Source organism: Rhinopithecus roxellana, chromosome 14 (assembly GCF_007565055.1).
Source record: "Rhinopithecus roxellana isolate Shanxi Qingling chromosome 14, ASM756505v1, whole genome shotgun sequence".
NCBI classification, from domain to species: Eukaryota; Metazoa; Chordata; class Mammalia; order Primates; family Cercopithecidae; genus Rhinopithecus; species Rhinopithecus roxellana.
In genome coordinates, this window is record NC_044562.1 from 34,245,685 (window position 1) to 34,347,847 (window position 102,163).

Genomic DNA, 102,163 nt, shown 5'->3' on the forward strand with positions numbered 1-102,163 from the left:
CTCTAAGTCTTTAGTTTGGGGCTTGAAATATGTTGAAATATTTATAAAGTTGTATTATGACAAAGATTTTCTTCAAAATAATCTGGGAGACAGAAGAGAAGGAGGGAGGAAGTAGTGTCATAGTTGGAATATAATGATTGGTCATGAATTGATCATTGTAGAAAATGGGTGGTAACCACATGGCGTTCATTATTCAACTTTCCCTACTTTTATGTGTTTATAAAGTTAAAAACAAAACAACAACCCTTCACCTTAACATTCAAAACCTTCTATAATTTGGACCTAATAATTTACCTTTCAAGTTTACAGTCAACCCCTCAAGCACCTAAAGTCACATCCAAATTCATTGTCAAAATTTTGTCCCTGAGCATATCTTTTCTTGACTCAGAGCCTTTGTTCCAGCCATTTTTCCTTCTGGAATGTGTGTGTCACACAGCTTCGATTATTGGTCTATATTTTCCGAGTCTGAGTTTTCTCCTCTTTAAAATGATGGGTACGGGCCAGGTACGGTGGCTTATGCCTGTAATCCCAGCACTTTGGGGAGCCAAGGTGAGTGGATCGCTAGAGGTCAGGAGTCAAGACCAGCCTGACCAACACAGGGAAAACCCATCTCTACTAAAAATACAAAAATTAGTCAGGCGTGGTGGCATGTGCCTGTAATCTCGGGAGGATTGAGGCAGGAGAATCCCTTGAACCCAGGAAGTGGAGGTTGCAGTGAGCCGAGATAGCACCACTGCACTCCCGCCTGGGCAACAGAGCACGCTCAGTCTCAAAAAAATAAAAATAAAAATAAAATGACAGGTATGGACTAGAAAATTGCCAAGGTCTCTTCCAGCTTGAAATTACTGAATGAGGCTTGACACTCACTCCTAAAGACAAAGATCTACTTAGGTATAAAGTCTGTGGAACGCAGGACTCAACTAGCTACAGTCTGAGCTGGAACTGACGTCACCTGTAATATCAAGTTGTTTGGGGGATTTCAATAAAATTATATTCCCCTCCCCCACCTTTTAAAAAATATTTCACTATTATTGACTTCTTTGAAACTTTTCATCTCAAATGAAAGCTGGCCTAAATAATCTGTAAGATTCACTTAGCAATACATTTCTGTTGCTGTGGAGACGGGATGCTTTAGAGAAAGAGGTACTTTGAGACTGAGACTAGGTCATTAAGGACTGGTTGTAGGAATTTGGCAAAACAGTGTGAGATTGTGAAGTGTGGAAATGAAAAAGGGGTTCTCCGTGTACCATATGAGCACCAGTTCTCTTATTTCAAATGACTTAGAGCGAACATTTTTGTTGCTTAGATTTTCATTATTAATTGTTAATTAAAATTACTTGAGTGATTAAAAACTCTTGGCAGTCACTGATGTAACAAAAGAGCAAAAATTGTTTAATAGATTATTTAAATCTATTTAAATTGTTTTAAGTTATAATTCAAAATAAATAAATATTCTTATTGTCTGATTATAAAAGTCACACACATTTGAACCAAATGGCTTTGGTTATGTATCTCTGTTCCTCTTCCATGATCACTATCCCCCTCACCCACCCACCAAAGTACAACAGGTGTTTATGTGCTCTGTTAGCCTGTCTGATTGGATCAGAGGGTAGAGATTCTATCAGGGTTCTATAGCTGGGATTCAAATTAATTAATCAGTCTGAGTGTTTAAAATGGGAATGTTAAATTGGAGGCTCTGTGAGCTGCTTGTTAGAACTCTTGGTTGACAATGACAGAAATGCAAACTCAAATGTGCTTAAAGAAAATATAATAACTTGCTGGCTCAATAATGTAGAAGTCCAGAAGCATAATATGTACAATGCAGCACAGTATAGATGCTCAAATGACATCTTCAGGGCTGAGCCCCTCCATCTCGGATCTCACTTTTCTTTGGGGTGCCTTCATTCTCAGGAAGGCTCTTCCCACACAGAGGCAGAGTAATCACCAGTAGCATCACACCTATATTCTACCATTTTAGCAATTCCAAACAGAAGTGTGATTATTAATTAATTCTTTAAAAATTCATAGGAAGGGTCTTCATTGGCCTAGTTTGGACTGCAAGCCCAGCCACAAATCAATAGTAAAGGCTGTTGGTAATCAGTCACTGCAGTGCTCTGATTACTGGGACCTGAATCAAAATCCCACCCAGAGATCAGCTGGACCTGAAAAGCATGCACTGAAAGTGGAGAATGAATGGGTCTTTAGAGGAAAATTGGAGTGTTTTCTCTTATCACAGGGTCACATATTAGAAAAAGAGATGATAATATTAGGTTGGTGTGAAAGTGATCGCAATTGTTGTCATTATATTTAATGTAATATATTCAATGGCAAAACCGCGATGACTTTCACATCAGCCTAATACTTAGTTAATTGACTATTAATTCACTGATTGACTGAGGGACTACCTAGGGCCAGCTTTGGAACAGCCCCTTCTTGGAGAGAAGATATATAATCAGAAAGTTGCTAGCAGAATGGACTGACTGACTGGCTGCAGACTTGGGCTTTTTATGATCTAAGTGGCTGTGGTGCTTTCCCATTCAATTGATTGACTGTCCAGCCTTATTCGTTGGTCATTGTTTATCTTTGCTTGGATTATGCTAGGAGAGAATGACCAAGGCATTTGGACCAATCAAATGATGAGGGAAAAGCATATTTAGGGTTCCTACCTGGTCCGCTGTATATTTAAACATGGCTTACCAAATTCCTAGCCAGGCGCGGTGGTTCATGACTATAATTTCAGCACTTTGGGAAGCCGAGGTGGGAAGATCACTTGAGGTCAGGAGTTCAAGACCAGCCTGGCCAACATGGCGAAACACTGCCTCTACTAAAAATACAAAAATTAGCCAGGTGATGTAGCAGGCACCTGTAATCCCAGCTACTAGGGAGGCTGAAGTAGTAGAATCACTTAAATCCGAAAGGCAGAAGTTGCAGTGAGTCCAGATCATGCCACTGCACTCCAGCCTGGGTGACAAAGCGAGACTCCATTAAAAAAAAAAAAAATCCTGGAGTAAGTCTCAGGTATCAGGAATAAGCCTATTTATCAAATATAGCATAGTAACCTGTTGATCCAGCGTGCCTTGTCAGCTAATTTTCTCATTACTTACCTTTGAAGAAAATATATTATGCATATTTGGTGTTTGCCAACAGGCAGAAAATGTGGTTCTATTTACTGTCCAAATAAGCAGAGGTAATCAGTTTCTCATTTCTACAAAATGCAAACCTTTTATTGGTAAATCTGTTATAATTTAGAAAGGATACATTGCCCCTCTTCATGCTTAAAAAATTCAGTTAACCTCAATCCAACTCAAGCCTCACCTCCTTTATAAATCTTTCCTTGATCACTCTGCCTACAACAATTTTCTTTCACTTCTTTTTTTATCTCACCTTTTCTTCTCTCATTTCCTTTTTCTGCAATAATAATACTAAATGTTACTCATTGAGCAATTATTACTTGCCAGGCACTCTGTTAAATATTTGTTAAGAATGATTTCTTTAAAATCAAACAAACAAGGTAGGTTATTAAAGACGATGCTTGTTTTGCAGAAGCATGGAGAAGCTAAAAAGTTTTGTTCAGTGTCACCTAATTTAGTGATAGAGCATGACTTTGAACCCAGATAGTCTGATTCTCAAGCCCATGCCCTTAGCCACTTTGCTACACAACCTCTCACCGCACTTTTGATTATGTTGTGTTAACGTGGCAAAAGGGATTTTGCAGATGTAATTAAGGTTATTAATTAGTTGATTTTGTGTTAATTAAAAGCAGATTATCTGGTGGGGCTAATCTAATCGCACGAACCTTTTAAAAGCAAAGAACTTTCTCAGACTGGTGACAGGAAATGTCAGAGAGATTCAAAGCACAAGGCCACTGCTACGTGAAGATGGAGGGGAACACATGCGGACTGGAGAGCTGCTTCTAGTTTCTGAGAACAACCCCTGGCAACAACCACCAGGAACTGAATTCTGCCAACAATCCATCTGAGTTTGGAGGCAGACTCTTCTCCAGAGCCTTCAGGTAAGAGCTCAGCCTTGGTTTCAGCCTCATGAGACCCTAAGCAGAGAAACCAGTCAAGTCCACCCAGACTTCTGACCTACTGAACTGTGAGATAATAAATGAGTGTTGTTTTAAGGGGCTAGATTTGTTGTCATAGATTTGTGCGTTAGTGGAGAACTAACGCAAGGCCAGACGCAGTGACTCACACCTATAATCCCAGCACTTTGGGAGGCTGAGGAGGGCGGATCACCTGAGGTCAGGAGTTTGAGACCAGCCTGGCCAACATGGTGAACCCTTGTCTCTACCAAAAATACAAAAATTAACCGGACATGGTGGCAGAGGTCTAGCCAACATGGCAAAACCCCATCGCTACTAAAAGTATAAGAATTAGCTGGGCATGGTGGTGTGTGCCTGTAATCCCAGCTATTCAGGAGGCTGAAACAGGAGAATCACTTGAATCCGGGAAGCAGAGGTTGCAGTGAGTGCCACCGCACTCTAGCCTGGGTGATGGAGTGAGACTCTCTCTCAAAAAAAGAAAATAAATGTACACTTTTTTTAAATTAGGCGAACCACATGAACTTGTTAATATTGACTGTTGTGACCTACAGAAATAATTACTTCATTTGACTCAATCTAACATTATTTGAGGATGATCAAGCTAATATTATTTGCTGATGGGTTCTTAAAGACTTGACATTTTAGGAAGACGAAAACTAAAGGTTTATCATTTTATTCATCCCCATGTTCTTTACTTCCCAAAATGCACACACCAAAAAAAAATATGTTGAAAATTTCTCAGTTCTATGACAGAGAAAATGTCCTCTACTGCCTACCAATTGTGAAGACATTACAGTTTGTGTCTTTTCTCCAGTGTGATCTTAAAATGTTTGAGATCAGAAACCATATTTTTGTTTCCAGCACAATGTTTGTTACATTAATAAACTTTCAGGTTTACCAATGTTGGCACTTTGCAATTCAGAGTTAGTGATTCAGTTATGCAGGGTAACATTGGACAATTTGCATTAGCATAACCACTAGAGAGAAAAGACGTTTTTCAGTTCAGACCCTAGATTGAGACTTTAAACCCTTTATTTTCAAACTAAAAGAAGAGGTAAGGAGCACTGAAAGTTCCCGTGTGCTAAAACAGGACTCAGAGATGATGACCAAGGTGAAAATTGAACAGGTCATCCTTCTAAAACAGCCCATGAGGGCATCCTGAGAACAAATGACAAAGCAATCTTCATTGTTATAAACTTAATTATCCAAGACGCCAGCAATTGTGCTTTTTTTTAATGGAGCTTAAAATACATATATTTTTATTTACCTTATACATATGTGGTCAAAAGACACAAAAGGTTAATTCAGTACAAGGTGCAATGTTTGATCCCATGGAAAGAGTTCTGAGACAGAGTCGAGACCAAACAGCTCCTCCTAGTTGTCATTGAGGGCATGACACTTACTATCAAATATTAAGGGAATTTGTTTCTGAAATGTAACTCTGAGATGGAATAAGAAAACTAGTCGTGTATCCTGATCATTTTGCCTCAAGGTCTGTGTATCAACTTTGCTCCATTCATAGAGATAATAAGCAGCTGTGGTTAATTGATGAATGATTGCCAGGTCACTAGAACCCATCCACTTGGGAACTCCTCAGGACTGTGCTTCCAAATTAATACGGTCCATTCTTTGGGAAACTTTTGTTCAGTGTTTTCCTTCTAAACTTTAGAATCAGTCAAATAAATTTACCAATAAAATTTTAGTAATATACAGTACTATTTACAGAGTAATGTACAGAATCTATTTTCAGAACTAACAAAGGAATACTAGCAGTAAAAAAGATCCTGCAAGGATCTTTTGAAAAATCTGCTTAGAAAATAGATATGGTTTAACACCTTAATTTGTAAAAATTTATTTCAAATGGTCTCGTTCAATAGCCCATTTTAAATGTTCTTGGTTCTTTTCTATTATTGTAAGCAGAGGCGTGCTGTGTACTCTTAGTATAGTCTATTAACTAATATAAAAGAAAAAATTGCGAAAAGGTTTTCATCATTGCATGATTCTGTTGCTCTTATAGAATACAAGTATTAGAATTGGAAGACATCTTGGAAGGCATGCAGTACAATACAAGCATGAATGACTCCCCTTCAAATATCATCCCCAAGTAATTTTATGTTTTTTGTTTAACTATGGCAGCCCATTTCCATCTTAGATAGCTCTTACCATTAGGAAGTTCATCTTTATGGTGAAATAAAATCCTACCTCCCTGTAATTTTTATCTTTAGTCATGAAAGTCAAACTGTACTTAAGATGTGGCTATTTTGTTCTTATCTTGCTAGTTATAATTTAATTACCAGTCTTTAAGCACTGTGAAAATTCTAACATTCTCATTCTATCAAACTACATTCTACATTGTACAGCAATTTGTATCTCCATAGAAGCAGTTCCTACACATAGAATTGTAATTCCCAGTGGCATAATTGTAAACATTTTCTCAGATAACTCTGAAGCCATTTCTGAAATTTCTTCTAAAACATTCACATGAACTCAGATTGTGAAAATGAGTTATACCTCCTTTGAAGTCAAGTTGTTTTTTAATTCCTCCAAATATAAATATTAAAACTAAAATGTCAAAGTAAGCAATAGTAGTATTAAGACAGCTAATACTGAAGGTAAATGTTAAACTCATGCTACTTTCTTTGCAAAGAGCATCTGCAAATTTAAAACCAAGAGTGGTTTCATTATAGATAAATCTACTTGAAAAGTTATGTTAAATGGTTTTACATGACATATCTTGGCATTTTATACTTTTTTCATTTTCAAAAGTTTTATAGAGAACACAGCTATTAGTGACGATGATTCTAGGTTTAGAGGGAATACCTTTTCCCACTTCCTGGTGATTTTCCATAAGCATAGTCTTGGTGCTTCTCTGGGCCAATTTTCCTGTTTTGTTTCTCCTCTGGAGAAGTGAAGTGACTCACTGGCTTTGTAAATTTGGGGAAAATATCCAGACCAGCCTGATCGACTCTGCTCTCCTTTTCTCTCCTGGGTAGGGAGGCTGCTCACTGCGATATTTGCTGCTCCTCTGTTTGTCCATGCAGTTGGCTTTACTGGAACAGCAACATGCCCTGTGTGGGCCACTTCTGGCCAGCAGGGCCTGGAGAGGACGGATGAGACTCTCTAACTCTGGGTACACTAGGCTGGCCTCCGTCACACTCTTCCTGAGCTACTTCCTTCACCTTAGCCCCCATCAGTTCTCTATGTGGAATTCAGGCAGGAAAGAGATGAGCTGTTTAATGAGCGCTCCTCTCACCCCTAGGGACCCTCAAAATGGGAAATCATGAAGTACAAGGAACAAAGATCTTTTAATTACTTAAACAGAGGAGAGAAATAAAGCTTTTATTCTTACTAGTGGTCAGGTATGAACTCTTCATTTCTTCTCTTAAAAACAAAAGCAAATTTAGGATATAAATCTATATTCCTTGCTAAGATGTGGGCTCCAATATTCTGAGTATATGCAAAATGTGCACATGAATGTTTAAGAAGTACACATATATCATTATTTTGCATTTGGGCATTTTTAGGTGAAGCTGAAAAAATATAATGGACAAAAGCTTTTTTACAGTTATGTAATTTTTGAACCCAAGGAATAAGAATTAATCCAATTCAACACATTTGTTTTATAAATAGGGAAACTGAGGCACAAAGATTTCAGTATAATCAAGTTCACATAGATATATACTGACAGAACAGGAACTGGAATGTCAATTATATAAAAATTGTAACTGATAAATATCATACCACCCAAAGCCATCAGCGCCACTCTATAGACAACTGTCAAGCATCTTTACAATATACTAATGATGTGAATAGACCAGATATAATTTTATTTAGCTTTTACAATGAGAGTAATTAAGTGATTAAATTATACAAATATGTACCTTTTCTATAATCATAAGGCAAATCCATAATAAATTAATAATAAATTAATAAATAACCTAATTTCTATCAGTGCTTACTATGCCACCAGATTTCACATATTCAACTTTTAACAGAATTTTAAAAGACTTTTTCTCTTAGAAATAACAAGGCAACTTGGACTAGGCTGTGCTACTACAGATTCCTGATCATACTCCTGGGTAGCTAAAAATCAAAATAGTTAATGCAAGAATCATATACATTATGTGTAACAGTTAACTTTCTAAGACAGTTCCTTTTTGTTGTCAATATTAATGACATCTCAGAATGTGAGTTTTAGGCAGTCTTCAGCCAGCAATTTCATCTTCCTAAAAACTGAGCAAGCTTTTCACAACATACTCATTTTTGTCTTGAACAATAAATAGTACTCCCCATATTCACTCATATTGTTTTATGCACTATGAGGTCATTTGAACCTCACGGGCTTCTTTGACATCAGCAATTCCAACAGAAGAGATTTCTTTGAATTTTGCTGCTTAGGCAGAAGTCCAATATTGAGGCAATAGACAAGAAAACATAAAAATGAATCATGAAAGCTGACGTGTCATTTGGGAGAATGGCAAAGAAGAATACAGCATCACAAATCAAAACAGATCAAGAGTCTAAAATCAGTAGTTGAGAAAACCTTTCTAGGTGGCTGAGAGCTGACTTACCCCAAGAATTGTCACCTCTGGCATGTAGAAGCCTCATCATCTGACCTTTCAAGAGGGATTTATTGAACATTTGTCATGTGCCCAACTTGGTGTTCCATGCTTGAAAGAATACAAAAGAAATCAAAATATTATCCCTGCTCTTAGGAGGTTTATTCTTTAATTGGGATGAGAAAATCAGATACCTGAAATAACTAGGCTAATTACAACAAAATTTCTTAAGCAACTTCCATTCAACCCACTTCCCAACTGTGCTCTGCTTTCCCTCCATAAAATGTACTGATGACGTCCAAGGTATACTCAAACTTCATGATTCCATCCTACCAGGTCACTGCTCTTGTGCGGTTATAATTTGATTTATATGTTTAACAGAAGTCAGTTGTTGGGTACCTAACTGTTTATTGCCATTGTAATGGATTTGATAATTATGTAATTAGGTTAAGCTTTTTTTACCTTTTGTATTTGTCTGTTTTGCATTGCTATAAATAAATACTTGAGGCTGGGCAATTTGTTAAGAAAAGAGTTTTATTTGGCTCACAGTTCTGCAGGCTATACAAGCATGGCAATATACAGTATCTGCTTGGCTTCTGGGGTGGCCTTAGGAAGCTTTTACTGATGGCAGAAGGTGAAGGGGGAGCAGGTATGTCACAGGGAGAGAGAAAGGGGGAAAGAGAGAGAAGGGAGGAAGTGCCAGACTCCTTTTAACAACCAGCTCTCCCAAGAGCTAATAGAGTGAGAACTCACTCATGACCATGAGGAAAGCACCAGGCTACTGATGAGGGATCTGCCTTATTACCCAAATGCCTCCACTAGACCACACCTCCAACATTGGTGACATGGTTTGGCTGTGTCCCCACCCAAATCTCATCTTGAATTATGGCTCCCATTATCCCTATGTGTCATGGGAGGGACCAAGTTCGAGGTAATTGAGTCATGGAGGTGGGTTTTCCTGTGCTGTTCCTGTGATAGTGAGTGAGTCTCATGAGATCTGATGGTTTTATAAACAGCAGTTCCCCTGTATATGCTGTCTTGCCTGCTGCCATGTAAAATGTACCTTTGCTCCTCCTTCCCCTTCCTTCATGACTGTGAGGTCTTCCCAGCCATTAAATCTATTTTTCTTTATAAATTACCCAGTCTCGGATATTTCTTCATAGCAGTATGATAATGGACTAATACAATTGGGGATCACATTTCAACATGAGATTTGGAGGAGGTAAATATCCAAACCATATTATCTTTAAAATCAAAATGTTAAAAGAGAGCAATTCCTAAGAAAACCAATTTGAATTACTTTGGAAAGACTCAATAAAATTGAGATATTTAAAATATTGCTATTAATTAAGTTTGGGCAAGACAACTATAAAAGATTGGAGAAAATAGTATAAGAATCTGGAAGGAAATTCCACTCAGATGGTCTACACCAGCAGTCAGCAAACTTTTTCCTAAATGAACACAGTAAATATTTTCAGTTTTGTAGTCAATATGGTCCCTGTCACAACTGCTCAACTGTGCCACTGTAGCACAAAAGTAGCCAGGGACAATACATTTTTAAAAATAGATGTGGTTATATATTTTTTCACTTCATTTATGAACACTGAAGTTTGAATTTCATATAGCATTCTTATGTCATAAAGTATTATTTTTAATTTTTTCAACTGCATAAATTCTAAAAATCATTCTTAGCTCACAGGCTACACAAAAACAAAGGATAGGCTGGATTTGGTCCCTAGGTTTGCTGACTCCTAAGTTAAGTTACATATCTTAAAGAACAGAGAAATTTGGAATTGCTGCCTCAAAAGGCAAATGCATTCTGTTTTTAGTGTTCATTTAATTTTATTAAATGTGATACATTATGCTAGTCTCCTTGGGCTGCCATAACAAATACCACAAACTAGGGGACTTAAATAATGGAAATTTATTTTCTCACAGTTCTGGTGGCTAGAAGTCCAAGATCAAGGTCTGGTAGGGTTCGTTTCTGGTGCGGGCTCTTTTCTTGTTATATTCCTTTTCCTCTGTGCTTGCCTGGGGTCAGGAAGGCATACAGGGTTGGGGAGATGTCTCTGGTGTCTCTTCTAATAAGGATGCTAATCTTAAGGATCGGGATCTTGATCTCTGAATACATGTATAGATCACTATTCTTGTTTCCTTCTCACAGTATCTTCTCTTTCTACAGTCATGATTTTAGATTTTAGTTTGTTTTTATTTTTCACTTTCTTCTATTTTTTTGTATTGCCTCTTATTCTTTTCTACAGTTTTGTATTCTATAAATTCACTTTAAACTTTTGTGTTGGAGGCTTTTCTCAAAGGTTTGGTGACTGATCCTTTGACATCCATTCATGTTTAGAATCAGGACACTAAAGATCTGATTGGAAACTGCACAGAGAGGTGGAGCTTAGTGACTGATTGGCAACACCGTAAGTGATGGGGTTGGGATCTGGCTATTTCACTGCAGGAATCCCCAGTGTCAGATCTATAGATTATTGTCTCCAAAGAGACAAAGTCCAGAGAGCACATTTTCAATCCGCCACATGGAGAGTAAACACGTATACCTCCACTTAACTCTTCTTTTTTTTTAGCCTTGTGCTTCACCACTATCACCCTCCCTGCCACTGAGTTTGGGGTTTTTCTGGTTCAATCTATCCACACAGCAAATTTCCTGGGTCCTACTTGGTCAAGGTGGGGGAGGGGTAGATCAGTCCATGGCTGGGTAGAATAGGGGCAGGAGTAAAGAGGGTGTCCAGTTATTATTTCTGCAGAGACTTTCAAACACCTCTCAGTTCCACTTTCCTTCCCTCCATTTAGAGGTACCTGATGCCTCCCATGATTGAGGCTTTCTGGGTTTCTTGAATGCCAATCAGTTTCCTTTTTTTTGGCTTGCTGGCATTAATTCTGTGACCTTAGTTATTATTTCTCCACCTGTGTTCCTTTTTCCAAAATGTTGTCTCTCATCTACTGTCTCCTTTCTTATTCTCTTTATTCTTGTGTGTTTAAATTGTTTTCATCTCTGAACTATAGGTGTGATTTCAGGAGGGTGTAGAGGAAATGCATGTGTTCAGTCTACCGTGTCTTAGGTTCGTGCATTTTAAATATTGCCAAAATGTCCTTTTAAAAGATTACCTCAATTTTCACTCCTAAAATCTGTGCACATGTATACCTTTTTCCAACTGACACACTTGCCAATAGTGTACAAAAATCAACCTTTTTATCTCTGTCAATTGGCTAGTACATTTTACATTCCGTAAAAGTAGAGCCTACATCTTATCTATCAATGTCTCCTATACACAACGATTGACACAAAAACATCTGTAAGAAAGAGCAAGCATCAACAAATTCAGCCCTTCAGTTAGCCAGGCATTTGCCTTTGGGCATATTATGTCATGCCTCTGGAGTTCTATCTATGAACCTAACTTTATCACTCATTCTCTTGTTATCATTAATATTCCAGGTGCTTGGATTCATTTGCTAGGGTTGTAATACAAAGTACCATAGAATGGAGGCCTTAAACCACAGAAATGTATTGTCTTACAGTTCTCGAAACTAGAAGTCCAAAATCAAGATGTCATCAGGGTGGGCTCCTTCTGAAGGTTGTGAGAAAGAATCTATTCCATGCCTCTCCTCTAGCTTCTGGTGGTTTGTGGGAAATTTTGTTTCCCCTTGGCTTGTAGATGTCTCATCCTGATCTTTATCTTCATCTTTCCTGGCATTCTCCCTGTCTGGGTGTCTGTTTCCCCCTGTTACACGACAGCAGTCGTATTGGATTGGGATCCACCCTGATGTACGTGTTTTAACTTGATGACCTCTTTAAAGATCCTATTTCCAACTCGGGTTACATTCCGGAAGACTGGGGGTCCAGACTGAATTTGGGAGGGACATCATTCAAACTGTAACAGTTCTCTTAGCACGTGCTCAAGAATATTTAATGGAAGACTTGAATTTATTATTTACAAACAAATGGTAAAATATTATGGGAGTTTAGCATAGAAGCTAAAATTCTGCTTGGAGTTTGTGGAAAGCTACGAAAGAGAGGAAACTTGAAAGTAGAATTGCAAATACCAGGGCAAAGCTAATAAACAAATCACACGCAGTCAGCAGGAACAGGGCAGCTAAACAACTAGGCATGTAAGGAAGGTAGTGCGTCATACTGGTTACTATGAAAGCTGGGCTGCTATAAGCAAAGCTGCTTAGTATTACAGGGGTTTCTACAATCAAGGAGGATGTCTATTTCTCATGCAACAGTCTCAAAGTGAACGGCTCATGTCAATAGTCAAGGTCTGCTCTTCAAGGTAATTCAGGTTCCAAACTTTTCCAAGACATTTTGATCAGCTACATGGTTAGAAGCTGGGTGTCTTCTGTGTTGTGTATTTCAGCTAGTGGTAATGAACAAGGGAATCTGGAAAAGGGATGTTAATAAATTAAGGCCCAGAACCAGAGCTGGGATAGATCACTTCTCACATTCCACTGATGAGGAACTATTTCTATTGCCATGCCTAACTACAAGGGAGACTGTGAAATTTAGCCTAATTGTGTACGATGGGACTAACTGTGAAAGAAGAGAATGGATCTGTGTAGACAACTAGCAGTCTCCACCACACAACTTAAACTTCAAATGGTAGAAAGAAAAAAAAAAAATCTTTCCAGAAGGAATTAATTTAGTGCCTACAATCAAAGACTTTACAGTACTGTTGAGGAAAAAAGAATCAATATAAAATGTTTGAAAGCGCTATAATAATATGCTGGTCTGTGTGGAAAAGAAAAGTATATGTAAAGTCAAAATGAGGAGAAGAAAAATACCAGATTGGGCCATAATAATTAGAAAAGGCCCACGATCATTAATGTTGCCACTAAACATCATCATCTTTCTGTTGGTTTTCTCACTTTTACACAGAGGTAACAATTACCATCAGTGACAACTTCTCACAGAACATAATTTATATCACCTTATTTACATACTAATTATATCAAATGATAATAGATCTCATAATTATCTACCAATCAACTTAAGAACTATTTAATTCAACACGTTAAAAAGCCATGGTTTTAGCATTTATTTCCTGTGATGTCTTTTACCCCATGAGTTTGAGATTAAATTTTCCTTCAATTTTATTCTTTGATATCCTGTTCCAAAAAAATAAAATTTGTTTCCAAAGCTCAGACTGATAGAAAAGGATTTAATGCTATATAAGCTAAAAGGAAATATTAAAACAATAGTAAAAAAATATGTAATAAGTGAAGAGAGGTGGTGTAAAAAAAGAAAAGATAAAATGATGTAATAGAAAATTGTCAAAATTATGTCAGTATTTATCAAATTGTATACAGGTATGTGGGGCGGATTATATGGCAATTAGATCTCAATAAACCTGTTTTAAAAATCTGAAGGGAACATTTCAGAGAAAATTGTGTGGACATGTTATTTAATTTTTTAAATCTTGAGTAATTGCCCTCTTAATTACCTGTATAATTACCTCCTATATAGGAGAACAACCAGAACCACAATTTGCTAAGATATATTAACTGTTTGTCTAAGCTGTAATTTTAAGCAACATTAATTGGTCCGCCATTAAAACTCAAATTTGAAAGAGAACAATAGACAATTAAAAAACAAAAATTTTCATTAGTGAAGGAAAATACCTGCTAATTTAATACGTTGTGTCCTTAAGTTGAAAAACTCAGTTCCCCAGAGAAGTTTTAAAAATATCAGTGCAAACTTGGTATTCTCATTGTAATTTCATAGTGTATTTACTTTATATTGTTCTTCAAAACTGAAATGTGTTTATAATTTGGGTCTATAAATATTTATATTATTTTGCTTTAAAACTTAATTGAACAAAGAAAATGGAAAGATTAACTTAATGTGTAAGTTGGTAAAGTATCAGGAATCTTTCAAGAATTTATTGTCTGCCAGGTGTGGTGGCTCACATCTGTAATCCCACCACTTTGAGAGGCTGAGCTGGGTGGGTCACTTGAGGCCAGGAGTTCAACCTCAACTCTACAAAAAAAAAAAAAAAAAAAAAAAAGCCGGGCGCGGTGGCTCAAGCCTGTAATCCCAGCACTTTGGGAGGCTGAGACGGGCGGATCACAAGGTCAGGAGATCGAGACCATCCTGGCTAATACGGTGAAACCCCGTCTCTACTAAAGAATACAAAAAAAAAAAAAATACAAAAAACTAACCGGGCGAGGTAGCGGGCGCCTGTAGTCCCAGCTACTTGGGAGGCGGAGGCAGGAGAATGGCGTGAACCTGGGAGGCGGAGCTTGCAGTGAGCTGAGATCCGGCCACCGCACTCCAGCCTGGGCGACAGAGCCAGACTCCGTCTCAAAAAAAAAAAAAAAAAAAAAAAAAAAAAAGAATTTATTGTCAACTGACAAAAATGTGACCATTTTGCTATAAAAACAGAGGATAAATTATCAAATATCTTTAAGATGAGCTGTAGTGAAATACTGCTCATATATAACTAACAAAAACATTATAATCACTTTTAAATTCAAACAAGCCAAAATTAATGGATTCTCTAGGTTTTGAAAAATAAGTAATGTAAGTTGAGGCCAGGCACAGTGGCTCACGCCTGTAATCCCGGCACTTTTGGAGACCAAAGTGGGCAGATCACTTAGGTCAAGAGTTCGAGACCAGCCTGACCAACATGGTGAAACCCATCTCTACTAAAAATACAAAAATTAGCTGGGTGTAGGGGGTAGACACCTGTAATCCCAGCTACTGGGGAGGCTGAGACAGGAGAATTGCTTGAGCCCAGGAGGCAGAGGCTGCAGTGAGCCGAGATCATGCCACTGCACTCCAGCCTGGGTGATAGAGCAAGACTCAGTCTCAACAAGAAGAAGAAGAAGAAGAAGAAATGTAAGTAGAAAAACCTATAGAATACTATCAGTTTCAATGCATTTCAGAAACAGTTGTGTTCCCTAATATCACATTGTATTCTATGAATAAAGATATGACAGATTTTTGTTTGGTTTTGATGGAAAGTCTCTATGAGGCATAAGTGATACTAGTCTACCAGGTCTGTCCAAGGTTTTGTTTCTAAAGAAGGAATTTTATCTACACTAATATTGTGAACACCTAGGAATTTACCACATGCTGAAGTAGAGCAGATCTGAATAAGTTTTCCTTGACTTTACATGCTCTTAGCTAGATTATTTCAGTACCTAAAATGAATTTAAAGGCAAAACTTGCATTTTTACATGTGTGAACAATATATAAAAACCTTTAACTTTTACATTTATTGCATTTGTAGATTTAAGGAGCACTTTAAAAGATGAATCTCTTTCTGATGTGCCCCGATCTCAACTTCTTTGCGTGAATAAAATTACTTGGACAAAATCAAATTATTTCCAAGACAGTTAAGAAGTCAAGACATGACCAAGCATGGTGGCTCACACATGTAATCCCAACACTTTGGGAGGCCAAGGCGGGAGGATCGCTCAAGCCCAGAGTTTGAGACCAGCCTGTACAACATGGTGAAACCCCGTCTCTGCAAAAAATACCAAAACTTTGCCGGGCATGGTGGTGTACACCTACTATAGTCCCACCTACTCAGGAGCCTGAGGTAGGAGGATTGCCTGAGCCTGAGAGGTGGACTTTGCAGTGGAGCCAAGATCTTGCCACTGTACTACAATCTGGGCAACAAAGTGAGACCCTGTCTAAAATGCTATAAATTTAAATATAAAATTCCAGTTTCTTTTCTCCATCCTTGTATGATCACTATGTCATTTGCTCCTATCATCTGAGCGTTTTACTTTGGGAAGATACAGTGTTAAAAGGGCAGGCATTCAGTAGAGAGAGAAAGAAATAAGACCATGCAAGTCATGGGAAATACAAAGAAATCACAGCATGATTAATACTAGTTGCTAAGTTTGTAAAAGAATTCGTGAGTCCTAAGTCTATTCTGCTATAATTTAAGACTTAAAACTATGGGGTAGGCTGCTTATGTCATCATTGGATGGTTAGAATCTGGATTGTTGCTGGGCACGGTGGCTCACGCTTGTAATCCCAGCAGCTTGGGAGGCCGAGGCGGGTGGATCACCTGAGGTCAGGTGTTCAAGACCAGCCTGGTCAATGTGGTGAAACCTTGTCTCTACTAAAAATACAAAAATTAGCTGGGCTTGGTGGTGCATACCTGTAAGGCTGAGGCAGGAGAATTGCTTGAACCCGGGAGGTGGAAATTGTGGTGAGCCGAGATTGCACCATTGCACTCCAGCCTAGGCAACAAGAGTGAAACTCCACCTAAAAAAAAAAAAAAAGAATCTGGATCACCAGGGTTTTAGCAGGAAATGGAATTAAAATGATTTCCACTGGGAGAGTTTGGTGAAAACACTGTTAGTCACCCCAGTGTGGGCATGACCAAGGGATAAAGAAGGGATGCTGAGGTTCCCAGGGACTAGCAATGTAGGCAGTTTGTCACTCCTAGGGCTGCCATCATAGGGAAGGAGCTGGTGACAGCTGGAGGCTTGGGGGACCACAGCCTGGGGGGGACTGCTGTTCTAGAGCAATGTTTCTCCCTCTTTCTCTTTATGTGTGACTAACCTACCCTACACAACCCTCCAGGAAAGAAATGAAATTTAATTTATAGTCTAACTAATATGATAAATTCATGACCGGGCGTGGTGGTTCATGCCTGTAATCCCAGTTCTTTGGGAGGCTGAGGTGGGCGGATCACCTGAGGTCAGGAGTTCGAGACCAGCCTGGCCAACATGGTTAAACCCTGTCTCTACTAAAAATACAAAAATTAGCCCAGTGCGGTAGCTTATGTCTGTAGTCCCAGCAATTTGGGAGGCTGAGGCAGGTGAATCGCTTGAACCCGGGAGGCAGAGGTTGCAGTAAGCCAAAACCATGCCCCTGCACTCCAGCCTAGGTGACAGAGCAAGACTCTATTTAAAAAAAAAAAAAAAAAAGATAAATTCACAACTAAGGAATAACATTTTTATTAGGTAGGATTGAAATTTTTTTAACCACTCCCCTTCTACCCCAAGAACCCACTTTCACCCTTTTGGGGCAATGTTGCCCCATTGAGAATGCCAGTCCTAGGGAAAGGGAGCTGCCACCAGAACCCTAGCACTGAAGCTAGAAGCAAGGAGGAAGTGGGACAACTCTCACCTTTCATCCTCTATCCTCCAGCAAACAGAGGAACCAGCCCTGCAGTCCACAGGGTCAGGCCCAGGGCCCAGAAGCAAGGCAGAACAATCTAGAGGAAGATAAAAAGTAACCACCAGAGAATGTTTCCAACTTTCTTTTAACATATAGGGCAAAGGCTCTTTGGGGAAAGCCATGTATGTCTTGGGTAAGAGCAAGAATTTTGTGTCAGGAGGACCTTGTTTTCAATTTCAGCTCTGTCCCTGTCTTACAGCATAAGCTCTGGGACCATCTTTCGGCTCTGAACTTCAGAGAGTAAAATGGCATTATTAATATCTACTTCTGGCAGTTGCTTTGAAGATAAAATAAAATAGCATATGAAGAGCACTTAGCACTGTGCCTGGCTGGACAGTCACTGAATGTGAATCTCAGAGTGTTTGTCATCCGCCCTTCTTTCGTTCCATTCATTCATTTGACATTTGCCAAGCACTTATCCAAGGGTGCCTGGTACCTAGTGCTGGGCATAGAGAGGAAACAAGACAGAGCCTCTGCCCCCAGCAAACTTCCAGCCCAGTGGAGAGTCAATGGTAACAATCTTCCACACTTGATTTAAAATGCTAAAACACAGCCAGGCTGTTTGAAGGAAACTGGTTCCCAGAAGAATGGTGTTGGCTACAACAGATGGAAATTGGTAGCGTGTCAGTTAGCAGAGTCCCGGGTGACATCTTTTGATAAATCAGTCTCATGTGAAAGAAGTCACCCACAAAATTGTTTAGCCAATTGTCTTGTCCATACATTTGTTTCTGAAGGAGACCATTATGTAATCACTTGACTATTTACCTGATATTGACAGTGACACAACCTGATGCCACAATTTCTACAAGGCTGGTGAATCAGAAAACTTCATTCTTTGTCAATTATCAACAAACTTCTCAGACATTATACTCATGAGAGCTGCCTGCAGGGCACTTTATTTTTCCTTTTCACATCTGTACTTAATAAGTAACATTTTTGCACATTGCTTTTCTAAGCTTTATATCCTCATCTGTAAGAATGAGAAAATGATAGTGCTTACCTTTAAAGTTTGTTGATGGTTAGATGAAAAAATGCATATGAAACACTTAGTACTGGATCTGGTTTAGAGTGTTTAATAAAATCCAGCTATTTAATTATTTCTATTTAGGTGCTGAAATCCTTGTGACTTCGTGACTACTTAAATGTGTATGCATGTAAGCAGTGCCTTAGTTTTTAATGTTTAAAATAGTAATGATTTTAAATGTCCATTTTATCTCAGTAAAATGGTCATACTTAATGAAAGAATATATCAAATTTATCTAGAAAATGGTTTAATATAAATTTACAATTACAAGTATATTGGCATTTTTACAATTCGGTTCAATATATTCTTAATTTATTTTAACTAATCAATTCACTAATTAGACAGGTAGGCATAAATATTGACTGCTTATATCACAATAGTCTATTGTTGGCATAAATTGTTATTTATTAGACAATGTTTGTGGTTATTGTTAAGCATATGACTCAACTAACTTTTGTGATTAGCTGCATATGAGATGTTTAAAGTATGCTAATGTAAAAAGAATAGAAAATAATTTAAATATGGCAAACCTTCTAATTTTTTTTTTTAATTCAGCCTTTCAACAACAACAACAAAAACTCTTTAATGCCAGCAACATGAAATAACACACAAAATTAAAATTTTTCCAAGAAGCTGCTGCCTTGCTTGGAAAGATGAAATGCTCTCCAAGACAGTTTTGGTTCCATGTTCCAGCTACATAGTAGTCAGTTCCCATTTCACTGGATAAGTTAAACGCCTTTGCCATGCCTGTTGGGAGTTACATCACTCTAATGAGAAAAGAATATTCCTGTTAAGAAGCAAAAAGCATAGATTAAGGCTTTTAAAAAGTGCTGATTAAAAAACAAAGTCACTTAAACTATAAACAAAATGCCTATAAAGCGAAAACTGGTTAGTTTTCATGGCATAATTTAAAGTCTTTATCCACTATTTTCTCCCTGGTTGCAGGCACCCTGTCAATTCTTGACAAACTTTTCAGACATTCTACTCATGAGGGCTGCCCGCAGGGAAGTTTATTTTTAACTTCTCACACCTGTGGTTAATGAGTAACATTTTTGTAAACTTGGCCATTTTCAAGGAAGAAGGGAAGCATTTTATGCCAAAAAAAAAAAAAAAAAAAAAAAATTCAAAATAAGAAAAAAAAAAACTACTCTAATCTCCCTCTTTCTCTAATTTTTATCTCCCTCTAATCTACTTATAGAAGAAGATGAAATGAAAGTTCAAACTCTCCAGAGTCAGTGGTCTCCTCTCTAGCAGAACTGAAAGAGATTAATAACAGGATAAAAGGGAAAGGGTTTCAGGAAAAACAGCCCATCAATTAAATGTTACATCTAAATGTAACAGTTTTAAATGTAACATCTAAATGTGACATATTTAAATGTAAACTTTAACATTTAACATTTCAATGTTAAATGTTAAATTTTTGAGACAGGATCTTGCTCTGTCACCTAGGCTGGGTCTGGAGTGCAGTGGTGTGATCATGGCTCGCTGCAGCTTTGATCTCTCGATCTTCTGGGCTCAAGTCATTCCCCCAGGACTCAAGCCAGACTCCTGAGTAGCTGGGACAAGAGGCGCCTGTCACCAAATCTGGTTATTATTATTATTATTGAGACTGTCTCACTATATTGCCGAGGCTGGACTTGAACTCCTGGGCTTAAGTGACCCTCCCACATTGGCCTCCCAAAGTGCTGGGATTACAGGCATGAATCACCACACCTGGCCTGTTTTTATTTCAGTCCTTCTAAATGACTGGATGTGATCAATTCTTTTGTGTGCTTAATCAAATGTCTCCATCGCTAATCTTCAAAACAAATGAAATCAATTTAATTCAGATTTCCATAATTGCTCATGCTCCTCCTTAACCTTCTCCTTAACTTTCTGGAATCATAAAATTTCCCAATACCATGGCCTCCCACCACCCGCACCCCCCCCCCAACTTCCCGAAAATATATGTGTTTCTTTTTGTTACAAAAAGTTTAAGTTGTCTGAGGCTCTGGGAAAATTCTATCACTATGGCAAGTCCAAGAAGAAACAAGGCACAGTCCTAAATGAAGATCTGTTCTGTCTCTGCCACATATATGCCCTCACACAAATAGCAGGTTTCAGAAGGAGTTACTGGTGTAGAAGAATAAATCCACTACTATATTCACGGCAAACTTCCCCTTAGAAAAATGAAGAAATGAGGACGCCTTGTGTATGTTGCTGCTACTTAAGAGCAAATCCTTGAAACCAAAATCAGGAGATGGTTGAGAGTAAAAAAGAGCAAATACTAACTTTTAAAATCAACCTTTGAAAAAAAACAAGTTTATTGAAGCATAATTTACATACCGTAAAATTCACTCATTTTAAGTGTATAATCCCTAGAATTCTGAAACTTTTACCAAACTGTACAGTTATCACTGCAATGTAGTTTTAGAACACAGATTTCCATCACCTCAATTAGATTCCCTGTGCCCTTTTACAGTTCATTCCTGTTCCCAGCCCATGAACTTGGGTACCCGTGAATCTACTTTGTCTCTATTGACTTCCCTTTTGTCACATTTCCCTCTCTGAGTACAGTTTTAAAGAGAGAGAGAGAGAGAGAGAGAGAGAGAGAGAGAGAGAGAGAGAGAAGAAAGAAAGAAAGAAAGAAAGAAAGAAAGAAAGAAAGAAAGAAAGAAAGAAGGAAGAAAGAAAGAAAGAAAGAGAAAGAAAGAAAGAAAGAAAGAAAGAAAGAAAGAAAGAAAGAAAGAAAGAAAGAAAGAAAGAAAGAAAGAAAGAAAGAAAGAAAGAAAGAAAGAAATCCAAGAGCATTTCCTACCAATAGAAGAATACAACTTACTCAGGAAGAACCACCTTGATAAAATAGAATTCTTAAGGAAGTCCAAAGATCCTGGACACCACACACATTGGTTGAATTAGAGTCAGAATGGTCTTTAAGATTTAATTATCTCTCCAGTTAGAGATAACAGACTTAGAGTTGCAAGGGATCTTGATAATTAAAGAATACTGTAGTAAGCCCTGTTATCATAACTAAGAAAAGCCTCTGTCTCTAAAGTTAAAAAAAAAACTTTCAAGTAATAGAGTAAACTCTGAAGCATTTCTATAAAAATCAGTCAGATGTTTTTTTTTTTTTTTTCTTATGAGACAGAGATATCTTGTTTCCTTAAATAAATTAGATATCTATGGGATTGAAATACAGAAGTTTCTTCGAAAATGTAAGATGGGCTTTCCACTTCAAGCTCCACTATGCATATTATTCTAGTGTATTTTCAGTACAGTAAATATATCAAACTATCATGGTTTTGGTTGAGAAAATACTTTTTTAATCACTTATTTCCTTCCCCCAGAATCAATGGATTTTAAGAAAGCTTTAGCTACAGGTTTATCTTGCTTACATCCGGATTTCCAGGTATCCCTCTGGAAGAAACACTCGGCTTCCCAGAAATTTACCAAGCATTTTACAAGGAGCTCTTTTATATTTGAAAGAGAAAACTGTTTTGTCAAGCGATGAGAAATTCCAAAAAAAATCCTTTAACCCAGACAGAATTGTAAATTTGGGGAAATCCATGGCACTCTTTCAACTTGGAGTGTGGGTCACCAAGATTCCTCAAGAGGTTTTTTTACACTATTTGTAGGAAACTGATATTTGCTGGGTGTTTTGCTTTGTTTTGGTGTGGTTTTAAATCCTTGCATGAATAAAAACAAATGCTAATTTTGTGTCTTTAATGTGTCAGGCATTTTATAGAAGACAGAGTTCTAATTACTCCTGTGGCAATTACTGAAGGTGAAACTTTTGGAAAAAACAGGTACCTTGCCGAAATAAATATATTTTATTAGTAGCTTCATGTCCTCTCAAAGTAAACGGAACCTCTGAAATCCTAACGCAAGGAGAAGGCAAAACATTCAGTTTGGGTCTCTCTGGATCTACTGTGGAAGCGGTGGACTCCTCCTTCTGAAGATCATTAAAAGCAATTGTGCTTGCGTTTGTCTGAAAAAAGGACTGATGTGATGAGTTGCTAAATGAGAGACTTTTTAGATTCCCTTTCTACTCTAGGTTTAGAGATCGAGACGGGGGAATCTTAAAGAACTTTCCACACTCTTGGAGTAAATAACAATTGAAACATAAAAAATCTGGCGGCGGGGGATGGAGGGGGCATTCTGTAATGGAACGTGTCAGCAAAAAGAAAATGGCAAATAAATGCGAGAAAGGGGCCGAAGGAGGGCAAGACAGTACACAGGGTGCCCCCCATCCACCCGGCTTTTAATGATTCAAGCAAAAAAATCTCTGCTTTGTGTGTCACTGGCACGGTGAACGGGGGAAAGGACACGAAGACCTTTCTCTCCCCACAGCTGGTCCAACTTTCCAATTTTCAGGTTGTTCACAGTGATTTCACTTTCAGTGGAAACGGGCGTCCCATCCCCAGGAAAGAAAGGCTTTCCTGCGTTTGTGAAAAAGCAAACTGTTTCTTTGTCCTTGCAAAGGAAAACTTCATTCTCTGAACTTCCCCGGGATCTGCAAAGCGCCCCGCGGAACTCCCGGTACTTAGTAGAAGCTCATTCAAGATCTCTGTTCCCCTTCGTTCCCCGTTCGTCCCCTGGCCCTGTCTCAGAGCCAGACAGGGGCAGAGCTGAGAAGGGAAGTCCGAACAGGGAGCTGTGAAGACAAAATAAGGGAGTCCCGAGTCAGTGCCCTCTAGTCCAAAGAAAGGGAGCAGGGTAGGGGGAAAGGCAGCCCCGCCCTGGGACTGAAAAGTCTGGATTCTTACAGCTGCAAGGTGGTGGATATTTTATGGGGTTTCTTCCCCACACAATACACTCCTATAAGCAGAGATTCCCCCCCAACCCCGACCAGAGGTGACGCAATGTCCTCAAACACCACCACCACCCCCAATAAAAAAGAAAAGGGAAGGGGGAGCGTCTTGCAACCCCTTCGCTTCACACAAGTCCAGCCACTCCCTTTCCTCCCAGCCGCTTCCCATCCCTGCCCCCATCCCCTAAAAAGTTTGATGACCGCAAAGGAAACCAAAAAAAAAGTTGTCTTGCCCGAGTCCTGGCGGGCCATCAGCATCTCTTTTGTTCGCTGCGAACCCACAGTCCCCCGTGACGTCACCCGGAGCCCGGGCCAATCGGTGCGCGGTCGGCGGCCGCGGGCGGGGCGGGGACAGCCCAGCGGGTCTCTCCTCCCCCGCGCCGCAGGCCTCCAGCGGGGCGGGAGGGGACCGTCCCATATAAGCCCCGGCTCCCGGGGCTCGGACGCCCGCGCCGACTGTGCTGCACAGGGGGAGGAGAGGGAACCCCAGGCGCGAGCGGGGAGAGGGGACCTGCAGCCACAACTTCTCTGGTCCTCTGCATCCCCTCTGTCCCTCCACCCGTCCCCTTCCCCACCCTGTGGCCCCCACCTTCTTGGAGGCGTCAATCCCCGGGAGGCATTGGAAGGGATTTTTCCCGCAGGTTGCGAAGGGAAGCAAACTTGGTGGCAACTTGCCTCCCGGTGAGGGCGTCTCTTCCCCACCGTCTCAACATGCTCAGGGGTCCGGGCCCGGGGCCCGGGCTGCTGCTGCTGGCCGTCTTGTGCCTGGGGACAGCGGTGCCCTCCACGGGAGCCTCGAAGAGCAAGAGGCAGGCTCAGCAAATGGTTCAGCCCCAGTCCCCGGTGGCTGTCAGTCAAAGCAAGCGTGAGTACTGACCGCGGGCTGAAACAGGCTGCCTCAGGGATGGGACCCTAAAGCCGACCAAAGTTGGGGCTGAAGTTTTGTGCGCGCGCGTGTGTGCGAGTGTGTGCGCGCTTTACTGAGAGAAACCAGCTGTGCACACAAAAGGATCGAGTTTTGAGCAGGCTGCTTCTGAGGGCCTGAGATGATAAGATCATGCATTGGAGGACGCGGACTCTGCGACCTACCCGTGTTCTAATAAATTCTGCACGTTCAGATTGTCCTTCTAGGAATTAACCAAAACTTGCTTTTAAAGAGAAAAATGATGCATGTCTATAAATTTTCCGTCTGGGATTAGTGTGGTCCTTACTGCTACTTATTTCCTTCTGTTAAATAATTGGTCAAATATTTTCAACATGGGGGTGGAAAGGGGGTATTGAAATAGCTGTCTTGTTTGTAACTAACTTGGAAGAGATGTAATTGGTTCCAACCTCTTTAGGGCCGCTCAGGATACTTCACCAAGAACAGAGGTTGGAATTCTTTCCGTTTTTCAAAGACACACCCTCCTTTTGCTTTCAGAAACCTGCTTAAAGTTGTCCTTTTTTACTATTAGACCAAAAGAATATTTAAGTTCCTTGCATGTTTTAAAAATGTGATTTCAATTGTCTGCCTTCCAAAATGTTTCCAACTTTTTTTATGTAGACCCCTGGCCAGATGCAAATGACATCATTGTATATAACTTTTAGCAAAGTTGAAAGGAAAAAAATATATATCTAAATATTCACATGAAGAAAATTCCATAATTTTGGGAAAAGGAGGAATGGAAATGTAGTAACGTTTTCCTTCAATTATTTGCAGCCGGTTGTTATGACAATGGAAAACACTATCAGATAAATCAACAGTGGGAGCGGACCTACCTGGGCAATGCCTTGGTTTGTACTTGTTATGGAGGAAGCCGAGGTTTTAACTGCGAGAGTAAACCTGAAGGTAAGTGACCACAAGCCCCATAGTTAGTATCTTTTAATACATGAAGTGGTAATTGTTAAACTTTGCATTCGTAAGTAAAAATACATACACCATTTTTCTAATAGAATTACCTGTCATTTCCTCTGAATAAACGTTTAAAAACTGCTTATGTTTGCTTTTCACATGCTTTTACCTTTAAAACAAAGAAACGAATCTTTCCCAAATTAGTTCCTAGAATCTTCTTTTTGCTTTATTCTCCCAGTTTTTGATGAGAAAATCAAAGATTTTGTGTGTCCTCTGACAAAAAAAAAAAAAAAAAATGCTTATAAAATTTTAATTTATTAGAAAGCAGTCTCAATTCTTAAACTGTTAGTTTATGAGCCAGAAAACACTTTGGGGACCTATATTACAAAATAATTTGTCAGCGGCAGTTAACACAAAACCACTAGCCACTTCAAAGTTCTCATTCCTTTGGGACCATTGACGTTTTTCTTATAAATTATAGCAACTCTGTCAGAGAAGCACTCATGAGGGGAAAATGGAAATCACAGGATTAACAAATGTTAAGGCCTGGTGGGAGGTGGGGATCTTTGAATTGTTTCTTTGTTTTTGTTTTGTTTTGTTTTGTTTTTGAGACAGAGTCTTGCTCTGTCACCAGGCTGGAGTACAGTAGCATGATCTCAGCTCACTGCAACCTCTGCCTCAGCCTCCTGAGTAGCTGGGATTACAGGCGCACACCACCACACCCAGCTAATTTTCATATTTTTAGTAGAGACAGAGTTTCCCCATGTTGGTCAGGGTGGTCTCGAATTCCTGACCTCAGGTGATCTACCCACCTCGGCCTCCCAAAGTACTGGGATTACAAGCGTGAGACACTGTGCCCAGTCAGTTGTTTGCTTTTTATGTGAACCTTGGTTTGACTTCCTGAGTCAGAGATTGGGATCTGAAACCCTTCACAAATCTAGCTCTGTCATAAGTTAGTACTTCATATGGCCTTTTTCTAAGAGCCTGAGATTTCTTTACAATATGAATAATTTACAGAAAATTTGAGAATTTGTCAAGGTCAGAAACCATGGCCTTATTAGAGCCTAGGATAAAAATCTGTATCTCTCACTTCATTTTATTCTTTGAGTTGTACCATGTTACTTGTGGAATAGAAAAGTGGGTTTTCCTTTAGAGGAGATTAGTGAACTAGAAAAACTTGTACCTAAGTGAGGCTCACGTGGACTTTCCTTTTCCCCTCAGCTGAAGAGACTTGCTTTGACAAGTACACTGGAAACACTTACCGAGTGGGTGACACTTACGAGCGTCCTAAAGACTCCATGATCTGGGACTGTACCTGCATCGGGGCTGGGCGAGGGAGAATAAGCTGCACCATAGCAAGTAAGGAAGGACATTGTGTAAAATGATGCCAAAATACCAAATATGAATGTCTCTGTTACGATCAGTGTCATTTTCTGTTATCCATGACTGGATATTCCTAACTTTGGGATTTGGCCCTGGTGACCAGGTACTCTTAAGTGGTCACCCAACTGGTTCCTGTGTTTCTTAAAGACGGGTATGAGCACAGATGGAATCAGTGTTTGATGTGTGTGCATTTATGAGTGTGTGTGTTTGTGTACATAGTAGAACCAAGAGACCTCTTGGGTTCCATTTCAATAAGACATGCTTAGGGGAGTTGCCCATTGTAAATCACCTGGACATCTTCAAGCTAGACAAATCCTGAGACTTTTCTGCCGTGACTGGGAAGGTATTCATGAAGAGTGAACAAGCCATATGTTGTCTGATCTTCTTGTTTGCAATGCAGAGACCTCTTACACCTCACAGAAACAGTCTGGTTTCTTGGTGACCAGTAGGTTGTACCCAGGAAGCAGATGTCCCTATTCCAAGGGATAGTGCAAAATTATTAACCCAATAGTGTTTGCTAAGGAACTTTGGGAACCGGGTTGATTCTCATCAACTCCAGTTTAGCTAAGGCACTCCTTCCAGTATGATTCACTGAGTTACCAATAGATTCTATTAACATAGTATTTAAGTTTTTAGATCCATTCTTTAAATATAAGTCATCTTAAAGGCTTCTATTCAAAAGAGTCCCATGTGAATAGGCCCAGTCAAGTTACCCCATACTTCATGTTAGGCTTTATCCAACTTTACAGGCAAATCGCAAGAGGCAAGGGTCCATAGTGTTTACAGTCTAGTTCAGCATTTGAATGTGCCATTGGACTTAACACCTTAGAAAACTACCAGGATTTCCACACTTTATATGTATATGTCTGTTTGCTTTCCCCCAAAATGACATTTCTATCCTAGGGTAAAATACAGGCTCTCCATGCTCCCAAAAGCTGGAGTGCTATGCCTGCTGTGGCCTTTTCACTGAATTAGTCTCAGTCTTAGCCTGCTGTATGTGAGTGAAGACCAAGCCTCCCAGCCTTTCTTTTCTGCTTAGGACCCAATTTCCTGTGATCTCTCTGGGAAAGCAGGATTTTTGACCTCTTCCTTGCCATCCAGATTTCTCTGTGGTTTTCCATTGTGTTCTAAACAAGACACTTAATTGAATTGACTCCAAGTGACCAGACCTGTTAATGTTTCCCCTGTCTCTGATGGGAAAGCTGTTGTCTGTGTCTCTACTTTAGCCAACCTAAGTACCTACCATGGGTGGAACATGAGACCAAAAAAAAAGAGAAAAATCTGTTCTGCCCTCTCCTAACATTTGTGTTGTATCTTCAACAGACCGCTGCCATGAAGGGGGTCAGTCCTACAAGATTGGTGACACCTGGAGGAGACCACACGAGACTGGTGGTTACATGTTAGAGTGTGTGTGTCTTGGTAATGGAAAAGGAGAATGGACCTGCAAGCCCATAGGTGTGTGAGTCTCAGGGCTGAGCCAGAGCTGGGATGCTTAGTTCTAATGTGGGGTTAGACCAGAATCACATCTACGTAGGTCATAGACCTGAATTCCAGTGAAAACCAATAAAGAAATGGGAATTTTATTTGAAATAATGAATTATTATATAATCCATAGTCTTCTTACAGGAATCAGATCAAAAAGTACTGACTGCACATAGAAGTCTTAACTTTGCTTCAAAAGCATAGAGATTTAGAATGAAGTCATTTCTTTTACCTAATGGCTGATCTCAGATTCCTCTTTGGTCAAGATATAATTTATTTAAAAGAAAAAAATGACACTTTGGACACATTTCTATATGTAATGTCCTGGACTGAAACATGAAATAGTGTGTGCTTGTCACACTCAGGTCATTTCTTTTCAAATTAAAACTTGTTGAGCTTCTTTGGGTCTCAGTCCTCAGTTGAATTCTGTAAGTATAAGCCTGAAAGTTTCTGGCTATAAATTTTACTCTGTTTATTTATCTTCTAATTTAGAGATTCTTGTCTTGTTTTGTATTGTTTTGCTTTCCAACATTTTAAAATAGCTTTTTTTTTGTCATATTTAGGCCACTCAAAATTCATAATTGGTCATTTATAATTGGAATTTTGCATATGTAGTCTCCCACAGACTAGTTATACACATAGATCCTTGCTACTGGAAATGCTGGTGGGAAGTTTGGGGCTCTCTGAAAATATGTAGTCCATGTACTTATTAGGAGAATGGAATTTCTGCCTGCCAACTCAGCTGGAGCTTTCTTTCGCCTTGGCTACTTACTGTGTGCTTAGATGCTGGGTGTGTCATTCTTTCTGAACAGAGTGCCACTTAAAAAAAATGTGGCTGAATTTTTGCTTACACACTACACTTTAAATTACAGGGAGCTTGCACAATTCAAAATAACCTTTTTTTTTTTTTCCTGTTTTTTTTCCAAATTTCCCTACAGCTGAGAAATGTTTTGATCATGCTGCTGGGACTTCCTATGTGGTCGGAGAAACCTGGGAGAAGCCCTACCAAGGCTGGATGATGGTAGATTGTACTTGCCTAGGAGAAGGCAGCGGACGCATCACTTGCACCTCTAGAAGTATGTTTTACATCCTTATGTTAAAGTCCAGGTATTGTTTTCTGGACTCCTAGAGAGACGGGTAATACTATGTCACTTAGAACCCATCCAGTATACCAGCATGCTTTGGTAACTTCTGGATGTCAAGACAACTTTCATAACCAACTTATTCTGCATCTTCAGAGAAGACTACATAAATAGAAAAACATACCACTTCAATAAGGTTCAATCTCAGCTTACTGCCACTGACAAAGAGTTGAACAAAAGGTTTAGGTTTCCTTCTATGTTCGAAATTTAAATAAGGCACATTCATAGGCTAAATTGATAAAATTAAAAACAATTTATCCCATAAATTAAATGACCTACTCTGGAGTTAAGGATAGTGTCTCTGACCTAACGCATTTTATTAGTGCTATAAAGAAACCGGCCTCTGGCATCTTTACTGCTCCTTCTAAGATTGTCTTGGGGTCTTAATTGTTGCCTTTGGGTTTCAAGGCTCCTTTTTTGATATTTTACACTAATAACAACTAGAGAGTTTGTTGAAGTAAAGCAGCCATTAACTGCTGGTGTTGTAAATAAGTTTAAAATCAAATCCAAATAATTTGAACCTATTTTATTTATCTGGCTGAAAACATTTAACTACCTTAACATAGCCATCATCCAAATTCAAATTCTTTGCTAACAAAAAATAGGTCTCTCATGAAAAGTGGTAACAATTTTGACCAAAACTTTCCCAGAAACTTGCTGGTTTATTAGATATTTTGCATTTAAAATGTTACTGTGATCATCAGACTTCCAGGATCTTTGTGGCAATATTTTAGCTTAAGACAAATTAGATGTCTGATTCAAACCTTATCTATTATTTAGAACTCTTTAAATAGCAAGTTGGGAAAAGTTTCTCAAAGAGAAGTCATTTATTCCAGAAAATTTTATAAGCACTTACTTTGTTCAAGGTATTATAGGGGTGCAGATATGAATTGACATTAGCCCAGCCTTTGAAGAGCACTTAGGGGGTCAGGGAGATGAGAAAGTCTTACACATATTTATCATCTGCAAAACACAATATTAAAAGTTTCAACAGAACTACTGAAAGTGGCACTATGGAGGTTCAGGGGATGATAATACTTTTAGCGGGGGAGTTGAGAAAAAGCTCCTATCAGTAATTATACCTTCATGCAAACTTCTGTTCTTGTGGGAGATGAATGTGAGTGTGTATTTGTTTGAACCTACATCAACTGTTAATTTTTTGTCTCTAACCCAGTAGTTGCAACAATATCTGATTCACAAAGAAATCAGATCCTCTATACTCACATTATGGCACAGAGCAAATCTGGATTATAATTTAAATAATCTATTTACCAGATAAATGAACACATAGACTAATAGTCATTTAGTTACAAATTATCATCTTATGTTGATCCCACTCTTCCATTGGAGGGCTAACACTGAATAATTTGGGACTATTTTGCTAGTGATTTTTAAATACTGTAGGTGTTGGGGTATAGGGGAGGGGAAAATAACATTTTAGTAAAAGAAATTGTGCATCCTCTCAATTTTTTACATAACAAATGAAGAAAGAGATACTACCATCTTTTTATAGCTTCTTTGTAGCCATTGGTGAAGACCCTTTAAGATCCACTTGCCTCCCCATTGTTTTACGTTTTTGTTTGCTTATTTGTTTGTTTGTTTGTTTTGAGACAGAGTCTCGCCCTGTCGCCCAGGCTGGAGGGCAGTGGCATGGTTTCGGCTCATTGCAACCTCCACCTCCTGGGTTCAAGCGATTCTCCTGCCTCAGCTTCCCACATGGCTGGGATTACAGAGGCCCGCCACCATACCCCGCTAATTTTTTTTTGTATTTTTAGTAGAGACGGGGGTTTCACCATGTTGCCCAGGCTAGTCTCGAACTCCTGACTGCAGGTGATCCACCCTCCTAAAGTACTAGGATTGCAGGCGTGAGCCACCTCACTCAGCCTGTTTACGGTTTTCTAAAGCAAGTTCCCTATTGAAAGGCAGGCCATCCCAGCACTTTGGGAGGCCGAGACGGGCAGATCACGAGGTCAGGAGATCGAGACTATCCTGGCTAACACGGTGAAACGCTGTCTCTTTTAAAAAATACAAAAAACAGGCCGGGCGCGGTGTCTCAAGCCTGTAATCCCAGCACTTTGGGAGGCCGAGGCGGGCGGATCACGAGGTCAGGAGATCGAGACCCTCCTGGCTAACACGGTGAAACCCCATCTCTACTAAAAATACAAAAAACTAGCCAGGCGCGGTGGCGGGCGCCTGTAGTCCCAGCTACTCGGGAGGCTGAGGCGGGAGAATGGCGGGAACCCGGGAGGCGGAGCTTGCAGTGAGCCGAGATCGCGCCACTGCACTCCAGCCTGGGCAACACAGCGAGACTCTGTCTCAAAAAAAAAAAAACAAAAAAACAAAAAACTAGCCGGGCAAGGTGGCGGGCGCCTGTAGTCCCAGCTACTCCGGAGGCTGAAGCAGGAGAATGGCGTAAACTCGGGAGGCGGAGCTTGCAGTGAACTGAGATGCGGCCACTGCACCCCAGCCTCCGCAACAGAGCGAGACTCCGTCTCAAAAAAAAAAAAAAAAAAAAAAAAAAAAAGAAGGGCAGGCCATAGACAGTGATGACTAAGAAAAGTCCTGGAAAAGCCTGAGAAGGAAAAAGATGAAATATAATGCCAGAGAATGAAGTTAGCCAAAGGAACGGTGTGAAAACAATGAATGAATGAATGAATGAATGAATGAATGAATGAATGAATGAATGAATATGTTATTTGACAGAGAGATGAAACTAGACTAAACCATTCAGCTCCCTTTCCATTGTAACAAATATAATTTCATCTTTCAGAAGTGTAATACCTTGCAGCACCAGAGCTGAGTATGAACCTATTACCAAAAATAGATTACCAGGCATAGATAGCATTCATTTTTTAAGTTTGAATTGACCACTTGCCACTCTTGACCTGATGTATGTATTTATGTGCTTCCTTTGTGACACAGATAGATGCAATGATCAGGACACGAGGACGTCCTATAGAATTGGAGACACCTGGAGCAAGAAGGATAATCGAGGAAACCTGCTCCAGTGCATCTGCACAGGCAACGGCCGAGGAGAGTGGAAGTGTGAGAGGCACACCACTGTGCAGACCACATCGAGCGGTGAGGCACAGGACGAGCAGGGGCGGGAAATGGGGAAGCAGGTCAAGAAATATTTCCGCAAATCCGTCTTTCCTTTGATATGCCATTTGAGGATAATTTGCAGGGTTTCAGCGAATAACCTAAGATCATTTAACACATTATTGGTTGTTAAAAGTTTTTTTAATGTCAGGTTTTAACTTTTTGAGAAAAAAAATGAAAATAATGCAAATAAATCTTAGGGGGAAAAAAGCCAGATTTATGGCCAAAAGATAAAACTGAGTTTTAAAGAATCCTATCATCATAAAATCTACCATGGATAGATCACACACACACACACACACACATGCACGCACACGTATTTTGAATATCCAAAGTTCGTTTGAAAGGAAATGAGAGTTATAATTAATTATATGACTACTTGGTTCTTCCCTAGGGAAGAACAAAAAAAGTACATTTGGGTTTTTTGTTGTTTTTTGGTTGGTTGTTTGTTTGTTTTTGAATGAAATATACTTCCCTGTTCCAACATTGAGCTCTTTTTGTAGTGGAAACCATCCTTCACAGGTGGTTTCTATGCTCTGGCAAACTTTGTTACATTTTATAAAGTAATGCACAATCATTTTCTTCATGTATTGGCATTTGAAATTTTAGAAATTCAGAGAGGACCTAGAGATGGCCATGAAAGACATGATATCCAAGCATTCTTTTTAAAAAAACAAGTTTTAATCATTTTTGGCATAAGAAGAAGATTTTTACATCATAAATGTTCCATAAAAATCTGAAGAGAGAAATATGGCCAACAAGAATGTGCACTCCTCTCATTATTTTTAATACGTTTTGATCAACTTTTTACTATATGATGTGCCAGCATCGTTATATAGTGTCTCAGCCATCCTTCAGTTAAAAATATTAATTGTTCTAATTTTTCTTCTTTTGATGAGTTTTTGTCTTGCTTTGGGCACTTACGAAGGTGAACAAGATTAGATTTGATGTCTTTGAGTTATTTGATTATCATTAATAAAATTGCTACTGACCAAAAAGAGTTATAAATGTCAATCTACCAAAACAGATTAAAAGAGTAGGTGGGAATTAAATGGTGATAAACACTCAGTAAATGTTAGCTATTTTTATGAATATTGCCAATACTGAAAAGACTCCATTGTTCAAAAAAGTTTGAAAAGCACTGGGTTAAACAAAATGGAACCTGCTCTGCAGAATCTGTATGTTCCTTTACATCATACTCTTCATGGTGGCGTGTAGGGGATGGGCGCCATGTCTCCCTAGTACGTTTGACCTTGGGATTCTTTGCCTGTGAACATCTTTGGGTTCTAGTGTTCAGCAGCATTTAGGGAGGCACTGAATTCAGTATACCTTTGATCTAGCATCAACCCTGATTCTGTTCTGTGGTGGGCCCTGGCCTCCAAGAGAACAGATATCTAAAAGTTGAAAGAAAAGATCGACACATCCTGTTGTGTTGTTCTGAAAGGAAAGCTGTCTTAAGAGGATCGATTGGTTTTAGAAAAAGCACAACAGAATCGCAATAATACTGACGAGAAATAAAATGTGGAAGGTGGAGGTGACCTCCAGAGAATCCAGGACAGCTGCCGAAGGCACCCTCTAATGAGCTCAGTTACACAGAAAAGCGAGATGTTGAAGGTATCTGCTGTATGGAGTGGCAGGCAGGATGATGTCTGTGATTTAGAAATATAATCCTGGCCAGGTGTGGTGGCTCGTGCCTATAATCCCAGCACTTTGGAAGGCCGAGGCGGGCGGATCACCTGAGGTCAGGAGTTCGAGACCAGCCTGGCCAACATGGCAAAACCCCATCTTCACTAAAAATACAAAAAAAAGTCAGCCGGGCATGGTGGAATGTGCCTGTAATTCCAGCTACTCAGGAGGCTGAGGCAGGAGAATCGCTTGAACTCAGGAGGCAGAGGTTGCAGTGAGCCGAGATCACGCCACTGCACTCCAGCCTAGGCAACAGAGTGAGACTCCATCTCAAAAATAACCCCACAAAACAAAAAACAAACGAACAGAAATATAATCCCAGTAGCCCCAATTGAGCTGGAGGATGGAGACCACTTGGTAGACACTTGTGGATTATTTCCTAGACTAAATACAAAAGCAACTGCTGAATAAGGGACATTTTTTTTCCAGTCCCAAGCCAGTAACGACATGGATTTCAGAGTGATCTCTGTGAGATCCTAAAGATCCTAACTGTAGAATAGAGTGAATTGTCTTCTCTCACCCAGTTTTGTGACCTTCCCTTCTCATGCCATTAGGATCTGGCCCCTTCACCGATGTTCGTGCAGCTGTTTACCAACCGCAGCCTCACCCCCAGCCTGCCCCCTATGGCCACTGTGTCACAGACAGTGGTGTGATCTACTCTGTGGGGATGCAGTGGCTGAAGACACAAGGAAATAAGCAAATGCTTTGCATGTGCCTGGGCAACGGAGTCAGCTGCCAAGAGACAGGTATGCATTATCTTTTTGAAGAATAGGACTGATGACTTTATTATTTAGTTTTTGAAGGACAATATATTCATTGAATGTGAAACAGTAAAACAAACAAGAGAAGCTTGTAATCTTTACCACCCTGTGATAACAATCAGGGTTGGCATTTGAAACATTTTCTTCCAACCTTTTTAATTTATGTATTTTCTTTCTGGCGATGGACATGATTGTATTATCTTTATTTGCCTAAAGTGTTGTTACAAAAGAGCTGCTTTCTGAACGATCATCAAAATTTTATATTCTAAATCTCAATTTTCAGCAGCTTTGTGATGTAAACATCTTCCGATAACCTAATATATGTATTCTGGGCTACAAATGTGGTAGTAACTATGGCAATAAAAATTGGTACAAAATTCTCCCCCAGAATAGTCTTATATATTAATTTTTATGGCATAGATATAGTCATAAATATTATCCCAACATCCTTAAGCAGCATCCTTAATTGACCTGTATAAATATAGCTTTACAAATAGAGAAACTGAAGCATGGCAGCAGAACTGGTCGTGAAGGATATCAGCAGAAGAACTCAGGTGTCGTTCTATCCACAGTAGATGTGGATTCCTGAGTAACGCATTTACACTGAAATTAACGAGATGATCATCTATACTCATACCTTCTTCCTTTGAGGGCACAAGCTCAGTATCTCATTGAAGCCATAAATAAGCAGTTGCTGGTGGGAGATAAAGCATCTCTGTTTACTGACACTCCTTTGATTATGATTGTAGCTGTAACCCAGACATACGGTGGCAACTCAAATGGGGAGCCATGTGTCTTACCATTCACCTACAACGGCAGGACGTTCTACTCCTGCACCACAGAAGGGCGACAGGACGGACATCTTTGGTGCAGCACAACTTCGAATTATGAGCAGGACCAGAAATATTCTTTCTGCACGGACCATACTGGTGAGTGTCCCAAGGGGGAGCCACAGAAGTGGAAAAAAAAAAAACTCACTTTCATGCCCTATTTTTATTTGCCAGCATTCTAGCCATTTATTTTGAGGCTGCCCAAGAAGCATCGCTTTTGTTAAGTTTGGACTCAAGAGATAACGGAGCTCACATAACAGCTGAGGATTCTTCCATCTTCCCCAGTACTGTTGGGAAATGACACCAAGGGAATAGCCTTCCAGTTCATTTGATTTAACACATTGGGATTATGATGTGATTAAAGATACTTGTATTTTGGAATCAGTAGATGATCCCACAGAGCTGAGGAATACACAGGATGAATATTTTAATGCCTTAGCTTATTTTCCAGTTAAAACAATGTTTTATTCAAAGCTATCATTTAATCTTTTGTGGGGGGTGCGGGGGAAATGACAGTGAAAATGGGATTTAAATCTGTTTTGAATGTGAAGGTAAATATGCTAAGAAGCTTAGAACTATATTATCAGATATTTTTTATTCTGAAATAGACTCTCTGAGAATTAGCTGCAGAAACCTGGTTCTCTCAGACCAGTAATTCTGTGTACATTGGAAAGCTCAGCGGTAATCTTTTCCTTCCTTGTTGTGTATTGTTCCTGGCAGTTTTGGTTCAGACTCGAGGAGGAAATTCCAATGGTGCCTTGTGCCACTTCCCCTTCCTATACAACAACCACAATTACACTGATTGCACTTCTGAGGGCAGGAGAGACAACATGAAGTGGTGTGGGACCACACAGAACTATGATGCCGACCAGAAGTTTGGATTCTGCCCCATGGCTGGTAAGATGAAGCCCTTGTGGGTTGTCTTGTTTGACAACTATTTAGGGAATAGAGACTAAAGATGAGTGTCCAGTTTACTCCTATTTCATTCATTAAGACAATTTTGAGACAATAGAAAACTTCATGTGAAATTTATGTGTGTGTGTGTGTATTGTGTGTGATGTTACATCATATACATAAGGATTGGGAAGAATAATCAGATAATTATATAATTTTTAAACCTCATTGACATGATTTAATGTCATAAGTATAATTACTTATTTGTAAGGCTGGAAATATGAATTTGCACAGGTTTGTCTTTGTAAAGAGCACACAACTGAGTAGCTTACAACATTTAATATATATATGATGGCTTTAGTCACAGAGCTACAATATTGACACATGGTTGTGGTTTGATGGCATAAGCTCTATCACTTATTAAAGAGTGCCAAAGTGACTAAAACTCAGTGTTTTCTAATAGGTAGGGAATCTCGCTCTTTTTTTTTAAGGTCTCCAGTTTGTATAGATGGCGAACAAATGGAAACCAATATCTTTTACTTGTTTTCAGATTTCAAGAACCCCATAGATTCCCCTTGATTTTCCAGTTGTAGAACCAAGAGCTTGTGCAGTAGGCACTGTCAAGAGTGACTATGAGACAAAGAAACTGCTTACACTTTTATTTCTTTATGTCAACAAAAGAAAATGTTGAGTTTAGAAGAAAAAACCACTTTTGCTTGAAATTCTATATCCAAACACATAGTTTTTATTTGATTCAGAATAAATTGGAACTGGGAAAAGTTATGAAGCAGTAGTTAAATCCAGGCTTCTAGAACAGCATGAACCCTTTGTGTGAATGTGTAGGTATTATCTTAGTTTAACATCCTCTAACCCTTCCTGTAACTATTTTCTATGACATCATGTTTGGACTACGTTTTCTGCCTCCAGGGCTCAAAAATTCTACCCCTTCACCTGACAGCACTTAGATTTCTTGGATGTACACAAAGCTTCTTCCCCAGTGAGAATTCTTGGGATGACCAAACTGAACTGATCCTATTGCACACATACCTGTTTAGACCTTGTGATCATTTATCAAGTGCCTTTCTCATCCATTTCCAAACAGCCCATGAGGAAATCTGCACAACCAATGAAGGGGTCATGTACCGCATTGGAGATCAGTGGGATAAGCAGCATGACATGGGCCACATGATGAGGTGCACGTGTGTTGGGAACGGTCGTGGGGAATGGACATGCATTGCCTACTCGCAGCTTCGAGGTACGCTGGCTGATTAATGAAAACATTTGAGATGGCAAAAGGTACAGAGAGGGAGACTTTTTTTTAGTGAAAACTTGCACTTTGCCACAAGCAGGGGAAGAAATATTCAATGCTACTTCACTCATTAGTCTACCATGCTTGGTAAGATAAGCCTTTCAGGCAGCCTGCTAAGACAAGCTGGCACAGCAATGCTAACATTCTGAAACATTCCTAGGATGTAAGTACTTAGGCTGAGCCAAAAAGATGACTTCAAAAGTGAGAATGAAACATTTGATCCATTCAGCTTTAGGCTATGCCACTGGATTCATGTCTAGAAAAGATAGGATAATTTCTGTAAAGAAATGAAGACCTTGCTATTCTAAAATCAGATCCTTGCAGATCTAAATTTCAGGAGACAAATACGTAGGGGACTAACTTTCCTTGTTCAGATTAGTTTTTCTCCTTTGCACCCAGCTATATAATATGAGGAGCTATTGACTTATTTAAAGTATTTTAGTTTTCCATTTCTTTGATTTGAAAAGTAATAGTTAGGGAGAACTCTGAGCTATTAATAATCTGTGTGGCTAGTGTGTAGATATTGGCCTGAATTTGTTCTCCTTTTGTGGTGTCCAGTGGGTAACACCATCCAAGAGTAATAATTACATGTGGTGTTGCAGAGCTGAAAGAGACCTTAAAAACACATACAGACCTCACTCTATAGATCAAGAAGCTGAGACCCAAAAAGGAAAAATAATTTTCTCAGGATCTCTCAAAGAGTGAGCAGCAGAGGTGGCCTAATTTATTTTAGCATTATGAATACTGTTGACATTTTATTTCCCAAATCTATATATCTCCACCCCTTCCCCCTATTCCATAGACCAGACCACTACATCATGCTGGGTGTTAGATAAATATGTTTAATCTTCTTATTATTTATCCTAACAAGCAGATATTTAAAGAAATTACCAATTAAGCCAGAAATTTTCAGAAAATAAGATGTATATTTGTTCAAATATTGGCTTTTCACAGGAAAGTGTATTTTACTACTTTTTTTTTTTTCTTTTTTTTGAGACAGAGTCTCGCTCTGTTGCCCAGGCTGGAATGCAGTGGCGTGATCTCACTCCCAGCTCCATCTCCCGGGTTCATGCCATTCTCTGTAGTAGCTGGGACTATGGGCGCCCGCCACCACGCCCAGCTAGTATTTTTAGTAGAGAAGGGTTTCACCGTGTTAGTCAGGATGGTCTCCATCTCCTGACCTCATGATCCGCCCACTTCAGCCTCCCAAAGTGCTGGGATTACAGGCGTGAGCCACTGCGCCTGGCCATATTCTTTACTTGAGCATGCTGTAACCTCTGCAACAGTTACAGATTTTGGAGAGAAAAAAAAATTTTTGGCAAAATTGTATTAAAAAGGTTATTCTATGCTTGTAGAAAAGTTATTTTAGTGGAAGGTGTTGATAATTAAGCAGAAGTAGCTGTGTGCTTTGAGAAGCATACCTTTTTTTCTTTCATCAATGGAACTTTAAAAAGTTTCTCACTCACCCACCTATTTCCTCAACAGATCAGTGCATTGTTGATGACATCACTTACAATGTGAATGACACATTCCACAAGCGTCATGAAGAGGGACACATGCTGAACTGTACATGCTTCGGTCAGGGTCGGGGCAGATGGAAGTGTGATCCCGTCGGTGAGTAGCCCCATTTCCCTAGATGAGTTTGCACAGGCGGAATGGTGAGCAAGTTTCAGATGAGAAAAGCTATGTGAAATCACATGACTGAAGTTGGCTCCAGACTTTAATCAGTTGCTTGCAAAGAGCTTTGTAAAGTCTTCTCTAATACTGAACCAAAATATCTTGATATTGGTAGTCATCTGGTTTTTGCTGAATTTGATGACAAATTTAGGCTTATTTTAATTGAATGGAATTTAATCTTTGGTTTAGAATCATAAAGATAATCCATGCTATGAAAAGTATTGTTTCCTTTTTTTTTTTTTTTTTTTTTTGAGAGAGAGAGTTTCGCTCTTGTTGCCCAGGCTGGAGTGCAAAGGCAGTCTCGGCTGACTGCAACCTCTGCTTCCTGGATTCAAGCAATTCTCCTGCTCAGCCTCCTGAGTAGCTGGGATTACAGGCATGCGCCACCAGACCCAGCTAATTTTGTATTTTTTGTAGAGAGGGGGTTTCTCCATGTTGGTCAGGCTGCTCTCAAACTCTCTTCCTTACCAGCAGTGCAACAGCATGAGCAAAGTGTTGTACCAGTAAATATCGCCCACCAAAATACTCTAGGATTTTTTTGGCTGCCCTTCAAAATAGAACTAAGCAAATAGTGAAGGTTGAGCCTTAAAAGAGCTGTGTTACCAGCACGACAAAGTTTAAGGTAATCTATTACTATTTTTTTACCAAAAGAGGCTGGTTGCTAACTAAGAAAACAAACTGATAACACCAGTTTGTTTAGTGTGAGATTGCCAGAACTGAGAGAGAAGCCTGAGAGGTTTTCTTAGAAGCTGCTCAGCAAGTACTCATAGTTAAAGTCTAGCTCTGTCATTTAAATGTCAAATTAGTTTCTTTAAATTTTGAAGAAGGAAAATGAAATTATTGAAGATTTTTGTCTTGCTATTCAAATGTTAAGCCAGTTACATTAATATGGGTAAAATAATATCTAATATTTAATATTAATATGTAGATTATCAATACACACTGAAATCTAAATCTTTACATTTTTATTTAGAAATATTACCCTTTAGAAAACTATTCCTCCTAATAGGTACTTTTTTTAAAATTACAAATTGTCCTGTAAGGTAAAGAATGTGAACAAAATACTTTTTTAACTGCATATATGTGTAAGGACAGTTGCAAATTTCTATTCAAACTAAATGTATGCTCTAGCACCCTGAAATTAAATTCATAGTTTTAAGTCTTCAAGGCTGTTTATCTTTTCCTTGTGTGTATTTTAGACCAATGCCAGGATTCAGAGACTGGGACATTTTATCAAATTGGAGATTCATGGGAGAAGTATGTGCATGGTGTCAGATACCAGTGCTACTGCTATGGCCGTGGCATTGGGGAGTGGCATTGCCAACCTTTACAGACCTATCCAAGTAAGTAGCTTTATTACTGCAAGTTGAGAACTGCCAGTTGGGTTATAACAACAGGGGCAGTGATTATTAATTCTCTCATGCCTAAGTTGGGGGTCTCCCTTCTTTCCCACCCTTTTCTCCTATTATTATCTAATAATTGAATTTTTTATTAAAATAACTTTTCTCTCTTCCTCTGTCAAGTAAAAGGTAGAGAAGGCTATGAAGATGTGCCTGTGTATAATTTTACTTCTTAACACTGTAAAATATTCTATTAGGTTAAGACACTCTGGCTGATTTCATCTTATATCCATACATGGAAATAAAAACCACCAAGTGAGTTATGCTGGGAGTAAAGGTTTGGGGTGTTATATTATGATTCTTAACAGAGAAGCTGCGTAGAGAGATGGCATGAAATGCAACCTAGGGTACGTGTTCATTCAACATGTCATCTAAGCTCCCTTTGTATCAAACTTCTCATTTGTTTGATCAATTGCGGCCAGGAACACAGTATGTTGGGTCAAGGGTTGAGTAACTTGGTCAACTCTCTGCCCACACAGTTCAAACACCCTCAAATGTTTATTGCTGAGTTTTTCCAGGTCACAAAGACATCATGCCTAGCTGTAGGTGTAATTAATTCATTTGGGGGGAAATTGTATTTAAATATTCACTGAGTGATTATAATAAAACATGTTACTAAAACATGAAAGGCTAATTAAAAGGCATCAGTTATTTGAGCAACTGCTGAGTTGCAAAGTCTCCAAAGTCTTCACTAATGTTTGACTTAAAATATGTCCTACATTCAGAAATAAAAGAGTTTCAGGGTGTCAGAATCTGCATGCGACAGAAATTAAGATTAAATTAACTCTGTAATAAGAGATTCACTGTGACAGAGAACAAGCTATGGGAACAACTTGGCCAAAGGTAGTATTAGCCAAGCCTCACTCCTCCATTTCCTCATCTGTAATATGGGGAGATTGTAGCTGATTACCTCTTTTTTTTTTTTTTTTTTTTTTTTGAGATGGAGTCTCACTCTGTCGCCCGGGCTGGAGTGCAGTGGCCAGATCTCAGCTTACTGCAAGCTCCGCCTCCCAGGTTTATGCTATTCTCCTGCCTCAGCCTCCCGAGTAGCTGGGACCACAGGCGACCGCCACCTCGCCCGGCTAGTTTTTTGTATTTTTTAGTAGAGACGGGGTTTCACCGTGTTAGCCAGGATGGTCTCGATCTCCTGACCTTGTGATCCGCCCGTCTTGGCCTCCCAAAGTGCTGGGATTACAGGCTTGAGCCACCGCACCCGGCTGTAGCTGATTACTTTTAAAGTTCCATCCTAAATACTAAACACCCAGATGCACCTTTTCTAGGAACTTGGAAGATTCTGCTTTTCCCAACTCTCAGACACTGTCAGTGCTGGGGAAGGTGACTTTGCTTTTGAAGGCTTATAGCACAGATTGATCAACCTCCTAAATTGTATTTCTTGGAGGATTTGGGTGTAGGAATCACTTAATGTTTTGTAACTTAATATATGCTTGCTGGAAGCATTTAGGTGGACATGTTAGAGATAAAATCCGGAAAGGAAGGAATCCTTGAGTTATTGGAGTTTTACATGTTGACCTTACTCCTACTCTTTAAAAAGGAGAAAAGCAAGAGACCACTGAGCATAGAGGCGATTTTGGAGGGAAGAGATTGGCATTTGACCTCAGATACGCTCTTTGGTGCTTATCTGTATCTCTGGTTTGCTCAGTGGCCTAGCATGTAGGGCTTTAAGAGTGTGGTGAGAATAAAGGAACAACAGATTACCAATAGATTGTCTCTGAGTTCTGCCCTGTTTGTTCCTCCTACAGAGAACTTGGTAGAGTTGTTCAAACTAGCAAAAGATAAGAGACATTTGGTTTGTCAATAAGCAACTAGAAAAGCACAGATCTCAGCAAAATAAATAGAGGAAAAAAAGGACTGAGTCAAAAAATCATAAATGTTTAACTTCTCCAAGGACACTACTATTGGAAATTACTCATTTAGACTTTATTTTAAACTAATTTTAAAAGTGTAGACATTATACTATCTCCTTTTTTTGGTATCATCTCAACCATTTTATTGTTAGTTTATTCATATTGAATAAGAGAGGGAGTAAAGATTTCACAATGGCAATAGCTAGTATATGCCAACTAAGTTAATTTAAAAAGTTATACCAACTACCAGTAGCAAAAGGATTGTCAAAAATTTAAATCTAAATAATGTAAAAGATGTCATAATTTTTAACTTTTCTGTCTTCAAAGGATACGTAATATAAGCTAGAGTAATTATATGTAGTATAAGCTAGTATAGAGGAATTTAATTGATCTAAGAAATAACTGACACAAAGTCTCTTTACTTCCTGAACAAAAACATGCTAAACTCCATTGCTGTTCAGTCCATTTCCTTTAAAGGTGGGCTATGGCACAAGGTTAAATTTTAAAATGTAGAATTTCAGACCAGTGCTTGAAATCTTATGAAAGCAAAAGGGACCCGTAGTTTTGCTCCACTTTGTTTGGGGTAAAAACCATTGCAGTACCCTTTTTCTTTCCTTTCCCTGCCCGTTTTCATCCTCCTCCTTGTGTCCTTGTGGATGTAGAAATATGATTAGGCTTAGAGGTGAACAGTAAAGGTCATTTATGTTGCTTTTTTAAAACTTAGTAGACATTTAACCATTATAAGCTTTTCCCCCCTCAAAATCATGACTGACAAAACTAAATAAAATGTGTATCAGATGTCTCTTTATAGAGGAAATTGTAGTAGGATTTCTTTAAATGATCAATATTTAAATAACGGTATGTCAATTATCATAAATAATTAAGGACATGATATTCCTAGCTTTCCTGATTTACATGGAAGTACGTTAAATAGTCACATCTCCAAAATATTTCTTGAATAGTTGTCTTTAAAAATGTGTTTCCCTTTGTAAGGATCTTCATAAACAGAAGGGGTAATTCAAACAGGGGCATGGAATTGACTTAGGCCAATTGATTAAAACAAACATCCTATGTGTTCTGTGAAATGAATACAACTTTAAAATGAAAAACTGATAATATTATGCATTCTGGTATTTTGGTATTCATGTGGCTTGGAAATATGTGCATTAAATGGAATTATGATTCAAAGTATTTGTTAATCTTCAACCAACCTGGAATTGTTACTGGTGTGGAAGTGAGCATATTGTTCTAGAATTTCTGAATCTATATGGATATCCAAGTTATACGTTTTTTCTGCTACAGAAAGCATTGTTTTCAAAGAGAATTTAACAGCTTAGATAATAAAGCTTGAAAATCAATGTAGTTTATCCTAGAAGCTTTCAGAAAACTTAAATCTGTTAATAATCTGGTGAAGTGCTTTATTACACATGCAAAATTTTGCTCTGTTTGACAGAGTGTCAGTTAAAAATTCTTGAAAAGGTTATTATAAGACATGATTTTTATTTCTAGTAATTTAAACATTGACTGACATCACAAAGATAGTGTTTTAAGACAGTTTTCTGTTCTGCAAGCATAAATTTTCTAGCTATTTCATTATTATCTTAAATGAGTTAACACGATTTAGAAATTGATGCTACTTCCCTTATTTTCCTTTTTTTTTTTTAGACAAAAGAACCAAAACCATACTTTAAATTTTGTTGATAGCAGTGATATACATCAAGATGTAGAAATACAGAATTTAGTATATACTTCATAAAGTCATTTCTGTTGACAACTGATTTTGGAAAAAAAATAAGTTTAATCACTTAATAATTTGATGGATCAATGGTGTGATTTGGGAATACATTTCTTGAATAAAAATAAAACTAGATGTTTTTTCCAAACTGATAGATTGCTTAGACTGATGAGAAATAAAACTAGGTCTTTAATTATTACCTTTGCCTATTTGTCTAAGATTCTACCCCCATTTAGAAATGTGTTTGTTTTACATCATCTCATATGGCCTTTGGAATGTTGTTTCCTTCTTAGGTACTAGATTCATTCTTGATGAAAACCTTCCAAAATTAGAATTTGCTTTAAAAGAGGCTCAATACAATAAGTAAATGAAGTTTGCATTCTGTATTACATAATTTTTATAGGATCGTTTCACAATTTTCTCACAATTCTTACTTTGATAATAGAGAAAATAAAAGCAAGCCAAGAGACATTTTTTAAAAAATGTATTTTATTTGCTATAAACAACTACGATTTGCATTTCTCATGTGAAGAACAGTAATTATCAGCTAAAAATGGATTTGCTATATTGATTTTCAACGTAAATATTTAAAAGATTAACTAATCCCAGATAATTTTACTATACTCAGATTTAACGACAAGCAAAGCTGTTTGTAATGATGACTGTCCATGTACACAGTTTTAAGTTGGAGTGAATATCTAAGATAATTAAGTGTTACATTTTCATTTTCAGGCTCAAGTGGTCCTGTCGAAGTATTTATCACTGAGACTCCGAGTCAGCCCAACTCTCACCCCATCCAGTGGAATGCACCACAGCCATCTCACATTTCCAAGTACATTCTCAGGTGGAGGCCTGTGAGTATCCCACCCAGAAACCTTAGATACTGAGTCTCCTGACCTTATCAAATTCTGATGGTTTCTTTTTTTCCCAGCTTTTGAGCCAACAAGTCTGATTAACTATTCCTATAGCCTTTATTATATTTGCTTAGTGAACAAACAATATGTGCTCAATTAAATTGACTTGTAGACTGAGGGGATTTTGGTTTTGGTTTTGGGTTTTGTTTTTTTTTTGCAGTGGGGGGGTGCTGGTATTTGGAAGAATTTAGCTCTTTATGTTAGAGAAATCTTTTTTGCAAGGGCTTAGAACTCATAATGCTTAAAATTGTTCTTGGCCAATGCGGGAAGAGAATCTAAGGTTTTTATATGTCTTGCAACCTCATCAAAGGAAAATTACTGGTGTCATTTTCATAATTTGAAAAAAATAGCCATATTAATATATTTTTTTATTCACTTTTAAAGTGATCATTTTTTAAATTTTACTTTTGACCCACTGAATTTATTTAGATAGAAGGAAAAGAGATGATGGGAGGGAAGTTTAGATGAAGGATGACAGTTGGTTTATTTAAACAGTAGCCCTGTGATTTCCTAATGAGAAGTGACTAGAAATTGAAGAAACCAAATAAGGAGGATATTGGTCTATTTAGTTTTAGTTTCTCTTACTCTCTCAAGCCTTCCCTGTTTAACTCCAAAGTTCATGGCTCATAATTTGAGAAACACTGTTTTAAACATAGAAGAAAAAAATATCCATTTTAAATCATAGCTATTGAATACCATAATTAAAAACAAACAAAATTTGACCAACAAAGGCAGTTAAATTTAAACTTTTCGGGAAAAATTTAAACTGTTAAAATTATTCTTTTTCTAAATTCCTAAAGCAGAGGGACAGAATTTTTCAGATTTAAAAGGGCCTCCTAGGTGCCCAGAAAAATTAGCAGAAAGAACCACGTCTAGACACATCTTTGATGTGTCAGAGTTCCAAGGATAAAAAGAAACTTTTAAAGTCTTCTATACTCAGCCAGGATATCAATCAAATATGAGGGCAAAATAATATTTTCAGACAGATTTTTGGTAGTTTATTTTCCATACATCCTTTTCCTTAAGAGTATTTGTAGATACACTCCAGAAAAACAAGAGTGAAATAAGAAGGAGGTTGTGGGGTCCAGCAAACAGTGCTTCCAAATCAGACCCCTGAGAGTGGTGGAAAACTTTGCAGTGCAATAACTGCATAGCTGGCTTAGAGGGCAACCAATACAGATGGAACAGAAAGATGAGGATGGGATCGAGGGATCAGGGATTGAGGTCTCCAAGAATAAAGAGGAACTTCACAGAAAAAGCAGGCTTGGGGATAATTAATCACAGGGGCAAATAATGCAGTTAAAATAATAACATGACAATCAGGTGGAGGAATGTATAATAAACCCAAATGTGGTCGGGTGCAGTGGCTCACACCTGTAATCCCAGCACTTTGGGAGGCCAAGGCAGGCAGATTACCTGAGGTCAGGAGTTTGAGACCAGCTTGGCCAACATGGCGAAACCCCATCTCTACTAAAAATACAAAAATTAGCCAGGCATGAGGGCGCATGCCTGTAGTCCCAGCTCCTTAGGAGCTAAGGCAGGAGAATCGCTTGAACCCAAGAGGCAAAGGTTGCAGGGAGTTAAGCCGAGATCACGCCATTGTACTCTAGCCTGGGCAAGAGAGCGAGAGTCTGTCTCAAAAAAACCTCAAATGTATTATAAGGCAATAATTCCTAAATAAAGCAAACTAAAATGCAGCAATATTAAGGTATAAAAACAAAGAGAGGAAAAATTCCATTGAACCTTGATTCTGGAAACTTTGATCCACCCAGCAGTCATGATGTTAGACTCATTAAAAACAATATATTTCTAATGCTTGATGCGATCGGTCTATAGATGCATCATGGAAACTTGGTTGCACAAAAACAAAAAGTAAACATTTACATGAAAAAATGGTGGATATGGAAGGTGGAGAAGAGAGGAGGTAATAGCTTTGTCTTTCAAAGTAGAGAATCAAGAGAGATGGTACCAAAAGCTGATGAAGTTAAAAAAAAAATAGATACTTAATACTTTAAATTACAAATATAAACACAAGAAGAACAAATATAATGATACAAATGTCAGACCCTGAGAATGTCCACGATTCTGGAAGGAAAAGGGTGGTATTATTGAGCTAAATCCTCAACTTTGTCTGGGCACGGTGGCTCACATGTATAATCCCAGCACTTTAGGAGGCTGAAGCCAGTGGATTACTTGAGCCCAGGAGTTTGAGACTAGCCTGAGCAACATGCCCATACCCCAGCTCTACAAAAATATATAAAAATTAGCCGGGCATGGTGGCATGCACCTGTAGTCCCAGCTACTTGGGAGGCTGAGGCGGGAGGCTTGCTTGAGCTTGAGTGGCGGAAGTTGCAGTGAGCCAAGATGGCAGCACTGCACTCCAACCTGGGAGATGGAGCAAGACCCTGTGTCCACATAAATATATAAATAAATCCTCAAGTCTCATATTAAAGAGTCTGTAAATATGACTTATTGTTGACAAATGAAAAAAATAGAGGTGTAAGCATGTTGTCTACATGGAGGCAAGACCAGAAGAATAGAAAATGGAAACAGATTCTCTTAGAGAGGGGAATCGTGTCTTTCTCATTGGCTCAGTATAGTCTCCCTAGGGTCTAGAATGGTTCAGCATCTGGCACACTGCTTAACAAATGCTGAATGAAAAAAAAAAAAAAAGTCATCCTTTTTCTTCTTTTACTGTATGTCCATCATCTGGCCATTTGCAGAAGTTGGCATCCAGTGATCTAAGTCAACAGCATCAGTGCATCCAACACGTTCTAGTCTCTCATCTTCTTATTACATCACTAATTTTATTTACTTTAAAATTAAGGATATACAAAGTATTATGTGAGACCATTGCAGTGGGAGACACTTAAAAGGAGATATAAAATGTATGTTGAATTTGAAAGTCTTCAAAGAGCAGCAGTGACACATTTTTTGAGATTTTTAACAATTACATAAATTCAGGGATTTTTTAATGGATGCCGCCTGAGACTTTATTTTCTGTTATTTTCTTCTAATAACTAACCAAACAAGCTCACATGGAAAAATGATTTATTACTAAATTTGAGCTAATTGCAGTGACTGATTTCAAATTTTTTCCACAGTGTATTTGAGTTAAAATTTCACTGTGAAGAGTACTACGATCACTCTCGCTTATTCCAGAAATATAAATGGACACTTGAGTATTTGAATTATGGAGGAACTGGTTGACTGGGTAATTTTAAAAAATCACTGGGCTTAAAAAACATATTTTGACTTATATTAGTTTAGAATATTTACACTTGAAAGTGTCTCATCTTGTCTGAAGTAAGGGTGTTTCTTTCATACACATTTTATTGCACTGAGTTTTGTGACCCATGGCATATTAATGAAGCTGAACAGGATGTGAAATATAAACTGGGAGCAAAAGATTAAATAAACCAAAATTGCATTTTTTCTGCAGTCTTGTCCAAAATTGGGTAACCACTTCTGATGGGGTAGCTCCTATCCAAGAATGAGTCACAAAACCAGACTTGTTGAACCTGGTATGTGATGGCCCCAGGAACTGAGTCACAAAGCAACATTCTGCCTTTGTTTTTTCAGGGCAAGAAACTTGAATTGTATCCCACTGAGTTAAAAGATAGAATATATGGCATTGGCATTTCTGTACTTCAGAGAGGAATGTTATCTGTTATAGGAATAAAAAATAAATAGGAGAGGCAAAGCTTAGGTTAATCATATTATGTTACTGATATAACATAATTAACTTGGTAAAAGTGAAGGTGCGGGCCGGGTGTGGTGGCTCATGCCTGTAATCCCAGCACTTTGGGAGTCCGAGGTGGGCAGATCGCCTGAGGTCAGGAGTTCGAGACCAGTCCGACCAACATGGAGAAACCCCATCTCTACTAAAAATATAAAATTAGCCGGGTGTGGTGGCACACACCTGTAATCCCAGCTACTTGGGAGGCTGAGGCAGGAGAATCGCTTGAACCCGGGAGTTAGAGGTTGCGGTGAGCTGAGATTGCACCATTGCACTCTAGCCTGGGCAACAAGAGTGAAACCCTGTCTCAGAAAAAAAAAAAGGGAAGGTGCCCAGTGTCTGCAACTATGTCACCCCGGACATATCACATATCACTCTGTTTCTCCGTCTGTAAAACGGGAGCAACAATGCCATTGCCTCACCATCAGAAGGATATAGAGACTAAATGGGAGAATGTAGGTAAATAGCACAGAGAATGGGTATTAGTAAGTAAACTGCAGCAGTTTGTTGATGTTAACAGTAGTTAGCATTATATGTTAACTATGTTAACAATAGTTAGCATTATATCTAACTATACCTAACTATATAACCATTGGGAATCCAGTTTTCCATGATGTTCCTCTGGAATGGAGCTGCCTAAGTCCTGACTAAGTCATTCTTCTCTGAAGATTACTGAACATCATCTTCAAATGTTCATCCTTGTAAACACTTGTGTGTGTGTGTGTTTATTTAAATTTTCAGAAAAATTCTGTAGGCCGTTGGAAGGAAGCTACCATACCAGGCCACTTAAACTCCTACACCATCAAAGGCCTGAAGCCTGGTGTGGTATACGAGGGCCAGCTCATCAGCATCCAGCAGTACGGCCACCGAGAAGTGACTCGCTTTGACTTCACCACCACTAGCACCAGCACACCTGTGACCAGTACGTACACAACCACCCTCATGCCTCCTATGCCCAAGGTTCCCGGAGCTGGGCTCTCCTGAGGAAGTGCTTTCCTTCTCAATTGATATTCTTCCATGAGGGGCACCAACATTTTTAAAAATGATGTTGGCAGCAAGGACGGTACATTTTCTAGATGGCTGAAGGCTGACTTTCCCCTTTCTGTGACTCTCTAGGCAACACCGTGACAGGAGAGACAACTCCCCTTTCTCCCCTTGTGGCCACTTCTGAATCTGTCACTGAAATCACAGCCAGCAGCTTTGTGGTCTCCTGGGTCTCAGCTTCTGACACCGTGTCGGGATTCCGGGTGGAATATGAGCTGAGTGAGGAGGGAGATGAGCCACAGTATCTGGGTAAGCTCAATATGTCGCTCAAGACAGGTTTGGGGCAGCTGCTGGAAAACTCTCACTGGGAGGGGCCTCTAGGCAGGTGGTATCTGTGGTCTGGAACTGGCTGACAGCTCAGACTGCACAAACCACCATCCGGCATGAGGAAGGAAAGGACTGACTCTTTCTAGGAAGTGGCCGGGTTTTTCCCAAGCCACCCTCACATGTTCCTGGTCCCTGATGCCAGCTGCATCATGTGCCTACCTGGGCACAAGTTCCTACAGCAAAAGCTGTTTTCTTGGTGGAAGTAATTACCAGGACTGCAGCTGACAATGTTAGCACAGTGACAATCGTCACTCATACTTTTCAATAGTTATGGTGAGGGGCCTTTAAAAAACTTTATTAGCACACTGAAGTGTGTGCCAATCATAAGCACTGATTTCAGTGAATTTGAATTCTTATAAAGTGAACACACCACAAGACCAGCACCCGGATCAAGAAAAAGAATATCTGTCTATCCTGACCCCATCATCTTCCACCAATAATCACTACCCTGACTTCTTACTGCAGAGAGCTATTTTTAAAAATTTGGCATTAGATTACAAAAATTACACATCTTTAGAGAAAAAGTTGGAAAAATGAAAGGAAGGAGGAAGAGGAGAAAGGAGAAAGACAAGGAGTGGGGTTTTCCCATAGTACATTAATAATCACTGATTACGTGGGGTGCAGTGGCTCACTCCTATAATCCCAGCACTTTGGGAAGCCGAGGCTGGTGGATCAGTTGAGGCCAGGAGTTCGAGATCAGCCTAGTCAACATGGTGAAACTCCGTCCCTAATAAAAATACAAAAAAATTAGCCAGGTGTTGTGGTGTGCACCTGTAATCCCAGCTACTCGGGAGGCTGAGGCAGAAGAATTGCTTGAACCCTGAAAGGTGGAGGATGCAGTGAGCCGAGATCGCACCACTGCACTCCAGCCTGGGCAATGCAGCAAGACTCTGTAAAAATAATAATCACTGATTATCTATTAGCACATTACCTTCTAGTCATGTTTCCCTATGAATATATAGTTCTTAAAATATCCTTCTTATAAGCTATAGAGTCATTTGAGGGACTAGTTTGCTCCGATTAGTTACCTTGTCTTTTCATTTCAAAGATCTTCCAAGCACAGCCACTTCCGTGAACATCCCTGACCTGCTTCCTGGCCGAAAATACATTGTAAATGTCTATCAGATATCTGAGGATGGGGAGCAGAGTTTGATCCTGTCTACTTCACAAACAACAGGTACCTGTGTGCTACATGGTGTTAAAAGAATCTTTTTCTGTAAAACACAGGCCTGTAGTAGCCCTTCCTGACTGTTTGCCCCACTTTCTTTCTTTATTAGCGCCCGATGCCCCTCCTGACCCTACTGTGGACCAAGTTGATGACACCTCAATTGTTGTTCGCTGGAGCAGACCCCAAGCTCCCATCACAGGTCAGCTGAGCCTCGCGCTCTTTGGCTGCTATGTTAATCTTAATGACATCAGTAGGGAGGGTGCCGATTCTGACTGTGGATCTGCATATCACTTTAAATCTCCAATATAATTTATGGGAGAGAGGTGTGTGTGTGTGTGTGTGTGTGTGTGTGTGTGTGTGTGTGTCTCGGGGGGAGTTATTTTCTATGGCACATTTCCCCTCGAAACCATTTTACCAACTCCCTTATACACATACACCACAACACACACACAACCTGTAAAGCCAGCTCATTGGCTTATTAAAGCAAGTGTTCCCAGGGTTGAAGAGGTGTAATTTTCCTGAAAACCTTGTTCTAAGATTTATCCTTAAGGAGAAAGCTAAGCTGCCTTCTTAGCTCATTAGGTGATTCAACTGCCTCATCACTGAAGTTCCAAAAAGACACACACAGTACTAGACAACTCTGCTCAGGCTGGTTCATTAATTCCTTCCCTCATCTGGAGCTCAAAGAGGAAAAATCAGCTTAACATGAATATTTTCACCTAATGGCATCTCTAATTGACATTTATTAAGGATCTCAGGTCTTCAAGGATGACATTTATTATTAAAAAGGTTTGCATGACTGTTCTTATTTTATCTTCATGCTGAGAGGTCATTATTATAAGAAGTGGCAATATTAAAAGAGTCAAAAAGAATCACTGGCTCTTCACTAATCAAGCAAGATGCTAAGGAATATTAGAAAAGGGAGGATTTATGGTGTTTCTAAGCCTCGGTCTCAAAGAAAACAGTGCATCTTACTTTTGCTGATGAATCTGCAGGGTACAGAATAGTCTATTCACCATCAGTAGAAGGCAGCAGCACAGAACTCAACCTTCCTGAAACTGCAAACTCCGTCACCCTCAGTGACTTGCAACCTGGCGTCCAGTATAATATCACTATCTATGCTGTGGAAGAAAATCAAGAAAGTACACCTGTTGTCATTCAACAAGAAACCACTGGCACCCCACGTTCAGGTAACTTTTTTAAGAAGACATTTCCTATGTTATCTTACCAGGATTGTTCCTGAGGGAGGGTTGTTTTGTCTCTGTCAACAGTTCCCACATTCAAATAATCTTATATCATAGTTTTTCCCTAAACTTCTGATGTTTAGCTGAAATGTCATAAGTAACTTATCAAAGCTGGCTACTGGCCTTTCTTATTAAAAACCAACACCATAACGTCCGTCTACAAATTTTCTCCCAGAAGCTTAAGGGTCATTTCATCTTTGATTCTTAAGTATTATAAAATGATTCAGTAAAACAAAAACCATTACATTATTTTCTGCAGTTATTTCAAAGGTTTTTTGTTTGTTTGTTTGTTTGTTTGTTTGTTTGTTTGTTTTTTAGTATCTTTTCTTATAACCCTCTCCCCTCACCACCATATGACACTTCATATGCTGGTAACTCATTTATTACCTAACTATTTTAGATAAAAGGTTCAAATGTCATAATGTAAACACTATGACTGGGCCATGAAAATATGATCTGATTAAGAGACAAAACTTAGCAAAACTCTCGAATGAGAGGCTCAATGAACTGCCTATCATATCCAAGAAACTGGCTTCTTAAAAATAATCTTCAGCAGAAAATGTGAATGACTGGTTGACTCTTGGCTGTTAGATACAGTGCCCTCTCCCAGGGATCTGCAGTTTGTGGAAGTGACAGACGTGAAGGTCACCATCATGTGGACACCGCCTGAGAGTGCGGTGACCGGCTACCGCGTGGATGTGATCCCCGTCAACCTGCCTGGGGAGCACGGGCAGAGGCTGCCCACCAGCAGGAACACCTTCGCAGAAGTCACCGGGTTGTCCCCTGGGGTCACGTATTACTTCAAAGTCTTTGCCGTGAACCACGGGAGGGAGAGCAAGCCTCTGACTGCCGAACAGACAACCAGTATGTCTTCTCCTATCTTTACTTCCCCTCCAAATTCTCCACTCTCACTTCCAGCCTGTGAGGAAGTGCAGCAAACCATTGACTCAGAGGTGTATGGCTTAGAGAGAGGGAAATACCCAGCTGGCAAGGGAATGCATAGTGAACACAAAGCACATTAAACTTGAAAACAAAACTCAAACAAGCTCCATGGAGGCTAAGTGGTAACCCATTTCCAAAATACATGTACCAGCTGAAGGGTACTAAGAGGGGAGAATGGAAGAGAATCTAATTTGAGTGCATTTTTCCTGTAACTAAATATATCTAGATCAAAGTTAAAATGCAGGATCATAACACAGTAGAATTCATTTAAGAATAGCAATTGCCACGTATCTAGTATTACTAGCCACTAGCTTATCTGCTCAGTTTTTACAAGCATTATTCTCATATTTACTCTCTGCTTTGACCTTAGGAAGGAAGGTCTTATTATTACTATTATTTATTTTTTATTTTTTTGAGATGGAGTCTCGCTCTGTCACCAGGGCTGGACTGTAGTGGTGCGGTCTCAGCTCACTGCAACCTCCACCTCCTGGGTTCAAGCGATTCACTTGCCTCAGCCTCCCGAGTAGCTGGGACTACAGGCGTGCGCTACCATGCCCTGCTAATTTTTGTATTTTTAGTAGAAACAGGTTTCACTGTGTTGGCCAGGCTGGTCTCAAACTCCTGACCTCAAGTGACCACCCACGTTGGCCTCCCAAAGTGCTGGGATTACAGGCATGAGCCATCGTGCCCAGCTGGAAGGTCTTACTAGTATCCATATTGAATACATAAAGAAACCGAGGCTTTAAAAAAATTCTGGAACTTGTAGGGTCACGGAGATAGGAAGGGATAGAGCTGGCTCTATAACCTATGTCCAAAGCCCATGCTCTGAATTATTATACTTGACTGCCTCTTAAATATTTCCTCTATTTGAAACGTAATTTAAATTTCGGTGGGAAAACTGCTGGTTATTATTCTTAAGAATAAACTCCACAACTTATGTGATTCTGATAGTGCAAACTCACCAGTATCCTACCATGAATCTGAGGATATGTTATCATTACTGTAATTACTGTCTAATCTGAACCATGTGAAAATAACTTTTATTTCTCTAGCAAATGACTATTCACAGAATATTGCTTCTGACTCAGAGAGAGCTTCTTCTTGCTGTCATTTTAGGAGGCATATCACTTTTTCCTTAATCTGTTTGGCTCAGAGCAACCTGTGAAGTTCAGAAGTGTTTGTTTTGCCTTTTTAAAAAGACCATTGCTTTAATGTAACTGTAATTTCTGAGAGTGATGGGAAAGTTGTGCTGGAACATTAGACTTCCTGAAGGATCACAGTCAAGCAAAATGGTTCCACAATTTCTCATGACTGGCAGAGTTTTGGCAAAGTTCTATGTAGCACTCAATCTCTTACTGGCTCAGTTTTTCCGGGGTTCTGACTTTCTTAGTTGCAACCTTGAGGAGAGAAAACTTAGACATTCAATCAAGCTTCAGGACTTGAGTTATGATCATTACTGATCTAAATATTTCTTGGCTTGTTTCATCTTTTTTCCTAGAACTGGACGCTCCCACTAACCTCCAGTTTGTCAATGAAACGGATTCTACTGTCCTGGTGAGATGGACTCCACCTCGGGCCCAGATAACAGGATACCGACTGACTGTGGGCCTGACCCGAAGAGGCCAACCCAGGCAGTACAATGTGGGTCCCTCTGTCTCGAAGTACCCACTGAGGAATCTGCAGCCTGGATCTGAGTACACCGTATCCCTCGTGGCCATAAAGGGCAACCAAGAGAGCCCCAAAGCCACTGGAGTCTTTACCACACGTAAGCCGAAAATTAAATGCCTTTTCTTAACTATATTTACATTCTCTATTCTTCATGCTTTACAAAAAAACAAAACAACCCCCCACCCCCCACAAAAAATTAAAAAGTTAGTATATAATTTAAATCAGTGATACTAAAAATGTGCTCCATAGACTGGCTGCTGGCCCGTTAATTGTTTGCTGCTAGTCTGCAGCAAGAAAAAGAGTTGTGCCAGAATGTAAATCACAAAGCACACTGCTTAGTACAGCTGAGAATTTTTCTGAAGCCAGATTTTCTTGATGAAGGAAGCAGTGCGTTAATTCGCACACATTGCCAAGCTCTTTCTTTCCTCTAGAGCCAGCACTTTGAGTAACATGGGTTTAAAGCACTCTATTATTAGAAAAATTAAATTCTATTACATTAAATGGATTTACCAAATACTAGTTAAGGCAAGAAAAAATTAGCACCTATGTCTATATTCTATTACTTTGGGCATTGAATAGTAACTATAAATGCAGAATAAAAATATCTACAGGTTGAATGGGAACCAACTAATTGAACATGAAGCCAGGGAAATGATTTCTTTATGAATGTTGGCTGCAGAAGATTAAAGTACTTTTGCAGACAGAATCGCTTTTTTCTTAAATTACTCTTGAAATTCCTCAGAGGAGGAAAATACTAACAATAATTTTTGGCCATGTCTGTCCTTTTGCTCAACATTTTAAAGGAAGTGGTCTTAAATCTCCCACATATCTACATCACAATAAAGACCTCTATTCACAAACTGATTTCTATTAAATACATTTCCATTTACATTACAGAGAATTATGAGACTCCTTATTTCTGGCTGAACATTATTTGTTATTTTCAACTTGACATTTTGAATTATAGAAGCACCTAACATAAGCACTTTTTTAGCATATATTGTAACCATGGACTAGTTTGCAATTTTCTAAGAGCTTTCAACAAATGTTACTCTTCGACTAATTTAAAAGTATGGATGTTAAAAAGCATTCAAAAAGTCAATAGAAGCCTAGTTTGTAAATAACTATGGAATTGATTTCCCAAAGAAAATGTAAACTTTTCCCCATAAGAATTCATACTTTAAGGAAAACTTACTTCCATTTAAATTTACTGTATGAAATTTGGCCCATGAAGGCTTTTTCCTAAATAATAGTTAATTGTAAGCAAGTAAAATTCACTTTTAATTTGCAAATAAACTTACCTGAAAATGTGGCTAAAATTTTACACGGTTCTAAGATAGTCTAAGATCTACTCTCATGAAATTAATGTCTTTATATTTCTTGTAAATATTCATTTCTTATAAATGTCCTTCAGTGAATTAGAATGGAGATTTCAGTGAATGTGCCCTTTCAGTAGATGCTGTCTTTTACTAAAATGTAGAATTCTATAGTTGTCTTGTTCATTCCTTAACATAAGACATATTTTATGTAGTTTCTTTGGTTGAACACAGTGCTGAAGAAAGAAAAAGCATTTTTAATGATGCTAACAATAATTAAGGGAAGGTGGTGGGTCAAGATATTTCAAGTACTTCTGAAGACTTTGATATATTGGATACATTATTTTATGCTTTGCATAATAGATTCATATAAAATATAATTATTTTAATTGAAGTACTGATAGCCAAAAGTAATTTTATTAGATAAAGGTTAACATAGTGTCTGGAACATTGTATGCTTTCAAAAAATATTTGGTGAATAGATGATTGAGAAAGGAATAATAACAAAAACAGCTCAACGAAGCTTATATTTAAATAAACTAATGTAAGCAGGGTATTCTACAACTCCATTCAAACTTTAAGTACTCCTTCAGGTTGTAAACATCCTCAAGGCTTGCATGGTTTTGAAATTACTAAGTTTCTGTAATTTTTTTACTTTCCTACTAAGCTGAATTCTGGGAGTAACTTTTCTGAGTTTTATAACTTGTGCTAAATTCTTAAGAGCGAATGTGAGAAAAGTTACGGGAAAAAGCTGTTTCTGGGGAAAATTCAGCTTACTCCTATATTGATAGGGCAAATTTTATTTCTTTAACAGCTGGGCTTTCTTCCCTAACAAGACCTGCCAGAACCCATAGCTCACACTCAGAATCACATCCTTTGTTTGACATCGTTTGTGGGTTTGTGGTTTGGTGATTTTCCCATAATGGCCTTCCCAGGCAGAGAGCATCATCTTAAACTTGGGAAGACTCTAGCTGGCTGGCTCAAGCAATAGAAAATACCTAGTCTTAAAGCCCAGGACAGTTGAGGCGAATATAATTTGTAAAAAAGTTGTGGTTTTCACAGATGTTCAGTGAAAAAAACTGTTCTCTGAATTGCTTTTTGTGGGCCATTAAAAAATGGTCACACAGGGCTGTCATGGCATTTTGGCAGAGTCAGCAGCAGCCAAGTGGTGTATAATTTCAGAGGTACTAAAAGGCATTGGGGTCACCCATCCCAGTCATGTCCCCCCAACCCCCACCAAACACCATCAAAATAATAATATACATAGATGAAACAGCCCACTAAACCAGTAGTACCTCAATTCAGCCATTAGAGCTATCATTACGAAGTGGCCCACACATATATTTGGCTTTTTCTCACACAATATTTTTAAAATAAAAAAATGGCTCCTTAGAATCCAGACTGAAAAAAAAAATGCGAGAATTGCGATGTTGATTCTAAATTCCCACATGGCAAAGAAAAAAAAATTGACTGGAGTTGAGTTGAGACTGGAGTCTGAACACTTTTTTAATCCCTGTTTGTATAACTCTGGGGACTAATTCTTTGTCTTGCCAGCCATTCATAATTTAGTATAAATACATTCAGAGGTTTTTTCCCAATGGGAACAAAATTTGATTGAGATGCAAAGAGAGGAAAAATTGTGGAGATGTCAAACATGTGACCAGGGCTACTAACACACTTGATACCCTTGAACTTAACTTACCCAACTCAAAATATCTGGCCTTCTGTGACTTTACCTTTCTACATTTATAATAAGATTTACAAGGTTGTTAGAAAGCTCTATCTTAACTTCATATATACATTCTTTCCTTCCTTCCTTCCTTCCTTCCTTCCTTCCTTCCTTCCTTTCCTTCCTTCCATCCTTTCTCCTTCCTTTCTTCCTTCCTTCTCTCCTTCCCTCCCTCCCTCCCTCCTTTCTTTTCTTTTCTTTTCTTTTCTTTTTTCCTTCCTTCCTTCCTTCCTTCCTTCCTTCCTTCCTTCCTTCCTTCCTTCCTTCCTTCCTTCCTTCCTTCCTTCCTTCCTTCCTTCCTTTCTTCCTTCCTTCCTCTTTTTTGGTGCTAAAACCCAAAACAAATCTTTTATTTAAAAAGATGATTTTTTTATTTTTTATTTTTTGGCCAGGTGTGATGGCTCATGCCTGTAATTCCAGCACTTTGGGAAGCCGAGGTGAGCAGATCACCTGAGGTCAGGAGTTTGAGACTGGCCTGGCCAACATAGTGAAACCCCGTCTCTACTAAAAATACAAGAATTAGCTGGGTGTGGTGGCAGGCACCTATAGTCCCAGCTACGGGAGTCTGAGGCAGGAGAATCACTTGAACCCAGGAGACCGAGGTTATAGTGAGATGAGATTGTGCCACTGCACTCTAGCTTGTGTCGCAGAGCAAGAGTGCATCTCAAAATAAATAAATAAATAAAATTTGTTTAAGTAATATTTCATTTTCTTTCTATTTTATTTTATTTTATTTATTTATTTATTTATTTATTTTGAGATGGAGTCTTGCTCTCTCACCCTGATTGGAGTGCAGTGGTGTGATCTTGGCTCACTGCAACCTCTGTCTCCCAGGTTCAAGTGATTCTCCTGCCTCAGCCTCCCAAGCAGCTAGGATCACAGGCACCTACCACCATACCTGGCTACTTTTTATATTTTTAGGACAGATGAGGTTTCGCCATGTTGGCCAGGCTGGTCTTGAGCTCCTGGCCTCAAGTGATCCACCCACGTCAGCCTCCCAAAGTGCTGGGATAACAGGCATGAGCCACTGTACCCAGCCAAAGTAATATTTTCAATAAGAAAAAGAACAGTGATGTAAGGATGCTAGAAAATGCAAAATAAACTTGTTATAATTCCTGATTCTGGTGATAAAATACTAAATTTTTGCAGTGTTATTATTCTGAGTAAATAATCACATATTTAAAGTACAAATCTTTAGACTTCAAAGTGCATCCATGGTGGCAGATTTTGTTTAACTTTTTATATAGCATGTTTTATTGCAACCAAAAATAGTTGACCATTATTGTGGAATAATTCAGCATAAAGCTTTTTTTTTTCTTTTTTTGAGACGGAGTCTCATTCTGTCACCCAGGCTGGAGTGCAATGGCATGATCTCGGCTCACTGCAACCTCTACCTCCAGGGTTCAAGCGATTCTTGTGTCTCAGCCTCCCAAGTAGTCGGGACTACAGGCACGAGCCACCATGACTGGCTAATTTTTCATATTTTTAGTAGAGACAGGGTTTCACCATGTTGGTGAGGCTGGTCTCGAACTCCTGACCTCAAATGATCCGCCCACCTCAGCCTCCCAGAGTGCTGGGATTACAGGCATGAGCCACCAATCCCCGCCCAGCATAAAACTGTTTTTAGATCACCATCTATAATTTACCATTGTTCTTAAATTAATGATTAAGAAACAATACGATAATCAGCTTGTGGTGGCCAGTTGTACATTTTATAAGGGATTTTACACTGACGATATAGGGAAATTTATTGTCATAAAACTCATATCCCAACAATGATGGAAAGACGTGAATTAGATTATATAATTTCATTGAAAAGACTGCCTTAGCGAATATGTAACCCCTTGTTACTCAGGTATAATTCACGGGCCAACAGAATCGGTATTATCTGTGTTTGTCAGAAATGCAAACTCCCTAGTTCTTTGTTAGACCTCCAGAAACAGAATCTGCATTTTAGCCAGACCCCAGATGACGTGTGTGGCACATTAAAGATTGAGAAGCCTGATCCTCTCCCAATTCTCACCCAATGAAAAAATATGTTACATTCTCTATCCACTGCTTGGTTAAACTGAGGTTCTCCGTAAAAATACTTGTTATCTCTATTCTGTGAAATCATCTGTGATTTTGAGTTTTGAATACGTGCGTTGATTCTCTCTCACAGTGCAGCCTGGGAGCTCCATTCCACCTTACAACACCGAGGTGACTGAGACCACCATTGTGATCACATGGACACCTGCTCCAAGAATTGGTTTTAAGGTAAACTGCCCATGTTCCTAATCTCTGTGATACAGCCCTGAGATGTCCTTGTGTTTCCCATGTAGTGGAAACAGGGTGCTCAGGAGTCAGGAGACCTGGGTTTTGTCACCTCCTTCTGTTCATACATCTTTGACTACATTGTCAGGGCCTAACAATCCTTCCCTGTCTACCTCACTGAATTGTTCGAAGAACGGATGGAGGCTATGAAAGTGGTTTGCAAAGGATAAAACATTAGCATGAAGCTGCTGCTTGTTGTTATCCTGTTTTCTCTATCCTTTCCCGCAGGGAACTACATTTCAAAAAAACATAGGAAAACTTTATTTGATGTGTTGTTCTAAATGGGTGTGAACAAGTTCACAAAAGCCAATTTAGGGAGACCAATTAAACTCAGAGTCACTTAAAAATCGCATTTTCATCCAATCAGTTTCATCTCCAACTGTTCAAAGCGCTGCGGGTAAATCTCTTAATAGAAGTTAAGATTAAGGTTTCCCTGTGGATATCTGGATTCATCTTCTTTAAAGTAATGATATTAGGGAAGTGATGAATACAAATGAATATGTTTAAAAGAATTCCATTCTTTGGCATTTAGTGTGAAGAGAGAAATATTTGTTATCGCTGGAAATCATGACTCAATCCCCTTGATTGTTTAAAAAAATACACCAAAGATAAAGTATATAAATGGCCATACTTATGATTATGCTACTCACATATAGAGGAACTTTTTGAAGATTGCCAGTATACCTTTTAAATTCCCTTAATAATGTCATGCTGACTTTCAGCAGCCTTATGGTGTGTGAAGGATCTCTTTAGAGTTGGACACTATTTGATAGCACGGTGTTACCTGAGTTTTTGAAAACGGATCTTAAAAGGATTTTAAATTATGGGCATAGTTATTCTAATTCTTCTCTTGTAATGTATCATCCTGCAGTTGAAGCTATGAACATAGCTCTTCAAAAGGTGTGTTTTTGCAATACGGTTGCTACAGGGGCTAGTGCCTTTACATGGCAACTAAAAGGTGAATTGAATGTGAATAACTCGTTAAAGGGAGAGCTCAAACATTCCTTCTAGCACACACACAGAAAAATAGAAACAAACTACCATGTGGCCCACAGTCCCTGCATACGTCTGGTTTGTAACAAGAGATTCTTTATCAAGCAAAACAGTATGTAATGACATTTTTCTGGAACTTTCCATTACAAGCCACCTTAATGCAGTTTGGAAGATACCTCCCCCACCGTGGGGGAGTTTCCAGCTAAAGTATATAAAAGAGTCCCCAAATCATTTCCTAATAAAAGTACATTGTGCAGTTTCTGAAGAGTCTACATTATTTAAAGCATAATCACAACCTCACAGCAGTAACAGGCCTCTGGAAATATTCGTCCTTGGTGTTTATTTTGCTTTCCTTCCTCTAGCTGGGTGTACGACCAAGCCAGGGAGGAGAGGCACCACGAGAAGTGACTTCAGACTCAGGAAGCATCGTTGTGTCTGGCTTGACTCCAGGAGTGGAATATGTCTACACCATCCAAGTCCTGAGAGACGGACAGGAAAGAGATGCGCCAATTGTAAACAAAGTGGTGACACGTAAGAAGAACTCTTTTTCCGTTTTCTATTAGTTTTTAAAACTGTTCCACTTTTTGAAAAAAGATAGTGTCAATATCACTTTTTACTTATGAGAATGGCACAGGGGAGACATCTTATCCTTACTTAAATTATTAATGCTATTCCTGAATTTGGAGTAGCAGGTTCAATTCATGCTTTACATTTTATGGCATTAGAAATGTTCTTTCCATGTCAAGAATATTTATGAAAAGGCAAGATGAAAATAATTTCAATAGTATTGCAAAATCATTAATCATAAAAAAAGTATTCGTCAGAGAATTGCTGCTGTCCATCATGTTTTCATAACATAACCTATATTTATACGGGAGGGAGGGAGGCAAGAAGCGTGGAAGAGAGGGAGGTAGGGAAGGAGGAAAGATTACAGAGGTCAAGAGCTTTGTGTCAGCTTTAACTTTTAAAATTTTCTTTCTGCATAGCATTGTCTCCACCAACAAACTTGCATCTGGAGACAAACCCTGACACTGGAGTGCTCACAGTCTCCTGGGAGAGGAGTACCACCCCAGGTAAGTTTGGGATGGATCACAGGGCAAGTATACACCATACCTTCCCAAGACAAAGATTTTAGAAACTGTTTCTTTCAGAGAAAGAAAGGATTCAAATTACAAATGCTCAGCTCTCTATACAAACTATAGCAGTACATGACGTACATCTTGGGGCAGCCTGCAGGATGCTTTAATCCACGTTGACTTCAATCACAGGAAACAGAACAATCTTACACTAGTCTAGGGGGACAAGACAGATCCTCACACAGCTGTAGGGCTGAAGAAAAGCACTGTGGAAGGTGCCTTTTGCTGAGTGCATAAAAAATTGCCAAACAAATGGTTGAAGTCATATTACATAATTTCGCTTTTGTGAGTTGTTACAGAGCCTAAGTTTATTATTCCCTGAAGTTTTATGAATGTTTTGTCATGAGTTGCACCACAAATGTTGAAGGGTGATGAAAGGCAGAAATACCTTCGTTTTACAGAATAAGAAAACTGAGACTTAGAAAAAATTGGCCTACTCAGAGTCACACATTTTAAATGTTACAAAACTGGGATTGTAACTTAAGTTTGTAGACTCCTTCTCACACCCAACATCACATATTTGGAATGTAATTTTTTAAAATTATATTCTATGCAAACTGAAAAATTTGATTAAGGGGTTTCTTGACCATTTTTAAAGCTTTAAATGAAGCATTTGTCTAAATTCCTTGTTCACATATATTTGAAAATTATTTATAAAATGCTAAAATGTATAAAGATAGCTGTAATAATAGTCAAATAGCACGATGTATATGGCAATAACAGGAAATTTTAGATATTCATTACTTTTGCCAAAACCACATGGAAGTCTCACAAAACTTATGGAGAAAAATCTTAAACAAAAATAGAAGTTCTAATTAATGTTGACTGCATTCTTACCTCCTATACTTGTTAATTTAAGGGATATGTTTAGTTTATTATTTAGCTATTTCTAATTTTACTGTTAAATTATTGTGAAATTTTTGTTAAAAAAAAAAAAAGTACTGTAAAGTTCTTATCTTTGCCGGGGCACAGAGCTAAGGCTATCATCTCTAAGTCTGATTAATGTATGCAACCACACAGAAAAAAAAACTAGCTCAGAATATCTCTTTTAATCTCCCTCTGAAGTAGAGTGATTTGGGTAAAGTTTTCATTATCTGCGGAAACATCGTTTAAGCCAAAGCTATACAATTTCCAGCTGAGTTGTTCCGAATCTGAAACTTTCAGTTGGCAAGCTTCATGCTTGTTAGCAGCAGGATCATTCATACTTTGTCTCAATGACCCAGCCCACACATTTGGAGGATCACTAGCAAGTGTAATGATCTCAATATTTATTTCTCATTCAGTTGGGTTTCCTTGTATTTGCCACATTAGTGTTTACCCTGTTCCTAATGGCAAATATTCTGTCATCTCCTTGTCTTTTATAAAGTTTAATATACTTTCTCATTTTACTTTTAATCTCATTGTAGAGGCCCTACAGCTCTCTAGTCCTCACTGTTTTTATTTGAATGTCTCTCATCCCCCTCAACCCCTCAACTCTTTTACTGCCCAATTTCTATGATTCCTGAAGACTTCAACAATCAATACTCTCTTTTTTTTTTTTTTTTTTTTTGTGAGACAGAGTCTTGCTCTGTCACCCAGGCTTGGAGTACAGAGTGCAGTGGCACCATCTCGACTCACTGCAACCTCCGCCTCCTGAGCTCAAGCGATTCTCGTGACTCAGCCTTCTGAGTAGCTGGGACTACAGACATGCCCCACCACGTCCAGCTAATTTTTGTATTTTTAGTAGAGACGGGGTTTTACCATGTTGGCCAGGCTGGTGTCAAACTCCCAACCTCAGGTGATCTGCCTGCCTCAACCTCCCAATCAATACTCTTTATAGAATAAGTATCACCACTTTTGTTTTTCACCTTTTCTCCTTTCTTGGTTCTCTTCCTATAAATCCCATAGTTTCAGACCTTGTAAATTAGGAGAGCTCTCTGGGGAATGTGCTTAAGGTTGAGAGCGATTCCATACTAGGCAGGTAGAAAGGAATATTCTTCAGCTGTCTTCAAATGATTCATTAAGGAAAAGCAGGGTACAGTGGTAGGACCATGGGATTTGGAAATGAAAGCTTTTGGGAATCACTCCCCTGGTTCAAGATTTCCTTTAAAATGAGGATCTTGGCGGAGGTTGAAGTGAGCCAAGATCGTGCTGCTGCACTCCAGCCTGGGTGATAGAGGGAGACTGTGTCTCAAAAAATAAAAACAAAAAACAAAATAAAGTGAGGATCTTAGTACTGCCTGAAAGGATTGTTTCAAGCATTGAAAGACAGTGACAGTGGAGTCCTCATCAAATGCCAAGTCCTTCTGCATTCCACTCTGTGAGTCCGTCATTGGAGTCTAGTTAAATATGCTCTGGCTCACAGATGCTCTGTGCAATAACTTCCTCTTTTCTTTTTCCTCCAGACATTACTGGTTATAGAATTACCACAACCCCTACAAACGGCCAGCAGGGATATTCTTTGGAAGAAGTGGTCCATGCTGATCAGAGCTCCTGCACTTTTGATAACCTGAGTCCCGGTCTGGAGTACAATGTCAGTGTTTACACTGTCAAGGATGACAAGGAAAGTGTCCCTATCTCTGATACCATCATCCCAGGTAATAGAAAAATAAGCTGCTATCCTGAGAGTGGCACTTCCAATAAGAGTGGGGATTAGCACCTTAATCCCTAGACGGTTAAGGGTGTCAAATATAGTTGGGATTTAATTCCGATCTCCCAGCCACACTCTCCAAAACCAAGAAGTCAAAGCAGCGATTTGGACAAATGCTTGCTGTTAACACCGCTTTACTGTCTGTGCTTCACTGGGATGCTGTGTGTTGCAGCGAGTATGTAATGGAGTGGCAGCCACGGCTTTAACTCTGTAATGTCCGCTCACATGGAAGTATGACTAAAACACTGTCACGTGTCTGTACTCAGTACTGACAGGCTCAAAGTAATGTGGTAAATGCATCCCATCAGTACATTTCTGCCTGATTTTACAGTTCATATCAATTTCCAACAGCTGCCTATAAAATAGTTTTGTCCCCGTATGTGAGCACTGAAACAGCATTTGGTTGACACGTCCAGTTTTTCATCTTGCAGTTTCAAATCCTTCTTTTTAAAAATTGGATTAAAAAAAAAAAAGAAGTAAAAGCCACACCTTCAGGGTGTTCTTTGTTGTGGCTTGAAAGACAACACTGTAAAGGCCTAAGAATAGGCTTGTTTGTCCATTGGGTTATAACAGAATGAAAGCATTGGACAGTTGTGTCCCCCTTTGGACTCTTCAGAAGAATGCTTTTACTAACACTAATTACATATGTTGATTATAAATGAACTAAAATAGTGGCAATGGCCTTGACCTTAGGCCTCTTTCCTAAGCCTCAATGTGCTTTTGAATGGCACATTTCACACCATACATTCATAATGCATTAGCGTTATGGCCATGATATTGTCATGAGTTTTGTATGGGAGAAAAAATATCAATTTATCACCTAATTATTATTATTTTTTAATCTTCTTCATGCAAGCTTATTTTCTACTAAAACAGTTTTGGAATTATTAAATAATACTGATACTTACTTCATACACTTATTTCAGATACTTATTAAACATTGCTGATGCTTACTTCAGATATTATGTCTAGGCTCTAAGAATGGTTTTGACATCCTAAACAGGCATATGATTTTTAGGAATCTGAACAGTTCAAATTGTACCCTTTAAGGACATTTTCAAAATGCAAACAAAACAAAACAAAACAAAAATCCCTAAAAGAATATTGTAACCTGTTTTATTCTTCCAGGGAAGCAAACTGTTCATGATGCTTAGGAAGTCTTTTCGGAGAGTTTAAAACAGATTGCATATTACCATCATTGCTTTAACATTCCATCAGTTTTACTACTGGTAACCTGATATACACTGCTTTATTTTTTCCTCTTTTTTTGCCTCTATTTTCCTTTTGCCCCCTCCTTTACTTTGTAACTCAATAGAGGTGCCCCAACTCACTGACCTAAGCTTTGTTGATATAACCGATTCAAGCATCGGCCTGAGGTGGACCCCGCTAAACTCTTCCACCATTATTGGGTACCGCATCACAGTAGTTGCGGCAGGAGAAGGTATCCCTATTTTTGAAGATTTTGTGGACTCCTCAGTAGGATACTACACAGTCACAGGGCTGGAGCCGGGCATTGACTATGATATCAGCGTTATCACTCTCATTAATGGCGGCGAGAGTGCCCCTACTACACTGACACAACAAACGGGTGAATTTTGAAAACTTCTGTGTTTGAGACATAGATGGTGTTGCATGCTGCCACCAGTTACTCTGGTTAAATATGGATGTTTCAAGGGGGAAGTCAGCAGTTGGCCAAAGATTAAGACAGGGTGGACTTGGGGGATAAGGAATCAAATGCATCTGCTAAACTGATTGGAGAAAAACATATGCAAGTATTCTTCAGTACACTCTCATTTAAACCACAAGTAGATATAAAGCTAGAAAAATTCAGATGTCTGTTCTGTTAAATATAAAATAGCAAATGTTCATTCAATTTGGAGATCTAGAATTTTTCTTCTTAAACACCAAACACGAATACCAAATTGTATAAGCACCAATTAATTATAAGAAATATATCTCCAAAATGTACCATCATGCTCTTCCTTCTACCCTTTGATAAACTCTACCATGTTCCTTCTTTGTAGCTAAAAAATCCATCAAAATTTAGGGTAGAGTGTTTTGAGGTAGGAGAAAAGTAAACTTGGGAGCATTCTAGGTTTTGTTGCTGTCACTAGGTAAAGAAACACCTCTTTAACCACAGTCTGGGGACATGCATGCAACATTTTAAAGGTTCTCTGCTGTGCATGGGAAAAGAAACATGCTGAGAACCAATTTGCATGAACACTTTTCATTTGTAAGTAGAATTCACTGAATGGAATTGTAGCTCTAGACATCTCACATGGGGGGAAGTTTAGGACCCTCTTGTCTTTTTGTCTGTGTGCATGTATTTCTTTGTAAAGTACCGCTATGTTTCTCTTTGCTGTGTGGCAACTTAAGCCTCTTCAGCCTGGGATAAAATAATCTGCAGTGGTATTAATAATGTACATAAAGTCAACATATTTGAAAGTAGATTAAAATTATTTTTTTAAATATATCGATGATGGCAAAAAGGTTAAAGGGGGCCTAACAGTACTGTGTGTAGTGTTTTATTTTTAACAGTAGTATACTATGACTTAAAATAGATTTAGATTAGACTGTTTGCATGATTATGATTGTTTCCTTTATGCATGAAATATTGGTTTTCCCTTTCCAGCTACTTCGTTAGCTTTAATTTTAAAATTACATTAACTGAGTCTTCCTTCTTGTTCGAAACCAGCTGTTCCTCCTCCCACTGACCTGCGATTCACCAACATTGGTCCAGACACCATGCGTGTCACCTGGGCTCCACCCCCATCCATTGATTTGACCAACTTCCTGGTGCGTTACTCACCTGTGAAAAATGAGGAAGATGTTGCAGAGTTGTCAATTTCTCCTTCAGACAATGCAGTGGTCTTAACAAGTAAGCAGTCGAATGTATCTGTTCCATAAATATTAACCCAGAGCATAGCAAATGAATTCTGAGTTCTCAAGTAGGAGCAGCTAAAAGCAAGAGAGCTGCAACCAAGCTACAAACTAAACTCCAAATTCAATGTACAGCTCCATAAATTTTGAAAGCTGTAATGTTTGTTGCTATCTTAATATACTTTTGGTATCTACAGCTTTTAAAAAATCATAGTGGAAAAACACTAGCAGGAAAGTTCCATGACTTTAAACAAACTCCGCTTCCAAATAAGCGTATAAAAATAAGTGAATATCAAGAGAAATTACATGACTAAATCTAAATCTTTAGAAAAAAAAATGAGAACTGAAAATAGTGTCACTATGCGTGCTTTATTCTCATTTTTATAAAATAAAGTGTCAGTAGTTGATTGATTTAGGATTTGAATACTTAGAAAAGTGACTGATTGCTTGGGCTAGATTAGGATGTTGTTTTGAAGAGAGTCAGAAGTTTAATTTATACTTCAAAAAGAATCTGTTAGGATTTCTCAGAAGGCTGAGAGCTCAGAAAAAAAAAAAAAAAACTGACATTATATAAACAACAATTTATGGAAATTGTCTCTTTCTAGTCCCAACCATTATAGAGTAGACATCTTTTGTTAAAGAATCAAACAGCAGGCTGCAAGATGGTGCTGTGTTTCACATAAACAGTGCTTTTTATTATTTTCACTGTAATAGTCAAATATATAACAACAGCAAAAGATTCTACATAAGGGAAAAATAGCTTACATTTAGGTACATTAACAAATATTAGTCTGAAAACATCTTCTACCTTTCAAACATAATTTAGACAATGAAACACAAAGAAGAGCAGCTCACCATAATCTTGGTTTCTTACTTTGTGGCTGAGGGCAAGAATATCTTTATTTGGCATATCCACCACCCCAGGGCTATTGCTTCTGTTCTAGAGCACCCTGGAATCACTAATTACAGCATCACCCAGTATACAAGCCCCTGCATCACAATGTCTGCCCCTTAGCCATAGACCTGTCACATGTTAATCATGTGTTCTAAGACCTTATTATAATCCTAATGCTACAAATGACCTCAAGGTAGCCTCTCTCCCTCCTAGCAAAGTCATTATTATCCTCTTTTAAAGATGAAGCAAGCCAGGTGCAGTGGCTCTTGCCTGTATAATCCCAGCACTTTGGGAGGCTGAGGTGGGCCAATTGCTTGAACCCAGGAGTTTGAGACCAGCCTGGGCAACACAGTGAGACCAAGTCTGTAAAAAAAATACAAAAATTAGGCGGGCATGGTGGTGCACACCTGTGGTCTCAGCTATGTAGGAGGTTGAGGTAGGAAGGTCACCTGAGCCTGGGGAGGTTGAGGCTGCAGCAAGCCATGATCATGCCACTGCACTCCAACCTGGGTGACAGAGTGAGACCCTGTCTCAAAAAAATAAATAAACAAACATGAAGCAGTTGAGGTCCCCAATGGTTAAGTAAATTGCCACTGGCCAGCTAGTAAGGTGGAAATGGAATCCAAGCATCTGGTCCTCCAGTCTGGCACTTTTCCAAACTTTGCAGGAGGCTTTACAGAAAAAGCCCTCCGCTGAAGGGCAAATGGTGTGCAGGGGAATGAGGGTTTAGTGAGTAGGAGTTCCAAGTTTAGAAACCTCACTCTCTGTATCTTTTAGATGTACATATATTTACCATATGTTACAATTCCTCTAGTATTCAGTACAGTAACATGCTGCACAGGCTAGTAGCCTAGGAGCAGTAGGCTAGACCATATAGCTTATAGCTTAGGTGTGTCGTAGGCTCTGCCATCTAGACCATATAGCTTATAGCTTAGGTATGTCATAGGCTCTACCATCTAGACCATATAGCTTATAGCTTAGGTGTGTCATAGGCTCTACCATCTAGACCATATAGCTTATAGCTTAGGTGTGTCATAGGCTCTGCCATCTAGACCATATAGCTTATAGCTTAGGTATGTCATAGGCTCTACCATCTAGACCATATAGCTTATAGCTTAGGTGTGTCGTAGGCCCTACCATCTAGACCATATAGCTTATAGCTTAGGTGTGTCGTAGGCTCTACCATCTAGGTGTTTTTTGTTTTGTTTTGTTTTGTTTTTTGAGATGGAGTCTCCCTCTGTGGCCCAGGATGGAGTACAGTGGCACGATCTGGGCTCACTGCAACCTCCAACTCCCAGGCTCAAGCGATTTGCCTCAGCCTCCCGAGTAAGTGGGATTACAGGCATGAGCCACCAGGTCCGGCTAATTTTTTTTGTATTTTTAGTAGAGGTGGGGTTTCACCATGTTGGCCAGGCTGGTTTTGAACTCCTGATCTCAAGTGATCCACCCTCCTTGGCCTCCCAAAGTGCCGGGATTACAAGCCCATCTAAGTTTGTATAAGTACACTCTATGATGCTTACACAATAAAATCACCAAATCACATACTTATCAAAATGTATCTCCATCATTAAGCTATGCATGATTGTGTATCAAAATGGAAGAAAAGGCCGGGCACAGTGGCTCACGCCTGTAATCCCAGCACATTGACAGGCCAAGGCGGGCGGATCACGAGGTCAAGATTTCTAGTCCAAGCCTCGCCAACACAGTGAAGCCCTGTCTCTGTTACAAATACAAAACTTAGCCAGGCATTGTGGCAGGCACCTGTAATCCCAGCTCCTCCGGAGTCTGAGGCAGGAGAATCACTTGAACCCAGGAGACAGAGGTTTCAGTGAGCCAAGATCACACCACTGCACTCCAGCCTGGGCAACACAGTGAAAGTCTGTCTCAAAAAAAAAAAAAAAAGGAAGAAGAGACTAAGGGATGTATACTTAATTTTTAAAAAACTCTTCTGCTCTCATTTTAATATGGCAGAACCGCTTGCTTTCTCTTGAAGTGTGGCTTTTTTCCAGTAAAGTTTAATTGCTAAGACCACCAGTGTTGGCCTGGGTCAATCCCTGTATGATCCTGGGCAAGTGAATTAAAGAAGATAATTCTCTGTGCCTCAGTATTTTTTGTTGTTATTTTTTTTTTGTCATTTACAAAATGGAGATAATTGTAGTAAATCAAATTTTTAGAGGTGATATGTTTGCTCATGTCTTGAATGCGGTGATGGTCTCCCAAGTCACACATATGTAAAAACCCATCAAATCACTGTAAATATATGCAGTACATTGTATGGCAAGAAAATTGCTTTTAAAAGTAGCAAACTACCTCTCAGGGTTGTTGTGAGGCATCAGTGGCAATCCATAGCACCACAGCCAGGATTATCATGTGCCCTCCAGAGGCATACTCTCAGGTGGATGCGAGAAATATCCACCTGTTGCAGCAACTTCATCCCACTTGAAATCCAGCTGAGTCATCTAATTACAGACCTTCGCCAGGTCTGTTCACTGAACACTTTGCCTTAGTGTTCACTTAAGTGTAAGTAGGGCTTTAGGACTGGACATTTGGATATTTCATCAGTTGAAATAGTCCCGGGCACGCTTTGGTTTCTCATGCTTTCGAGCACAGTTTTAAAATAAGCCCCACTTGCCCCTTCAGATCTCCTGCCTGGTACAGAATATGTAGTGAGTGTCTCCAGTGTCTACGAACAACACGAGAGCACACCTCTTAGAGGAAGACAGAAAACAGGTGAGTGGTGTTGGCAGTATGACTATCCAGTCATACTGGATAAAGTCAAAAGTATGACTTTTGCCTACCAATTCTGTATAACAAAATAAATACATCTCCATTTTTTGTGGTCGTGGTGTGTGTACTTTTGTCATCACAGTATGATTTTATCACTGGTCTGAAAAACTAAGATACCTTACTCAACAATCACCTAGACTTCAGTCACTAACAAATTAATTAAGAAATTTGTTGTCTGTCCTTTTAAAAAACATTTCCTAAGAAGATCTTTGTTATTTAGATTTAGTGGACATTCCTTTTCATTAGGTGGCTCTGTCTAATGGCTGACCCAACACTCATCTATTTTTCTTCCTTTATTAACCCAGCAAGTTTACTTTTTTTTTACTTAATAAAATATTAATTTACTAGAAGGAAGTTGAACTGAACCTCATAAATATTATGTACTTAAATATGAATGCTGCTTTTTAATTTTTTCTTCAAAAAGATACAGTTTAGTATATTCATTAATTTATTTATAGTCTACTTGCTTCCAAAAAGGACTTACGATATCTTAGTTTGGTTTCTTATTGAATAGAACTAGTAAATGCTGTAACTAAAACAGAAATTTGCTGGAAGTCCCAGAGACTAACTGGTTTAAATTTGCAACAAACTCTGAATTTTTGTGCATTTTTCAAAAATGCATTTTTCAAAAATGTCAATTCATGAGGAATTATCAGCATTGTAATTTGTCTGAGATAATGTCTTCAGTTTCAGAAAGTTTTGTGTTTGGCATCATTACCACTCTGTTGACATATAAATTCCCTCTTGAGTTTAGGAGGCTTCTCTGAGAGTCAAACATTTACCTTGAGAGTGGGCAGATCTTGCTTTACTTGGAAGGGATACACTTACAGCATAGAAACATAGAATACTTAAATACTGAAGAATTTGAAAATATCAATTCTCAGAAGATCTTGAACACTTATCTCTAAATGTAACACAGAAACCTACTGTAATAACCCCTAACAATTGCTTGAATTACTTAGCAAAAGAAAAAAATGAGTGCTTGAGCTGGCTGTTTTGAAGTGAGTCAATTTAAGATTTTAAAATTCATATGTAGCTTAGAATCAGTACATCTTACTCTGAGGTTTATGGAAAATCATGGTATTGATGAGACAGGAATGAAATGTTGGACGTACGTTAATTTCCCCTACACCTTCTTCACTTCCTAAACTGGTGGTATCTTTTCTTCTTTTTTCTCTTCCTCCCCTGGGTGGGAAAAACAGGTCTTGATTCCCCAACTGGCATTGACTTTTCTGATATTACCGCCAACTCTTTTACTGTGCACTGGATTGCTCCTCGAGCCACCATCACTGGCTACAGGATCCGCCATCACCCCGAGCACTATAGCGGGAGACCTCGAGAAGATCGGGTGCCCCCCTCTCGGAATTCCATCACCCTCACCAACCTCACTCCAGGCACAGAGTATGTGGTCAGCATCGTTGCTCTTAATGGCAGAGAGGAAAGTCCCTTATTGATTGGCCAACAATCAACAGGTAACTTGTTTTCTGGTCTGCAAAGAAACTCAGAAGACTTTCCTACCCAGTCGGTAGATTCTGTAAAGTAGCTTGCTGTTGTCTGTCATCAGCTCTTAAAAAAAAAAAAAAAAAAATAGATCACTGTCATGGGACATGGAGAGGGAAGTGAGAGAATGTGTGGAGAAACACCTCCCTTAGAATATGGTAAAGAAGTCCGGGCATGGTAGCAGTAAAGAAGATCATTTTTTTCCTCTCAAGAAATTTCTCACCTGATTTGGGCATTTATGCATTTCTAATAACACAAGTTTTATTGAAAATGTAGAAAATTGGCCAGATGTGGTGGCTCATGCCTGTAATCTCAGCACTTTGGGATACCGAGGTGGGCAGATCACTTGAGATCAGAAGTTCAAGACCAGCGTGGCCAACACAGTGAAACCCCATCTGTACTAAATATACAAAAATTAGCAAGGTGTGGTGGCATAGACCTGTAATTCCCACTACTCGGGAGGCTGAGGCAGGAAAATCTTTGAACCTGGGAGGCGAAGGTTGCAGTGAGCTGAGATCAAGCCATTGCACTCCAGCCTGGGTGACAGAGCAAGACCTTGTCTCAAAAAAAAAAGGGGGCCAGGTGCAATGGCTCACGCTTCTGATCCCAGCACTGTGGGAGGCCAAGGCGGGTGGATCACAAGGTCAAGAGATCGGGACCATCCTGGCCAACATGGTGAAACCCCGTCTGTACTAAAAATACAAAAATTAACTGGGCATGGTCACATGCGCCTGTAGTCCCAGCTACTTGGGAGGCTGAGGCAGGAGAATCACTTGAACCCAGGAGGCAGAGGTTGCAGTAAGCCAAGATTGTGCCACTGCTCTCCACCCTGGCAACAGAGCAAGAATCTGTCTCAAAAAAAAAAAAGTAGAAAACTGAACACTGTTTCAAAGTACCTTTAAAAATATAATTTTAGGGTAATAGTGTCATTGTTCTTAGCAGATAAAGGCTGAAGTACTTAGGGGAACAGTAGCATCATGATACCTGTATTTTAGTCTCAAGTTGTCAAGCCAGAGACAAATACCTAAGGGAAGGGTATATAGGTGTTCATTGTATTACTTTTTTTTTTTTCTTCTTTTCCTGAGATGGAGTCTTGCTCTGTCACCCAAGCTGGAGTGCAATGGCGGGATCTCAGCTCACTGCAACCTCTGCCTCCCAGGCTCAAGCAATTCTCCTGCCTCAGTCTCCCAAGTAGCTGGGATTACAGGCGCCCACCACCACATCCAGCTAATTTTTGTATTTCTAGTAGAGGTGGGATTCCACCATGTTGGCCAGACTGGTTTTGAACTCCTGACCTCAAATGATCTGCCTGCCTTGGCCTCCCAAGGTGCTGGGATTACAGGTGTGAGCCACCACACCCGGCCTTGTATTACGTTTTTTTTAACTTTTCTGTAGTTTTGAAATTTTTCCAAATACAATGTTGAGGGAAAAAAATTCTTCCCTAAATTTGAAATAATCATTTTATCACAATTTGAATGGGCTCTGTAACCCCTTATCTTGAATTCATCATAATATTAAATTCTGCTAATTACACATAGTATTTACATTACTGTATGAAGGAATCATTAAGACAATTATTTGGAAAACAAAGAATAAATCTGAGTATTGTTTGAAAATTACGGATGTGAAAAGTTTCCTGTTTTTTTTTCTAGTTTCTGATGTTCCGAGGGACCTGGAAGTTGTTGCTGCGACCCCCACCAGCTTGCTGATCAGCTGGGATGCTCCTGCTGTCACCGTGAGATATTACAGGATCACTTACGGAGAAACAGGTACAGCAGTAAAATGCTATTTTACACTCTGATTAAATCAGACTCTGTTGTGGATAACCTGAAAGCCCAACAGTGAACAAAGACTTAAAGAAATGCTGGCAAGTCCATTCAATGGAGCCCTGGTTTTTTCCAAAAAAATATGGAAGATATAGATGATATAATTTGTTCTAAAACCCAAATAAAAAGTTGTTTATATAATACAACTAGAGGGGGAACAGCAGAGCGGAGGAAATAAAAGGATTGTAAATTCACAGACATATTATCAGTGGTGGAAATAAGTGATTTTTATTTTTTCTTCCCTTTTCTATATTTTCCAAATTTTATTTAACAGGAATTTATTCCGTTAAAATTTTTAAAAAGGACACAATGCGTGCAATGCTGGGTTGAGGGCTTACCTTATTCCCACTTTTAATGCTACTCTACTACTCAGTGACATTTTAAAGCTAAAATGTTAAAATAGCACTAACTGTAATTTTCTCTCAATGTTTATACACTTACCAAGGTTTGCTATGTGCATAAATACCCCTTTCTGTTCAAGATAGTGCTCTTTAAAAGGGAATAAGCAAGAAAATGTGATTTACATGCTGCTATAAATGTGGTAATTCAATTAATCAGTAATACCCAAGTAGCTCTAAGCCCCTCACACTCTGAACTAACCCCTTTTCATACAGGAGGAAATAGCCCTGTCCAGGAGTTCACTGTGCCTGGGAGCAAGTCTACAGCTACCATCAGTGGCCTTAAACCTGGAGTCGATTATACCATCACAGTGTATGCTGTCACTGGCCGTGGAGACAGCCCCGCAAGCAGCAAGCCGATTTCCATTAATTACCGAACAGGTACAAACTTCTACTCTGGGGGTGACACCAGCTTATTTATTCAGATAGTTTTTTACAATGTTCTCCCAAGGTATTTTTCTCATTGTGGAATAGGTTTTCCTTTTTAATGAGACAACAAACTGCAGCTAACACCTGCAGCTAACAGAGTTTTGAGCCAGATAAAGAAGGAAGCACCCCAAGGGCAGGAAGTTTTGTCAGTTTTGTTGATATATTCCACATGTCTGCAATAAGACGGGCATGGAGAGTGTTCAATAAATATTTGTTGGGAAAGAATGGATGAGTTGATAAAGTAGGATGACAGACATCTGCTTGTGGAATATAGCTTCTTTGTGAATGAAGCAGCCATCTCAAAAATAGGAAATGGTATTGAGATGCCTGCCCCATCCCTCTAAAAGCTCTCTCTGTGTTCTTTCAAGAAGAAATACCTTTCTCATGTAAGAGATCATTCGAACATATAGCAGACCTAGAGAGGAGGGCTTGTCCAATCTTTTCTCCAAGGACTGGGGCTTCACTGGTTTCTCCCTGCTTTTATATACAGAAATTGACAAACCATCACAGATGCAAGTGACCGATGTTCAGGACAACAGCATTAGTGTCAAGTGGCTGCCTTCAAGTTCCCCTGTTACTGGTTACAGAGTAACCACCACTCCCAAAAATGGACCAGGACCAACAAAAACTAAAACTGCAGGTCCAGGTAAGAATCATCTGCATCTTGGCAGAGCATGGTGGCTCATGCCTGTAATCCCAGCACTTTGGGAGGCTGATGCGGGCAGATCACTTGAGGTCAGGAGTTCAAGACCAGCCTGGCCAACATGGCGAAAACCCGTCTCTACTAAAAATACAAAACATTAGCTGGGCATGGTGGCTCCTGCCTGTAATCCCAGCTACTCAGGAGGCTAAGGCAGGAGAATGGCTTGAACCCTGGAGGCAGAGGTTGCAGTGAACGGAGATAGCACCACTGCACTCCAGCCTGGGAGACAGAGTGAGAGACTCCATCTCAGGAAAAAAAAGAATAATCTGCATCTCATATACAACAGGATAGATGGGGTAGCATCTAATATTCTTTTTTATGTAAATGGCTACCTTGTTGTGAGTACTATGTAATTCTTGTCCTATGTCATCATTTTCCCCATTCATGAATTCAGGGCTCAAGATCGTTATCAACCCTCTTCACAGTAGAAGTCTTAAGTGCATTTCTGTTTTAACATGGATAGTTCTCTTTAGTGATATGGACATCTTAAATATCTCAATTCACCCTTCTGGTTTTGTTTATCACTCACACTAAAAAGAGATAAATGGCCTGAGTTTTTCAGATCCTTTTAGCTATGTTGTCTTTGTTTTTAAATAGAATATTCGTGAAATTAGGATCTTAAGGCAATTGATTAAAGTCAAGTTAATTTTCATTTTTTCTGAGAGCAGTATCACTAATTGTTGGGGGCATCATATTAAGTTTTAGAATTCATCCTTGAGTGTGACTTCACTCCCATATGGTAATTTGTATTAGCAATGAACAGGTTTGTCCAAGAGGAAATCAAAGTCTGACTCCTCCATATTTTTGTTATAATTCTGCAAATAAAAATTCTAGGCCACCATATGTTCACTACCAAACTCTAGAAGCCACCTGGAGGACTTTACAGTGGATGACGTGGGTATCATATTTGCTTTTCACTCCCTTTGCAGATCAAACAGAAATGACTATTGAAGGCTTGCAGCCCACAGTGGAGTATGTGGTTAGTGTCTATGCTCAGAATCCAAGTGGAGAGAGTCAGCCTCTGGTTCAGACTGCAGTAACCAGTAAGTAACCACTGCTTGGTTTCTATTTTCAAAGTCAAATTTTGTTCTTGGGTGTCTGAATGCCCGCCACATGTCTTTTGCAATTACACATAGGGAAAGTCAACTTGTTGGTTAGTTTATGTCTGCAGCTGAGCCCTTTACGAACATCTTTTTTCCTTCTCGGTGCCAAGCAAGGAATTTACAGAGAAAGAAGTTGTGAAACTACCATAGTTAGTTGCTGTGCTTTGAATTTCTTTTGCTCAAATGGCCTCAGCGAAATCTTATTTGCCTATAGCAAATCTACAAAAAATTTTCCTAGACCGTCTTTTCTACAACTGGATGGTAAAGTTGATTGAAGTGTGCCTCATGTAGCTGTTATGTTTGGGGAATTTGAAGGACTATGGCTGGACCAGAGTGTAATATAAATGTTTAATAGAGACGAGAAAAGGAGAGTGTAAGAACAATTATATGGCCGGGCGCAGTGGCTCATGCCTGTAATCCCAGCATTTTGGGAGGCCGAAGCAGGAGGATCACGAGGTCAGGAGTTCAAGACCAGCCTGACCAACATGGTGAAACCCCGTCTCTACTAAAAATACAAAAATTAGCCAGGTGTGGTGGCACTTGCTTGTAATCCCAGCTACTCAGGAGGCTGAGGCAGGATAATTGCTTGGACCCAGGAGGCAGAAGCTGCAGTGAGCCGAGATCATGCCACTACACCCTAGCCTGGATGACAGAGTGAGACTCCATCTCAAAAAAAAAAAAAAAAAAAAAAAAAACAATTATAACAATTTGAATCTGATGTTGCAAATCAGCTTTACCACTTCCAAGGTATAGAAAATATAGGTCTATGAGACTAACATCACATTGTAAAATCAAATGGTAGTAGAATATCTTTAAATTAATATAAATACATTGCCATTGTGGGGACATTTTGCAGGGTATCTGCTTATCTCACATACACCTGTGTTTTAATAAGTGATGCAACATTGCATATTTTCTAAACCAAGAAAGATTAAGCAAGTGTTTAAGTGATTTTCCATTTGATAGTGGGTTAATTGGACTTCGTCAAAGAAAATGGTATCTGCAAAACTGCTTTGCATGTTATAAAAATGCTTATTTCACAACTTGCTTTTCACATAACCTCTTACCATTAATTTGCCTAACAGACATTGATCGCCCTAAAGGACTGGCATTCACTGATGTGGATGTCGATTCCATCAAAATTGCTTGGGAAAGCCCACAGGGGCAAGTTTCCAGGTACAGGGTGACCTACTCGAGCCCTGAGGATGGAATCCATGAGCTATTCCCTGCACCTGATGGTGAAGAAGACACTGCAGAGCTGCAAGGCCTCAGACCGGGTTCTGAGTACACAGTCAGTGTGGTTGCCTTGCACGATGATATGGAGAGCCAGCCCCTGATTGGAACCCAGTCCACAGGTATATGGTTAATTGCACCACCAGGTGCCCATGGGAGCAGCGGCTTTATGCCCTGTTGAATGAATTATACTTCATTGGGCTATCGATTCCCGTGTAAGGGTGAAAAAAATTATTAGGAAAGATCCTCTTTAAAGAGGAATGGTAAGAAACAATAAAACTTAGGTGATATTTAAGTAAACAAGTCTGATAAAAAGAAATTTTGGAGTATCTTGGCTTATAAACAAGATCATAAAACAAGACATTTGAAGAGGATACTAAAATTGTGGATTATTTCCTAAGCTCTGATTCCCTCACTATGTATAAAGGAAAGAAGTTTGGCATCATACAGCTTACTTATAAAAAGGAACCCAAACTGGGGTATTTCATAGCAGCATGATTCTGAGCACACATGGGTAAGACCTTTCTTCTCTGGTTAGATGTCATGTGCTGGTGTATAATTAGCTTAAATGATTGTGATTCAGACACACAGGAAACAATCAATAGGGCAATTGCTTTCCATAATACTTTATCTCTTGTGCTTTATTTCTGAAGCAGAGTAGAATGCTAAAGATGTATCCTAGTGACAGCATAAACCCTAGAGGTGACAGTCTGTATTATTGCTTTTCGCTTCTCTTTTCTGCTTCTGTTGGGAGCCAATTTTCTTCTTATGCCGCATTACAGAGAGAACATCAAATTTAGCAGCCATATCTCTCATAGGGTCCAAATAAAGAGACAATAAAAACATTATTCTCTCTTTTTTGGATGGAATATTGTGTGAAATGGTTATCCATACAAAGATACTTTATGTAGAAAAAGGAGGCCGGGTGCAGTGGCTCACACATGTAACCCCAGTGCTTTGGGAGGCCAAGGTGGGAGCCGTGCTTGAGGCCAGGAGTTCATGATCAGCCTGGGCAATGAAGTGAGACCCCGTCTCTACAAAAAATATGAAAAAATTAGCCAGGTGTGGTGACACATGCCTGTAGTCCCAGCTACTCAAGAAGGTGAGGTAGAGGATCGCTTGAGCCTACGAATTCAAGGCTGCAATGAGCTATGACAGCTCCATTGCACTGCAGTCTGGATGACAGAGCGAGACCCTGTTTCTAAATTAATTAAAAATTTTAAGAAAGAAAAAGGTCTACTGCTTATTTTTCCATACAAAGGGAAAATAAATCATAATGGTCAATAAGTCAATATAACTTTTTTTTTTTTTTTAAGGGAAAGCAAAAAAATTTCTAAAACCTAAAATCTCTTAGAGTGCTGGCATTTACCCAAATGTTTTCAGTGATTCTGAGAACTGGTGGATATAAAACACATTTCTCAGCAAAGACTTTCTTCATTTTGCATCCCTTATTGTACTTTCTCGTACTGAATCTTTGCTTGACCAGGGAACCCACCTAACCCAACAAGAACAATCCATTCTACTTCTTGGAACCCACTTTATTTTCCATTTTCCCCATTTCCTACAAGATAACCTCTAACCATTGACAATCCCAACAGCTATTCCTGCACCAACTGACCTGAAGTTCACTCAGGTCACACCAACGAGCCTGAGCGCCCAGTGGACACCACCCAATGTTCAGCTCACTGGATATCGAGTGCGGGTGACCCCCAAGGAGAAGACTGGACCAATGAAAGAAATCAACCTTGCTCCTGACAGCTCATCCGTGGTTGTATCAGGACTTATGGTAAGATGTGACCTTTATTCATTGGAATAAAGATGGAGACCATCTCTAACACAGTTTCTAAGGTGGTGAAAATATAATGTCATAATAAATCTAACTATTCTTTTCCTCTGCATCAAATAATCTTATTGTAACTTTCTTTCAACAGAATTCCTTTATGTTGACCTAAGTTTTCCAGGTAACCATTGGGACAGAATTTTATAAATAGCTTTGGATTTTGTTCAGCTCTTTTAGATGTATTGTGCTTATTTTAAAAGGTTGTGGGGGACAATTTACATACCCATTGGTTGAATGCATAAATCAACTTAGTTATGCATTTTCTGAGCTCTGTTATCTTGGTAAAGAATATTTTACAGTTTGTACCAGTCTACCTTGACCCTACCTCATTAAAACATTTTAAAAATCTTCCAGACATACATGCAGAAAAATACTAGGAACCTAGGGGATTGATGTACCTCTTAACGTAAGGTCAATTTCAGGGGAAACTACAGAAAGAGTATTCAGAGACAAAATGGAACATTCTTTTTGCCTCTCTATGATAAAGAAAAAATTATGATTTGCACCTGTCAGATCATAAAAAAGAAAAATATGCTAATACTCACTTTCCTCATTTTTTTTACCAGCTTAGTTTAAGTATGTAATCTATGGCTTACTTAAGCTTAACTGCTAAGAGCATTTTAAAATTGATAAATTAAATATGTTGATCACCTGCACTGTGGGAATGAAATTAATCAAGGAATTTACAAGGTTGTGAGTTTTGCTAGTTTGTTTATTTTTTATTTTCTAACCATTGTATTTACCTAATGCTGTAGTGAAACTCCCTGGGTTTCAGTTCATGACACTGCTAACGCTCACCATGCCCTTATTTCTCTAGGTGGCCACCAAATATGAAGTGAGTGTCTATGCTCTTAAGGACACTTTGACAAGCAGACCAGCTCAGGGAGTTGTCACCACTCTAGAGAGTAAGTAATAAAATCTCTTCATATCGACAAATCTTCTGTATAGACAAAATTAAAGAATGGTAAATCAGCAGGGTTCAGTGGCCCATGCCTAAAATCCTAGCACTTTGGGAAGCTGAGGTGGGAGCATCACTTGAGGCCAGGAGTTTCAGACCAACCTGGGTAACATAGCAAGGCCCTGTCTCTTAAAATAAATAAATAAAATAAATAAATAAATGCTTTTTTAGATATATATGTTAAAAGTGGAATGAGTCCCAATTTGAAAATCGATTTGTCTTTTTGATGCATGACTGTCATCTTTTATACTCCTTCAGAAAGGGGTCTACTGACCCATAAAATGGAATCACTTCATAAGGTTATAATGTTGATGTTATGGACTAGGACTGACATCTTGTTTATGCTCTACTTGTTAGAATTTGTTTTCATAGAGCTAAGGTTGGGGAGACCCCACTGGCTTCTGCTATATCTTAACAATGCACATTAGGCCATTCTTGCATTACTATAAAGAAATACCTAAGACTGGGTAATTTTTTTTTTTTTTTTTTTTTTTTTTGAGATGGAGTCTTGCTCTGTCACCCAGGCTGGAGTGCAGTGGCTGGATCTCAGCTCACTGCAAGCTCCACCTCCCGGGTTCACGCCATTCTCCTGCCTCAGCCTCCCGAGTAGCTGGGACTACAGGCGCCCACCACCTCACCCGGCTAGTTTTTTGTAGTTTTTAGTAGAGACGGGGTTTCACCGTGTTAGCCAGGATGGTCTCCATCTCCTGACCTCATGATCCACCCGTCTCAGCCTCCCAAAGTGCTGGGATTACAGGCTTGAGCCACCACGCCCGGCTGAGACTGGGTAATTTCTAAAGAAAAGAGGCTTAACTGGCTCACAGGCCTGCAGGCTTTACAGGAAGCATGGTGCTGGTATCTTGGCTTCTAGGGAGGCCTTGGGAAGCTTGCAATCATGGTGGAAGGCCAAGGGGGAGCAGGCACATCACATGGCTGTGGCAAAAGCAAGATCGAGAGAGAGAGAGAGAGAGAGAGAGTTGTGGGGGAGGACTCCACACATTGAAATGACCCAATCTCTTGAGAACTCACTGTCATAAAGAGAGCACCAAGCCACAAGAGATGTGCCCCCATGATCCAAACACCTCTCACCAGGCCCCACCTCCAGCACTGGGGATTACAACTCAACAGAGATTTGGACAGGAACAAATATCCAAATTATATCACAGCACAGTAACCATTGGACCAAAATCAGGCTTAAATTCTAGTCTTCTATTATATCAATAACTTGATATATGCCTTTTCAAAGTCAGGTAAAGTGTCAAAGTTTCATCATTTATAAAAGAAGGATGGCATTTTACCTATTGAGAGAAAAGATAAAATACTTGCAGTAATATTAGACACACACAGACACATACACTCACACACACATACACAGACATACACACATATAATTGTTAGCTGGCCATGTTATAACTCCTACCACACATATTTTTACATTATAATGCATTCATAATTTTAATATTTATTGAAATATTTGTAGATACTAAAAAGCCAGCCCTAGGAACCACTGGTAGTATCTATAAAGCTTTTCAGTTCTTCAAAACAAAATGTATGAGAGGTAGATTTTTCATATTTTCTAATTGCAGTTGACCTTTCTGTCTGAATGCCAAAGGAGATAATCTACACTTAACTAGTTATATATTTTTTGAAATGGATGAATTTGATATATACCAAGGAAACATTTTAAAATACCAAAACTTTACAAGGATGAACCAAGCAGGCACTAATCTCTAGCTATGCTCCTGTGCAGATGTCAGCCCACCAAGAAGGGCTCGTGTGACAGATGCTACTGAGACCACCATCACCATTAGCTGGAGAACCAAGACCGAGACGATCACTGGCTTCCAAGTTGATGCTGTTCCAGCCAATGGCCAGACTCCAATCCAGAGAACCATCAAGCCAGATGTCAGAAGCTACACCATCACAGGTCAGGGAACTCATTGTGCTAACCACATTTGTTAAAAAATATCCACAATGTAAACTGACTTATTAATTGCTCTAAGACTGACACTGATAAAATTTATTTTCAGTGTTATCATAACCCAGTTTTAGAACATCATTTTCATGCTATGATCAGAATTTGTTTTGTCTTTTGAATGCCTGATTTTGTGTAATATTTGTCATGGAAATGGCGTAAGTTTCATTCAACAAGTTTGATCTTTCATCATTGTGCCCTTTCTTATTTAAAAATTTATAACACAAAGTTTAGAACTAAAAGAAATAAAAAACAGTGACGTATAGATCTTAGCATTAGTATAGATTAAAAAGCATAGTTAATATAAAAGTAAATGATACCTCTTAATAAAGGTCAAAGTTGTAACCAAAGAATATTCAATATCTGAGGTCTTTTTCAGTTTTTTAAAATTGTGACTCCAAGGCTCAGCTATTAATCATCTAATTACTAGAAAGAGAAAACCTTAATAAATGGCCGCCCCTCATTCTGCAATGAATGTTGCCTCTTCCAATATAGCATTTTTGCATTCCGGAATTTACTTTAGCCAGTGTCCTTATCTGCATCAGTGATTCACTTTCAAGATACATTTCTTGTTAACAGTTACATCCATACCATGCTCTACTTTACTGTTCAAATGTGGACCACTTTGATAGTCTATATAAATATGGGATGATAGAGGAACCCAGAAAAACTGCAGGCGAGCTTGAGAATTCTCTTAGTAAAGCAAGAACTGGTAAAAATAATCTCTTCTCAAATCCCAGGTTTACAACCAGGCACTGACTACAAGATCTACCTGTACACCTTGAACGACAATGCCCGGAGCTCCCCTGTGGTCATCGACGCCTCCACTGGTAACTATACCTTCTACTGAGGAAATACCACTGACGTGTATGCAGTCAGTCTCATGAACTCAAAAAAACAAATGTGAGGCGGATATTTTTGTATTATAGATTCCCGAGGATCCTGTTTCCGGTTTACAGTATTCTCGGATTCTTTTAAGTGTGTTTAGAAGGGCAGGGGAGAAAAGTGTGGGAGTAATTTTCTTGGTTACTTGCCTTCTTAGAGACTTAATTTTGTTTTCTTTCAGCCATTGATGCACCATCCAACCTACGTTTCCTGGCCACCACACCCAATTCCTTGCTGGTATCGTGGCAGCCGCCACGTGCCAGGATCACCGGCTACATCATCAAGTATGAGAAGCCTGGGTCTTCTCCCAGAGAAGTGGTCCCTCGGCCCCGCCCTGGTGTCACAGAGGCTACTATTACTGGTATTGCTGCTTCCATGCTGTCATTTTCCTTCTTACTACCTAGGACACATGAAGGCCTTAGCAAACTCCCGCTGCGTCTTTGATACTGTGTCATGAGAATGCAAAACCCTGCTCCTGATAACCTCGAAAAGCATTCTCAGTGTAGGAGTGATACAGCTCAATACATCCCAGAAGGCATGAGTGAAGGAAAATGCAATTTCAAGACTGTCCTAAATGGCATGACTAGACTCATGTTTTCCTTTTGTTGTAAGTTTGCCAGATACCTGTCAATTCGGTTCTGGAGAAAGATATTTTTCAAAGCAAACTAGCTCATAGTGATTCTGTCATTACACTCAGCTCTCTACAGATATGGCAATCTTGCAGAACTTGCCAGAGCACCACCTGCCATTGACCTTGTTGACCACTATAACAGGATAGGTCTTGAGGCAGAGCAATCCCAACCACCCACATTGGAAAGAATGCCTGGAATGGCGAATAAGAGTTGGTTACCTTGGTGGGAAAGACTATAAGTCTCTAGTATTATTTTTGCCCAAGAGATGAAATTTTTAAACTATTATGTGTATTAGCCTGTTTTCACACTGCTATAAAGAGGTTTAATTGACTCACATTTCCGCATGGCTGAGGAGGCCTCAGAAAATGTACAATCATGGTGGAAGGGAAAGCAGGTATGTCTTACATGGCAGCAGGGGAGAGAAGCACAAAGGAGGAACTTCCAGATACTTACAAAACTATCAGATCTTGTGAGAACTCACTCACTATCATGAGAACAGCCTGGGGGAACAACCCCCATGAACCAATCACCTCCTCTCCTCAATACATGGGGATGACAATTCCAGATGAGATCTGGATGCGGACACAGAGCCAAACCATATCAGTCTGTATAGAGTATCACCTAGACTTTAAAATCCCCATAGAACATACAGACATTAGAAGGACACACTGCCTTTTTAGAACTGGGGAGAACAGGAAAATAGAAGCAGATATGAGAGGAATTGAATTAGACACTTCCCACAGAGGCTGCACAAAGATTGGCCAATCTCTCCCACTTGCCTTGAGTTTCACTTTTCATTGATCTGCCACTGAGGACCACTTGGTTATTAGGCCTAAGTAGATTCATGTATATAATCTGCAGGACTCTCTTCCAAATTGATATTCCAGTGGTGGTATATGATGCTGATAGATTTTCTTAAATTCAAAAAGGCAAATAAGACCACATGGTAAAAGAATACCCTGGAAAAGGTACCCAAAACGTGTCTATTCAGGTGTCAGATATGACAGTCAGACAAGTAATTTGCGATGTGAACTTTATATGCAGGATATTTAGGTGTTTATGCAGGAAAAGTGAAGTCGATTTTACCTTCAAGAGGCCAACAGCCAGCTGGAGAGGAAGTGCCTCCTCCCAGTAGCATCTGCTGGTGAGACCGACTTCCACTTGACTAGCTGAGCCCATTGACATAATGTGATGGTTCTATTCTCCCTTCAGGCCTGGAACCGGGAACTGAATATACAATTTATGTCATTGCCCTGAAGAATAACCAGAAGAGCGAGCCCCTGATTGGAAGGAAAAAGACAGGTAAGAGTACCTTGCAGGTAACAAGGAGAAAGTTAGGACAAAACTAGTAACAGATGAGCAATCTTGCAATATGAAAAGTTTCTCCATGTTTTGATGCATTTCTTGTGATTTTTTTTCTAACAGCATAGTGTATATATCGTATTCTGTAATAGTGGGAATAATTTAACATGCACTGCAGAGTTTGGTTTTATTTTTTTTTCTTTACTACAGCCACTCAATATAAAGCCTTGTTATTTGCCTTTTAAAAATTCAAACAAGATGCTAAAATGTAAAACCAAGTTGCTATCATTGCTCTTCTTTTATACCTTCTGTTGAATTTTAAAATGTTTCCTTTTTTAAAGGAGGAATTTATCTTTATTTATTATTTATCTTTATTTATTATTTGGTTTCTACAACTTAGAGCTAAATAATGTCTTGCTTTTGCACCCAGTTTTAATTTCAAGAAAATGCTGTCATGATAGGAAAATTTTAAAAATGAATGTGTGTTTTATCTATTTTTACCATTTCAAACCATGAAAAACTGTTGAGCCAAACCTCTGTAATTCTCATACTTAAGACACTGATATGATTAGTCTGGATTCTACTTCTTACAACTTGCTTCTCAAATTTAAAAAAGAAAGAAAGAGAATGCACATTTCAGTTCCATTAGGTTTAATTTGAGCAGAGGCAGCTTCTAAGGGGCCCAGCGGTTTAAAGTTGTGTGTATGATAAATTCATACTAACACTTTTTTCTTTCTAAACTATAAAGAAACCTTTGAGAAAAATCCTAAAGATTTCTTTCTGGAAAAAGTGTTTCGTGATCTCAGAACTGCTCATTTTCTGAGGGCTTTTATCACATTGGTGAACATTCATTGTTGCCTGAATAGATTATTATTATTGCTGCTGCTTCTTGGAGCTTAATCCGCTTTGCTTTTTTGGCTCTAACCTCTCTTGGCTAGACGAGCTTCCCCAACTGGTAACCCTTCCACACCCCAATCTTCATGGACCAGAGATCTTGGATGTTCCTTCCACAGTTCAAAAGACCCCTTTCATCACCCACCCTGGGTATGACACTGGAAATGGTATTCAGCTTCCTGGCACTTCTGGTCAGCAACCCACTGTTGGGCAACAAATGATCTTTGAGGAACATGGTTTTAGGCGGACCACACCTCCCACAACAGCCACCCCCATAAGGCATAGGCCAAGACCATACCCGCCGAATGTAGGTGAGGAGATTCAAATTGGTCACATCCCCAGGGAAGACGTAGACTATCACCTCTACCCACATGGGCTGGGACTCAATCCAAATGCCTCTACAGGACAAGAAGCTCTCTCTCAGACAACCATCTCATGGGCCCCATTCCAGGACACTTCTGAGTACATCATTTCATGTCATCCTGTTGGCACTGACGAAGAGCCCTTACAGGTAATTAATTTTTCTCTTCACTTCTCATGGAGCAGCACAGAAAGGAGTAAGTTAGGTAACTGAAGTGACCAGCCCTCGGATAAAAAGTGGCTTCATGGCTGGGTGCAGTGGCTCACGCCTGTAATCCCAGCATTTTGGGAGGCCAAGGCAGGTGGATCGCTTGAGGTCAGGAGTTCAAGACCAGCCTGGCCAACGTGGTGAAACCCCGTCTTTTGAAGAAAAAAAAAAAAGTGGCTTTCCTTCTAGAACCTCTTAGAAGATGGCACATTTAAGCCTTTTTTTTTTAAATCCCAACATGGCTCTACTTTGGAGGATATACCAGAGAGACACTAGCTTTTATTTCATAGAGAAAATGAAACTATTTCTATTATTCTCACATATTTGAGGTTCCTTTTTGAGTAAGGACAAAGAGATGATTCTAGAAAAGAAAGAAAAACATTCTACCTGAATTTCCATTTGTGTGTAGCAGTCTACAACACTAACTTTACAATTTGTCCTTGAAGAACCCCACTATCTACAATATGTCTATAGAAAAAAAACAGGCTAAGCTGTGCATAGTAGCTGATAAGTGATTGATTCTCTAAAATGTATATTCTTTGTGTTGACAGAGTCTTGCTCTGTTGCCCAGGCTGGAGTGCAGTGGCGTGATCTTGGCTCACTGCAACCTCTGCCTCCCTGGTTCAAGCGATTCTCCTCCCTCAGCCTCCCAAATAGCTGGGATTCAGGCATGTGCCACCACACACAGCTAATTTTTGTATTTTTAGTAGAGACAGGGTTTCACGATGTTGGCCAGGATGGTGTCAATCTCCTGACCTCGTAATCCACCCACCTTGGCCTCCCAAAGTACTGGGACTACAAGCATGAGCCACCCACTGCACCTGGCCCACTGATAGTATCAATTTTTATTATGTTGTTATTTTTAGAAAGTGGTAGAATTTAAAAACTGACAACACTGTAGGAAATTTACAAGCTTAGAAACACAGGTTTGAGGATTTGCCCAACTGTTTTAAGGACTCCACACTGGGGTCAGATATCTCCTGGAGTAGCATGACTGTCTCCCATATAGTGCAGTGTCCAGGTTTTATTTGAAGCAAACATGGCCAGGGCTTCCAGAGGGCTTATGCAGACCTGCAACTGAAGCAAGATCAAGGGCAGGCCGTCTCTAGTATTGGCGAGGGCTCCTGCTAACTACGGAGCACATAGGTAGATTGCTGGCAGGAAAATCTGGCAGGAATGATAGCCCCTATCCTTGTTCCATTTCTCTCCTCAGCTGGTTAGGACCACTATACCCTCCTTTTTTTTTTTTGCTTTTTGTCTTCCTTTGCTTTGTTTAAACAGTGAGGGTTATTGGTAAGAGGAGAGCCCATGTCATTCCTCACTATAATGCTTTCTCTCTGCTTTGGATGTACCGATAATTGCAGTTCAGGGTTCCTGGAACTTCCACCAGTGCTACTCTGACAGGCCTCACCAGAGGTGCCACCTACAACATCATAGTGGAGGCACTGAAAGACCAGCAGAGGCATAAGGTTCGGGAAGAGGTTGTTACCGTGGGCAACTCCGGTATGTAAACACGTATGATTTAGACACAGGCTCCCCTCTGCTCCACACCAGAGATGGGCTTTTCTGTTGACTGTACCTTTGTTGCCATTGTCTTTTTATCTTTGGGAAATAATGCAACACATCAACATGAAATAAATGAGCAACTTTGTATTAAATTAATCTCTCCCTCACCTCCTGCCATATCCTGTTGTCTTCACAAAATGCATACGTAATTGACAGACTGTCAAATGGTGATATGATTATAGATCTGGAAGGGACTTCAAATATTATTTAGTACAACACTCTGAGTCCTTACCTGTGAGTATCTGAGTTGATACAGGGCACAGGTTTCCTGATGTCTTTCCCCAGACCCTCTCCATCTCACCATGCTGCTGTCCTCTTGAGTGATTCTTAAATACTGAAACAATTACCTAGGAAGAAAATACGCCTTCTGCAGACATGGGGACAGTTGGCTTTTGCTCCTGATATAAAATGCTACCAATATTGTGCATTTCTGTCTGCAGAGAATGTTATTCCAATGTTAATTCATTTTACCAATGTTATTTCCATTTTTTCCAACGTTATTTCCATTTTTTTCTGACTATATAGGTCAAAAGCTTCTATAGAGGTTAAAAGATCATTGACTCGTCTCTGTAGCACCTGGGAAATCCTTTTAAATCAATAGTGTGCCACCTGGCTGCTCAATTTGAAGCAGCTGAAGATTCACCAAGGCACATGAGATAGGGGATAATCAAAATCGTGAATCCCGAATCTTCCAACAGGAGGGTTCTCTACTCCACACCAACAGAGAGTGCTAAGTCCTGTTTTTGCCAAGTGACAGATTTTATTCCTAAGGCCAGTTGCTTAATTTTAGCCTCTTCCCTCATCTGATAGAAGACTGTGCTACTTTACATGTATAAATTCCTGTGAATTAAGCAGTTGAGCATTTGGCTGGAGACAGGATGGGAGGAGATTAATTTGTGTTTGTTGTATTACATATCCACAGTAATGCTTATCTTTGCCTTTTGTGATTTTACTAGCAGAATGCCACGTGAACAGAATTTTCAAGAGCAAACAGGTCTTTGTGCTTTTCTAAGTCATTTTTTTTTTTTTTTTTTTTAAAAGATTCCATCTCTTTAACTTTAGTTAGGATGGAATTTTAACTCCTGGCTCTTTTGAGTATAGAAACCCCTAGGAACAATTTAAGTTCCTTCAATTTTTCTTTTAAACTCCTTATTCCCAGCAGCAGTATTCTACATTCCAACCAGGTTCTCCCAGCTTTGAGACGTCTCAGACTTACTAGCTCTCCAAAACACTATTTTCTTCAAGGGTGATGCCTTTTAAAAATTAGGCACTTCAAATATCTACTGCTTTTCAGCTGTTGAGTTTTGCACTGTAAAAAGAAAAATACACAGTGGGACTTTAAGTCAAAGTAAATTAGTTTATTTAATTTTTAGGTAATAATTTGAAGCATGCTTTGTTTGCATAGATTTTTTTAAAAATAAGCTTTTCCAAATCATAAAGAGGTAAGATCTTAGGTAACATGAAGACACTCCCTTACTCATTCCTAAATCATCTGTATTCCAAGGGCTTTTTCTTATTTGGAACCGTTGACCTCACTGATAAAGCGGTCTCACCACTATAATAAGTGTCCAAAATCTAGGTTTTCTGCACTATTATGCAAAAATTACAATAATAAAAGTGAAAATTACATTATAATGGTATACTAAAATGCTAAGACTTTTGCATTATAAGCAAAAGACAACTTTAATAATTATTCTTTATTTAGTGAACACTTTCTAAATCTTGGAAAAGGGTCAATGTTTTGAATTCATGACCTTATATCATCTTCGCAAGATTCCCCAGGAGGTATAGATATTTTTATTATTCTCCTAGTATTGCAGATGAGGGAAGCAAGGCAGAGCAATGTTAAATAGCTAGCCCAAGGTCACTCAGGTACCAATGGAGAAGCATCGCTAGTCTTTGCATCCCACTAAAGTTCTCAACTAGCTTAAATTGCCTCAAGATCTGTTCCATGTTCTATAAAGTAGTTTTAGCAGAAATGGCAATTATTTTAGAAACAGAGGGAAAAATAAAAGATGGGCTTCTTGTCAGATGCCTGTGACAGGTGTCCACTGACTACATCTAAGCATGGTTTTTTAGAGCAGTTAATGCCTTGATGGAACAGATGAATGCCTCTTAATCCTCCTAGAATTTTTGTTTTAGATTAAGTCATTGTATACAATCATTCAGTTTTCTTCTTATGGTCCAAATCGATTAACAAGATGTCTCTTTTTGCTTTTTCCTCCTTTTCTTCATAGTCAATGAAGGCTTGAACCAACCTACCGATGACTCATGCTTTGACCCCTACACGGTTTCCCATTACGCCGTTGGAGATGAGTGGGAACGAATGTCTGAATCAGGCTTTAAACTGTTGTGCCACTGCTTAGGCTTTGGAAGTGGTCATTTCAGATGTGATTCATCTAGTGAGTAGTTGCTTTGTCCATCCACTTGCGTATTCATCTCCTCAGTTCCATGCATGCACTCATGTGCCAAGGAAGCATGTTTGGAAGACACAGGTTCTTCCAAACATGAAGCAAACAAGGGAATACTGTTTGACTCGAAGTAATATTTTGCATCATAGAAAAATGATGGGAAATTTTACTTGGTGGACATTGCTTCATTTCAAGGGTTGTATGCCAACACAACCATTAATTAAACATAAGGTTATGGTGCTAATTTGATTTTTGAAATTTTCTGTGAAAACAAATCGATAAAGTTAAAGACTTTTGGAAATAGGTCTAATTAAGAGTCTTAGAAACACAGAAAAACTTCAAATCTCTTTTAATCTTTAGTGTTGAGTGAAATCAAAGGTGAACATTTAGACTCAAAAACACTGTCTCCTTCAGCATAAACCAAACATGCACATATCACAGTACACATGCACACACTTTTGCCTCACACACATAGCCCAGGTAGCTTGAATGTTGCTAGAAATATAAAAGAAAAAACAGATAATCTGCTTTTAGATCATTAAAAATCAACTTGAATTGATAAATGTTTGATTTTCAAATTCTAATAGGTTTTAATTTTTCAAACTTTTTAAGTTAAAATGTGCCTAGGAAATATCTATTATGCTTTGAGATTTAGGATTAGAATTTATAAACCTTTCATTTATTCTTTGTATTTAGGAGATGTGATTATTATTGACAATTGGTTCATTTTTATAGATGTTGACCATTATGCCTATAAATAAGCCACCTATAGACATACAGAAATCATATCCCATGGGATTGGAATATAGGACTTGGTAAAAAAGGATTTTCAAAGTATTTTACTTAGCTTGTATACTTGAAATCATTTAATCCAGACTTAAATTTTAGAGCCAGCCAATGTTTTCAATATAGACTTCCATATTTGACCATCTGAAAATGAAAAACAGTAAAAACATCATATGCTGTTTAGGAGTTGGAAATTTTAATATTTGACTTCAAGTAGGTGGTTTTTAACTCCTGAAATCAAACTACATTTAAGTTTGTACATTTATTACCTGTTTAAGCACTTAGGTGCAATTGTGGGAGCAGAGCTGTCAAGTTCATTTATGTGACTCTTTGGCTAAACTTACATAATCTTTGTTTTGATGTCATAGTTGTCTAATTATTTTACTTTGTAACTTAAGGCAGGCTGAATTGTTGATAAAATGGAAGAAGCAGTATATTGTTATATAAGCTTCTGAGGTGTGTTTTGTTGTATAAGCCCTGGAGGTTAAAAAGTTATCTCTTATGTATAGTAGTTAAATACATATAACTGTGACTTTTAGATATTCCACAGAACCAGTCTTATTTGATGTGGATAATAACCAATAATTTAGCATTTTGTTTGTTTTTGTTTTGTTTTATCCAGGTTCTTTTTTTTTCACTCTTCCCATGTACCTGAAACAGGTGGTGGCATGTAGAGATCAGCTGATCCTTGTTTTATAGTTAATTGAACTATTTTGTATCCAGGGTTTCTGCAAATCCAAAAGTGATTTTTCATCTAGGATCTATTCCTAACAGTCTACTCCAATCCCACTTTAGTTTTCCACAATTTTAAATTGTGGATTTCAAATGAAAGTCATTTCATTTGACTATTCTTATGTCATGATTGTGGCAGAATAAATTGGATCTTAAAATGCCCTAGAAAATGGTAAATGATAAAAAAATAATATTTTAAAAGTCAACCAAAGAAATGGCCCATTGGACAGGCATGGTGGCTCACACCTGTAATCGCAGCACTTTGGGAGGCTGAGGTGGGTGGATCACCTGAGCTTAAGAGTTTGAGACCAGCCTACCCAACATGGTGAAACCCCATCTCTACTAAAAATACAAAAAAACCCCCAAAAAATTAGCATGGTGGGGAGTGCCTGTAATCCTAGCTACTCGGGAGGCTGAGGCAGGAGAAGTGCATGAACCCAGGAGATGGAGGTTGCAGAGAGCCAAGATTGCACCACTTCATTACAGCCTGGGTGACAGAGCAAGACTTTGTCTCAAAAAAAAAAAAAAAAATATATATATATATATATATATATATTAAATAAATAAAAAAATAAAATAAAATGGCCCATTATAGGGGTTTTTATCTTTAACTTGCTGTTTCTTCCAGATCGTGGTTCTGAAGACCCTGTGACACGTCCCAGTTCACCCACTGTCTTGTGAGTCAGAATATACAAATAACTTTTTGGTCCTGACTTTCCCCAACCCTACAGGATGGTGCCATGACAATGGTGTGAACTACAAGATTGGAGAGAAGTGGGACCGTCAGGGAGAAAATGGCCAGATGATGAGCTGCACGTGTCTTGGGAACGGAAAAGGAGAATTCAAGTGTGACCCTCGTACGTCATCACAGATCATTTTTAGTTGCCTTATTAAGCTTTCCCACTTTCATTATCAGGCTGTAACTCTCATTCACAGAAATGATCGGAGACTTCAGGTCTCCTTGAGGAGTGAACAGTGGGTTTCTTAGTCTTTTGATTTGGGAAAGTGAAGACAAGCTTCAAAACTGAGTCATGATTTAATGTTATTACAGGACACTTTGGCACTTTTCCAACCTGAGTATTTTGACCATTATCTGCAGTAAAATGCTAGAAAGCAGCTTTATTAGTCTGTAGATCCAACTTGTAAAATATGATTTCCATCTTCCCATTGGAGCCTTTCCAGTATATTAAATCTAATTTTTGGAAATGCCACCCTAAGATCTGTATAGCAGTACTTCTCTTATGGATGATTCACATAAATATGTGGAATTTGCACTGTGATGATACAAATTTAGGACAGAAATAGAACCCACCCCTAGACCAAGTCTGCAGTATTATTCTCAGCTTACACGTGCATCTGTCTTGTGTCTATATGCAGATGAGGCAACGTGTTATGATGATGGGAAGACGTATCACGTAGGGGAACAGTGGCAGAAGGAATATCTCGGTGCCATTTGCTCCTGCACATGCTTTGGAGGCCAGCGGGTAAGACGAGATATGCCAGGCTCCCTACAAGTTAGCTAAGATAAAGGGTGGGCTCCTGCGAGGATGTGTCATACACACAGGAGGGGCAGAGACCCTTCAGAAGTATTAAAATACCACGTTTCTTGCTGGCATACAGCTGCTGACACAGAGCTCTAGAGTACCTCTATGTCTACCTTACATGCCATTCATTACTATTACTATTTCTAGTAATAGTAATTTCTAGCAATAGAAAGAATGAATGGCATGTAGAGTACCAAAAGCATGAGTCCTGAGTCGTTCTTAATAGCAATACCTGTCATTTACACTATGCTAGAATCATTTTCCTAAGCTCCCTGGCATCTCAGAGATACCATTCACACTGAAAAAAGTGAAGCAGAGGTACTAGTCAAATTAATTAGTAGTGAACAGAATGTGTTTCATTTCAGCCAGTTCTCCCCATCCTGGGCAGCCTGAGACCCTCCCCTCCCCTGCTACTCTCAGGCTGCTTCTATTTTTCAGCAACTAAAGTGTTAAGTGCAGTATAGCTCTAGGCCTCCAGCTCCATTCTGATGGACTGGTGTCCCCATGACAACGTTGTTAAATATTTTGAATAATATCTCAGATATAAGAAAATGCCACTTATTTCACCCTCTCTCTTGATTCAGAACAGATCCGTGTTATAGGTCTAGCACTGTGCTACGTAATATAGGAAAAACACAGGAAATGGGAAATGGTCTTGGCTCTTAATGATATAGTTGAAGATGTTAAATTAGCATACATTTCGAAGTCAAGCTAATTAAGTTCTAAGTGGGTCTGACAAATACAGTTCTGGGTAGGCTGGAATTAGCAAGAAAGAGAAGCATGAACTGACTGAGGCTTACGATGCCTAAGGTTTAGTTGAGAGGGTAGAAAGCAGAGAGACAGAAAGCACACCCCCTGGGATCGAAAGGAGCTGGCCCAGGTGGGCTTTGGTGAGCCAACCCTCTGCCTGCTGTCTTCTGGTAAGAAATTAGATGGGAAGAAGTGGCTTATGGAGGGCCTTGGCAGCCCATTCTTTAAGCCAGTACTTCTCAACCATTTCTAATATGCCCAGTATAACAAAAAATAATATGCCTTTCTCTAATATGATTTGAAATTTCAAAACGAAATGATGCGTAACTCAAATAAAAGCAAATGGAACGTGACAGGTCTTTGTTTTCAATGAAGACGTGCCCTCCCAGCGACTCCCCAAATCCTGGTAGGTGAGGGGCGGGCTTCACACTCGAGGGTGAGGCTCACTGGTTAATGCATTTGGCATTAACCAATTCCAGGTATCCAAGATGCAAAGAAACATGACGGAAAATAGTCTTTGGGAAAATTAATCTTTAGGAAAATTAATCTAAGCAAGGGCGTTCAGGGGCCTGTCTTGACCCCACCAGGGGCAGCCCATGGAAACTACTCTGATCTTGTTTCACCCCCAGTGATCACATGGGGAGGGAGGTGCTCCCAATTCTGGAGGAGAATTGGAGACTGGAATTTAGATTGAATTCAGTATCTCTCTCTCTCTGTCTCTCTCTCTCTCTCCCATTAACACTTATAACGACTGTGACCATATGATCTTAGAATTCAGTCATTCTGGTATAAAAATGTGTGATGGAGAGTGAATTTGCTGGGAAGTTGATTTTGGTCTCACTTCAGCATCTTCTCATTATTTATGCACATGAAACCTTTCATGTGTGAGGCTTATTCTATTCTCAAGTAAAGTGCTAAATGAAACATTTAAGACAGGAGTGGAAACTGTTACTTTCTCATACAAAAGCAAGATTCAATGACTCTGTAAGGAGACAGTCACTGGTATTGTGTTAGGTATTGAGAGGCATATGCGCTTACACAGAGAAGTATGTCCAAAATATTTAAATTCTAATATAAAAAAGTGATTGTATTATTTAGGGCTGCGTTTTAGTGGTAAGAAAAAAGTCCGACTCAAGTTAAGCAAAAAGGCCCACAGAGTGGAAAAGTCCCAGGACCCACCAGCTTCAGGGGCTGCTCCAGCAATGGTGCCTGGAATCCCTCTTGCTCCTCGTGCCTTCCCATGCACTGGCGCCATGCTTCAGAGGGGTCTCTGCAGATGGTGTCATTGATGACTGACCTCCGTGAGCTCCAGTTTTACCCCCTCCCAGCTTAAGAACAGTAGTAAAAGAGAACATGTATGTCCTCCCATTTCCAGCAAAAACCTCAGGGAGGAGTCTCACTGGCTCAGCTTGGTCCCATTTCCATCTCCCATGCCATCTCTGGCCGGACAAAAGGCTACCTAGGGAAGTTTAGGAAGGGAGTGGCAAAGTGGTGCATTAGGAAGAACATGGCCAGGGTCACCCCACCTCCTGGGCGGCAGCCCCAACTCCACCAGTGGTCCACTGTATGACTGCCCTGCTCCCTCTAAGCAAAGTCACTCCTCTCCTCTGGGTCTCTGTTTCCTTACCTATAAAATGAGAATGTTTGTTCATGTGATCTCAAGTCCTTTTCAAAATCGCTAGGATTCTATGAAAACCTTTTCCATCATCTAGTGCAGAGAACTTGTTGAGGAAGTTGGGATTGGAATGAGCCTCAGCAGATAGGTAAGGTTTGAATAGGAAGAGAAGAGAGGACATTTCAGGGGAAAAGAAACAACACAGAGAGACAGATACAGGTATAAGACATGGTAATAAGCCAAAATGTATTCTAAGAATTATAAATGCATGAAATCATCATCAAAGTTTCCTTAGTGATTAACTGCTTATATTTGGCCAGTGCATAAGCTGTGAAATTTTTCTTTAACTCAAACACTAAATTACGATGTCCTCAGGTTATCATAAACCCCATTTGATTTCATGCCTCTACTCTCTCAGGGCTGGCGCTGTGACAACTGCCGCAGACCTGGGGGTGAACCCAGTCCCGAAGGCACTACTGGTCAGTCCTACAACCAGTATTCTCAGAGATACCATCAGAGAACAAACACTGTAAGTGCATTAGCGCCACGAGTGTGTTTCCTCATACTAGACAGTCCTTTCTACAGGCATCTTTCTTCAGAATGAACCAAATATTTTAATTTTTTAAAAAAACTCATAAATGACTTAAGTGAAACACTGTATTCCATAATATAGTTTAAGTTATAATTTATTTAACTCTTGAACATCTCCTATTGCCCAGTATGCTGCTAGGTTCTTGAAACTAGGAAGAAATATTATCCTATTTATAAGCAGCTGTCATGAGTCCCCACCTCCCCGCATTTTTTTTTTTCTGTACACTTTACAGTATTTGCCACTAATTGTTTTTTCCTTTTTTAACAGAATGTTAATTGCCCAATTGAGTGCTTCATGCCTTTAGATGTACAGGCTGACAGAGAAGATTCCCGAGAGTAAATCTTTCCAACCCAGAGGAACAAGCATGTCTCTCTGCCAAGATCCATCTAAACTGGAGTGATGTTAGCAGACCCATCTTAGAGTTCTTGTTTCTTTCTTAAGCCCTTTGCTCTGGAGGAACTGCTCCAGCTTTAGCTCGACTCACAGCTTCTCCAAGCATCACCCTGGGAGTGTCCTGAGAGTTTTCTCGTAAATGAGGGCTGCACATTGCCTGTTCTGCTTCAAAGTATTCAATACCGCTCAGTATTTTAAATGAAGTGATTCTAACTTGTGATTTGGTTTGGGATCAATAGGAAAGCATATGCAGCCAACCAAGATGCAACATGTATTGAAATGATATGACCAAAATTTTAAGAAGGAAAGTCACCCAAACACTTCTGCTTTCACTTAAGTGTCTGGCCCGCGATACTGTAGGAACAAGCATGACCTTGTTACTGTGATATTTTAAATATCCACAGTACTCACTTTTTCCAAATGATCCTAGTAATTGCCTAGAAATATCTTTCTCTTACCTGTTATTTATCAATTTTTCCCAGTATTTTTATACGGAAAAAATTGTATTGAAAACACTTAGTATGCAGTTGATAAGAGGAATTTGGTATAACTATGGTTGGTGATTATTTTTTATACTGTATGTGCCAAAGCTTTACTACTGTGGAAAGACAACTGTTTTAATAAAAGATTTACATTCCACAATGTGAGGTTCATCTATTTGACATAAGACACTTTGGGGGGAAATAATTCTTGTCAATGTTCTTTTTCAATTCAGCAAACATTTGAAAATCTGATGTGCAAGTCTCTCTAATTGTTGATTTCAGTACAAGATTTTCTAAGTCAGTTGCTACAAAAACAGATTCGTTTTTGTCACTTCATCTCTGCACTAATGGAGACAGCTTTATACTTTCTGCTTTAATAAATTTAAGTGGACCCAAATATTTATTAAAATTGCTAGTTTGCTCTTCAGAAGTATAATCAAAATAATCTTTAGTTACTCTTTTCTAACCATTATAATTCTTTCCTTCCTCCACCTTTCCTTCCTTTATTGAATAAACCTCTGTTCAAAGAGATTGCCTGCAAGGAAAATAAAAATGACTAAGATATTAAAAGTATTTGAATAGTATAGTATAGAGTTTTATCTTAGGGAAACCCCATGGTATGATAATCCCAATCTAACATGTCTTACTTTGGGTCAGCTGACACTTTTGCATGGCTTGATAAACTCCCAGCCAAACAGTTTGTTTACTCCTGATCTGTAAAGGTCATTTCTTTTTCAATTTAACATTGAGGAAACAAACTTTGGGATTAAATTTAACATTCAGGCCAGGCGCAGTGGCTCACACCTGTAATCCCAGCACTTTGGGAGGCTGAGGCAGGTGCATCACCTGAGGTCAGGAGTTTGAGACCAGCCTGGCCAACATGGTGAAACTCTGTCTCTATTTAAAATACAAATATTGCCAGGTGTGGCGGTGGGTGCCTTTGGTCCCAGCTACTCGGGAGGCTGAGGTAGGAGAATGGCTTGAACCCAGGAGGTGGAAGTTGCAGTGAGTCGAGATTGTGCCATTGAACTCCAGCATGGGGGACAGAGCAAGACTCCATCTCAAAAAACACAAATAAATAAATAAATGTGACATTCAGAATAGTAAATAGTGCCACTGCAAATAGTTAATTATTAATTAGTAAAAAATTAGTAGCTCATAATAAACAAGACATGGAAAGCACTTTTTTTTTTTTTTTTTTTTTTTTGAGACAGAGTCTCACTCTGTCGCCCAGGCTGGAGTGCAGTGGCCAGATCTCAGCTCACTGCAAGCTTCGCCTCCCGGGTTTACGCCATTCTCCTGCCTAAGCCTCCCGAGTAGCTGGGACTACAGATGCCCGCCACCTCGCCCGGCTAGTTTTTTGTATTTTTATGTAGAGATGGGGTTTCACCATGTTAGCCAGATGGTCTCGATCTCCTGACCTCGTGATCTGCCCATCTCGGCCTCCCAAAGTGCTGGGATTACAGGCTTGAGCCACCGCGCCCGGCCGCAAAGCACCTTTAAAATATACTATTGTACAATGAAAGAAGGTATTTCAATAAATACCTGGCAAAGAATATTAAAACTAAATACAGAAAGATACTTCCTCATGTTCATTTGAAAAAAAAAAAAAATACTAACTCACATTTGAATTGATTTACAGTTTACAAAATGCTTTGACATTTAGCCATCTCATTTAGGGGAGGTTTTAGAGCTTAATTTTACAGGGAATGAAGCTCAGATGAGGGTTCCTTAGCAAAATACAGACCCAGACCCTGGACTTCTATTTAACAGTACTGATCTTTCAGCTTTATCAGCCCAATAGTCAGCAAGAGAGCTGCTCTGTATGTTTTTTAGAAACCACAGAAAGTACAAAATAAAGGTGACAGTAAATGACTGTCTCACATATGTGGGTCATCACTGCACCCTGGAGACAGAATGTTGTCTCAATACCAATCTATACACTGTGGGAAGGGACAACCCCCTGAGACACATGTGCTGCAGAAAGTAAGCTGGTGCCTCCATATTCATAGGTGAGCTGGTAAAGCAGGCCCTTCATCTGAATCTTGCTTAAAGGCCTTGATATCTAAAAATATAAGGAAAGAGCAGCTATGGTTTGAGATTGATGATGCTTCAAACCACTTGCCTAACTACAAACCTAAAAATATTTACCTAAAATGCAGTGTAAGGGCCGGGAATGGTGGTTCACACCTGTAATCCCAGTATTCTGAGAGGCCGAGATGGGAGGATTGCTTGAGCTCAGGAGTTCGAGGCCAGCCTGAGCAACATAGGGAGACCCCTGTCTCTACAAAAAAAAATAAAAAATTAGCCAGGCATGGTGGCAACATGCCTGTGGTCCCCATAAGTTGGGAGGCTGAGACAGGAGAATCATTTGAACCCAGGAGGCGGAGGTTGCAGTGAGCCAAGATCGTGCTATTGCACTCCAGCCTAGGCAACAGAGTGAGACTTCATCTCAAAATTAAAAATAAAAAAAATGCAGTTTAAGTTGGACTGTATTAACTAAATGGATAGCAAGCCCCTTTACTTTTATGTTGAAATGTAAAACACCTCGAGTTTCCCACTTAAGGTCAGGAAAAATGCCACCCTTTCCAAAATGTCTGTTGGATTCTCCAAAGCAATACATTAAATTTATGAATTCAACGAATAGC

General features: G+C 39.3%; 1 protein-coding gene across 26 annotated transcripts; it reads left to right on the forward strand.

Moving 5' to 3' along the window:
• Window positions 1–23,926: 23,926 nt before the first annotated feature.
• FN1 (fibronectin 1) lies at window positions 23,927–99,675 on the forward strand. 26 transcript variants are annotated; one of them, XM_010372183.2, is made up of 47 exons: window positions 23,927–24,445; window positions 25,280–25,408; window positions 26,633–26,770; window positions 28,118–28,249; window positions 29,215–29,352; window positions 32,341–32,499; window positions 34,758–34,949; window positions 35,714–35,893; window positions 36,515–36,691; window positions 37,791–37,943; window positions 39,483–39,611; window positions 40,874–41,017; window positions 45,407–45,528; window positions 50,069–50,249; window positions 50,444–50,620; window positions 51,747–51,875; window positions 51,976–52,065; window positions 52,862–53,056; window positions 53,702–53,974; window positions 55,551–55,817; window positions 60,927–61,021; window positions 62,434–62,602; window positions 63,058–63,144; window positions 65,592–65,783; window positions 67,152–67,424; window positions 68,532–68,714; window positions 72,252–72,341; window positions 73,601–73,870; window positions 75,551–75,667; window positions 76,339–76,503; window positions 77,042–77,197; window positions 78,184–78,297; window positions 79,443–79,712; window positions 81,189–81,376; window positions 82,248–82,335; window positions 84,139–84,315; window positions 85,104–85,193; window positions 85,430–85,609; window positions 87,093–87,182; window positions 88,121–88,387; window positions 88,481–88,587; window positions 90,009–90,147; window positions 92,448–92,612; window positions 94,871–94,996; window positions 95,517–95,623; window positions 98,467–98,577; window positions 98,908–99,675. In XM_010372183.2, the coding sequence occupies exons 1-47, from the start codon at window positions 24,292–24,294 to the stop codon at window positions 98,977–98,979; spliced, it is 7,347 nt and encodes a 2,448-aa protein (XP_010370485.1). In that variant the 5' UTR covers window positions 23,927–24,291; the 3' UTR covers window positions 98,980–99,675. The 26 variants fall into 26 exon arrangements, with proteins under 26 accessions (XP_010370485.1, XP_010370484.1, XP_030772880.1 ...); XM_010372182.2 differs by having other exon boundaries at window positions 88,121–88,587; XM_030917020.1 differs by lacking the exon at window positions 79,443–79,712.
• Window positions 99,676–102,163: the final 2,488 nt, after the last annotated feature.

Bases quoted from the DNA above. Each gene is read 5' to 3' on its own strand.
- FN1 (XM_010372182.2), top strand. From the start codon at position 24,292: ATGCTCAGGGGTCCGGGCCCGGGGCCCGGGCTGCTGCTGCTGGCCGTC. The intron at 85,194-85,429 runs GTAACTATACCT...GTTTTCTTTCAG, and splicing joins GGTCATCGACGCCTCCACTG to CCATTGATGCACCATCCAAC. The intron at 85,610-87,092 runs GTATTGCTGCTT...TTCTCCCTTCAG, and splicing joins CACAGAGGCTACTATTACTG to GCCTGGAACCGGGAACTGAA.